Source organism: Manis javanica, chromosome 8, assembly GCF_040802235.1.
Source record: "Manis javanica isolate MJ-LG chromosome 8, MJ_LKY, whole genome shotgun sequence".
In the NCBI taxonomy this organism is placed as follows: domain Eukaryota; kingdom Metazoa; phylum Chordata; class Mammalia; order Pholidota; family Manidae; genus Manis; species Manis javanica.
Window position 1 is genome coordinate 5,191,119 of NC_133163.1, and position 139,411 is coordinate 5,330,529.

A 139,411-nucleotide genomic window follows, 5' to 3' on the forward strand; every position below is an offset into this window, starting at 1 on the left:
CCACCCCAGCCCCGCTCAGCCGGCCGGCGCTCAGGCAGTGGGTCCCTGGTCTGGCCCCGCCACCTGCACGCAGCGTACACCCGGCCTCCTCTCCGCCCCGAGCTGCGCGGGCGGGCGCTCGAAGCACATTCTTTGTCTGCAGCTCGTCTGCGCCCCCCGCCCGCCACGTCCCCCGTCCCACCCGCCCGATGCGCGCAGCCAATGAGGTGCGCCGGCGGCGCGCAGGGCCTTGGGTGTTGTCCGCGCCTCGCCCGCCCGTTGGCTGCGCTCTGCGCCCCTCCCCCGGAGCCGGGCCTGCCGGCCTGAGGGGCGGGGCGGCCCGAGGTGAGGTACCACGGCGGCAGGCTGACCGACGGCTGCAAGGGCTAGCCAGCCGGCCAGCGAGGGCCGTGCTCGGGCCGGAGCCGCCGCCGCCGCCCGCCCCTGATTCCCGGCCTGACCCGGGATCCGCGCCAGGAGACGACGGTCGGGAGGAGTCCAAGTCCAGCGAGCCGGGGGACCCCGACGGCGACTAGCCTGGCAACGGCTGGAGAAAGGGGACGAGGAGGATAGGCGACCTCGCCGGGGACCCGGCAATGGCGCTCGACTTCCTGGCTGGATGTGCTGGGGGTAAGGAGGCGGGCGGCCCCCGCCGGGGCGCGCGCAGAGCCCGGGGACGCCGGGCGCCAGGATCTGGGCAGCTGGAGCAAGGCAACCGGGATGGGAGCTCAGCTCACCTGCTCACCAACGGCTGGGTTTCCTCGACTGTTAAAGGGGGATAACAAGGCTCCAGTCTCGTGGGCGTGAATTGACATCAGGCCCGGAGGGCACCTAGGGGGCTGTCCCGGAGGGCGGGTGTCTGCTCAGCCCTTCGGGGCACGTTCTCGGGAGGTGTGGGGCGCCGGGCAGCCCAGTGGATTGGAGAGGTGGGGGACTGCCTCGCCGCCCCGTGCGCCCTCCTCGCACGAGGCCAGCGGATGCCGAGGCCCCGAGCGCACCTCCCTCCCACTCGCTCTGCCTTCCTCCCTCGCTCGAGCCCACCGAGCACGGTTCCCTCCCAGGACTCGCGGGGCTGCAACCACAGGACGACCCCCTTGGCCGTGCCCCGCAGAACGAGGAAAGCCCGGGCACGCCGCCCCTTTCCTCCGCCGTTCCGTGAGCTGCTGCGGGGCCGACTCCGCCGGGTGGCGGAGCGGGCCTGACACGCCCTCGTGGGCTGCCCTTAGGCTCACGCGCGCGTCGCCGGCTTGGGGCGCCCTCGCTAAGCCGGCGACCCCCGGAGGGCCGCAGTCAGTGTGCAGCTGCCGCTGGGCGGTGGCCCACGGGGGCGTTGGGCGCGGTACTTCCCTGTTTGGCCCTGCCTTTGCTTTTACCTGGAGAGTTAATGTATTCAACAGGTTTCGACTGGGAGTCAGGATTAGCTACCAGGGATTTCGGGATGAACTGACACACTAGGCAGGCCCTGCCTCAGGGGCAAGAGCGGGGTGTTGTCCCTAGACTCCGTCCAGCGCCGACTTTGGGCTCTTCTCTCTTGTTTTCCCTCTTCCTCTGCTTGGGTTTGGCCGTCGGAGTCCTGGAGGAAGGAAAAGGGGTGACTAGCACTAAACCTGTGCAGTGTGAGCTTCCTGCTCTGAGCGAGAGGAGGCTGGCGGAGAAGGGAGTGTGCCAGGGAAGTGATGTCTCAAGGGGTTTAAGAAACTCCCAGCCTGTTACCCAATCAGGCCTCTGGGAACCTCAGGGCTACAGTCTGCGGAAGGGGAAGAAACCCCAGGGCTTTTGGTAAATTGGTGAATTTCTGCCAAGGCCGGGCACCAGAGAAAACAGGAGGGGGTGGCCTCTGCAGATCCAGCTCTCAGCTCCCCGCACCTCCCTCCAATCCCACTTTACCCTTCTGGAGACGGCCCCCTGGCACCTGCCACCAACCCCACTGGCTCCTTCTGGGCCCTGGGGCCCCAGACCCTGCTCTCCCCTCCCCTGCCCTATGGTGGCTCAGTGAAGGTCAGGGCTGCCCCAGGGCCAGTGCCACTTTCCAACTTACTGGGAAGTGGTGGTTCTTTTCCCCAGAGAGGCAGGATCCCTTCTGTATTCTTGCCAGTGTCCTGGGAGGCCTGGTGTTTGGGGTAGACTACTCATCCTAAGGCCAGATTTGCTTAGAGACCTGCCCCCCACCCCCAAACACACACACATGTTCAGTGACTCTGGGCTCCTGCTTATGCAGAGCCCCACCTGGAATGCCTTCTGCTCATCCCCAGGGCCACCTAGGAGAGATGGTCTCCAGGCTCCATTGAGGCCAGGGTCCAGCACCACGCTGAACTGTATGCACCCCACAGCCAGCCCCCACCCCGCCCCTCTCCCCCACTGCCTCACCAGTCCAGGCACAGGCTTGGTGAGGTGCTCCCCACCTACTTCCCCGCTGTGTGAGCAGAGGCCGGGGCCTCCCAGGTGGATGAGGATGGAAGTAGCTGTGACACAGGTTCTGTGAGAGGATTGTCGGCCCCTGCATGCCTACCATCACCCCGACCCTCTTCTGATCTTATCTGACCCAGGAGAAACCAAAGCTCGGGGAAGTGTAAAGATTAGCAGGAAATCACACTCCGCTCCTCTGACTGGCCGGCAGGGTTGCTGTCATCTCCCCTCCCCAACCTCGAGGGCGCCGGAGGGAGCTTGCGGGACACTGGCCAGATTGCATCCTAGGCTGGCTTTCCAGGCCCCTGGCACATGCTAGCCCACGCAAGGGGCCGTCCAGGAGCCCGGTGCGCGCAGCGCCCCCACCTCGCAGCCGCGCCCCCAGAGGACCTGCCGGGTTCCCTCGGGTTTGGGCTCCTCACTGCCCGGAGGCTCAGGGCGGGAAGACGGCGGTGCTCCTCCTCTGCGGCCGGGGCCCCTCTCGGATTCCGATCCGGAAGGAGGGCGGCGCATCACCTCTGACTGGCTGCGTGTGGGCCACGTGTCAATCCTCGCCCCTGGGGAGGCGGGGCGGGCACCTCGATTGACAGCATCCCGAGGCCTCACGAGGTGGGCGGGTCGGAATGCCTACCAGCACTCCGGCGCCAGGGGGCAGCCTCGTGGGCCTTGGGCTCTGGTTGGGGGGTCTCCCTGCCTGCCGCGGGCCTGGATAGGAGGAGATGCCGAGAGGAGGAGCTCAGCGGTGGGCAGGGCCCTCACCCTGGTGTCTTCTCCCTCCACCACTGCCGCGGGCTACCTCCAGGACGGTGGTTCCCCCCCGCTGCTCTGGAGGGTCATGATTTGGGCCATGGTTGGCTGCTAAGAGCCCAGCTTCTGTGTGGCAGTGGGCACCGGCTCGAGTGGGGAGACGGGGCCTCCATCTGCTGCTGTGACTGCAGTGTCCTCTCAGGGAGGGCCTGGCAGGACTTTGGGGACCTGGAGGCCCTGAAGGAGGCAGGTCCACTCTATCCCTGGGATGCAGTGTTCCAGGTGAAGGGGACAAACTCCTCACCCAAAGGCCCTGAAACAAGTCATGGCAGAAGGAGAGAGTGCAAATGCCTGGGGGCTCCCCACAGAGGGTGAAGGGTGAGGGGCGCCCCTCCCATCCCAGAAGCTTATGGCACCTGGCGGATCCCGGCCAGAGACTGGACTGTCCACCCACAGGAAGGGAGCCTCTGCTTCCAGCATGAGCTTCCTGGGGCCCCCCACTGGGCCTGGCTTCAGGGGGCTTGGATGGCCTGTGGGGGCCATAGCTGGAGAGAGGAGGCCAGGCAGCATGCCCCAGGCACCAGTTAAAGTTCTGGAACCCAAGGAGATTGTTATGGCCCAAAAAGAGGATCTAGAACTAGGATTTTCAAATCCAGAAAATTCAGAACATGAAATGAAAAAGAAAGTAGATCTCAAAGGATAGAAGCAAGACGTCTCAAAGAAAAAAAAGACAGGCTTGGGGATGTCTTCTCGTCCACCTGTGAATGTTAAGAGGCTCCAGGAGGAGAAAAGGGTCTGGAGATGATGAATGAATAAGAGTGGAAATTTCATCTGATGAGAAAAAGGCATGAGCCTGCAGAGTGGCAGGGCGGATAGGTACCAGGCAGCGTTATTTTAAAGAAAAAAGACAAACCCTTGGCATCTCCCAGTGACGTTCCTGAAGTCTACACCTGAAATCTCAGAGGCTTCCCGACAGAATAAAGTAGTGACAAAGGAGAAGCACCCCGGCAGTGGATTTCTCATCTTCAGATTCTGGGGTGCTGCCCCCTCATGGCCTGCCTGGGCCCGAATCCTCACTAGAGCTCAGGACTTTGCAGCTGAGCAGGAATTCAGAGGGCATTTCCACCAGGTGTTACATCTGAGGGAAACAGAAATGTCCAAGGGAGGGACATCTGATCAGGCCCCAAGAGAGGTGCACGGGCCAGGGAAAAGCCCTGAGTCTCATGGGGTTCGCAGGCACAGAGCAGGCCTGGGAGCCTGCATGGGGGCTTTTACTGAGGGTGGCCGGGGGCGGAGAGAGCCGTGGAGGGTGACAGTTCTCACCCTGTTTCTATGTAATGACGCCAAGTGTCAGACAAGAAGTAACCCTTGCTGACCTGCCATACTGACGAGCAGGGTGGGAGAGATGGCAGAGTGCTTGTGGCAGGCAGCAAGACTGGGCAGGAAGATGAGTCAAAGCATTCCCGTAAAATGAGATGGAATGTGTCGGGGCTCTCATTTCGGCCAAGTCGGAGACTGCCGCGGACTGGGGTAGAAACCAAAGCCCAGCTGTGGGCTGTTTACAGGAACACCTAAACCAGTGGAAGGCTGAGACTTGGACACAACTATACAGGCATACACATGAGCCGTAAAAAACGCAGGACTGGCATAGTGGCTGTCAAACCAAGTGCATTTTAAGGTCCATAGCATTAACAAAATGAAGGGGACTTTACGTAAAGATAAAAAATACATGACAGCCAGTTCCAGCAGTAAGCAGGAAAGATGCGTGGCTGAGGAGGAGGGCGTCAGGGCCAGAAGGCCTGGGCTCGAATTCCGGCTCCACCACTTACGAGTATTACTGAACCCCCAAATCCATATCTCACACCTGATGGGCAGTGTGCCAGTCTCTGAGTCGCTGGGTTCGAAACAGAAAGCTTTGTTATCAGAAGGGCAGCCCAACAAGGAGGAAGGGGACCTTTCCCAAAATCTGCATTGCCACCTTGATCGCTGAGGGATGGGTGATGCTATTGGCAAAAGAACATGAGGGTTAGGGCAGAAACTGGGGGGCCTTCAAACTTCTCGGAGTTATGCAGCAGTTCCTTTCTCCTGGCACCACCAGCTGAGGGGTCTTGGTGTGGTTCATTTCGACTTCACATCTGGTATCAGCTCTGCAACAGAAATGTCATCAACCAGCATGTCTGTTGGTGCTGTAAGTGGCCTCAGGGAAGAGGACAAAAGACGAGGTCAGCGATCCCGGCGAGGCTGTGCAGCATGTCAGGTCACTAGGGACGGAGTGTCCAGTGAAGGTACAAGCAAATAATGAAACGTGTCTGGGCTCACTAGCTGCGGGGCTTGGACACCCGGCTTCTCTGTGCTTTGGTTTCCTCATCTATAAAATGGGCTAATAGTCTTGTTCATAAGTTTCTGAGAGGGAGAGTTAGTGCACATACAAACATTACGGTTTGTTACTCAACAAATGTGAGCTGTTTTCGTTCTGCAGAAACCCATGTAGCAATAAAAGGAGAACTCTAGTAAGAGATGGCGCCTAGGAAACTAGGGAGGAAAGCGTGGGAGTTGGTGTGCCAGTTACTCCACCTCACGGGGCCATCTGCGAGTCGGGTAACAGATGCCTGACTCACAGGATGTTCACAGAGCAGGACTCTAAGAGGTGTCTTTGAGCCGTTTTGGAGGGTGAGCTTTGTCCTTCAAGGGGGGCTGGACTTGTGGCAGGACCTGGACTGATTGGTAAATGGACATGATCACTGTCACACGCTGTCTCCCTGTGATGCATCAGGCTCTGGGTCAGCTCTTCCCAGGTGGCCGTGGGGAAGGTCAGTGCTCCCACCTGGACGGCTGAGGAGATGAGGCTTAGACACCAAGTCCTTTGTGAGCTCAGCTGGCTGGTGAGTGGCAGAGGAAAAATTCAAATCCAGGAGAGCGCCTGGCCCCAAGTCCAGGGTCACGGGGCCCCCTGCCATTCTGGAAGTGTTTAGAGTAGTGGGTCCAGTGAGAGTGAACAGCTTCCCAGGGCACAGCTTCTACTGTCAAGTCCCCCAAACCTGGCAACCGGAGGGAACAGCAGGGTGGACGGCAGTCACCAACTTTGAGCTGGGCAGATCCTTGCTTGACCTTGGGGATGTGCCCCACGCATACCCCCCACCCCTGCCCAGACATAAAGCTTAAGGCACTCACAGGCTATGCCTGGCACACAGCAGGGGCTTGGTAAATGTCTCCCTCCCATCCGGCCCAGCAGCCCCTGGCGTAGTCCTCCTTGCCAGAACCGCACCCCCACTGGGAGGCATTCGGGTCACCAGTCTGCCTTTCTTCCTCCAGGTGTCGCAGGTGTGCTTGTGGGACACCCATTTGACACGGTCAAGGTGAGTATCTTGCTGCAGTTCACTTTCAGGCCCTTGGGGAAGCACAGCACGTGGCCTCTTTCCCATGGCCACCTGAGGAATACCTTACCTGCAAGGTCTCCCAGGTTATAGACGAAAGGTGGACTTAGTTCTCCGTGACGCCCAGGTGGGCGGGTGCGTGTCCACTGAGCTGAGTTGGCCTTTCCTTCTGGGTCTGTCCCTATGTCCCCTGGGTGGGGCTAAACTTCAGGGTCTGTCCTGGCATTTGGCTGGCTGAGACAGAGGGGCCGAAGGGCAGGCTTCCCTTGCCCAGAGTGGGGGCTCTTATGCAGAACTCCCCCAGACATCTTCTTGAAAGAAAGAAGAGTCCTGAGAGAAAACACAGAAATACAGAAAAATCGATACTTGCCAATATCGCCCCTGAACATAATCTTCATAGAGTGGTGATTACCATTGTCAAGAAGCAGGGTAATCATTTCCTGAGGGCTGGCAGGCACCTAAACGCGTCTGTGGCTCCAGAGGGCGGCCCAGGGACACACACACAGTCAGCCATCTCTCCTCCCAGCTAAGCCAGTTCCAGGTTCGCAGATCCTCAACATGGAAACCAAGGAAATCCATGTTCTCCGGTTGGAAATTTCCAGATAAGACTTTCTCTTTGATGCTGGGGTTTTATGATCTTAAACTAGCCATGTCAGGACCCTTGCTCGCCAGCTTCACCTGGATCCCAGGGCAAGCAATAGGCTGCAGCGCCCTAGGCCAGACCGTACGTCCTGCTGTGAATGCTGAATTTGGCAGCTCCTCCCCCTGGGGTGAGGATGGAGCGAACCCAAGGACTTCATCCCTGTCTGGGCGTGAGGTCACTGCCCATCTCCTTTTCAGTGGAGCCCAGGTGTTTCTTGGCCAAGAAGAGGGCTTGTGGACTTAGGGCTGGCATTTCATGCAGCAGATGCATGAGGGCCTTGCCTTATGCACTGGCTCTGTCCCTGAGCCTTGTGCATGTCCAAGCCCCCCTGCAGGCTGGTCTGTGGTGTGACCTTGGGCCAGTCACTTTACCTCTGGGCCCAAATGTTCTCATCTGCAAAATGAGGGGTAGGACAAGGCTAACAGACCCTGTGTGTGTGGTACCCAGTGCTATAGTTTGTGTCACATGAAATGCCAGTTCTGAGGAGCACAGATTCCTTTCATCCCACCGCAGCCAATTTGGGGAAGAGGAGGAAGGGCCAGGCTTCCTTGCCACACAGTGGCCCCTGAACCACTACATGGGCTGGTGAAGAGCAAGCCCTGGTGGGGGCTGGCCAACCAGCTGCGTGAGCTCTGCCCTGCTGGCCTCCCTGTGAAGCTTGCCCACAGGCCAGAGCAGCCCAGGACAGCCTGGCAGTGGTCACATTATGCTGTGTTTGTATCATGCGGTCACGTGTTGTAAATGCCTGTCAAAGCTGTGTCCAGCCAAGAAATGCTTCTGATTCACTTCTTGAGCCCAGCTTTGCAGAGCCCGGGTCTCTCTGAGCTGTACCCAGGTCCTGGCCAGACAGGCTACCTCCAGACCCCCTCAGTCAGTCCCCACCAGGCTGGGGAGCCCTATGTCCCATGCCTCCAACCTCCTCTGAGCTCCTGAGCCATGACCAGCACCCCCTGCAACCTACTATATTAGTTGGGGTGCAGGAACCTCCCCACCCCACTGGTTCCTGCCCATGGACCTTCCCTTACCTGGCACCTGGTGAGTGGTTTTCAAGGAAATGCATTTGTGACAGTTTTTCTGCAGCCCACCAGCATCGCATCTGGGCAAACCTGTCTTAAAAAGCCAGGCTTTTTATTATGAAGGGAAGAAAACTGCCCCCAGTAATCACCACTGTCACCAGCCCTTGTGAGCCCTTTTGTCCTGGCCATGGGCTCCCACGATCACATTGTGACCCAGGAGCACACTCACTTGGTTTAATTCAATGCCATATCACCAATGGCCTTATTTTTCTACTGCCTGTTTTCCATTACAAAAGTTAAACATTCTGATGAAAAGGAAGTTGGGAAATACAGGGAAGCAAATGATTACCTTCCACCAGACAGATCAGTTTTTACATTCTGTGTGTTGTCTTCAGAAGCCCCCTCTGCCGCTGTGCCCCTGTGTGTGTGTGTGTGTGTGTGTGTGTGATCGTTTTAAATGTGTTTCTAATCATCAGGTACACATTTTCCTTTCTGGCTTAGATTTCTATTACAAAAGTCATGTATGTTGGAAAAAGAATTTAACCGTAATAGAGACACAGAAACTAAAAACAGCAGCCCTTCATACAGCCAAACTCCAACATCTGTTACTGATTTCTACCAAAAAAACAAATGTCCACCCACCTCAGCAGGTGGCTCCAGTGTGCAAAGTCCTTCTGGTGCCACCCAGCTCGAGGGGACAATCGTGACATGCCTTGGCTGTGATGATGATTTCTGAGTCAGAGCTGGGACCAGCTCCGGAGAATGTGACTTAACCTAGCCCATCCCCCAGTCCCGTGATACGGACTCTGAGTCTGGGAAATGTGTCCACTGTGCTGCAGTGTGGGGCCTGGGGATCAAGTGCAGAGATAAGCTCTTGGTAACAAAACACACTTTCACTGTGAGAGGTTCTAGACCACTAGACTCCAAGGGCAGCTGGGCCTGAGTCCCCAGGCCCTGGAGGTGCTGACATGGTCCCCAAGGGAGGTCCCCATGCTTTGTTAACTCAAGACCACTTGTCCTCAACAAGGGGATGCTGGCAGAAACGAGTCTCTCAGAGCCCAACATTCATTGCTTTTAACTCCCGTTGCTGTGCTGCAGGCCCTGATGAGGGGAGTTGAATGGTGGGACATTAAGTCGGGCTCCCCTTTGGCACTGGCCATGTTTTACCACCAGGGCAGTGGGGTGGTCTCGAGTTGCTTTTTGACCTGCTATCAGTACACTGTGCAGAGATAACGAAACAAGAGGCTTAGGTTCTACTTGTCTGAGATCTTGGGGACCCCTCCCCCCTCTGCAGCTGGCTGTCTCTGTGGCTGTTTGTCCCCTGATACCCCTCCCTGAAGAGGCACAGGACACCTGGTCCTTCGCCACTCTAGAATCTAAACGCCACAGAAAGCTGCCTGGCTCCCTGCCTCCGGCATCTGGTCTTGGGCCTCGTTGAGAGAGCCTCCCCCAGGGGTCCTGAGTGCTTGACAGGAGCTGGTGTCTGGCCCAGGAGTGCCCGTCTTTCACTGGGCCCTCTTCTTCAGGTGCGGCTGCAGGTCCAGAGCGTGGAGAAGCCCCAGTACCGAGGGACCTTGCACTGCTTCCAGTCCATCATCAAGCAGGAGAGCGTGAGTGGCCTGGGCCTGAGGCAGTGGGCGTGGGGAACCACCTTCAGGGTGCTGCAGCCCATACTACAGAGCTAGAAAAGAAGGTGTTAGGGGGCTAACGAGCAAATCAAGACTTCGGAAATGGGAAGGTGGGAATGCCCAGGCCCTTAGTTGGAGGACTTCTGTTCTAGTAAAATTCTGCATGAGCCTCCTGAGTACCTGGGGTGGGCTGGGCTGGGCCTGCTGCCACCTGCCTGGAGGGCCCAGGGAGGTGGGCTGGGCAACCCACAGCCCTGGGCAGGAGCGCACCTGACTGTATCTGGGCCCGCAGGTGCTGGGCCTGTACAAGGGCCTGGGTTCACCCCTCATGGGGCTCACCTTCATCAACGCGCTGGTGTTCGGCGTGCAGGGCAACACCCTCCGGGCCCTGGGCCGTGACTCGCCGCTGAACCAGTTCCTGGCGGGCGCAGCGGCAGGCGCCATCCAGTGCGTCATCTGCTGCCCTATGGAGCTGGCCAAGACGCGGCTGCAGCTGCAGGACGCGGGCCCGGCCCGCACCTACCGGGGCTCCCTGGACTGCCTGGCGCAGATCTACCGGAGGGAGGGGCTCCGCGGCGTTAACCGCGGCATGGCGTCCACCCTGCTGCGTGAGACACCCAGCTTCGGTGTCTACTTCCTCTCCTACGACGTGCTGACGCGCGCGCTGGGCTGTGAGCCAGGCGACCGCCTGCTGGTGCCCAAGCTGCTGCTGGCGGGCGGCACGTCGGGCATTTTGTCCTGGCTCTCCACCTACCCCGTGGACGTGGTCAAGTCGCGGCTGCAGGCCGATGGGCTGCGGGGCGCCCCGCGCTACCAGGGCATCCTCGACTGCGTGAGCCAGAGCTACCGGGCCGAGGGCTGGCGCGTCTTCACCCGCGGCCTGGCTTCCACGCTGCTGCGCGCCTTCCCGGTCAACGCCGCCACCTTCGCCACTGTCACCGTGGTGCTCACCTACGCGCGCGGCGAGGAGGCGCGGCCGGAGGGCGAGGCTGTGGCCCTGGCCCAGCCGTCCAGCCTGTGAAGCCCCGCACTCAGCTGGGCAGGGCCTGGCCTCCCCGGGGCCTCTTCTCAGCGACCCCATGCAGAGGTGAACTGGCACCGCAGCTGACCGCCCCGTCCAGCCACAGTGGGCTGTGGACTCCCATCAGGCCTGGGTTGAATGCCACTCATTAGATGGGTTGCCTTGGCCACACACTTGACGTCCTCGGATTTCTCATGTGAAAGGGCCTCCTCACACCCATCTTGTGCCATCAGGAAGCTTGGAGGTGAGGCCCGTGCAGCGTGCAGCACTGAGCCTGGACATGTAGCCAACACTCCAGCCCTTCTCTGAGACCCCAGCCACCACCCGCCCATGTGCTGATCAGTGATTCACTAACTGTGGATCCTCCACCTGGCAGGGCTCCAGGGTCGTTCCTTGGCCACCTGTGCAGCTCTGTTAGGGACAGAGCAGCAGCCGGAGTGCCTCCTGGAGGTATTGAGCTGCACCTCAGCTTCTCTGTGTGGCACTGCTGGGAATACTACCACTGGAGGCTGACCTGGGCAACCAGCTAAGAAGCCATGGACCTCCGGGAGGCTCCGTTAGCCTAAGGATGGGGGTGAGGACCAGGCACAGGCTAGTGGGGCAGCTGTCACCATTCCATACAGCTGTGGCAGAGGGAAGGCTTTTCACCCTCTGGACCTCAGGCTACCAGTCTGTAGAATGGGGACATAGGTCAGCTGATTTCTGGCGCTCTGGCCCACTACATTCCCCAAAGTGTGCAGAGGGGTCAGCAGTCAGCAAGGAGATCAGTATAGGATCCCCACTCCCCAGCACATGGTGTCTTTCCGGGGCAATCTCACGGAACTGGTATTCCCATGAGGCCACAAAGGAACTGTTAGTGGCTCAGGTGTGAACTCTCCAGGCTGAGGGGGACCGGAGTTCACACTCTAGGGACTGTCTCCACAAGCCAGGGTGTGGTGTAAGCTTGGGGCAGCCCCAGCACAGGGAGTACCGCGTGGCTGACTGATTGGACAGGGAAGCAGATTGCTTTGCACAGGTTGGAGGTGACAGGCATCCTTTGCCCTGAATGGGGCTTGGCCTCCTGGGCAGTGTGACAAGCTGTCCCCAGAGGCGGGCTGTGCTCAAGGAAGACAAGACTCCATCCTGTATGCATATGGCATCATTGTACAGAAACCTCCCAGGGAATAAAGTATTGTTTTTTTAAGAGGGTGGGGCTTCATTTATGTTCACAGAGAAAGGGGCTTCACTCCCCCCAACCCCTGAAGTCAGAGAGGCCAGTGGGTGGTCTGTGTGCCCTTGGGCCCTGATGGCGGCCCTAGCTGTGTGGCCTGGGGCAAGCTCTGGTGGTACATTCACACCCTCAAGTTTCCTCATCTACAAAATAGGGCTAATGGAAGCAGCAGGATTGCGTACAGGTCACAGATATGCTGGATGGGGCTTCTGCCGTTCAGCAAGTGCCCCTCTGAACATGGTCGTCCCAGGGATGGGAGACCTGGTCCCTGCTCGTTCTCCAGCTGGGCAGCGCAAGGAGCGTGTGGAAAGAGCTCTCTGGGAGTACCCGGCGTGGTGAAGGCACGGAGAGGGCTGCTAGCTGAGGCCAGAAATGGCCTCTCAGAGAAGGGGAGGTCTCAGTGGAGCTCTGAAGGCTGACCTGAGATCAGACCGCACCCAGGTCTATTCCTGGAAGCCTTGTTTGCCAAAGGGGTGTCTCACTGTCCACGCACCCCTACCTCTCCTCCTGGAGCCGGTCCTGGGCACCTAAGTCCACCCTTCTGCAGGCTCTTTCCTTTCTTCCCAGTTGTGGGGCCCAAAAGCCCCACCCACATGCAGGGGTGACCAAGAGAGAGCACCCCCAGCTCTCCCTCCAGGAGTGGGGCCAGCTTTCCCCAGGCTTTTACACCCCATTGAATCCCCAGCATCAGCTCGTGATGTTGGGCTCATCTGCAGTTACCAGGGGCAGGAGGCCAGGAAGGGGCTGGCTGGTGACCCCAGAGTGTAGTGTTCTCAGGTAAGTCACAGGCTCCCTTCCTTCAGCAGTCCCCTCCCTGAGGCCCCAGGCAGCAGTTCCTTCCCCAGAGAGGGCCCTCAGCCTCTCACACTTCTCTTTCCTTTGAAAGAAACCAGGCAAATGCTGAAAACCAGGTCTTCCACTCCTGCCTCAACACTGATGGTTAAACCAACAAATTGGGACATTGGACGGCTCACAGAGGTGTGAGGTTTTGTTTTTATTATTTAGACTAAGTAATATATTAACATGGTAAAACTTTAAAAGTGCTGTAGGGAGGAGAGCCTCCAGCCAGCATGCCCTTCCCTTGCTGGAGGCCAGGCTGGATGGCGCAGCTGGCCCATGGGAACATCTGTGCCCCCCAGGGAGCATGGCCTCCGTGCTCAAGAACTGCTCTGTTCTTTGCTTTTCTTATTTGACAGTTATCTTGTAGAATGTCATGGTTTCCAAAGGCTGCCGTAACAAATAGCACACAGTGTGTGACTGAGACAACAGATGCTTATTCCACTGATGTTCTGGAGGCCAGAGGCCTGAAATTCAGGTGTCGTCAGCGCCAGTTCCTTCCCCAGGTTCTGCGGGAGAATCCTAACCTCTTCCGCAGCTGGCAGTGGCCAGCAATCCTGGCTTGTAGACACATTGCTCCAACCTCTGCCTCCGTTTCATATGGACGTCTCCCCGGGGCATCACCATGTCTTCTTTTATAAGGACACCCGTCATTTTAACTACTAACATCTGCCAAGACCCTGTTTTCCAAGTTCAGTTGCATTCACAGGAACCTGGGACAAGGACTTCCACATCTTTTGGGGGGGACACAATTCAATCCACAGCCAAAATCTTCTCCTTATCTGCGTGTTTGAATGGGCCATGTTTTTCTTAAATAGTTGCATGACATCTAGTCAGCGCTGCAGGATCAAAGTTCCTTGTTTTCCAGCGAGGCTTGGGAGAGTGACTAGGAGATATCTGAACAGTCCGAGAGGAAGAGCAGTCGCTGACGGCTGCAGAGGGACCGAATGTAGCTGAATCCCGGGGTGGGAGGAGGGGTGATGAAACCGCAGAGGGCAGCCGGGCCAAGTTACAGTGCCTTGGGGACTCTGGGAGACCTTCCCAGGTGCCTTCCTAATAGCAACCTTTTCTGATAGAACCCCAACTTGTTCTGTGCTCCAGTGTGTCCAGATAAAGATGCCTTTCCAAGCTCCCTTGCAGCTGGAGGTGGCCACATGCCCCCAGTCTAGTCAGTGAGATGAAAGCAGTGGCTGGGCTTCTGAGAAAGCCTTGTAAAAGGGACAAGTGTGCATGGCACATCCCTTTGACATCTGACCCTGTCCCTTTTCTGGATAAAAAAGGGACAGGGTGCCTGCAGGAACAGTGAAGATAGCACCAGCCTCGGCCTTGGTGGGCCATGGAGTCAGCAGTCACGTGCTGTTTCTTGGTTTCTCTGCCATTTGCAGCCAGAGGCGCCATGGCAGGGCAAGGAGTTGGCAGGTTTTACCCAGGGGAGTGACAGGATCTGGTTCATGCCTTAAAGACCTCACAGGAGGTCGGGAGGCAAATGGGTTACAAGAGGCAAGAAGGGCTGGGATGGGGGCGTCTTGAGGCCGGGGAGGGAGGGCTGCAGAAACAGTGCGTGGAACACTGAGGCATGACTAGTGACAGATAAAGCCCCTCTGGCAGTTTGAGAGAGACGAAGGGTCAACCCAAGAAGGTCTTCCAGCCCGCATCCCCACTTTTTCCAGGGCAGGAAGCCAGCCCTGGGGAGGAAGTGTGAGCACCTCCTCTGCTCTCCCCTTTGCTTTCAAACGCCAGGATTAATGGGCATCCGCCTCCTGACGCTCTCCCACGCCTGGCCCGGCACCTCTCCCTCTTAATTGCTTCTTCTAAATAAAAAACCCCGCGCTGCAGAGAACATAGGCCTCATGCCCCTCTGTGGACGACGGGAACACCGGCCAGCCTGTGCACACATTCACCCTCCAAACCTCTCACCAGCCCTTTTTTTAGGGGAGGACGCCCCAAGGGGCGCAAGGCCACACGGCCGGCCGCAGCCCGGAGCTCGCAGCCCTCCCCACGCCCCGGCACCGTATCCGATGGGCCATTGTCCACCCGGCAGCACAAGTGTCACAAGGGCCAGGATCACCCTCGGGGGTGGCCGACTTGCCAAGTTCTGTGGCTGCAGGAGTCAGACGCCCTGGAGTGGCAGTTCAAGCACTAGAAGGGCAGGAACCTTGGACGGAGCTGGGACCACCCTGATGAGCTCCTCGGTGTCAAGGATTCCTCTGCTGCGCCGCCGACGCCGTCCCACCTGAGGTGGGGCCGTCCTGGAACACCTCCCTTCCCCGCCGGCCCCTGGTTGCCAGGAGCCCCTCCTCCTGGGCTCGCCAGGCTGGCCTGGATAACGGCCCGCCGCTCTCCGGTCACCGCCATTCTCTGCGGAGGGCAGGGCACCTCCCGAGGCCCGCGGTCCTTCGCCCCATTGTCTGGCCCAGGCCCAAGGCCTTCCAAGCGACACCCGGCGCGCGCCCGCCCGGAGGCCTGTAGCTCGGCAGCCACATGGCCCACGGTCGGCTGAGGGCGCTGCGGGGCCCTAAGGTTCCTCCAATTCCAGGCCTCGGACGCCGGAACTGGACCGCCTTTCCGGGGCCCTGGCGTCCCCGGCCGCACGCACGCGCACGGCTCCACCCATCCCGGACGCGGCCGAAGGGCATTGCCCTCGCGTGGCAGGAGGCGGAGGCGCAGCCACCCTCGGCGGCCGCGTGGAAGGGCCTGGAAGCCCTGAGGCTGACGGCTACCTAAAGCCAGGGACTCAGAACCGACTAAGTATCCTGGGGGAGGGCCCTGGCGGCCGTCGAGGCAAGGAAAGGGAGGGCTAGGGCAGAGATGGCAAGCCGCCCTTGCCCAGGGTGGTGGACAGGGCTGGGGAGGGGCTTGGATGGGCAGCTCGTGACTCTCCTGGGATCTGGTACAGAAGCAACACGTTGCGGGTGATGGGAGGGGGCTGGGGCCGGATCACCTCCATCCAGGCCCACGCTTCCTCCGAGGCTTGCCCTGACACTGTCCTGCTGGACTTATAATGCACCGAAAACAGGACCGGCCAGAATTAGCGGCTCAGTATTTGTGGAATTAATGAGTGAACCCGGGAATTCAGTAAGGAAGACGTGGAAGCTACGAACTGAAAAGGGATGATGAGGGAAGGTTGGAAAAAGTTGGTCAGGACTGGGGTCCACTGTGGGTTTTGTTAGGAAGTAGGTGCCACTGCAGGTTTAGGTAGGGTGGTGAGACCCGTGCTGAAGGCACAGTACAGTGACATCAGGAAGTGGGAAAGGAGCAGCTAAGGCCAGAACAAGGGGCCGGGGACTCCTAGTACTGGGGAGCCCGAGAGCCTGCTTCCGTGGCCAGAAACGCATGGTTCCAAGAGCTGGAAAGGCCAACTGGGAGCTGGGGGGGCAGCAGTGCCAACAGGGACCAGGGCTTCTTTGAAAGGGCTGGAGATGAATTCAGGCGCAAGCCAAGTGCAGCGGAAACCAGGTAGGCCAAGGTTTTGAATTCCAGCTCCCCAGACCTCCACTCCGCCAGTGACCCTCCATCCATGACACGGAGCAGCGCTGCAGAACTCCTCCAAGGGCAGTCTGGAGTAAAGGAAATGGAGTGCACAATGCCTGGCATGGTTCTGGGCACAATTCATTAGATTCCCCACAAATGTTATTACAGGCAGGCAGAGATTCGCGCAAGTGCAGAGGGACACTGGTTTCACTGTTTTCTGGGGGTGTCCACAGAAAGCAGTTTCAAAGTTCTCAATGACCTCAGTTCCTCCCTATCGAAAACCTGAAGATGCAGTTTTCCACCCTGGCGGCCCCCAACTCTGCTCTACCTCGGGCCCTCAACTCAGCAGTTCTGGGCTTCAGGCAGGCCTGGGACTTGCCACTGCAGCAGCATTCTGTCAGCGGTCCCTTCCATCATTAGCAAAAGGAAGGGAAAGTCCCATGAATTTAGGGAGAGTACTAATAAGCCTGCTACACGCATACTGCTAGCGCCGGGCCCCAGACAGTGAGGAGTGAGGCACTTCTCCGCATCTTGCTTTCAGCCAAATCCGAACCAGCTCTCAGTGTACTTGATCCAGAAATAGCACTGGGCATCCCGGGCCAACCTGTGTGAGGATTTCATTTTACTGTGCAGTGGGTGACGTTCTTAATACACTCCTTTTGGCCCATTCGTCCATCTTGGGAGCTGAGAGGTTATGTTACGGAAGCATTTCTTGCTGGTGAGATTGAATCCTGGAAGTTTCCATTCCTGGGCTGAAAGGAAGCCCACGAGGATCTGCCTAGGCAGCCCTCAGATCAGGCAGGAGGGTACAGCCAGGTTTCCTGTGCAATGAAACTCAGGAAAAGGGGTGGCTTAGAGGACTGAGGAACAAACAAGAACCACAGGCATTAAAAAGCTTAACAGCATTATGCATTTATTATATTTTATAGAGCCATGTTACACATGCTTGGTGCTTCAAACTGAGTTATCGTTAAATGTTTTTTCTGGATGCAAAGCCATCTGATGCTTGATGCGGATGCCTTAAATACTATAATATTTCTGCATCTATGACCTATGAGCTAAGGAAAAACCAAGGACAGTTCCAGAAATGGCAAAGAACATTTGAGAAAAAGATGTACATGAGACGCAATGCGAAGTCCTTGAGCCAGAGCTTACAGAAGTCACCAGAAAGTGAATAAAAACAGATTATTCCATGAAAATGGTTTGACCAATCACCATCTATAGAAAATAGAGCCTCCTAACAGATGTGTAGCAAAAAGATTATTGTTTGGTACTGATGCCCTTTCCCCCTCCGTCATGTAGGCAGACATCATGCAGCCCCCAGATTAGAGCAGCAAACAGAAATCAGCACAGCAATGGCCCCTGCCAGCAGCATTCCAATGCTGTTTCTCATGGCATCCCAAGAGGCTTAATGGAGAGCAGTCCTTTGGTCAAACTTGCCACTGTGCGGAAAGTCTCTGTGCTTTAGATGAATATGCTATCACACACTCACCCGCTGCAGACTCCCAGGATCCTGGGCAGAAAGGGGGCTGCGGTGACCAGCTTGTGCAAGTCTGACTTGCTTGCTAACCCAAACCAGTGTTCAATTTCAGCATTCCTTCCAATTTGTATGAGGGGAGTTGATGGAGTGTGTCAACAGGATGTTGCCCATCCAGCCCATCAAGTCTCAGTAGTCCTCCTAGCATCCTCTCCAGCACTGTGCTGCCCACTCAGGCCTGGAGAAGATACCGGAGAGTCTTTCAGCCATTATGCACCCACTTAGGGAGGGGCCCGCCCCATCCTGCCTGATGCCACGGCTCTGCGGGGCCTGCACGTACACCGTCTTCAGGCAACCAGGGAATGTGAGCACAATCTTGAGTAGTAAGTCATCCAAGGTCAGTAAGTTATGAAGCAGGACACCTAGTTGGCCATTCAAATGATTCTGTGCAGGCCAAGAGAGATTCTGAAGGCACAGAGTACCTCCTGTGAAGCTGAAAAGCAGGCTATGAGTACATGGCTGAGCTGCAGGACGGCAGAGCTCAGTGTTCTGGTCTCCTTCCTCTACTTCTCGGGTTGAAGTCTGGGCAGAAGGCACCTGCCAGGACCTGCTGGGCCTGGGCTCTGACAAGGTGCTTGCACATGCAGTAGTGATAGTGGAGCCCGGACAAAGGGCTGGCTCCGGTGGGCGGCAGAGCGGCTAGGAGGAAGCCTCGTGGCATGGGCATGGTGGTGAATGGGTGCCCAGGAGGGAGTAGCTTCAGCTCTCCTCACTGTTTTGATCTCTGAGATCCTTGCTCTTGCTGGTGGTCAGATGTCAAGACAATAGAAGGAACTTAAGGAATTTAAGACTAATCACATGTCCTTCTTAAGCCATGATCCCAAATCACAGAGTCAGACAAGAAGTGACCAGTTCTCTCTGCCTGCTGGGGGGTGTGGGGGTGGAATTATCAGGTCTCTAACCAAAAACACTTAAGAAGGCCAGGTTTTCCTGTGCCACAGACAGATTCTAAGGTAAGTAAGTCCTAACAGGTAAGTCTCGCTAAGCTGTGTGGGCCAGCAACAAGCCCACTGAAAGCATGCCGGTGGCCACCCGGGCAGATCCCCAGTCTCTAGGCATCGTGCTGAGCAGAAGTGACGCTCATCTAACTGGAACTCTGCTTAGAAACCCTGGCAGGCACTGAGCATACCATTCATCTTACTTCCCTCAAATTTAGCAAAGTAGATGACATTTAGAAGAACTTGTACATGAAAACCAAGTAGGAAAAAAATCTTAATTTCTCACATCCAAAGGCCTTGAATCTAGGCATAGCACACAGAACACCAAGAGTTCAATGTCACCTTGGAAAATAAATGTCACTCTGGGTGACAGTTCTTTATACAAATATTATGCTTCCCCCTAACCCCACTACCAAAAAGGGGGGAAATAAGAAGAAATCCAAAAATAGAAAACAACATCTTGTTAAATGTAAACTTACGCTCTGGAGTTTTTTATATTACATATGCTAGAAACATGCATTTATTTCAGCTCAGATGTAAGAAAATATGTCTATCAGTGTTACTTATAAATCAGATTAATCCTTAAGACAGCTGACTCACTTGTTAGAATTCCACTTCAAACTTAAGCATATTACATCTTTAGCAAAATTATAAAGTCTAACCACAAGCAAAATGATTTTAAGTTATTCCCAATGAGAACTACCTCTAGTCCTTAAATCGTCACTCACTAGTTTCCTAAACTACTGTGAATGGAGAATGCTCCGTCAACAGGGAATTTGGGACACATTTTCTTCAAACCCATTAAATTCCTTTCAGAAATAAACTGCAGACTGAGAGAAGACACATGAACAGAGTCAAGGGGAGTGATGACTATCCCACTCAGGCAGGAGGGGGCGGAAGAGATGACCAAGGGTATCCCCCAAGGGATCAAGGCACAGAGAAAAAGGGACCTCCGTTCACCCAGGAGCCAGCCTCTCTCTAGGTCATGGCGTGGTTCCTGGGGCTGCTGGCAAACACCCACAGCCCATGTCTGCCTTGCCATGGGCCCTCGGGCCGGAGTCCCGAGGACAGCGCCAGAGGAGCGGCGCTGGGTAATGACATGGACTCCTAATACAGCCACCCGACTGGAGCGGCATTCAGCAGACACCCTGGGACTGGCTCACCTCATAGTGAGGAGGGAAGGCAGGCTTACACCACGGGCATCAGCGGAGGCCTCTGCCCCAGGTGTAGTCAAAGAATCCCATGTCCGCACTGGGCACTCAGACCTGAAGGGAGACCTCCATGGGCTTACCTCTCTCTGACTGCCAGATACAGCAAAGCCTGGCTTATCCAGAGAACAGCTGGGGTCTTCCGATTAACTGAGCTCCATCAAACTACCCAATGGATAACAGATTCTGAACGAATAAAAAAAAGTGTCTCAAGTTAACTTTTTCATTTATGATTCAGAAGGCACTTCAAAATTCCAGAGAGCCATGGGGTCACTGTTATTAGGTCACCAATCCTCCTGTATAGGACTGATGGAGAAGCTGTAAGATAGGGCTACATTTTTGACCTGATGGTATCCTAGACATCTTGTAACTGAATCTCTGATATTAGCTAGTTTGTCAATTACCTTGCAGAGTCAAGCATACAGCACAAAGACACACAGTATATTTGCATCTTAAATAAATGGGATTTTGCTGTTTCACGGCAGTTTATAAAATAGTCTCATGAGTCTGGTTATCTGATTCTAAGTAAAATTCAAAAATTAATCACACATTTAAGAGGTCACAATGTGAGAGGTAAAGTACTCACTGAGTACAGTTTGCTGAATAACCTAATCACCTTGCCAACCTGAGCTCAGTGTCCATTTAGAAGCATGAAATCAAGTTACTGGCACTCAACTGCTACATGTGCTAGCATTTAAAGACTCCACTAGATGGAGGAACCAAGGCGCTCAACCAAACAGCCAATATCCGTAAGCACAGCCTGTCAGACAAGCCAAAGACCTGCTGAAGCTGCCCTGAAGGCAGCCTGAGCAATGGAAATGCCTGGTCTCCCTCTGCCTGGGCCCCTGCCGGTAACACCTTACCTTGGCAATACACACAGGCCACGGCACAGCTGCTTGAGTCACACATTGGCCGGGGGAGCTAAAATCAAAATCCTAACACCAATGGGATGGTTTGGGGGTACTCTTGAGGTAGTTCCTTAACTCGGGGTGCCTGCTACCTACACTCTCTCAGAATTCAGTACATGTAGGAAGTATTAAAATATCCATGCATCACTTTAATCACAAGTCACTGTAATTGAGTGCAAAATAAAGGAAACTTGAGTTGCTTTATTTAGCTTCCAATTTCTGGGAGGCTCAAGAATTATTCTGGACAACAAAAGGAAATAAAGACTGTGCTTACAGATCTTCTTCTGCCATATTCTTTCTGTAGGATCGCTGTTTTATTGTTGCCCTTTCTGTTACACGGGATGTACACATCAGGTGTTAAAAGGTACAATACATTCTACAACTGAGCACCACTTTCTGTAACTGAACAGGCAAAAAAATTACACTGAACATCAGCATCTGGCAGTATTTTTGGAAAAAAAAAAGTGACTAAAATGGGTTTAAATTGATTAACACTATTAAATCACATCTAATATTTGATACTACATGATTCAATACAGCTATACGATACAATTATACAAAATGTGTTAACATCAAAGAATACAACCAAAATTAAGATAGCAAACAAAACCTATATAACTTTTTTTTTTTACAGGAAAATACTTTTGAAGTATGCATGTAACTGCCCATTCTTTTAAAGAAAATCTACTGCAAGCAAAGTTATCAACCTCCAGAAAAATCACACATAGCATTACTAAGCATATCCCCAAAAAGTGTACAATATGCACACTTGGAAAATACAAAATTAAAAAAATTGTAAGCAACAGGTGAGCTTCATATTTATAAGAATGTGAAAAGAAGTCCCATTTTTAGCACTGTTGTATAAAGAATTGTCTTTTGATGCGAAGTCCATGAATTGTCCTCCTGTTGGGACCACACTTTACAAAACACCGTGTTTTTGAAACGAGATTACAGAGCAAGATAGAGCATCTTAGCAATGTCATCTTATTAAAGTTTTTTTTATTTTTACTACTTTATCAAAACATGTCCCTTAGGTGTGTAGGATTCATTTTTAAAATTCTTTCCTAGAAACAATATACAAAGGAGAGGCATATTTATTCCCAACCCCACTCCTGGAAGATGCTTCCCGAGGTCGAGAAGAGTCTTCTCTCTCTTCTTCTCACTGGTTGTTTTTGGCCTTAGCATGTGTTAAGATGTGAGATTTCAGGTTAGTCGACTGAGCAAACTTCTTATTACAACCATCGAAGGGGCACACATAGGGCCTGTCTCCGGTATGGATTCGCACATGTGTGCGCAAATTGAAGTCCAGTGAAAAGCGTTTCCCGCAGCCTTCGAACGTGCACTGTCGAGGAAGAGACCAGAGATAACTCACTCAGCAACTCTGACCAGGCAGGCCCTGGGACAGCGAGCAGCTCACTGCTATGGTGGACAACCGCCTACACTTTTCCTCCCTGTTCTGGACAAATTTCCTGGTTGTATTATGGAATTAGTGGGCAGGGGGCTCTAACTCTCCATGCAGGACAGTTCCTACAACCCATGAGTAGCCCTCAGAATTACCGAAATTTGACCTAAGAGAAACACTTGGCAATAAAGGAAGAATCTTCTTAAATACTACATTAGTATGTGTGTAAATATTTTAAATACTAAAATACAAATGATTAGGAAAATTTCTGGTGTCAAGTATCAAAAAGAACCATGTTAGATTTACTAACTGCACTGTGACTTCATTCAGCTGTTTGTGGGCTCTAAACACAAGACGAAATATTAACTATGCTTATTCTCCTATAATAAAATTTAAGAAGTTCCCTGTCAATTAGCAATTTAATATGCTATTAACTACAAAAAATGTATTACCTCCATCCCATAGTGGACACACTAGAAATTTAGTTTTAGGCTTGCTCTTCAGCAAACCTGTTTTTCTCCTGCTGTCATGTGCCCTTCGTACGTCCCATTTCCAGTACCATAGAGACCATGTATGGGAAGCTGAGAGCTGGGGTAGCGGATCCGAATGCTTCCTTGGGACACCACTTCCATCTCTGCCTATGGAGCCCCAAGACCCTGACTCTCCAGGGAGTGGCTCTGCAGCACGGCCACACTGCCTGCCCCTGCAGGTAGTGTGGAGGGGAGAAGGGGCTGGCTCTACCTGAAAGGGCTTCTCTCCAGTATGAACCAGTTGGTGCCGTTTTAGTTTTGAGCTCTCAACAAATGCTTTGCCACATTCTGCACAGACGTGGACTCTGGGGCCGTGGGTGTGCAGATGTTTTCTCATGGCAGAGTTATCCCTGAACATCTTTGTGCAGCCCTTCAAACAGAGAGAGAAGCTTAGCGGTTCACACTGCAAACTGGTACAAAGGATTCAACCACTTAATAGCCTTCACTGACACATTATAACAACCCCAACCCCCCATTTTAATCTTACTTAGAATTACAGCAGAAATATTAAGTTATTTAAGACAAAAAACAAAGACAGCTGAAAAAGGCCTTATCATTTAATGCAAACCCTTGTTTTACAGATGAGGAAACTGAGGCTTAGAGATGTCTTTAAGTAGACTTGCCCAAGGTCATACTACTAGTAGGAGCCAAGCTGGGAGTAGAACCCAACACACCCTGGCTTCCAGCTACACCATAGCTGCCCCACCCAACTATGTTCCCCAAATGAAGTAACAGAAGCACTGATATATAAATGGAGTTAAAATGACGGCAGTCCACCACTACCTTTGGTGGGCCCCATATTCTGTGCTGCAAGAATGGGCTGTCATTCTCCATCGCCTACTGTTCCCTCTTCTCTCTTTGCCTCTTTCCCCTTCTTGACAGAGAAAGAAGCAAGAGGGTCTCCAAGGAATGGCAACTACAGAAGAAATTTATTTTGTGAGACACTAGGAAAAGAAGCAGGCAACTGATACCAGAGCAGGGTGGGGAGGCAGATGGGCATGTGGTGCTCGAGAGAAGCATGTCCTTCACAATTTCTTCTGCAGTTGTTGCCCAATAATGGAGTGAGTGGGGAAATGACCAGACAGCATGACAGAAGGACAGCACAAGTCAACCAGTGGACAGCTGCACAGGCAAAGGGAGGGGAAGCCACAGTTTTTTCACCTTGACCCCTAGCCTGCACTTCCATTTAGAAAATGGATTTTTTTTTAAAAAATAGAGAAGCCAGAGAGATGATAGGCACTTACAGCCTAACTGTTTTCAAATGCTTATGTTTTTTTGGCACTGTTTTCAAATACTTGTTTTCTGGCCCCAGTCATTTTATATTTCATGGTTCTCCATGTTAAGAGTATTAAGAAAGAAAACAAATGACACATGAGCGCAGTTGCTAGAGGTGGTACCGCTAATGAAACTATATTTACCCTTCTCCAATTGTGGATTTGTAAAGAATTCCATATTCCAACCCAAATTTCTCTGCTCTTTTCTGGCACCACGTGAAACTCTACTCTTCTGTTAAGTTTTACATCCAACTAAGTTTGAAAGAGACCAAATCAATACCTCAGAGTACTTTTCAGGCTTTCCCTTTAAGTACTAACCCACATTTGAAAACAGTTAAGTACCCCTCTAGTAACACACAATTAACAGGGTAAACTAAGAAAATTGTGAAGGAAATGATGAAGTCTTTATCAGGCTTACTTTAGCAACATCCAAAAAATTTCCAAATTTCCATAACAAGCCTACAGTCCCGTAAAGGTCCCCATGGCTGAGACACAACTCAGTGTCTTAAGACTGACTTGTTAATGATCCAAAAAGAAAATCCTGATGTAGTTTATTCGATATATATTAATAATAAAAACATTGGCAGCCTACAGTAACCCCATTTAATATTATTTAAATCTGAGTGGCCTTTGCTGAACAAAACTTAATCACAAAACAGTCTTGAATTTAGAAACCAAAGAGATAGTTCCTCACTTAATCTCAATTATAAAGATGGAAATAAAAATGCAAATTTCTCAGCAGCTCTCTAAAAACTTCATTAACAGTTTAACGACCACTTTCCCCCTAGCATTACTTACTTTATGAGGGCAAGCTATTGTTCTTGGAGCATCATCTTCTTTAATTTTTCTTGGCTTCATTCTTACCAAAAAAAAAAAAAAAAACAAAAAAAAAAACGAGAGAGAGAGGAGAGAGAGAGAGATTTGTAGGAGTGGGTAGACTCAGCTGGCATAAATCATATAGTCCCTGAAATGCTTTCCTTATAGATACAAAACTGAGATTACAATATGCTTCCCTGAAGGGGAAGGGCGGAGACAATCACGCACACCGAATCCCTAGCTGTGGAGTGTCCCTCCCCTTTCACAGACAAGGATGCTGATGCCAGACAGGCTCAATCAACTGCTGCCTATGGTCGCATAGCTGATAAGCTGGTGCAACTTACAACAGCACTGTGATCTGTGTGCTTCAAATTCCTGGTTTTTCCTCCTAGCTCTTTAAAAAATACAAAAGATTAACAGCCCAGAAAACTGGAGGAATCTCTTAGTGGGAGCACAGCAAAATATCCCAAAGCAGCTGCTGCTATAATGAAGGGGCCTTATAAAAAGGGGGCAACGGATATAGAACGGTCTTGAAAATGTACATCCCTATACGACTGCTTAAAAAGGGGGTGGGGGGGGCACAGCTCGTTTCATACTGAGAGAAAAGATCTTAAGATAGGTCATTTTTAAAAAAGGACAAGTAGTCCTTTTAAACAGAATTATTTAAATCCATTTATGTCTATCTCTAGAAGGAAATACAGAAAACTGTTAGTATTGGTTACTCTGGGAAGGAGCCCCAGGGACTGGTGGGCAGGTCGGAACACCCCCATACTCTTTCACACTGTGTAGTTTTGATCATACCATTATTTTGGGGGGAGGAGGAGGAGGCAGATTTCAGGTTTTCAAAAAAAAAGCATTTCTTTTGAAGATCTGCGATATCTGGCCCTTCTTTGGGATGGGAGTGCACGTGAGTTCTGACTGTGGCAGCAGTCGAGGAAGCCCCACGGGGGATCACCACCAGCGAGCTTGCTGACCTGCTGACTTACCTACCTGCTATTCTCCACTGAGCCAACCTTGGGTCTCTTGTCAAAACTCTCTCTCCAAATACTCCCTATACATCTGTGTGTGGTGGAGGGCTGAGAAATTAATTAAGAGTTCCTAGAAAAACTAGAAAACAAGATTCACATCTCCAGAGCATGTTCTTTTTGCCCCTAGTTTTGCTATCCCACATTCCTACATGAGGATGCAGACTTAATAAATAATAAATAAGCAACTCAACTAATGACTTCTTAGCAGGAAGAGCCAGTTCACCACCACTCATTTATCACTCAAGATTCCTGCTGCTGTCTTTAAGTCAGCAAAAGCCCCTAACAGTATCCTTCTTCTTCACCCTTAATCTGGGGAAAAGAATTGCCTGGTGTTTCTGTCTTTTTAAACCTGAACTCATGGACTCCTCTGGCCACACCGGCCGTGCCCTGGCGGAGCAGAGGGGGAACCATTTATCTGGGAGCTGTGAATTCTCTCTAAGGAGTTTATTCAAGACTGCACAAATTTCCTATTGTAAATTCTATGAAAGCATTTTCAGCCTGGGATGACCCTCCCCATCTGAGCCCAGTGGAGGCTCATTCTTCCCTGTGCTTGAAGGGTTACATCAGTCAGCAAATGTTTTCTAAGTACTTGCTGTGCACAGGGCTCTGAACTAGACTATGTTGTTCCTTCCATTAAATACTGGAGTTGGGGCCAAATTCACACAACTAGGTTGAACAAAAATTTGGTGCTGCTGAGCCACCTGGAGGTTTTTATCAGAGTTTGGAAAACAGTGATTCACAGGATAGGGTGCTACTCCGATGAAATACTAATTAAAAAAAAAAAAAAAGTATATTAAGAACCAAGCTTCAATTTTCCAAATGAAGAAAGTTTACTCTTAGATTTATTCCTAGTAACTTAAAAAAAATTACCATGGGAATTTTCAAATATATACAAAAGTAAAGAGAGTGGTCTCATATACTGTTTACCTGACTCTTGATGTCTTAAATGTCATTAAAGTGGCACTTTTTTTTTCAAATGTCACTTGAAAAATATGTGCTAGTACTTAGCAATATAATTGATTTTCAGAATGAGAGTTTAAAAGACATCTGGATGAGAATCCCAGACTCCCAGGAGGAAGTGGAAGGTGTTAACTGTAGCTACTCTTAAGCTCCTTGGGAAATCACCCTCTTCATTACATAGCAGCAGATAAGGCAGTATTATGTTGGTATCTTTTAGATTTTACTTGAATGCACACACTGAAAAGATAGTTTTCCAAAAAGGTATTCTTAGTTTGAAAGTGTTTCCTTTTGTGAGTAAAGACTAAAATTAAAATCTTCATGGCACCAATTGATAGATAACCTATAAAATAAAAAAATATATACACATTTAAAATCCTAAAAAATTTTTTTTTAAAGACTAAAATCATATACTACTACCACTTAGAGTATCTTTTTGACCCTCCCAAATTAAGATTTGATTGGACTCAAGATTTAAGTTTTTCATTGACTGTGACACTTTACAGAGAACTTCTGAACCAGAGACGACAATGACAACAGCATAGGCATTATGAATGAGACGGAATGGGATGTGTGACTTGATGCTCACTTCTACTAGCTGCACGACCTTGAGCAAATTACTTAACTTCTCAGCCTCAGTTTCTTATTCTGTAAAAAGATATAATAATCCTACCTACTTTGGAGCTATGAAAATCAAAAGAGGAGAGATGTATGTTAATTTCTTGGGAAATGACAGCTATTATCACCAGCAATGTGTTAAATGGGCCTAACTAAAATGAGTTCATTCCTTTAAAAAGTGCCAGTTGTACTTAACAACCCAGAAGGTTCTGGGGCTCCAAACCACCCTTTTGAATTAAAGGGCTGAGAGACTGGAGGAAAATGGCACAAGTAGAAAGGCACCTTCCATATATTACAAATTATACGGAGGAGCCAGGTACCTAACAGGAGAAACATCCTGTCCAATTAAAAATGGAGAACACACTCCCTACAGCATCATACCTGCTGGCTTTATACTATCTCATTCTGCACACGTGGGAGAAACAACACTGTAAAGGACTCTGGGACCAAAAACTGCAGGTATTTCTTGCAGAAGTTTCAGCAACGCATTGTGTAAACCCAGAGTTCCAACTGAGTGAGACATGCAAAGGCCCAAGAAGCTGAGATGAAACGGTTTAACACAGTGCTTCTTAAGTGAAAACAAGCTTCTTCCCTTCCCTGCCCAGCAAGCTCTGCTGGGGCCACCGATTCTGATGGGTGGTAGAGTGGGCACTCCTGTGTAGTGCATCTCCCTGCTCTATGCAAAGAATGACATCTCCTTAGACAAATGAGAAAGCTTGTTAAGTAAATGAAGGAGCTCTTAAAAAGCTTGTATTTTGTGTGATGAGACTGAGAGTCTTAAGGTTCCACCAGCACACTTCATCTTTACATCAAAGTCCCAGGGCAGGTAATGAACAAGCAAATCATAACCAATTTGAGACTGACCTAACCACTCTTTTTCTGATCTTTCCAGATCAAAGATTTCCAAAGGGCTAACTTTAATGAAAAGCTCACAAAGATTGTCATTTTCATCAGGAAATAGAATTTGCCAGGTCCCACCCACTGACTTTTTAAAATACTATAAAAACATTTCAGGAAAGAACAAAGTCACCTATAGCCCTACATGCCCAACACCATGACTTTCAAATGAAAGCCAGTATTCCATATACTTGCCCCCACCCTCAACTGATTTTCTAAGCAGTCTAGGCTCAGTGCCACAGAAATGTGAAACATGGTTTGGTCAATTTCAAGTCCAGTCCAGAATCCCATCTTCCCAGTCTAACGAGGGGAGCAGTAGCTCACATGCCACCTAAGCCAATGGCCGAGTCACAGAGTGGAGGCAGCTAAGAGTGAAGGCCAGCAGGACAAGTTCTGTAGATCTTTCTAAGCGAAGATGGGGTCTGGCCCCCAACAGTTTGAAACTTTCTGTGTCTTTGTCTTCACAGTCCCAGCTACCAATTCTGGGGCCTCTAGAAAATCCTATTCGGCTGTTACACATATTCTCAAAATGGGAAAACCTAAAAAAAATAGGGCATCCCAAGCTCAAAATCTTTCTACCACCCAATTGAGAGAGATTTGCTTAGTTTTACATGAACTTTCTAAGAGATCCTATAGAAAATGGGGATAAGAATGAGCCCAACCCTCAATACCCCTCATAATGCCCAAACCCTATTTCCCTACTTTGTATACATATACTGTCAATATGAGCAAGGTCTCACTCTATTCTATATACAAAAAAAAAAAATGGTATCTTTAACATTATCAACACATGCTATATTCCAATGATTATGTCAAACACTGCTTACATTTAACTGCGTTAGGATTACATTTCTTGCTTACAGGTCCAATATGGTAGCTTCAGTACCAAGGAGAGACTTTTCCTAGAGTCAGGTCAAATGCGTTCTCTCTTTAAATATTGTCAAAATTGTGCCCTACATTTAGGCCACGGCTTTCTTAGCCCTATCCCCCTTTCCAGGAAGTTTCTAGTTAACTTCCTTTTAGGAAACTCTTTCCCATACCACCAAGGTCTTCTGGTTCTTGTTCTACCCACTACCGAATGAAATCAACTTCTCTTAAAAGAAATTCTTACAACCCGCTGATGTCCTGTTCTAAACTGAGTGTGTTTCCCAGTCTACTGCACAGCTGTCCTCTTGGTTTTCTCATCACTGTATTCTTAGAGAGTCTTTCTCGTGGGGTGTACCATACCATCGTTTTACTGCGGTACATCCTCACGTGACCTCCTCAGAAAGGGAACGGACAAGATAAGACAAATCCTCACGTGTCTCAAATTGTAGTTATTTTGCATTGTATTTGACTGACAGTTTTGTGGATCAAAACTCTTTAAACATTGCTCCATTAACCTTCTATTTATCTATTGCTAGTGAAAAATCTCATGTGGGCCATCACTCTTCTGTGGGTGACCTATCTTTCCTCTCTGGAAGTTTTTAGGTGGCTCTTTATCCTTAGTGGAAATTTAAAAATGGATGGCATGGGTCCCAGTCCCTATGGGTGGTCTGCTTCCTGAGGAGTAAGGTCAGAGGCAGCCTTGACGTAGAGGCAAGGCCACTTGGGAAAAAGCTGAGACTTCTATTCCACAACATGTGCCACCTGAGTTCAAGGCTGAAATGCCCTGGATTTTCTGTGCAGAGGACTAGGGACAAGCTTTCAGACAGCTGCCCCAAATCTCCAAGGAGAGTGAACAATGCCCAGAGTTGCTAGCACCTAATTACTTCTAATGCTCACTACCCATTCACGGGTTCCCTCTCTGCAAATCCATGCCTCAGCCCCTCTGCTCCTTCACTGATTTCTCAGTCTCTCGGCCCTTCTGGAAAACCCCACTGGCTCTCGTGATGCAATGAGTACTTACTTTCCTGGTCTCCTTCTACCTGTCTGAATGATCCCTCTGCTCTGCCACTGGTTCCTCACCCCCTAAATATGAAGGCTTTCTCAAGACCCTGTGCTGTGGTCTTTTCCTTCTAAAACCTCCCCCCCCAAAGAGCTTACTCAGTAACATTCTAATGCTTTCAGCCACCCCTCATCAGATGAGTCTAGCCCTCGCTTCCTGGAACCAGCTCAAGCCCAGCACAGCTGTTTCATTACCATCTAAATCCAAACATCGCCTGCCCTGAAGCCTGCACCAGCACGAGGACCCTCTCCCAAGTTCCGGTCATCTAAGCAGCAGAACTTTTAATATCCGATTCGATTCCTCTTTTGCCCCCTCCCTCCAGACATGCTGCCTATCTGCTTGACAATCTTTTCCACCATCTCCTGTCATCACCGTGACATTTACCCTTTTATAGTCTGACTGCCACAACTCTGATTCAGGCCTTCATGAGCTCTTGTTCAACCGACTCCTCCTAATTCCTGGTTTCCCTGCACCAATCCAGCGTAGATGTAGCTGAAAAGTAATCCTCTTAAACGGAATCTCTGATCATACAGCCACCTTCTTTACTCCTCAAAACCTTTTCAGCAGCTGTCCACTGCACATTAGAAGAGTCCACATACCTTGGCCCAGCATTCAAGAATCTGGCCTCAGGAATCTGGGTGATATTACCTCAACTCCTATCATTTCCCTGTTAAGCACACTAATTCCCAGGCAAACTTGACAACTTGCTATTTTCTGAATATATACTTGATATTGAACGTGTGCTTTTCTGCTATGCTTACACCACTCTAGCATATAGGAAACTCACCACAAAAACCCAAACCACCGAAACTCCATGTTCTTCACAGCCCAAATCAAATGCCACCCTCTTCACAAAGCTTTCCTTGATTCCTATGTTCCCTTACCTCTCCCTGGGATATCAGCCCATATCCTCACTGAATTATGAGTACAATAAGGAAGAGGTGACTAGCTTAAGAACACATGACAGTATTAGACCCTGGTGAGACATTTGGCTCAGTCTGTCCAAAAACTAACCCCACTGCTGACTATGTATCCTACATTCTATTTTTTATTTGCGTGTCTGTTTTATGTTTTGGAAGGGAGGGGGGAGGGAGTGTGTATTGACCCATTTAGCTGTATTTAAATTATGAATGGCAATAAAAGGTGGAACACAATGTAATTAATGGAAGGGTAGAAGGCGTAACATTTTTTTTAGGCCTTGATAAGCTGGAATTAAGTAAATGTGTATATTGCCTCTAACTGCAGTTTCACTGGAGAGGAGAAAAGGGTACAAACCCCTTTGGTAAAACACAATGGGATTCTACACCCATCTGACACGGAGTTCGCACACCTTGGTTTTGGCAGGGCTGGGAGAAACCAGGATGCATCAGAGCCTCCAGCGCTTTTCTACTTTGCCCTGCTCCCAACAGAAAGAAAAAAAGGTGTCCTACACTCTTCCTAGATGGCACAGGAGCACAAAGATTTCTTTTTCCTGATACTGCCCTACCTAAATTTCCTGGACTATTCCAGGCTCCATTCACCCTGAGGTCGGGAACAGGAGCAGACCTTCTGCTCCAGGATATTAGTTCAGTTCATTTCAGTTAGTATTTCACATCTTTTGGGCTTTCTCATGCCCTTGTAAAAACTACTAAAAAATACTGGAAAATAAATAGCATAAAAAGGGACCAAGGCTTCTGCAGAAGCCCAGCCCATTTCAAGCAAAATAGACATTCAATGAGTTCAGGCCTTCCTGACTGCTCACCTTGCACAGTCCCAGGGGTCCCAGCCATAAATTTGTGATCTCTTCCTGTCATGCCAGCTGAATTAACAAAACACTAGGAGCTTAACTGATAATGACATGCTGACATATGAAGTGATGAAACCCCTTCAGTGGTCAGCTGTGTCAGTCTACACAGAGCCCGGCCTCCTGCAGCTTAGCCCAGTAGTCTACTCAGAGTTAAAATGCATACCAAGAGGTCAGGAGGCAGTGTAAAGATACCATCTCCAAACAAATTATGTGCAACTTTATTCACAAGCAATTTCAATTACGGAATTAAAGAGTATTTGCTTCATCGTACTGTGTTCAAGGATGGTGCCACTCACATTATACCACAGTTACTACTGAAAATAAAATGAACTGCTTTTGTTTTCAGAAGTCTGCCTAGATCAAGAATACAAACCACCATTGTAACTCAGGCACCAAAAAACACAGCTGACAACACTCAAGTACTTTCTGTGATTGAAAGAAAGGCAAGTTCCTTTGACTTACCTAGCAAATTCAGCCAGTTGTTTGGGGTCTGAGAGGTCGATGCCAGGTATCCCTCCAGGAGGAAGCTTCTTCCCGGTCATGTACTCTGAATAATCAGGAGGTGAGTTCTCACCGATGATCTGTTCCTCAACCACCGTCTCATGGTCAATATCTTTTTTTTCATCTGAAACACAATGTAGAATTGTCTTAGCGGAGTAAAAACACTCATGTGGGCAATTACATTAAAAAACTCTAAAAAGTGCTTTCACTAGCTGCTTAGATGGGTAATTTGTAGCGGCTATTTCCATTTCTTAAACACCCAGTCTTTTTCTTCAGTCTCTTGAAATCTTGCTTCTACTGCCTGAAGGTCACCAAGACTAGCAATGCCAAATCCAAGGGGCCTTCCTCTTGGGAGCCCCAGACCTCTCGGTCGTGGGGTGGGGTCCCCACTGCTGTCCTCAGCATGCACTGCCCTGCTTCCACACCCACTTCTCCAGCTGGCGTGTTTTCAGCTTCCTGCCTTCTTCTCCTCCTGCTTCTCAGAGTTCGGCTTTTTGTCCACCACACTCATTTCCTATTATCCGCCCACACTGCGGAACGCAGACCTGATGGTATCACCATTCCCTCTTGGCTAGCCTCCTGCTCACCTCCAGCCCCTCACTCTTCGCTCGAGCTGTACTGGCTTTTCAGTTCCTCGACCCAACGTCATGGCCTTCACTCATACAATTTGTAATTACAGCTCTAAGATGTTTGTTGGCCTCTCCCAATAGACTGTAAGCTCCATGAGGACAGGGATGCTTATCAGTTTTGATCCCCATGTATCCCCAGAGCCTTGTTCAAAGTCTGCACATAGCTGGCCCTCAATAACTGTGTTCAAAGAATGTAGGACATCTCTACCCTATGTCTTACTATCATCATGGCAAGTCCAACAGGTTAAAAGAAAAAAAAATTGACACCTAAAATCGATCTCCTATATCCCAGACACCAAATCCTATATTGATCATTTTTAAAAGGTTATCTCCCTTTGTCCCACTGCCATCAGCTCGGTTCTTGAGGTTATTACCTCAAACCTAAATGACTCTGGTCTCTGGCTCTATTAACTCTATAAAGGATAAATTGACACAGAAAATATAGCTGGTATGTTTTCATCTGTGGCACGAACCTTTCAACAGAGGTATAAATCACTTCAACTTGGCATTCTAGGCCCTACACTGTCTGGCTCTGTTTTAACCCATTTAGACTTACCTTTGCGGCTCCTCCCCATTCCCACTGGCCTTCCTTCCTTCCTCACACAGTAATTCAGGAGTGCCCAGCAGGAGATGCTCAACAGGCAGCAGCTCCCCCACTTTGCTCTCATGGCTTCTGTCTAAACCCAGCCTGCCCTCCAGGGCTCAGCTGAAATTCTCTAAGGGCTTGTGGATTCTGCTGCTCCAGTCTCAGATTCTTATCTCTGCTATGAACTCCTAGAATGTTTCTTGATAATCGCACTGACGAAACTCTAAATTATGCTGTCTTCAATTTTTGTTGGTCTTGCCTCTTAGGCTTTTAAAGCTAAGTTTCTGCGAGAAGCCAAAATTGGTCTTTACGACTTTGGTGCCTAAAGCAGAAAAAGAATGCTCCAAAATTTTCACACTAACTGGAATTTTGTTTCTCCATCAAATTGTTTCACAAAGAACAGTAACATAAGAACTCTCCGAAGTGAAAAATGGCTTGTTCACCCCTTACCTTGCATTACCTTTCTACCACTGTTAAGACCAAAACCAAACCTAACCTAAACCTGCAACTGATGTTACTACCAAAGAACTACGCGTGGCTGTCAAGCACACTGCTCTCGGGGGCATCAGAGTATGAAGACATAATATAACGTAGGCTTCATTTAATTCAAGTGGCCATTAACAAGTTCAATCCCTCTCAGCAATGAAAAGCACAGACCACCAGTTTTAATCTTTCAATGCCTCTCTTCTCCCACCACTGTTCGTTTTAGGAAAACATTATGGCTCATTATAAGGAATCACAGAAGGTAGTAACAGCAGCTGACATTTTATTGAATGTTTACATGTAGGCACTACTTTAAATCACTGCAAGCATCACCCTATCAAGTAGGCAAATTAGCAAGTTCGTTTTACAGAGAAGGCTGAGGCAGAGAGGTTAAGTAACTTGCTCAGAGTTAACTAGTGAGTAGTTAAGCGGCAGATGTGAACTCATGAAGTTTTACTGTAAGACCTGTGTGCTTAACTGTTAAGCTCAACTGTCTCTTCTTTGGAACAAGAAACAACTAGATAATATATCCCCAACTACCCAATTATAGATGAAGAAGCCTAAGGAAAAAATAGCTGGATGTATTAATAATAAAGAACAGGAAAGGTGGTGACTGATCTTAAGTTATAAAGGTGGGGCTGCACTTGTAACTAGATTCTTTAATTTCTTTTCTCTAGGCTGCAATAATTCCTTCACCCTCCAACCACCAAGTTTCCCATCAAATTTCAAGTGGTACAGAAACACACTGGCAAGGAGAGGAGCTATTTTTCTTTACCCATGTTTTTATACCATTGATACAAGGATGACAGCAAGGCTGAGAATCACTACTGCTCTGAGGAAGCCACAGATGAGGGCCTCAACGGTGCTGGGGCAGAAAGACGCTCAGCTCCTGGACTAAGGAATCATCCGGCGCGTATTGACTGAGGGCCTCCTATGTGCCTGGTAATGTCCTAGACACCATGAATAGCAGCCAGAAATAACACAAATTCTCTGCCCCTGTGGAACTTAGGTTCTAGTGAGGAGCTGCTGTCATATAAATACACCACAGGCTGGGTGGCTTAAACAACAGAAATGCGTTTCTCCCGGTTCTGGAGATCAAGGTGCCGGCCCCCTTCAGTTCCCACTGAAGGCCCTCTTCTGGCTTGTAAACAGATGTCTTCTTTCCATATCCCACATACAAATAATTTCTTATCACATTACTTAATTTTTGTCTCTTATTAGGGCACTAATTCCATTCATGGAAGCTTCACTCTCATGACCTTAACTACCTCCCCAAGGACCCACCTCTAAACACCATCACACTGGGGACTAGGTCTTCAACATACAACTTTTGTGGGGGACACAAACTTAAGTCAAATGAGGAAATGCTTCTTGAGGTTCAGTTTTCAGCCCCAACTTTAAAGAATATCAAGCACTCAGAGAACAGTCACAAAAATGACTAAGGATCAGAATACAAAACATGAAATAAGCCTAGAGTATGACCAGATTTTACATCTCCAAGTACAGCCAGTGGGCCAAACCCCTCTGCCCATCTGCTCCCTCTTCCCTACCATTTTCATGGTTTCCTTTTTATTCTTTTAAATATTTTTGGTAAAGAAGGCATTAATACAATATTTTAACCATCTGTGAATGTGCAATTCAGTCACATTAAGTACATTCACAATGTTGTATGCCTATCATCACTAGCTGTACCCAAACTCCATCACCCCCAACAGAAACTCAGTACCCTTTAAACAGTAACCCCTCCTTCCCCAGCACCTGGTAACCTCTATTCTGCTTTCTGTTTCTAAGAATTTGTCTACTCTAGGTACCCTTTGTAAATGGACTCATACAGTATTTATCCTCTGTGCCTGGCTTATTTCACCGAGCATTACTGTTTTCAAGGTCCATACATGTCATAGTATATATCAAAATGCCATTCCTTTCATGGCTGAATAACATTTGCATATGGACAGACCAGTTTATCTATCTATTCATCTACTGATAGACACTTGGGTTGTTTCCACCTTTTGGCTATTGTGAATAATGCTACGAAGAATGGTGTTCACATACGCCACCTATTTTTATAAAGTTTTACTGAAACACAGCCATGCTCACACTCTTTTGTCTATACATCGTCTATGGCTGCTTTCCTGATACAATGACACATGGAACTGATTGGCTACAAAACCTAAATTACTAATATCTAACCTCCACAGAAAAAGCTTGCTGATTCTACAGGACAGGATTTCAGTTAGAGAAAATGGGATTAAACTCTGGTGGAAATTTTTCTTTGTGAAACAAGCAACATTTTCCGACAGTGAGATTACTGACAGACAGTATTTCCTACCAAATGGCAACATTCGCCAGCAGGTCTTTAGAACAGGGTAGGCTCAAGTTTCATTTTAGAGGAGGAATAAACACGACTGGGCAATGAATCAGATGGCGGGGTGTGTGTGCATGCATAACAGGCATGTCACATATGCCATCTAACTTATTTGTTGGTGCTTCTTGGAAGATGGTGGTGTCCTCAGCTGGGATGGAGAATGACGAGTGAAGAGGCAGCGTGCGGAAGGGATGGAGTTCTCTGTGGGTCATCTAGTGGACAGACCTCAAGGAGAGAGCTGGACATGCCCAAGGGGGGGATGGAAAGACATATATGGGACTCACTGGCCTAACAGCTGCATTTTAAGACTGCAATTCCAGTATTGAGAGAATGAGGGAGACTGTGCAGAGGAGCCCGAAGAGCAATGTCCAGATTAGGGAGAAACTAGGTTTGTCTAATTTCACTAGTAACTTTTACTAGAATCTACTCAGTAAATTACTCAGTGCAAATGGCACACAGTAAAGATAATCTGTCCCTGGTACACATTACGTGCATGGCCTATAAGTAATTTTAAAACTATAATCAAACTAATTAGAAATCAGTCTGCTATTGGTTATTACCATCTACCTGCACTTCTGAACAATGTCAGTGATACAACATTCTTGCCCCCAAAAAACCTCTTGGTCTAAGTTCTAAATAATTTCTATGGTTATTGCATGCTTTTGTAATAGATAAACTTGTATTATCATCATGTTTCTTGTTTATTCCTTAATAAACAATTTACACAGAAGTGTATTTGGAGAACTTGAAGACCAGCACACAAAAATTGTAAAGAGTACACCAGGCTCTTCAATAACAAAATGTAACAAAATAAACTGTTTACATAGATATCACATTTCAAAGACTGCTAGAAAAATGACAGGTGTTAGGTTCTACTGCCGTAAGAACTCAAAGACAATGTCTGTCTCATTCCCAACAAGAACTAGACACATATTAAAGCAATAGATCAAATAATGTCAGTGTTCACTATCATTTGGTCATTTTATCTGCTTTTTGCAAAAGAAAATCCTCAAAGTTTCAGCCAAATGTAACAGAAATTTATGTTGCTCTAAAAGAGAAAATAACATTCTTTTTACATTTACAGACCATATGTATGTAAGTTTCCCCCTTTGTTCAAAAGAAATATTCAAAGTATTAATTCATTTCCTTTTCTTTTTATGCACTTTTATGAAAAAAATGTTTTACCATTACAATATAAATTCAAATAAAGATTTTCAATGTCTGCACTGGTCATTCTTACATTATTATCATTTCATAATTACTACTGAAATGAAGATTTGCTGTAATACAGGAAATAAATAAGGTATTAACTGATCCTCTCTGAATGTCTAGTATGTCATGTATGCTACTGAGTCCTACTGACTGGCTACAGGAAAATACACATCTAGGTAAAGCACGTTCATAAAGCAAAATCTCAATCTGCTTTAAAATCGTTGTACTGTATGGATGTGTGCATATACTAATAAATGTATTTCCCTGGAGTTTTCCTGGAAGGCAGGACTGAGTTAATTTTAATTATCTCTTCATGTTTCAAGGAGACAGATCAACCCCACATTAGAAGAGCCATTACAATGGGTTTCTATAACCAACATGACTTAAAATTTATGACTGTAACTGCCAGGACACAATTGGGCAAACCAAATTCCCACTTGGAAAAAGCCGAGAATACAAGTCACTGATTCAAAGAGGTAGGGTGGTGGGGAGAAAATGTCAGTCATAAATGAGAACAAACGTTCAAATTTTTTTTTTTAAAGCACAAAAAACCAAGGTATGCCTGTACAGCTAGGGCTTGCGGTTTCAGGCATCCCCTGGGGGCCTTGGAACTACCTGTGGTGGTAATGGGGAACTGCTAAGTCAGTCTCTGGCCAATCCCCACCTCTCAGTTATTCCATTTCCTTCCGTGTTATCAAAGTTAGGTATCACTTGCAGTGTAGTTTTGGAGGCACAGCAGAGAGACTCAAAACAATTTATAGCCAAAAAGGTAGGAGTAAGGAACTATTGGAAAAGCTGGGAGCACTCTATGTTCCAGAGAAGAGGTTAAAAAGTGGAGTCGCACTCGCTCTGTATGGTCCAACCAAATTGGTTTTCCCAGTGTTTCTCAGTCTGATAGACACATGATGAAATGACTTCCCTCTCCTGCACACCTCTCGTCCCTCACCTAACTCCACCTGCTCTTCCAAACTCCAGCTCAAGACCTCTTTCCTTTAAGAGGCCTTTGTTCCTGTCACTGAACCTCATTCATTAAATAAAGAGAAGACCACCTCGACTTGATAATGGGGGGAGTCTAGTAACCATAATGTTGCTCATGTAATTGTAGATTAATGATATCAAAAGAAAAAAAAAGAAAAAGAGAAGACCACCTCCCTTAAAACAAGAAAAACATTAAATGGTAACCACTGTCTCTGGAAAATGGAGAGGAGTACACAAAAACACCTTTATTCATTTTCCCCTCCCTCCTGGGCCTAAGGGACACAAGTGAGTAGGTCCTATGCTTCAGGATTTTAAAGAATGTGGGCTTTGTTTTAAACTACAGTAAGCATGTAAAGAACATAGAAAGTGATGAATCATCTTCAGCTGGGCTACATTTTATGTCTTTGGCTGCTCTATGACACTACATGAAATTTACCCTGTACTTTACCATCATTCATAGGTAAATTTCCCTCACATGTGAACAGATTTTAGAGTTCAGTCCTAAGAGAAGCTTTATTTTCCTAGTTTTTCCCATCTTAGAATCAGTTAATTGTACTATGGTTTCCTTTTTTATCTTGATTGCCAGGAAGCTCAGGCGGTTTGGCCCTAGTGTTTCCTTTTTTTCCCTGAGATCCTATTTTGACCAATTTACGTATTTACTTATATGAATTGGCTAGGTGCTTTTTCTCCACACCTTCCATCTTAAGCCATAAACTTTGGTCTGATGATTCTAGGGAACTTCTAGCAAGATCAACATTATCTACTCACCACTGCCATCGCCCAAACCTTTACTGAAATGTGGGTGAGCTAAATATTTGAGATACATTGCTAAGCAACAGGTAAAAGTCAGACACAGGCTGTTGCCACCTTCCCCATAACAGACACACCTATCATTAATAAAGGATACTACCATTTCTTGAGTACATATACTACCATTTATTATGCTTCATGCCAGCAACTGTTGTGTTTCTCAAATTCAAACAAAACCTTTAAGATATCAACCCCCTATTTTTGATCGAAGAAATTAAATTTTGGAAATGCCAAGTAGCATGTCTAAAGCAGCACAGTTAAGTGGCAGACCTAGGATGTGACTGCTAAGATGGACTCTAAGGTCCATGCCATTTTAGAAAGAGAACGCCTCCCCACCCTTACTACTTCCCTTTCCACCTATGCAGCAACAGATGAGAAGGGTATTTTGGTCCATAGGCCACAATTCCACCATACAGCGCAACTTCCATGGACTTATTGTTATCTATGGAGCCCAGTGCCATCCTAAGGCTTCAGGGTCACAGGCACGGGACTTACACTCTGGAGGAAGTAGACAGCCAGGGAGCAAGTTTAAAAGAACACGCAAGACAATTTCAGACAGGGTTATGAGATAGTGACAATTGGGTGGGGGGAGAGAGGGAGCGCTAACATGAACAGACGAACAGGGCAGGCCTCCTAGCACAGCACCAATTACGGGAACACCTGGCGTTGGAGCACTGGAAGCAGAGGTTAAGAACAAGTGCAAAGAAACAAGTTTAAGGAACTGAAAAGATGCCACGAAGGCTAGAGCGTAAAAGGGAGGAGAGGGGCCAAATTGTGAGTGGCCTTAGATGTGACAAGGAGTCTGGATTTTACTGAATGTAACGGGGTGTCTGGGGGATTGGTGTGTGTGTGTGTGTGAAAATAGCATTTTACCCTTTTACCCATTTTTAAGTTTACAGTTCAGTGACATTAAGTATATTCATATTGTTGTGTTTGGGGGTTTTTAAAGCATGGGAGTAAAGCCATCTGGTTTAAAACTTAGAAAATGCAGAAAGGAATACTCTGGGTGACCAGATCCCCAGAGGTGAAATCCAGAGATCTGGATTTAGTGCTTGTTAAGAGTCTAAGAAAATGTATTTAATATAGAAACCATATATACAGCTACAAATTACAAGTGAGTTACCAACAAAATGAGTAATTAAAAACCTGTGGTTAATTTGGAGCAGTGGCTGCACCTTCTCTACCTCACATTTTTCCAGTGCTTCGAAGCTGTAAGACGTAAAGGGAAAAAGAGTACAGAGAGTCAAGTTGAGATTTGCAGAGACACTTTGGGGTGTTTTCAAGAGTGTGCTACTCTGTGAGACACTAGAAATTCTATTTGAAGTATCACCCACCCTGGAAGAGACAGCCAGCCTCCAGCACAGCTAGGGCACCTCTTTCCCTTCTCCTCAGTTCTTGTATTTGAGAGGAATTACTTACACAGGAAAAAAGATCCCATCACAACCACTTATGTTGTTTTCAAGTTTAATCATATCTGAAGCCACTGTGTACAGCTAAAGTAACTGAATGGTTATTAAGAATTTTACTCAAAAGAATTCCTAATGTCTCATTTGGCAGGTCCCATTAAAACTGAATAGTTTTGCTTTAAGAAATCGAGTACATTGTTGCCTATTGTCAGTAGGTGTTTGAAAAGGAGTAGAATTTCTTTGCTATTAAGGAAATAAAAGTGCTTTTAGGGATCCCTCTACAACAACTCGTATTACAAAGAAGACAAGGTCAGAAACTAAGATATGCCAAGGTCAGATATTTGGTCAGTGCCCTCTAAAAAGGAAATCCGATGCCATTACTTACATGATTCCCAGAAACCACTGGGCTTGCTGTTATTGATAATTAATCACAAACTTAAAATGAGACCTACTAACACAAGATACTTACTTACGACTGGGAAATGTCCTGTACTGTAATGAAAAGACCACCATGCACAAGGCACAGACTTACACAACAGTCAACTAACTTCCAAGACCTCCCCACATCTTCCTAACATTCTAACAGTAATGAAATTCTTATTTTCAACATCCAAGTAGGGTTTCAAATGCCAAATTTTAAAAATCAAGGTTTTAGCCTTCATTCAACAATACTGTAGAATAGAATACAACTCACTGGTAAATATTCAGATCTAAAAAATACGAAAGGTTTTCACTTTTACTTACTTTTCCTATGGGCAGTAGTAAGAGCAGAGCTTATAAAAATGTCACTTGGGAAGAGCAGATCATGAGTTAACAAAACAATGCAGACCTTAAGAAATGTTCATTCTAATGACTGTTAACAGGCTCTAAATTTCCCAGCCTTAAAACAAACTGACCTTACTAAAGCAGACTTCAAAAACAAACAGGCCTTTTGTAAATATCCACGCAGGAGCCTGGCATACTTTTAAAAAAATTATTCTTTATGTCTTCCAAAAACCCAAAATGCTAGTTGTAGGTAGGTCAGGAGCTCTGGCCTTTCCTTGATACAGATCTTTCTTTTCATACTACGGGGAGTAGGCCGCGGAAGGTGGGGAGGGCAAAGGGAAGGTTAGTAACCTGGAGTCAAGAGTCTGACAGTCCAGACGTTTCATCAGAACACCAGGCTTCCAGAGCTACCAGCTAAGGAGCCAGGATCTCGGGCTTGGGCTGCCCCATGTAGTTCATGGGGTTGGCATAACTCCTCCGGAGGGCTTCTCTTGCTCGGCTCGTGCAAATTCCTGTTTACGGCATCTCTACTTAGTGATAAACAGCACAAAAAAAAGGAGATGGAAAACCCAGAGAGAGGTATTGCAGATAACAAGACTATAGATAGAATTGTGGGCAAACCTGAACTTTCTAAATACATAAAACTGAGAAAAAAGTCAACACTTTTCGACTTTCTTTAAATTTACTGATTTTAATTATCAATGGTTTTCTGGTCTTAGATGTTTTTTTCCAGCACAAAGCACTTCTTTCTGTTCAGTCTAACGAGATAATTAACCAACAGCCTTCAAGGAAGGCCACAACTTCTAACTACCTGAAACCTCAAGATTTTAAAGCCTTGTTAGGTTTCTCTCAAAACAATGTTTTAAATACTCAACCTTTATCATTAGCTTTCCTACTCTACCCAATGATTTAGTTAAGCAGTTTAGCTTACAATAATCTCTATAAAATATGTCACGCTTATACAACTATGAACATCTAGAGAAAAAAATATGTATACTGTGCCCTCAACTTGGCAACACTACAATGTTCATTAACTGTAATGCCAGGAAAAACAAGAGTAAACATAGACTTCAAGCAATGAACTAAGAATATTCAAAATATAGTTGAACTGCGATTAAATACTGAAACATGTTCAGCCTTAATCAGGCCTTAATTTTCCTATCTGCAAAAATAAGCAGGTCCTGTTGTATTATCTATACATTGAAATATTCTTCAGCCATAGAAAGAATGAAGTACATTCTACAACATGGATGAACCTTAAAAACACTAAGCCAGACAGTGTAGCAGAGAAGGCAAATAGTGACTCTGGCATCTTACTACACTGATGAACAGTGATTGCAATGGGGTGTGGGGGGGACACGATAACATGGGGGAATGTAGTAACCACACTGTTTTTTCATGTGAAACCTTCATAACAGTGTGTATCAACAATACCTTAATAAAAAAAACAAAACAAAAAACAGACTAAGCCAAAGGGCCACATACGGTAAGAGTCCATTTATATGAAATGTCCAGAAGAGGCAAATTCAGACACATGGAAAATAGATTAGTGGTTGCCAGGGGCTGGAGGGACAGGGAAAAGGGGAGTGATTGCCAGTAGGGATGGGATTTCTTTCTGGGGTGATAAAAATGTTCTGGAATTAGTGGTGATGGCTGCACAACCCAATGAATATAGCAGAAACCAATGAACTGTGCACATGTGACTTTTATCAACTAAAAAAGGAGAGAAGCAGATCTCTAAGGACCCCTTCAGGTCTAAAACTACCTTACTACAGAACCGCTATATTCCCTTGATGCCGTTTCATGAAGTAAGTGCCCATCATACAGATTACTGCAACTCCATGGGAAATTAAAGAAAAATGACATACAAGCAAAAAGAAACCCGTATAATCTAAATATCTGGTTTCCACTAACATGCTGCCTCCACTAAAGAAAAAAATTTTTAACTGAAAGGTACTAACAAGTACTAGAACCCCAAGAATACCCCGTATGTACAATTATTTTTATAAGGACTTCAGATAACTAAACTTGAACTCCAGCAAAACTATAACCTCATAGCTCATTCCAACCTAAGGGACTGTTTTAGATAAACTGCAATGTAGTTAATTCACACCTAGAATCAAATGAGATCCAGTATGAGAGCAGCCAGCACACTGCCTACCACAATCAACACATACAAGCAGGTAGAAATTTAGTTTCACAGCTAACCTGTTTTGATTTCACCTGTTATCAATTACCTCATTTCTATTCTGAAGATGAAACTAAATTCAGAATTTGAACTTGGGACATGCATAGTTAATCACAAACTATTTAGCTTCTCTTTGGTAATAATTCCAAACCACAAGGACAAAGAGGGACAGTTTACCACAAAACATGCCTGAGGAAACAGGCCATACTGTTATTGCTATCAAATATTTATAACTGCCTTTATGCAACATTCCAGACAACTCTTTAAAGAAGTGGACATTGAAATAACCCCAAACTGTGCAACCCTGTAAGCAGCCACCTACACAGGGAATAATGACTTTTTAAGTGCTGACTTAACTGTAATTAAGGAAAGCCCCCTAGACTCCCCCCACTCCCACTGACTTGATACATGTATCACTCCATCAAGTAAAGTCTACAAGCTTCTGGGTATGGAAAATTGGGTTAGCAATTTAGTAAGATCAAATATAGACTATGTAAAATACCCTGTTTTCCTAAATTACTATAAAACCAACATGACCACACCACGAAAAAAAGTAAATTTATTTTTATGTGGTTGCTGTATTTTTACCTAAATACCTAATTTCAAATGGCTTCCTGATTTCGGCAAACATCAATAACCAACACTCCCCCCATTCCACTATTAAAAGAAATGCTTTTAGTTCTAGTGGCTTTTAGTTCTAACATGATTAGCGTGCAATCATTCTGAACTACCAAAATACAAAGTACTGTTTGATAACCAAGTTAGTAGACAAGTTTCATTTAAACATAGGTCCTGCTAAACTCAAAACTATTAAGACTTTTCTACAAGGTCCTCTGAAATCCAGAACAGCAGCGCCAGATCGCATTTGCTATTAGATTTTGGCAGCAACTGGGATGCCTTGTTCAGTCCTGAGTCATAAATCCATCCAGCTTTAGTTATCTCAACTTCGAGCTCTCAGTAGATACAATCAGACCAGCTTTTGTGAACCCAGCCTTTTTAGCTATTTCAATTATAACAATCCTTTAATATTCAAAGCTCACCACATTTTGAGGCTCCAATTCTGAGAACTTAGTAAAGAGCACGTAATTATGAGGGAAGGACCCACAACCTGAACTTGGTAAATTCAATCACCACAGGTACATTAACTAGCTATGACAGAATCATTCCCATTCTACTACCCTAGCAGTTTAACTAAATAATGTGAATGAAGCTATAGGATACCGACCAAAGAAACCCAGCCTTTTGACAAAGTAAAAACATGAAGATTCTGATTTCTTCACCTGTTATCAATTATCTCATTTCCATTCTAAAGATGAAACTAAATTCAGAATTTGAACTTAGGACATGCATGCACAAACTAGCTTCTCTTTGGTTCTCTTTGGTAATAATTCCACACGCAGATAAGTCCCTGTTACCCTACGTATTTTTTCTGTCCGTATTAAAATAGCAAAGAAACGCTTTCTATAGTCCTTTTTACGGGGAAAATAAGACAGCTTTCTATCAGGTTAAAAGCAAGCAGAGACTTAAAAGGACTCGGTTTTACTAACGTAGGGGCAAACGTCCATAACTACGTATCTAACCAATCTGCAAAATGCCAAATACTTAAGGAAAAAACCCTCCCCAGGTGGAAGGGGTTAAACATAATTTACAAAAACTCGCGGACCCTCTCCACTGCGCGCTGCGCGGGCAGCAAAGGCGAGGACCCCGCTAGCGCTCGGCGACAGGCCCTGCCGGCGCGGAGTCCGCACTCGCGAGCCCGACGTGCCACCCAAGTCCCGCCCCGCCGAGCCTCGAGCGCCGGGCGGCGCGGCCGCGGGCTGGGACCGGCCTACGCCGGGCGTGGGAGCGCAGCGCCCCGCGCGTCCGCCCCTGGAAGGCGCCTCTTGGGAGCAGCAGAGGGAGCGGGGAAGGGGGCGGGGCGGAAGTGGGCCGGCGACGCCCCCAAGAGGAAGGCGGGGGAAGGGCGGCCGGGGCGCGAGGTCCGCGCATCCCCGCCAACGCCCGCCCGGCGCCCCAGGGCCTCGCGGGAAGCTGCCCTGCAGGCAGGCGGGGACCGCGGACCACGAGCCGCCCGACCGCCCGTTGGTCCGAGCGCGCCCCGCCCCGCCAGCCACGCCCCGCGCCCGCGGCCGCCCCGCCCGGGGAAACTACGCCACTGCGGCCTAGCGGGCGGCGCCGCGCCTCCCGCCGCCATCTTCGGCCCGCCGCCCCGCCGCCCCGCCGCCCCCGCCGCGTTCCGCCATCTTTTGGGGCCGCCATACTTGCCCTGCGAAGAAGATGGCGGCGCCCATCACACACATAAAACATGGCTTCCCTTCAAAACAAAAACATCCCGGGGGCCGGGGCGAGCCGGCGCTCACCTGAGGACCACATGGTGACCGAGAACTCGCCCTCCAGGGTCTTGATCTGCACCTGCTTCTGCTCCCACTTCTTGCTGCCCGCGTCCGCGCCGCCCGCCGCCCCGGCCCCGCCGCCGAGGTAGCCCTTCTTGCCGCTCTTCTTGCCGCCGCCCTTCTTGACGCGGCCGCCGCCCGACGACGACGAGCCGCCGCCGCCGCTCTTGCCGGCCGCCGCCACGGTGACCAGCGTCTGCTCGATGTAGTCGTCGTCGCCGCCGGCCGGCGCGGGCACCGGGATCAGAATCTGGTCCTCGAAGCCGTCCTCGGCCCGCAGCCCGTCCGAGTCGTCGCCGCCCACCACCTCCTCGCGCGTCTGCACCAGGATCACCTCCTGGTGGTGGTGCACCTGCGTCGGGTCGTCGGTGACGAGCGGCTGCAGCGCGATCATGGGCGGGTGGTGGTGGGGGTGGTGGTGGTGGTGGGGGTGGCCCGCGTGCCCGTGACCGCCGCCGTGGTCGCCGCCGCCGTCCTCATCGTCGTCGTCGTCGTCTTCCTCCTCGCCCACCACCGTGGTCTCGATGGTCTCCACCGGGATGGTCTCCACCTCGATCTCGTGCAGCTCCACGATCTCGGCCGGCATCTCCGAGCCGTCCGTGGCGATGTAGAGGGTGTCGCCCGAGGCCATGGCTGAGGGCTCCGCCGCCACGGCCGCGGCGGCCTCGGCTCCTGGGCTGCGGGCGGGCGGCCGTGGGGAAGGAAGGCAGAGGGAGGAAGGCGGCGGGGGGCGGGGGGAAGGGGCGGGCGCGGCGGCGGCGGCGGCGGGCTTCCCCGCCTCCTCGCCTCGGTGCGCCCCGCGCGCGCTCGTCCGCTGCTCGCCCCGGCGCCCCGCCTCGGCCTCCCGCTCTGGCCGCGCCTCCTCCCGCCCTCCGGGCCGGCACTCCGCTTCCCCCTGCCTTCTGCGCCTCCGCCTCCTTCCACACAAATACCAACTCCTCACCCAGAGCCCAGATCTCGCCGCCGCCGCCGCCGCCGCCACACTCCACTCAGCCCAGGCCTCGCGAGACTTCCGCGCTAGCCTCGGCCCGCCCCGCCTCGCCCCCACTGGTCCGCTCTCCCGCTCGCCCCTCCTCCTCTGCCAATCGAGCAGCCCGTTCGCCGCCGCGGCCCCGCCTGCTCACCCGAGCTCCTCCCGCATTGGGGTCGACGGGACGGCCCCCGCGCGCGCGCGCGCTGGCTGGCCGCGGCGCGTGACGTCAGCCCGCCGCCACCGCCTCTAGTGGTAGTGAGTAGCGCGGCTCCCGCCCTCCGCGGGGCCGCTGCAGCAAAGCCTGTCGCCGCGGGCTTGGGCAGCGCTGGCCAGCGGGCGTGGCCGCTGCAGCTGCAGCCGCTGCCTCGGAAGCCGGTGAGCCGGCCGCACGGCCCCCTGCGCCGCGGTGGAGGGTACTGCGGGGGTACGGCGGGACCGGCCGAGCGCGGGGTCGAGGCCGGGGAGCGCACGCGGGGCGGCCCGGCGCCCCAATAAAGTCTCTTTGACGGGAAACGCCTGTGTTTCCTTTGTCGCGTTGGGCAGCGTCTGCTCTCGGCGCCTGGCTTCGGGAGGGCGACGGCGGCGGGGTGAGTGTGGAGGGCCCGGCCAACAAAGGTGGGCGGGCGGTAGCGGGGGAAGACGTCCGTCGGCGGCCTGGGCCCCGCATCTCGCCGCGAGCGCGACGGTCCCGCGCTGCCCTGGCCAGGGGACAGGTGGGCCGGGCGGGGCGGGGCGGCGAGCGGAAGCGGCGTGCGGAGCCCCCGGGTCCACCGTTGGGAGGATGTCCGTTATCTTTTTGTGACCCGCGGAAACCTGAGATGGAGCCGTTAGGTGCCTGTCTCCCCGCGTGTCTCAGAACCGCGGGCACCCGGCCGCTCGGCGGGAAGCCCGGCACTCTAGGCTTGCCACCATTTCCTCCCGAACTTCCCTTTCTTCGCCCTCCAGCCAGCCACTGTCTCCCTTGACCACCGTCTTCACTATTTTTCACTTTCATAGATGCTCCTTACGCCCAGCAGGCTCTGCATTTGTCTCATCGTTGAAAATTACACAACTTTCCCGCCATGTTCTCCATTATGCCTGCAACAGAGCCTAGATTTTTCCTGGCACGAATTAACGGCAAGTTCAACCTTCCTGAATAGCTAGTGATATCGCGGCGAAGTGGTTTTGCCCTTGCTCACCTTTTGGTCGACCCAGCAGTTGTCTTAGAACTATAAAATAAAGTCCTGATTTTTACGAAAACCGTGAAAAACTGAAGAATCTGGGAAGGTGTGTCTTTGTTGTACCCATTGGCCGATTTAACACCCGTGTGAATTTCTTGAACGTGTGTATTCTCAACGTTTACTCTTGTGTTTCGAAATAGTGTTCTTGCAGTAGAAGCCCATGATTGTTTTGACCTGAAACGCTATCTTTGATCCAGCGTTTTAAAACAAGCGAGTGTCTTTGAGAGCGTATTAGAGAAATGTTTATGCATTCTGATTTAAAAAGTGAGATCAATCTAATTTAGTCCCTACTTATTTCTAAAGGGGATTGGACTTGATTTTTGACACTATTATTAGTGTAAGAAGTAAAAAATTAGATCCCTTTCTGTTAGAGTCTGCGTTTTAAAACGAGTAATTCCCCTTGGAGTGCTGCACCCACACAATTCAGCAAAGTCAGAATCTGTTGAAATAAGTAATTTCTGGCTTACATGGCTTATAAATTCTGTATAAATATTTAGCAATGAAAACGAGTTGTGGGGGGAAATTTTGTGTGGCTTAATTTCACTTTCCTCACTCTCTAATAATTGATGGGGAAATGTCTGTGTAGTTGATACTTCCCCATGGATTCAAGAGAAATGGGGGAAGTACCTAATTAGCTCCGTAGCTTCTGAGTCATAGATCTGTAAAGTTCACAATCAAGTGGAGAAAGCTGCAAAGGGTTTAAAACTGTCAGGAAGGCGGTAGGTGTGACAAAGCACTAAGATGCTCCTAAGTGCTATCCTAGCACCTGTTCCATGAATAGCTTTTAACTCTTGCCCTAGAGCAGGTGACCTGTTAAGGCAGGCCTTCGGTTTTCTGTGGTGGGAAATACTCTTCTGCTCTTTGGCTGTGGAGTATCTTAGGATGAGAGGCGCAAAGACACTGGGCTGTGTCAGCTCTAGCTTGCTTGTACTTGCTGCTAAAGGTGAAAATCAATTTAAAAGGACAGGTTAAATTGCAGTTTCAGAGCCATGGTATGGCAAAGGCTGTGTCCATCCACAGCTCAGTGCCTTGTACAGGGAATGATCGTTTGCTTTTTGGTTCATCAAAAAATGAAAGCACCGTGATAGGAGTTGGTGTGAGAGTGCTTGACCATTTCAGGTGCCTCAAAAGCTCCAACTTTGTACAAAGCTTCCAGTCCTCTGCAGAAATCAGTGTCAATGGCTATAGAAGAAGGTGGAATATTGGAAGAATCACAAGAATTGTGCAAAGCTTTCTAGACTCTGAGAAATCAGAGCTCACTAATGGCTGGGGAGATATGGTGACATATATCCTGCAAGGAATGAGGTGTATTTTGGCCACCTGATTCAGGACAGCAGCCAGACAAATATGTGAACTGTTAGCCACACCTCTTGATGTGTCCTTACCTCCCTCATTCCTAGTGGATTCTTTCCTGAAACCTCCATTAAATGCTCAAACTTGATTTTGAAGAACATGTGGTTTATGAAGGGATAGGTGTGGAGAGGGTGAAGGCAGGGAGTGAGCAGGAGGATGAAGTATGTTAGTTAAAAGATGCCTGGTACCCCTCTTTTCCTGACTTGTTCAGAGAGTATCTTCTTATTGATTATAAGGAGGCTGTTAAATCTAATTTTACCCTATTTCTATTTTGAACAGATTGGGAATGATTCTAGTAATGAATTCACAAAGCTAAATAATGTCTCTTACCACAAATTAATTTGGCTTCCACTTGAAATTGGCTTTTTGGTTAGTTCTGGTGTCTAGTTCTTCTGAAGTCTCTTCAAGTAGGCAGTGGGTGGCTCTGCATCAGTTGCAGTAAGAAGTCATCTGAAAGAAACACTCAAGGTCATATTGCAAGAAAGTGAAGGGGCTGCAGCCAGAGCTAGCATATGCTGCCTCTTGTTGGGCTGCAAAACCTCTTAAGTTTGCGGGGTAGGACCTGTTTCAATTCTGATCCATGCTGAGTTTCCAATAAAATATTTAGGAAAATCAGGATGAAAATTTGTGTTTGTGCATCTAAATTAGTTACCCCGAGTTTGGATGAATACAAGTTAAATGAAACACGATTGGTATGTACATGTTTTCTTAATCATCTAAATTATAATAACCTTGGTTGTGGAATCTGTTATCTGGGCTATTCAAGGGATACCCCTCCACCACCATTGGTGTATGAATTAGATTTGAACTTAAATTATGGTGAAAAGCCCTAAGCATGTACATGTTTATTAAGCTAACATTTAAGCAGCATTTTATGTCCTTTTACTTTATAAGGTCTTAGCCATATTCTTTTTCTGAGGTTAAGTGGTTTATTTCATAATGAAACTGTTATTGGCCATAATTCTAAGGAAATTTGAAATCTTTAGTAATAAATTAGCCTCGTTTTTCTCTACTTTGCTAGTAGAATGTCCCTCCAAAGAAGCTAAATCAGCTTTTTGGTTCTGTTCCTACCATCTGCCCATCCAAACAAATGGAGCATGCGCTCTCAAACAGAATGAGTAGAAAATTCTCTTTCAATCCATGGTAACTTTCAGAGCCATGCTTGTTTCACTGCATGCTTACTGTAGTGCCAGAATAAAGGAAGTTGATTTATTTCAGTATTTGTGTGTGTGAGGCAGGCTGATACGGAGTGGGAAAAGCCCCCTAGGACTGGGGAGTGATGCATCCTCTGTGGGTGGCTGGAAACACATAGCCTCTCTGACACAGACTTTCTGTTGGTTAAAGAGGAGTGGTCTGGGGGTTGGACAAGCCCCTCTACACATTTGCCTTTGTTGAACAAAGCTGTAAACAAGACAAGGTGGTGCCTGTCCTAATGGGGCCTGCCGTTCAGAGGGAAGCTAGGCCCAGAACAGATCATTCCCAAGTACTTGTCTCCATTCTGTCTGTGGGACGACCTAGGGTCAGGGCAGTCAGGGACAGGGCCTAGCCCAGGCCCGTCAGATACAGGCCTTTCCAAGGAAGGGACAAGTTGGCTGGGACTGGGCGGTTGAACAGATGAGAAAGTACCCAATTCAGGACTGGGAAGCAAAGTTGTTTTTTGGATTTTTTTTTTTAATGTTAATTTCTATGTGAAAAGAGAGAAAAAATAAATCAGGTGAATATTTGAAAATATTTGGGACAAGCCCATAGCAGCCAGTACAAAAGAGCTACTACTTTTAGCCCTGGAAATTCATCAAATTAACTATTTATTCATCAAATTAACGAATCCACTGAAACTGCTACTGAGGACGGATGAGGTTTGCTCAGGACTTGGTTACTAACACCATGGCCTACTTTTTTTTTTTGTATTTTTATGCAGTCGGTGTATTTAATAGTAGGTTAGGGCTCTTTCATAATCATTGTGGGTGTTTTATTTTATTAAGGTATCATTGATATACATTCTTTCGAAGGTTTCACAAGAAAAACAATGTGGTTATTACATTCACCCTTATCAAGTCCCCCCCACACCCCATTGCAGTCACTGTCCATCAGTGTAGTAAGATGCCACAAAGTCCCTATTTGTCTTCTCTGAGCTACACTGCCTTCCCCGTCACCCCACACACACCATGCGTACCAATCATAATACCCCACAATCCCCTTTTCCCTCCCTCCCCACTTCCCTACCCCACCCCTCCCCTTTGGTATCCACTAGTCCCTTCTTGGAGTCTGTGAGTCTGCTGCTATTTTGTTCCTTCAATTTTGCTTTGTTGTTATACTCCACAAATGAGGGAAATCATTTGGTATTTGTCTTTCTCTGCCTGACTTATTTCACTGAGCATAATACCTTCTAGCTCAATCCATGTTCTTGCAAATGGTAGGATTTGTTTCTTTTTTATGGCTGAATAGTATTGCATTGTGTATATGTACCACATCTTCTTTACCCATTCATCTACCGATGGACACTTAGGTTGCCTCCCAATCTTGGCTGTTGTAAACAGTGCTGCAATAAACATAGGAGTGCAAATGTCTTTTCGACTGAGAAGTTGTTTTCTTTGGGTAAATTCCAAGGAGTGGAATTCCCAGGTCAAATGGTATTTCTACTTTTAGTTTTTTGAGGAACCTCTATATTGCTTTCCACAATGGTTGAACTACTTTACATTCCCACCAGCAGTGTAGGACGGTTCCCCTTTCTCCGCATCACCAGCATTTGGTGTTCCTAGTCTTTTCTATGTTTGGCCATCCTAACTGGTGTGAGGTGATATCTCATTGTGGTTTTAATTTGCATTTCCCTGATAATTAGTGATGTGGAACATCTTTTCATGTGCCTGTTGGCCATCTGAATTTCTTCTTTGGAGAAGAGTCTATTCATATCTTCTGTCCTTTTTTTAAATGGGTTATGTGAGTTCTTTACATATTTTGGATGTTAACCCCTTGTCGAATATGTCATTTACAAGTATATTCTTCCATATTTAGGATGCCTTTTTGTTCTGCTGATGGTGTCCTTTGCTGTACTTTTTAGCTTGATGTAGACCTATTTGTTCATTTTTGCTTTTGTTTTCCTTGCCCAAGGAGATGCGTTCAGGAAAAAGTTGCTCATGTTTATATTCAAGAGATTTTTGCCTATGTTTTCTTCTAAGAGTTTTGTGGTTTCATGACTTCAATTCAGGTCTTTGATCCATTTTTAGTTTACTTTTGTGTATGGGGTTAGACAATAATCCATCTTCATTCTCTTGCATGTAGCTGTCCAATTTTGCCAATACCCATTGTTGTAGATGCTGTCATTTCTCCATTGTATGTCCATGGTTCCTTCATTGTTCATTAATTGACCATATATGCTTGGGTTTATATCTGGGCTTTCTTGTCTGTTCCATTGGTCTGTGAATCTGTTCTTGTGCCAGTACCAAATTGTTGTGATTACTGTGGCTTTGTAGTAGAGCTTGAAGTCGAGGAGCATAATCCCTTCACTTTTTTTTCCTTCTCAGGATTGCTTTGGCTATTCGGGGTCTTTTGTGGTTCCATATGGATTTTGAACTATTTGCTCTAGTTCGTTGAAGAATGCTGTTGGTATTTTGATAGGGATTGCATTGAATCTGTAGATTGCTATAGTCAGGATGGCCATTTTGAAAATATTAATTCTTCCTATCATGAGCATGGGATGTGTCTATTTATTGGTATCTTCTTTAATTTCTCTCATGAGTGTCTTGTAGTTTTCAGGGTATAGGTCTTTCACTTCTTTGGTTAGGTTTATTCCTAGGTATTTTATTCTTTTTGATGCAATTGTGAATGGAATTGTTTTCCTGATTTCTCTTTCTGCTCGTTCATCATTAGTATATAGGAATGCAACAGATTTCTGTGTATTAATTTTGTATCCTGCAACTTTGCTGAATTCTTATATTAGATCTAGTAGTTTTAGAGTGGATTCTTTAGGGTTTTTTTATGTACAATATATCATCTGCAAACAGGGACAGTTTAACTTCTTCCTTGCCAATATGGATGCCTTTTGTTTCTTTGTGTTGTTTAATTGCCGTGGTGAGGACCTCCAGAACTATGTTGAATAAAAGTGGGGAGAGTGGGCATTCTTGTCTTGTTCCCAATCTTAAAGGAAAAGCTTTCAGCTTCTCGCTGTTAAGTACGATGTTGGCTGTGGGTTTGTCATATATGGCCTTTATGATGCTGAGGTACTTGCCCTCTATACCCCTTTTGTTGAGAGTTTTTATCCTGAATGGATGTTGACTTTTGTCAAATGCTTTTTCAGCATCTATGGAGATGATCATGTGGTTTTTGTCCTTCATTTTGTTGATGTGGTAGATGATGTTGATGGATTTTTGAATGTACCATCCTTGCATCCCTGTAATAAATCCTACTTGATCATGATGGATGATCTTTTCGATGTATTTTGAATTTGGTGCTAAAATTTTGTTGATTATTTTTGCATCTTTGTTCATCAGGGATATTGGTCTGTAACTTTCTTTTTTTGTGGTGCCTTTGCCTGGTTTTGGTATTAGAGTGATGCTGGCTTCATAGAATAAGTTTGGGAATATTCCCTCCTCTTCTACTTTTTGGAAAACTTTAAGGAAGATGTGTATTAGGTCTTCACTAAATGTTTGATAAAATTCAGTGGTGAAGCTATCTAGTCCAGGAATTTTGTTTTTAGATAGTTTGTGGATTACCAGTTCCACTTTGTTGCTGTTAATTGGTCTGTTCAGATTTTCTGTTTCTTTCTGGGTCAGCCTTGGAAGGTTGTATTTTTCTAGAAAGTTATCCATTTCTTCTAGGTTATCCAGTTTGTTAGCTTATAATTTTTCATAGTATTCTCGCATAATTCTTTGTATTTCTGTGGTGCCGTAGTGATTTTTCCTTTCTCATTTCTGATTCTGTTTATGTGTGTAGATGCTCTTTTTTCTTGATAAGTCTGGCTATGGATTTATCTATTTTGTTTACTTTCTCGAAGAACCAGCTCTTGGTTACATTGATTCTTTCTGTTGTTTTATTCTTCTCAATTTTATTTATTTCTGCTCTAATCTTTATTATGTCCCTCTTTTTACTGACTTTGGGCCTTGTTTGTTCTTCTTTTTCTAGTTTCTTGAATTGTGAGTTTATACTGATCATATGGGATTATTCTTCTTTCCTGAGGTAAGCCTGCATTGCAATATACTTCCCTCTTAGCATGGCCTTTGCTGTGTCCCACAGATTTTTGCAGTGTTGAATTATTGTTGTCATTTGTCTCCATATGTTGTTTGATCTCTGTTTTTATTTGGTCACTGATCCATTGATTATTTAGGAGCGTGTTATTAAACCTCCATTTTTTTGTGGGCTTTTTTGTTTTCTTTGTGTAATTTATTTATAGTTTCATACCTTTGTGGTCTGAGAAGCTAGTTGGTACAATTTCAATGTTTTTGAATCACTGAGGCTCTTTTTGTGGCCTAGTATATGATCTATTCTTGAAAATGTTCCATGTGCAGTTGAGAAAAATGTGTATTCTGTTGCTTTTGGGTGGGGTGTTCTGTAGATGTGTGTTAGGCCCATCTGTTCTAATACATTGTTCAGTGCCTCTGTCTCCTTACTAATTTTCTGTTTGTTGATCTGTCATTTAGAGTGAGTGGTGTGTTGAAGTCTCTTAAAAATAAATGCATTGCATTCTATTTCCCCCTTTAATTCTGTTACTGTTTGTTTCACATATGCTGGTGCTCCTGTGTTGGGTGCATAGATATTTATATTCGTTATAGCCTCTTGTTGGATTGACCCCTTTATCATTATATAATGTCCTTCTTTATTTCTTGTTACTTTCTTTGTTTTGACGTCTGTTTTGTCTGAATCAAGTACTGCAACTCTTGCTTTTTTCTCCCTATTAGTTGCATGAAATATCTTTTCCATCCCTTTACTTTCAGTCTGTGTATGTCTCTTGTAGGCAGTGAGTCTCTTGTAGGCAGCATATAAATGGGTCTTGTTTTTTTATCAATTCAGTAACTCTATGTCTTTTGATTGGTGCATTCAGACCATTTGCATTTAGGGTGATTATTGATAGATATGTACTTATTGCCATTTCAGGCTTTAGATTCGTGGTTACCAAAGGTTCAGGGGTAATTCCCTTACTATCTAACAATCTAATTTAAGTCACTTAGTATGCTATTACAAACAAAACTTAATGATTCTTTTTTTTTCTCCTTTTTCTTCCTCCTCCATTCTTTATATATTAGGTATCATATTCTATACTCTTTGTCTATCCCTTGACTGACTTTGGGGGTAGTTGATTTGATTTTGCATCTGCTTAGTAATTAATTGTTCTACTTTCTTTACTGTGGTTTTATTTCTTCTGGTGACAGCTAGTTAGCCTTAGGAACACGTCCATCTAGAGCAGTCCCTCCAAAATACACTGTAGAAGTGGTTTTTGGGAGGTAAATCCTCTCAGCTTTTACTTATCTGGAAATTGTATAATCCCTCCTTCAAATTTAAATGATAATATTGCCAGGTAGAGTATTCTTGGTTTGAGGCCTGTATGTTTCATTGCATTGAATATATCATGCCACTCCCTTCTGGCCTGTAAGGTTTCTATTGAGAAGTCTGATGATAGCATGATGGATTTTCCTTTGTATGTGATATTTTTTCTCTCTCTAACTACTTTTAATAGTCTGTCCTTATCCTTTATCTTTGCCATTTTAATAATGATATGTCTTGGTGGTGTTTTCTTTGGGTCCCTTGTGTTGGGAGATCTGTGCACCTCCATGGCCTGAGAGACTATCTCCTTCCCCAGATTTGGGAAGTTTTCAGCAATTACCTCCTCAAAGACACTTTCTATCCCTTTTTTTCTCTCCTCCTCTTCTGGTACCCCTATAATGCAAATATTGTTCTGTTTGGATTGGTCACACAGTTCTCTCAATATTCTTTCATTCCTATAGATCCTTTTTTTTCTCTGTGCCTCAGTTTCTTTGTATTCCTCTTGTGTAATTTCTATTCCATTTACTGTCTCTTCTACTACATCTAATCTGCTTTTAAATCCCTCGATTGTATGTTTCATTTCAGATACGGAATTTCTTAATGATTGAATCTCTGTCCTAAATTCGTCCCTGAGTTCTTGAATATTTTTTGTACCTTCATGAGCATGTTTATGATTTTTATTTTGAACTCTCTTTCAGGAAGATTGATGAGTTCAGTTTCACTTGGTCCTTTCTCTGGTGTTTGTGAGATTTTGGTTTGAAGCAGGTTCCTTTGAAGTTTCATATTTGTATGTGGCGCCCTCTAGTGCCCAGAAGCTCTAGTCTCTGGAGCTGCTCAGCTGCTGGAGTGATGTCGGGGGTCACAGGGGAGCGGCGCTGGTGCCTGCGGGAGCAAAGAGCTTTTTCCTGCTTCCCAGCTGCAGCGCCTGTCTCCACTGTCAGAACCATTGGGCTGAGCACACAGGTGTAAGCCTCTGTGCTTTGCATTTGTAGCTGCCATAGGTGGGGCCTCCCTTTGGCTGGCCTGACCCCAGGGCAGGGCCTGCCGGTTTGAGAGCCAGTGCCAGCAGGCCAGGAGGAAGACGCAGCAGGCTGCATATCACAGTGGGGGGCCTCAGAGCTGGGTAGCCAGCCAGGGGGATGGAGTGCCTGTAGCTCCTGAGATTTCCCAACCTGCTGGGCAGAGCATGTCCAGACAATCTTGTCCACCTATCCCTCCTCCTGAGCAGCAAGTTCTGTGCAATCCCTGCCTCTTCAGCAGCCCTCTTGCTAGGAAGCCTCTTAGACCGCCCACCTTTCCTTTGTCCCAGAGCAGCCGGATGTGGGTCCCTGTCCTCCACAAATGGCTGGAATCTCAGTCTCTCCAGGTATTCCGCCTGTGTTAGCTTTCCAACCCCACTAATCTCCAGAGCACCATGCAATGTAGATTTGTGCTCCCAAAGCAGGTCTGTAGGACTGGATGTTCAGCAGTCATAGGCTTCCACCCTCTCCCTGCTCCGTTTCTTTTCCTCCTGCTGGTGAGCTGGGGTTGGGGAAGGGTTTGGGTTCTGCTGATGCCTGGGTTCTTGTTTGCAGAGTCGAAGAATCAACTTAGCAAACACCGAAGGTAGGAGAGCCAGGGTGGAGGCTTTTATTTAGAAATAAAGTGAGAGGGAAGAGCTCCTGGCTCACGCCAGGAGGGGACAAGAGAGCCCAGGGTGGTGCGTTGTCTAGGGGATTTATAGGCATTGTCTAGAGGATTTTGGGGAACTGATAAAAAGGTTTTGGGTCTGGACTTGTTAAAAGTGGCCTTAGGATGTTTGTCCTTGATGAGATATTAAATCCCTTTTAGCATGCTAAAGTGAATCTTACACATGATTATAAACAATTAGCATAATAAAAACATGGGCTACTTTGCTTTATCTGGGGAGTATCAACTTGATCTCATTGAAGAATGACTCTAGAGCTTAATGTTTAACACAGAGTGTTGGTAGGGGGTTTCCTTGTATGTAGTCACATTGCTCTGACTGTAAATATCCTGCTTTGCTTTTTCTGGAGGCCCTCACCCTATTCTGTCTAAGCCCATGGTCCCTGTCTCACCACCGGATCAAGGCTTTGGTACGTTACCCTCTTTCGTGAGGTCGGCTCTGTTCTCCAGGTGTATGCAGTCTGGTGCAGCCTTCTTTCCTGTTGCTCTTTTAGGATTAGTTGTATTAACTATATTTTTGTATTATATATGGTTTTGGGAGGAGTTCACTGTCTCACCTCTCACACCGCCATCTTTACTCTCCTGTCATCATGGCTTACTTTTTGTTTGTTTGCTTTTTATGAGCGATTGCTTGTTCAAAGTTCCCACTTGAACTGGGAGGTTAATAGCAGAAACCATTTTGGCATACCAGGCCTTCAAAGTTGCTGCAAAGCCCATGAGTGGGAAGAACAGACTGGAGTCGTCGAAATGGGCTCAGGCCCTGGTGCCATTTATTGTCCGTGTAACATCAGCAAAGGCTCATAACCCCTAAACTCTTCATTGCCTCAGCTCACAAGCTGCCCTAATAATGTCAGTCTTGGGGGTTACTAGAGTAAGCTGTAAGAGTGAAATGCCCCACCTGGGTATGTAAGGCATGTGTGTTCCCAGGGCCTGGTTAGAGTTCCCTCTTGCCTTGCTCCTTCCGAGATGAAGCAGCTACTGCCACCCACATCTCCGCCTCTGTGCTGTGTCCCACTTTCAGGCACTGCTGGCCTTAGGGTTAATGCTGATAGACACTGTCCAGTGCTCACTTGGTTTCTTAGTGAAAGATGAGAATTTATTTACCAGTCAGATTATTTTCTTTCTTTTTTTTTTTTTTGAAGAGACTTGCCATGTCAGTGGTAACTTTTTCGTCTCTCTGAACTAAGTGGATTACTGTCTATTAAAAGTAGAATAAACAACTTTTGTGTTTTCTATGTCAGTCAGAGCTCAGCTTCCCAACTGTTGGCGCTCCCTCGGGAAGTGCATCTCCGTCTCCCACCCAGCTGCTGGTGTCCTCCTGTCACTGTTCCCCTTGTGACACAGAGGGGCTTTGCCTGGAGAGGCTCAACCTGAGAAGACTTGGCCAGGGCATTGTCACAGTGGCTCAACAGCTGCCACTTGGAAACAGCAGCCCCGAGATGGGAGCCGGGGAAGAGGGAGCCCATCTGTGTCCTGTCCATGGTGCGGTGAACCACACTCCAGGGCAGAGTTGCCCCTGACCCCATGCCCTCTTTAGGGCACAGTGTTTGTTCCCTTAGGTCATGTTTTGAACTTGGGACTTAAAGACTGGGGGTGGGGAGGAAGGCCTATTCTAAACCGTGGGGTCTTATTTACTACCTGAGGAACGGATTGGGAATGTCCTTGTGCTATTTTGCTTAAATGGCATCATCCTTACTGTGGGAGCACAATTGTGGGATGCCTGACTCTTCTCATGGTTCTCTGACCCAATCACACTGGAGGCGATGCTGACGCTGACACGGTTTGAGACTAATGCTGTCCCCAGTGCTGCTGTATCATCTCCTAGCCCTCCCCCACATTCATAGAAGACCTGTGCTTAATATATAATCTTCTCGAACTTAAGGCATCCCAGCCCTGACCAGAGTCACCACAGCCTCCTAAGAGCAGTGCCACGTCCGGAACCCTGAGCACCCAGTCTCCTCCCCTCCAGCTCGCCCTTCGCTCCCGTCATCCAGCCTCAGACCCTGACTTTGCTAATCTCTCCGCCTTTCCTTCACAGACTGCTGACCCACGGTGGATTGCTGGTGTCCTCGGCCTCCTATACTGCATGTCTTATGAAACCTCACCCTAGATCAACCCAGCTTCGTCTCTGGCAAAGTCCAGGATCTCTGGAGGAACCCCACGCGTGTATGTCGATCTTTGCCGCAAACTGTTTGGGGTCTCTAGCATCAGCTGAGTATTTAATGTCACTTGATCATTCTTTTTACTCGTCCTAACTCAAACCTCCTCTGCCACTTCACTCAGCAAATTCTCTAAATTACTTTCCGGAAGTAATTTCCTTAAGGGATGCTTGCGTCCATCTGCCCATCCCCCAATTCCATTGCCTCCCACTTGAAGAAAATGGAGAAATCAGAATTCGTTCCCTCAAATGCCAGCTGCTCAGGCCCAGCCCTCCTGCCCTTCAGCCTGCGTCCCCTCTAGCAGTTTCTCTCTCACCCGTGACACCCAGTTGCCCAGGACCAAACCTGGAAACCCTCCTGACCCCTCTCACTCCCTAATCCCCTGCCTGTAGCCATTGGGTCCTGATGAATTTACCTCCTAAGTGTTCAAAAGCAACTTGTCCCTGTTCCTGCCACTGCCTGCCTCCAATCCTCCTTCCCCAAGCCTCTCCTGAATTTCTCTAACATGCAAATGATATCACATCACTCAAACTTCGGGGGCTTCTGGGCCTCACAATTGACCAGTTCCTCAGCAAGTCATTCCTGAACCTTCTGGCCTCATTTTCTACCGGTCCTGCTACTTCCAGACCTATGTACCAGGAGAGTTCATGTCTTTGTTTTCAGACAGGTCCTCTCCCTCTGCCTGCGGGGTCCTTTCCCAGCTCCTTCAACATTACTTGTCTTCCAGAACAGCTCAGATGACGTCCCTAGGAAGCTTTCTGTAGAAAAGTACCTCCACAGCACTGCCCAACTGCTGTCATTGTTCTCACGCTGTAGGGAACGTGGCTGTTAACATTTATGCTTCCCCACAAAATGGCACATTCTTTGAGGGCAAAGACAGTGTCTCGTTTGCCTCTTGTATCCAGAGGGAGCCAGGGCCAGCCCAGCACAGGACACGTGGGCCCATCTGAGCAGAAGCATCTGGTGGTGCTACCTCCAGGGTCCTCGTCCACCCCTGCTGCCGTAGGATAGAATCCAGACTCCTTGCTGGGCTTTAAGGCAGCATGGCAGAGCAGGAAACAGTAGGAACTTTGAAATCAGACAGACCTGGATTTGAATATTTGTTCCACCATTTATAGGTAGGTGAGTTTCTTAACCTCTCTGTGCCAGTTTCTTTATCTGTAAAATAAGAATATTGACCATAAGGTTGTTGGTAAGTTTGAATAATATGTACAATGCTCCTGGCTTGTAGTAGGTGCTAAATAAATTTGCTCATGTTACTATTTTTCTCTCTCCCTCCTGCACCACCCTGGCCACCCCCATCCAGGCTCACAGAAGTTTCATTGCTGGTGAAAATGCCCCCTCATCGCCTTTGCTCATCCTCCCACTAGAAATAACACATCACTGTCCTGTAGTTTGGGGCAAGCAAACTGCATGCATTCAGGAACGCCTTCTTCCTGCCCACCATCCTCTCTTCCCAGCTCAGGCCCTGCCTCAAGGCGTGCCCAGGCTCTCTGGTCAGAAGGAGCCCCTCCCCTGGCCTCCTGTTTCCCCGCGGCATGTGCGTTCCAGCCACCACTAGGCCGTCCTTGAACTGTGTGTAGATAGTTCTTGGGCGGAGAGCTTTTGGATGGCAGGATGTCTCTTCTCCTTTTTATAGCTCTCTGTGCTGCTGAGCCCTCAGGGCCTGGGACATACCAAGTGTTAAATAAATAAATGGTCATTTACTTTAGAGGAGGACAGGAAAATGCGTCATTGACCTAAGCCATGTTGTGGAGTTCTAAAGTAATCAAACTCTGGGAACTCTGAATTTTAGCTTACTTCTCCTTGAGATTTCTTGAGCAATATGAATTTCCACATTTTCAAGCAAATTAATGTCTGGCAATTAGACATTATTCTAGAAAATTGACTTAAATGACAAAAAATACCAGTTTTGAAAATAGTTCTTAATGTGAAGAAAATAAGGACTATTGCTTGCCCCGAACTACATGAAAGTGATGTGTATTTCTAATTATTATTCAAAAGCATATTCAAAAGAGGAAATCCTTTAAGTATAGACTGTGCTTTGGAAAAATCATCTTATGTTGAACTGCTCAGATTGCAGCTGACAGTCTTTCATCCAGCCCTTTCAAAGCAAACGGTATTACAAGTAAAATCCTGTCAAAACAACCACTGTAACAGAGAGGGAGTCCATATGAAAAGGACATTTCCTGTTGAAATAAATGCCTTATTGATTGATATGTTCATCCAACAGTTAGCGGGAACAGTGCTCTTTCTGTGGCCGGTGGGGGGAGAAACAGAGGTGTTTTATAGATCTGCTCACACACGTCTCTTCCAGCCATTGGCCAGGAAATTCCCTTGGCCACTGTTCTTCCCACACACATACCCCTGCTTTTTTTTTCCTTTCAAACTATTGGATTCTAGTGGATGAGAGACTAGAACCAGTCCACTTCTGGCTTCAGCCTGAAGCAGGGAGCCAAGTCCAGTGGCGAGTGCATGGTGTCGAGTTGCATCAAAACTTGCCTCTTGGGTGTTCAGAGTTGCAAATTAGCAACTGTTTGCTTTCACACATAAAATCACATTTAAATAGCTTTAAATCACATTTCCCCATCCTGTATTCAAACTGTCATTTTTTAGGATCCAGATTTAGTAACTTAGATATTACATACCTAATGTACCGAGTGTAAACCCTCATTTAAGGACCTGTATCCGTTGTACAAACCTATTGAGATGAGATGTCTTGATTGACATCTAACATATTATCCTGCCAGCTCTATATAAGTAGCTAACTCTCATCTAGGCCTTGTATAAACTGGCATTATATGTCATAAATATCATCTAGAAACAACTGAGAGGAATGGCTGAATGCATTACTGCATGCCACACGGATAACGTGTGTGCATTTGTTCAGTAAGATGTGTGGGCGTCCCTATGGCACTGACTTTGTTCCTTAGCTAACCACTACTCTTCTCCCTGCTCACAGAGCCCCCGCCCTACAAGATCCAATTTTTTCTTGTTAGGTGACAACTAGAAATCTGATCCTTTGGTGGGGGTCTGGGTGAAACTACCTTAGCTTCAGAGATAAATCATGATTGGCTGAACAACCAAAGCAGTCATTTCCTTTAGCTAGTGATTGATTTGAGAAGGAGTTGGAGAGAATGTGACCCAATTCTGGCCAATGAAATGTTAAGGAAAATGTGTGTTATTAGAGAGGCTTCTCTTCCCTAATGAAAAGATAAATCCTCAAGAGAAGACAGCCCCTCTTCTTAACCCCAGACCTGGCCTTGATGGCTCAGGCTAAGAGAATCGGTCACTTGTCTGCTCAGTGAAGCTGTCACCCCACTGGGCTTCTTCTGTAATCCATTGTCCTGGGGTGTTAGTACCTTGTAGGGGTTCATTCTCAACGTGCTGACACCAGTCAGTCTGTAAGTAGCTCCCTCGAGGAACAAGAGGACCAGGCAGTGGGACAGAGGGGGTAGGACATCAAAGGGAGAGTTACTCTTCTGTGTGTCTGGAGTGTTTTCTCTTGGTAGTTGTATGGTCCACCCATACGGAATCCATGGAATATTATAAAACTGTACATTTTGTAAGTAATAGTTTTATAAATGGTTTTAATAATCTGAAAAAATGCTATGATAAACAAAAATGTAGACCATTCATGTATATTGTATAATCTCAACTTTTTTGAGGGGATAGGTATGGAAAAAATTGGAAAGTAAAAATGTCAAAATAATGTAGTTTGCTTCTGGGAACTAGGATTTGGGGCAGTTGTTGGGTTTTTACTTTGTATGTAGTTAGCACGTTTTTGTTTGTTTTTATTTACTATGGTAAGAGACAGAGAACATTAAATTTATCCTCTTAACCATTTTCAAGTGTTCAGTTGAGTAGCATTAAGTGCATCCACACTGTGGTCCAGCCGTCACCACCATCCGCCTCCAGACCCTCTTCATCTTGCAAAACTCAAAGTGTACTGTTGAACACTAACTCCCCATCCCCATCCCCAGCACCTGGCACCTGCCACTCACCTTTTGCTCTCTGAATCTAACTCCTCCAGGGACCTTACTTGTATGTGTAAATCATGTACTATTTGTTCTTTTGTGACTGGCTTCTTTCACTTACAAGTATTCATCCAAGCTATAATATATGTCATAATCCCCTTCCTTTCTACGGCTGTATAATAGGCTATTAAATGAATACATCACATTTTACATACTCAGTCACCCTTCAGTGACACTTGGGTTGCTTCCACATTTTGGCAGTTGTGACTAATGCTGCTGTGGGCACAGGCGTATAAATAAACATGTATTTTAAAATTAAAAAAAAGTAGAAATGAAGAAAAGCTTTTAGAAGGCAAATCATCTATTTTGAATTTGGTCTTTTTTTCCCCCTCATTTCTCATCTGTATCCAATCTTTTGGATACTTTTAGCCAACTGTAACATTTCCCTACCAGAAGGAAAAATTGTAGCTGGAAGCTTTCTCTTCAAAAACCTAATAGTAGTAAAGTTAGCTGTTTTTTAAGCATCTTACCTAATTCCTACTTCCCTCCTTCCTCATAGTTAAACAGTAAACTCCTTAATTTATCAGCACTTACCATTTTCCAGCACATGTCATTGGCCTTCTCCATCTCTGAAACGGTCCCTGGGAGTCACTCACCGAGTTCCCATAGCCGTGGGCATTGCTTTATTCCTTACCAGCTTGTGTTGGCATCGGTCTATTTTCCCCAGGGAACTATACAGAAGACAAGCAATGAATTCAGTTGTCTGAAGACCAGGTGCCCCCATGTGACAGTCACCCTGCTGGGTTCCCAGGCTTCAGAAGTGAACGAGCCCCCCAGTGCCAGGTGCTCTTCATGGACCCTCTTCTCAGGGGGAGGAGATGGGATTAGAATTCACTGACTTGGTGGGGTTAGAGAATCAGAGTCAAAAGAGACCCTGGAGCTGACTTAGTCCAGCCACCTGAGTCCAAGCAGGTGTTCGGCTCTTTTTCTGCTCCTGACCTGGTTGAGTGCCATCACCCGTGAGCCCTGGTCATTGGCTGTTCTAGGCCCGCCCCTTGGCTCCTGTCTCCTCTGCTGGAAAGCCTTCCGGCGGTCCTGCTTCTCCCAGGCATGATGGCACTCTTGCAGCCTCACTGGATTTTCTGTTGTGACCCAGATACGTCTTGTCCTCCCTGCCTTTCCCTCCATCTGGCAGGTCTTCACCCCCAAGCTCCACCTCTGGACGCCGGATCCTTCCGCCTGCAGTGCCACCTCCTCAGCAGTCCAGCTTGTGAGCAGCTATAGTCCTGCGACCAGCGTGCTGTTCACGTCGCATCGGCTGTAGCCTTTGGATTGTGCGTGTGTGCGTCCGTGCCCCTGCACCCTCCTGCTCCCCTCCCCGCCCTCCCCCTTCTAGATATGTCCATGTTTGTGGATGTCTTTACGGTGGGCGGGCATGCGGACAGGAGGGTGAGGGCGTGCTCGGTAGCTGATGATGGCTGCCTTAGGCAAGGCAAGGAGAGCACGAAGAATTCGACAAACTCATCTACTGAACTCTGAGCAAGTGTGCCAAATAAGAGGCCGTGAGGCCAGGAGAGTGGCAGCGCACATCTGGGTCACCGGAAAGTGGGTCGGGAAGTGCGTCAGGGCTGCTGGTCAGGGCTTACATCAGCAACTCCGGCGGAGGCGCTGGGCACCGCGCCAGGGGCACATCGTGTGTCTCCACAGTGAGCTGAGCAGAGCCTCTCGGGCCCTGTGGTCCTGTGTCGCCCGCTGCTCCCTTCGCTCCCTGTGCACCAGCTCCCCCTTCCAACTCCTCAGCTCCCTCCTTTTTGCATCGTGCCCCTCCCAACTTCTTCCTGGGCTTTGTCTCCACCTTTGTCATTTTCCCTTTTCCTGCCCCCTTATGTCTCCCTTTCCTACCCGGTTTCGCTCAGCTCCTCCCTTTTTAATACTTAATGTATGCATTTCACACTTGTTCTATTTCTTGGCTCTGGGTTTATGTGTTATTAATAGAGCCAGAAGGATGAATTACGGTTTAGAGCTTTATTCCCCCAGAAAAATTGCAGCCTGAGGTATTTTTCAGTCAGTGAACCTTAATTGATTTTTCTCCCCACGGATCAATGATCTGCAGAAAAGCTCCCCGCTGCCCCGTGACATTCAAGCCGGGAAGGAGTCCTGCGGCCTCTGAGCTCTGTGTGCCACACTGAACTCCGGCCCTCCTGCCCTCACGCTGCGTGGCCAAAGGCTGCCCCCTGGCCTTCCTCCTTCCTGCCCTGAGGCAGGTGGGTGCAGCTCTTTTCCATGCTGGGAAGCAGGGTGGCCTTAGGTACTTAACTGCGTTGCTTCACAGGACTGCAGACAGCAGGAGGCTAGGACTTGTTTCCCAGGCTCCCCGGTAACCGCGTCTGGGCGAGCATTGGGTTTCTTCAGTCAGTCGCCCAGCCTGGAAGCCTGCAGTAATGTGTGGGCTTTGGCGTATGCAGGCATAAGCAACAGGTGAATTACAGGCCGAATTCAAAGCAGGAAGTGGTGATTCCAGTTAGTTCTACCCCGTCCCTGACACAGGGCCACTGCCTTGGGAATTGGAAAGAGGCTCTTGGAGGGGGAGTGACGTTCAGTTCAGCTCCCACATTAAGCACCTCCCCTGATTCTTTGTTCTCTGGCTGTGAGATAAGACAGGCAGCAAGTTCATGTGGGAGTCCACACCTCCGCTTTCTGGGTGTTGGGGGCGGGGCAGTTGCCCCAGCAGCGGTCACGCTGCTTTCTGACCCCTGGGTCACTGCCTTGATGCACACTGGTGAACTCAGCAATCCCACGGGCCGCCTGAGTTCCCACTTTCCTGTCCTGGGCTCTTTTTGGTGGGTCAGCTTCCTGGATCTCTGGCCCATTATTTCCAGCCCATCTGCTGACTGTAAACTCCTAATTCCCTGTGTTAACCCTTGTCAATTTAAAATATCACCACTGCAAAGAGCCTGCTAAGGACTAAATGTTTGTTTCCCTGCCCTAGGCTCTTGTGCTGATACCTAATCCCCAGTGACGGTGTTAGGACACCGGGCCTTCTGGGGAGTGGGCAGGTCACGAGGGTGAAGCCCTCAGGAATGGGATCAGTGCTTTATAAAAGGGACCCCAGCACGCTCCTCTCCTCCTGCCTTGTGAGGTCACAGCAAGAAGGCCATGTCTGGGACCCTGCAAAGAGGTCTCACCAGAGCCCAGCTGTGCTGGCACCTGATCTCAGACTTCAGCCTCCAGGGCATGAGGAATGTCTATCTGTTTACAAGCCACCCAGCCTGTTGCACTTTGTCATAGCAACACAAATGAACTAGGACGGAGCCTCCCCACCCCCTTACCCCTTCTCCCCAGAGAATCCCAGAATGTAGTTAAGCGTTGTTTGGGGTTCCTGTTTCTCCTCCTCCCATTGTCAGGTCCTTGAGCTGTGTGTTGGTTGTGCCGCCTATAAGGAGCTCAGGGCTTGCCGAGTAAGCCTGTAGGGTAAGCAGGGGAAACCCCTGCCTAACAGCTGCACTCTGGCTGCGGTTAGCAAGCAGCCAGTAGGATCCCAGGCCTTCCACAGACAGGTGCTTGACTGAACTGGAAGTCACTCCCCCTCCAGGACCCTCTCTTTTCAATTCCCGTGCCAAGTGGCCCTCAGTGTGAGGGACGGGGTAGAACTAGCTGGCACTGCCACTTCCTACTTTAAGTCCAGCCTGTAATTTACATGTTTCATTTGCCAGAGATTGGCTTAAACTGGCCAGACCCCTGCCTTAAGTCAAGTTGCTGGCTGGTTTTACAAGGCTCTGCTCCCACAAGCAACTCCAACCCATCCTGGAATCCAGGAATGCTATCAGGACCTGGTCATGGGAGTGACTGTCCTAAGAGCAGATTTCTGGCCCCACCTCAGGACAGAGAAGTCACTGGAGCATTCAGTGAGGCTGGAATCTAAATCAGCTTAAAAGCTGTAAAACAAGTACTGCTATTTCTGGAGTAGAACAGCCATCTCAAGATCAAGATGAGGTGAGGAAGCTGCCTGGATTCGCAGGAGAGGTAAGTGGGGCAAATGGAATGGAGGCAACTTTCTGGGGCTATTTCTAGACAGTTACTTGAGTGGGAATTTCCTGTGTCAGGCTTCAGAATGACCTTAAAGCTTGTGACAAAGACCCAGGAGTTAACTGGGCCAGGGAGGATGAAGAAGGGGGAAGGCAGAGCAGTCTATGCAGGTGTCCTCTTCGTGGACTCCTACAGTTTGGACCCTGTGTTTTGGAGCCCTACTTGGGGTTGTGGAGGGAGTTGCTGCAAGAGACAGTGTGTGAGCAGCGACAAGCCCTGTCCCTGGTGGTGCTATGCCCATGGATGAGCTGGACTTTTCTGGCACCTGCCCCCCTGCAGCTCAAGCTGTTCATCTCTGTTGCTGTGTCTTAACTGCTCTCTGAGCTAGAAACTGAGTAGGAAGAACAAAACTGCCCGTTTCAGTCCTTGCTTCTTATTAGCTGTGTGTCCTTGGACAAGTGACGCAACCTCTCTGAACCCTAGTGGGGTAACAGGTCTGACTTTCAAGATGGTTGTGAGATGGAAGTGTGGTCATGTATGTAAGCACCTTACACACCTTGGCACCTATCCTGGCACATCCAGCATGTGTTCCTGTGAACGGCAGCATGGTTCTGTAGACCCCCATAGCAAAGGGGCAGGGGGTGAGCACTGGCCCACAGAGACCTGAATTCTATTTCTCTCTGCTGCTAACTCCATGTGATCTTGTCCCCTCTGGGTTGAAGTAGATTTAGTGTTATTGATGCAAAGTACCCCAAAAAAATCACAGGTTGTCCATTTCCGCTAGTTTCCACATGGGCTTTTGTCTGTAACTTAGAGCAGCCCCAGGGGCAGGACCCAGAGCGGAGCAGCCGCAGGCCAAGGAGCGCTCCTCAGCAGGGCCAGGGCAGGGGCTTCGTTGCACCTGCTCGTGGGAGGCAGCCAGAGCACAGGCAATGGTAGTTGATCAAAGCAGATGTGAGGGTGGTGGGCAGGCAGTTGCATCGGAACCAGGTCTGGGTCTAGCCCAGGCCCAGCAGGTGTGTGAGCAGGTGCTGTGCTGTGGAAAGGTGCTGCTGCCTGCTCTAGTGAGCAGGGGCGGCCGGCACAGGGCGCTTTGCGGGACGATGACAGCCGGCCCTGGCTGGGGCCCACTCAGGATAGGGCTTGCCGGTGGGTGTGTGGCAAACTGAAGTGGCTGGTGGAACTGCACTGGGGTGCCGGAAGCTGGGAGCTGCGGTGAAGTGCTGAGCAGAGCAGAACAGCGGGGATCTGGAGCCATGGGAACGCGGTCTCCAGTCACCTGGGCTGGTGGCCAGAGCCCAGCTCTCCTGGACGCCGGCGTAAGGGAAGGGAATTCAACCTTGTTGTTACTCCAGAAGACTTAGGACCTGCAGGCTGGATGCCTTCCAGTCATTCTGAGGCCTTGGGCACCCTTCTCTCCACTCACACGGGAGGAATCTGGAATCCAGGGACGAGGGGGCTTGCCGGATGTCAAGCAGCTAGTAAGTGGCAGAGCCAGAATTCAAACTCCTCTCACAGACATTAAAGGTTTTTTTTCCCTCCCAGGTTTCATACTAATATGAAAATTATGTTTTTTCTCTTGGATTATTTTCAGGGGAACAATTACAGGGTCAAAGCATAGGAGCAGTTTTATAAATCTTGATACATAATTATCAAATTTTGCCCCCGAAGGGAGTGCATCAACTAACAAGACCAGCACCAATGGACCAGTTTCACCCCTGGAGGCTGTGCCCTGTCCTGACGTTGACCCTCCCATTTCCCTGCATGTGAGCCCAGCGCAAAGTTTTGTGACACAGCCCATTGGGGTTTTAACTGAGATTGCATTGAACTTGGGTATCACATGGGGAGACTGGATCATTTTATAATGTTAAGTCTTCCAATCCATGGACATGGGATTTCCCACCACTTAGTGAGGCCTCTTTATTTCAGAATAGAGTTTTATGATTTTCTCCAGAGAGATTTTGTATGTGTTTTATTAAGAGGTCTATGTTTGGTGTTATTGTGAATAGCTATTCCTACTTCATTTTCTAATTGTTATAGCTAGAATTTTTTTTAATGTAAGGTTTTTTTTGCATATCCATTTTTATATCTAGCAACCTCCTAACTCATGTTCTAGTACCTATCTGTTGATTCTTTGACTTTTCTATCATCTCTAAATAGTGACAATTTTGTTTCTTTTTTTAATCTTTATACCCTTATTCCCTTGCCTTTCTGCCCTGACCAGGACCTCCAGTACAATTTGAACCATACTGGAAATGGGGATAATGGGCATCTTTGTCGTGTTTACTGTCTCACAGGGCAAGCTTTCAGTGTCCACCATTGTACGTGAAATTTGTTACGGGGTTTTGTAACTACCCTTTATCCGAGCAAGGAAGTCTCTTCCAATTCCTGGTGTGCTAAGAGTTCTTCTCACGAATGGATCTTGAATGTTTTTAGCATCTACAGAGAGGATGGTGTGACTTCTTTTTTCTTTTAACTGATAGATTATGCTGAGTTTTCCCATACTTTGCCCTCCTGGGATAAACCCAGCTTGACTGGTGTTATCTTTTTTATGTATTGCCGGGTTCAGTCTGTACTCAGGTAGAATTTTTGCATCCATTTTCATGAGTGAGATTGCCTTGTCCTTTTTCTTTGGCATGTAAGATAAATACTTTTTTTATGAAGTATAGTTGATATAAAATTTAAATTCAGGTGGTGATTGGACAGTTATGTACATACCCTGTACTTTTGTTTTTCATATTTCTCTTGCCAGATTTTGGTGTCAAGATCGTTACGGCCTGACAGGATGAGCTGGGCAGTTCCCTCTTTTTCTTTCATGTCCCGAGTTTGTGTAAGAGTGGAACTCTATTGCTTGAATGCATATGAGAATGACAGGTGAAGCCATCTGGGAAGGTTGACTGCTGATGAATGTTCTCTTTCAAAAATCCCATCCCTTGTGAACAGATCCCAGAAATGGGCTGCTTTAATTTGTCTGATTTCTCTCAGACTGTTCAAGTACAGTTGGACAATATCCATCATATCATAGACAAATTCTCACAAATGCCCAGGGTGCCTAACTGGTTTTCTTGGCTTCACTGGAGATGGCTGGTAATTATAGATTTGCTTAGTTTATGTCACCGTATTCCTATTATGTTAATATGTGTGCACAAGGTAGTTAGTAGTTTAAAACCTATACATGCTTAAGGTACTCTACAAGAAGATATGGCAAAGAAATAATCAATCCTCCCATGTTTTCTTCCATATGCTACCTCTATAGCTTTTCTTCTTCCTTCCTAATTACAAACCTTAAATAGAATTCGTGCCTCATATCGAATTTACCGAGCATCATAATTCCTCCAGGTGGTAAAGATACCTCGAGACAAGTGCTGGGTATAGAAGCCACAGGGCATAAATCCGCAAAGAAGTAAAAAGCTAACCTTCTCAAACAATATGGCTTCTCTCTCACTTACCAACTTTACATCTCCCTGTATGGCCCCGAAAGATGGCTGGTTAGCCAGAGATGGGTAAGATTCCTCAAGGGAGGAACAACCTAAGACAGGCACAGTCGCAGGGGGGCCATCAGGTGAGAAATTGGGGATCAACAGTGGTGAGGCTTAGAACCTCACCCCCCCTGTTGAGAGAAACCTGCATCCATGGATGTTTTAAGGCCCTTATCTAGCTCAGATTAACACATAGTCTACAGGCACACACCTGATCATCTACAATTGCTCTCTTACAACACTAAACTATGTTTTCTACCTTTATCTTGCATCTACCTACCACTTCAGCATTTTATTAAAAAATAATAATAATAATAATAATAAAGGGAGAAATGTGGGATCCACATATAAATCAAGTATAAAAATCAAACAAATATTCATATCTGACCTGATTGTTTATAATTCATAATGCGTGATCAAAACCGAAAGTTTCTGTGATGACTGCCCTTGCACTGTTCACCATGTAAGAACTTATTCACTATGTAAGAATTCGTTCACCATGTAAGAACTCGTTCGTTATGCTTCAGAAGATTGGAGACTGATGAGAATTAGGCTTGAGATGGATTAATGATTGTGCATTGAGCATTGACCCCCCTATACAGAATTTTATTGTTGTTAACAACCATTTGATCAATAAATATGAGAGATGCCCTCTCAAACAAACAAACAAAAAAAAATCCCATCCTTTCCTTCCCATCCTCCCAGGCTGCACCACGTCACACTGTGGCAGCCAAGGGGTCACTGCCCTGGGCCTCTCTGATAGTTTTCCTGAGGCTCCCCCTTGAGCTGAGCTCTCTCTCCTGCTCCAGGGCATCCATCCGTCTTGCCCCAAAGTGGGATCCAGATCTAAGGCCGCCCTCACTGTGGCTGGACCACCTGTTTCCCCTTCCCTTCTGCTGTGCCCCGCTGAGCTCCTGGGCTTCTTGTGTCAAGCTTCTCTCCATGCAGATTGCTGCAAACACTGTCCCATCCTGACCCTGCATGCCACTCTTGCTGCCTCTTTCAGGAAGCCTGCCCCTTTTCCCTCTGACTGTGGGTTCCCTCCACTCCTGCAGCTGGCTGTCTGCATTTTACCAAAACAAACTAAGCACGGCACCAGGTACTATGCTCAGTGCTGGGATACGCCAGTAACCATTTTGGAACTTCCCAATGTGCAGGAAATAAACCAGTTTGCACCAACAGTTCCAACAGATGAGCATTAGAAGAGCACAGTTAAATCACCTTGAATTCCACTGCTCAACTATGAGAGCATTTCTCCCCAGCTTTGAAAGTACATATAATAACATACTTGAATAGGGCCATACCAGCCTACTGTGCAGATGAGGAAACTGAGGCATAGAGCGCTTAAAGCCAAATAGGCATTTTAGTTTAGGCAGCCTGTTCCCAGCCCCCTACCCCACTCAGCCCCTCCTTTGAAAACTGTAGTGGTAGAGCTGTGTCCCTGCTTGGGGCCTGCATTTTTCACTTCTTACTATGTACTTTGGGAGCACAGAAATGTGCATTAGGGCCCCCACACCCACCTGCTCTACCTACTGCCTTCTCAGGACATCCGGGGACAGACCCTGCCGGGGAGTCCAGAGGTCTGGGTTCTGGCCTGTCACCAGGCCACTGTGTGACCTCAGGCTGGACGCCGCACCTCCCCAAGCCTCAGTCTGCACAGCTGTACACACTGTCCAGTTCTGGGTCAGGCAACGGCGCCTTGGGAATCCCACTCTGCTGAGGGGCCCGGGCTGCTCGGCAGGGCTGGGCCGGGAGCCCTGCGGCCAGCCTCCGCCGCCCTCCTACGTGAGCCGCCCGGCCCCTGAGGCCCGGTGGTGCACCAGCCTGGGATGGGGGTTGGAGGTGCCTGGACGCCGCGCTCCCGAGCAGGGGCGCGATCCGCGGGGTATCTGGGGCTCCCTGCCCGTTCTGCCTGGCCTCCTCGCCTGTAGCCCCAGGGGATGCGAGAGGAGCCCGGCACGCTGCAGGCTGTCCGACGCAGCGGCCAGGTGTGGGGGTGCGCGCGGCTGGGCGCGCCTGGGGTGCACCCTGCCCGCTAGGCCGGCGCGTCCCCGCTCCCCGCGGCCCAGGTGGCAGTCCTGCCCGGGTTCTCCGTCTGGCCTGCCCCTCCCACGGGTGCCGCCCCCTCCCCAGCGGCCTGCGCTCTCTCTGATCCCGGCACCTTTGGCCTCTGCGCGCCACGGACCCCTGAGGCAATCTGGGGGAGCCCTTGGACGCCTCAGAACAATAGTTTTAAATGAATATATGGAGGAAACCATTACATAGAAGAGCGATTAAAAAAAGTTTACAAACATGTATAACTTAGCAGTATATTTTATTTAACCCATCAAATAACAAGACCAAAGCTGCAAGCCTAAAATCCATTATTTCAAAGTAGCAGTGGGCATAAACAATATTTAGAGATTTCTGCTTCAGTTGAAATATGATTTGAAAATACTTGGATTTCTTCTGGTGGCAAAGTCACAGGTGTGCTGACCCCAGTGAGGTCTGTCCTCCCCGTTCTGAGTTGATAGGAAAGTTAACTACCAGTCGGCAGTGGGGGGAAATCAGGATGTAAATTTTCCTGTCCAGTTTCAGAAATCCCTGACTTTTATCCTCTGGCCTCTCCCACCCCAGGACTCTCTCCACGGAGCGCTGGCTAAGAACCCTGCCCTGGGTGACAGGAATGTAAGCAGGACTAAGAGAAGTGAGAGGGATGAGAGGCAGAGCGAGGAAAAGCCTCCCAGATTGGAGGGGTCTGTTTAAAAGGGAAGCACATGGCCAGTTTTTATGCCTCTGGGCCTTTGCACATGCTATTCCTTCTGCTGGGCCGCCTCCTCCCGTTGGCGCATCTGACACCCCCAGTGCCTCACTGGAGACCCTAAACCTGCCCCATCCACAGCACAGGAATGCTACTCTTGCCCCCTGGTGTCTTACCAGCTCTGCTTTGTGCATCTGCCTTGGTCTCAGGTGTCTGTATTCAGGCCCACCTGGCCCTCCTGCTGGGCTGACCCAGGCCGGGCCTCAGCCCCTGCTGCATCTCCACTGTCTCCAGGGCCCAGCTCAACACCAGTGCACAGTGGATGTTTGTTGAATGAATGAAGGAAGGAAAGTTGTGCCCTGCCTTGCTGAGTTCTCTGAGCTCCTTTCAGAGCTCCCATTTGAGAAAACCACCTGCAATGATGTGTTATTTTTCTAATACGCTTTGCTAAAAAAAAGTTGTTATTTTTAAAAGCAGGTTAAAAACAATGTGTAACTACGATGGGATATTATTTGGCTGTAAAAAGGAATGAAATACCGATTCATACTGCAACACAGATGAATCTAGAAAACATACTAAGAGAAAGAAGCCGCACATGAAAGGCCACATATTGTATGATTCCATTTATATAAAATGTCCAGAACTGGCAAATCCAAAGGGACAAAGTAGAATAGTGGTTGCCAAGGACTGGGAGTTATGGAGTGGGGAAAGGAGGGTGACTACGACTGGCTACAGAGTTCCTTCTTGGGGTGTTGAAAATTAGATAGTGGTGATGGTTGAACAACTCTGAAATATACAAAAAATCCACTGAATTGTACACCTTAAAAGGGAGAATTTCAGGCTCTGAGAATTAGGTCTCAATAAATGTGCTATCAAAGAGTGTAGGAAAGTCTCTCCATCTCTGTGAATTTCCACATGCTCCTGCAGTGTGGTCCTTGCATAGAGCTGGCAGGTGAGATTATGTGCAGCATATTTCAGATTTTCTGCAATAAATCTGTGCTACATTAGTAATCACTATTTTTTTAAATTTACTTAAAAACACTTGGTTCTTATATATTTATGTCATCTAAAAAGAATTGGGATACAAATAGATACATTTTTGTTTATGTTAGAAATGGTGGCAGGAAAAACTGTAATGTAAGTGGTTGCCCATAGGATTCTGTGGGTTGATGCAGCTGCAGCGGGTGATGGTGGCCATCGGGTCTCTGGGCAGTAGTGAAGGCTTGTGGCTGCCCGAAGTGCATACTTGCGCCCACCTGCCTTGTCCCCAACTCTCCCTTAGAGGAGCCTGCCCATCAGTTTCCCCCAGCAGAGCCCCCCGGCCCAGGCTGCCTGGCATGGGGTGTCCCCAAACTCTCAATCCAGCTGCAGAACCCTGGGCCAGTCGTTTAGGCTCTCGGAGCCTCCCCTGACCCCTCACGAATACGAGCCCCCAGTGCCTCACCTCAGGACTGTTACAGAAGCAAATGCCAGCCAGCCCTAAAAAGTGACTGGCATCAGACCTGGTGCTTAGATGATGCCCAGGGATATCAGTTCCTTAGCCATCATCCCTCTCCTTTGTTCAAAGTACTAAGTGCCTACTGTGTTCCAGGCTCTCTGCTTGGTAGGGGGGCTACGGAAGGTCAGCGGGTGTAGACAAGCAGGCCAGCAGCCTAGGATGGGTGGTCAGTGCGGGGAAAAGATGATGGACGGGGTCGTTAGGAACCCCCAGAGGAACCTTAACCCAACGCCAGCTTGTTCTGGAAGATCAGTAAGAGCAAGCTAGGAAAAGGGGGAGGGAACTGGGAGAAAAGGGCAAGCTAGGCAGAAAGCACAGGCTGGGTCAAAGCCCTGCGCGGGAGGGAGAAGGTGACAGAAGGCCAGGGGCGCTGGAGCGGAGGAGGCGGCGGGAAAGACGAGGCAGGAGGAGAGGCTGGGGGGCCGCGGGGCCCTGGGCCTAGCAAGGATTTGTCTTATCCTTAAAAAGCCACTTCGGGGTTTGGAAACAGCGCTCCGGCCGCAGGATGGGGTGAGGAAAGCAGCAGATCCCCCCCGCCGCGCCGAGGGGAAGGACGCAGCCGCTCGCCCGCTGCCCCCGAGTGGCCAGCCTTCGCCCGGGCGAGACCCCGCCTCCCTGGGCGGGTGGGGGACGGGCACCTGACCGGGAGTGGCCAGTCCCCGCGCTGCAGGCTCGGAGCCCCGCCCCCAGCCCTTCCCGCGCAGCTGCGCCGCGAGCCGCAGGCCGACTCCCCGGTAAAGGGCGGCCCTGGGGCGGCTGCACGTTCAGTAGGCCCCGCGGCCCCCCGTGGCCAAATGACCAGTTTCTGCGAACTTCCCATGACGTGTGTGTTCACCTAGGCTGCCCAGCGTCCATTTTTTCTTGTGTAGTGTGGCCGCCGTCACCCTCCCACCGCGTTCTGCTGAGCCTCGCTTCCTGGCCTCTGAGGGTCGGGGCGCCTGCAGGGGCTGTTGGAATTGCAACAAGAACCCACTTCTCCTCCCAACGCCCCACCCCTCCTTTCGTGGGGTCCTGACCTCTCACAGCGTGCATGCCACCTCCTCCAGGAAGCCTTCCGCGGAGCCCTGGTGCAGGACTCCCCAGCACTCCCGGGGTACATGATATTCTCTTGCCCTGAAAACACCGTTATTTGGATGTTTCTTCCGGAGATCAGGGGCCCCTCCGGGGCAGGGCCTAGGTAGGCTCTTTGTGGGTGTCCATCAAGGCTAGGTAGAAAGCTGAATTTAGCCAGGATCATCTCTCGCCACACACCCTCAACTGACGGGGAGATGCAGACCGGGAGGCTCCTTTCAAGGCCGGTGGGCCCTTGTGAGGGGCGGAGGCTGAGAATCCAGGAATTACCCTCTGGCTTCTCCGAACCCCACCTGTGGCGACGGGGATCATGACTGGTCCAGTCCTGGAGGGCGGCAGAGAGAGATGCTCCTTAGAAAGCATCCAAGAGAGCACCATTTGCACCCAGTATTTAACCCATGAAAATGGCATGCAACTGAGCATCAAAAATAAGGGAAGCTCACCAAGACTTCCACAGAGCAAAGTTGCAGGGAAACTCCTGCAGTGCAGCAGGTCCTGCTGCGGAGGCCCCTCACCCCCCTGGGAGCAAGGGCTTTGCCAAAACATGGGACACGAAATTCAGCCTCACCTTGATGTGTCTTAAGGCCTCTGCCCTTGTCTAGAAGGTCAGCTCTGGAGTCACCAAAGGGTGTGCAGTGAAAAGTTTACCAGTTAGAATTTTCTTTAATGTATTTGTATTTTCTTTCTTTTCTTGGCTAGAGCAATTACTGAGTTAGCTATTTTCAAATTTTAAAAATTTCTTTCTCCTGGATATATTTTATTTGAATTAGTTCTACTGTTTTTTCTTTTCCAAATCATCGTTTTACACTTTAGCTTTTTCTATCCTGTTTCTATAGTTTGTTGTCACTTTTTTAAATCTCTTGAGTTACTTTTCATTCATCCTTATTAATACAAATACTGAAAACTATGAATTTCCCTCTGAGTACTGCTTTAGCTGTTTATCTTATTGATTACATTTATGTTATTGATATATTGATTTTTAAGAAATGGTTTAATATGTAGTCAGTCTTTGTGAATGTTCAGGTATCCATCTGCAAAGGAGTAGTCTATTTCTAGGGTAGAGAGTTTGATATATATTAATTAAATCTTTCTCAGTAATTATATCATTAGCTCTTCTCTAATCTTTTTTTGTACACGTATCTGTTGTGCTTTTTACTCTTTCTCCTTGTGTTTCATTGTCCGAATGCAGATAATGTAGTTTTGATGCACAAATATTAATGCAGGCTATTTGGTACATGGTAGACATATATTGTTTTATGACTTGCATTATGATCATTATAAAGTGCTCCTCTTGGCCTCATCGAATGTTTTGCCTTGAATTTGACTCCTGCTTTGAGTTTGTGGGCATTTGCCTTTTACCCCTTGCAACATGTGTTGTCATTCTTTCTCAGTCTTCTTATTTAGGGAGTATCTTTTGCCTCCAGCCTAGAGTCGAATGTGAACCATTCTGACAGGCATTTCTCTTTACAAATGAGTTAACGCATTTGCATATATCTGTGTGGCAAATCTAAGTCTCAATTAAGTCATCTTATTTTATGTTTTCTATTTTTGTAGGCTATAAAATACTTGCTTAATTTGGGTGCAAGTGTTTCTTGTGATGTTTTGGAAATTTTGTAGCTGTGTTCGTGTAGTTACCTTTATAATTTTATATAACACACATAAGCCTTTCTTTCTCTAAAGAGTATACTGACTTCCAGCTATGAGTGATGACACATAGGCTCTTTCTTCCTCCTTCCTTCCCTCCACCATCCTTATCTCAATATAATTTTAAATGAAAACAAACATCAAGAGAAATACATTAATACATATCATGTATGTGAGACATACACACATATCCTTGTGTCTAAGATGTCATCAATTTTCAGATGCTCCACTGATGTAGTAGCAACTTTTTGAATGAAAACCAAACTCTGTTCCATCCCACGATCCCTGCAGAGGGCTGACAATGCTCATGCTCCAACGGATTCAAGGCCATCTTGATTTTCTCCCCTCTGGGCCCTGTGTCCCTTCCTGGGCTGCCTGATGGAGGGGGGCTTGGAGGAGGCATCAGGTGAGCCGTTGCCAGGGATCACAGCTGTGAGTGTCTCAGCAGGAGCGCCTGGGCGGAGGGGCTTGGGCCGTGTCACCCGGATTCCAGGCGGCACCACGCTCTGTGCTTGGATCCGTCTTGCCTGATGCTCCTCTTTCTCCAGCCTCTTTCATGAATCTGGGCATGGCTGGCACTAGTTCAAAAGCAAATCTTGCTTGATATCATCTTATGAAAGCTTTGTGAAAGTTTCTCAGGACTCCAGAGTTCCCAGAAGAACCCTGGTGACAGCCCGTGACTCTGCCAGTCACTCCTGTCCTGCTGAGTCTCCTTTAGCTCCTGGGCACCAGCCCATCCAGGGCACCTCTATCCACACCCTGTGCTTGCCTGACTCCAGGCCTTTGCTTCTGCTGTTTCTTCCACCTGGCTGCCTTCCTCCCTCCAGTTTTTGATGGTCTAAACCTCACCCATTCTCTAAGAGTTCAGCCCAACATCACCTCCTGCTGGAAGCAGCAATCCCTCCCTCCTGGGACCCTCAGCCTCCACCCTCTGACTCAGGACCTTCTGCCTGCCTTCCCAGAGCTGGGGTGGCCACGGAACTACCTGGGAAGAGCTTTGGGGTCAGAGGAGACCTGCTTCCACCAAACCGCGTGGCTGCAAAATCAGGATATTGATGATAGCTGTTGTGAGGATGGATGAAGAGAGCTGCCGCCTGGAGCCTGGGCACTCACCACGTGTGACCCTGTGCTGGAGACAGAGCGGCAGAGACAGCCCTGCCTGCCAGCGCGGAAGGGCTCAAAAATGGCAAAGTATTGTTAGTACTGGTGGTATGTTATTGCATTAGTTTTACTGGTGTATTCACATTAAAGTGCAAAATCTTATGTGAAAAACCAGGTGTATTTTTCCATGTGTTCACTGTGGCTACATGCAGATCACATTATGGCATATTTCAACCCTGCTCAGAAGTCCCCACCTTGGGCAACTACTATTTTGACTTTCACCACCATAGATTAATTTTGCCTGTTTTTTGCACTTTATATAAATGGAATCATGCAGTATGAGCTCCTTTGGGTCTGGCTCCCTTTACTCAGCAATATATGTTATTTGTCTATACGTGTAATAATAATAATAATAATAATAATAATAACAGTATCCCCCTTCCACAGGGGCCTGGCGCATGGCAAGTGATAAATTAATAGTGCATCTTGGTTAAAGGAACTAGGCCCGTTCAACTTTTTTATCCTAGAATATGACCTGAGTCTGATCTATTGTTGAAAAGGCAGTGGTGGTGGAAATCAGGGCAGCAGACAATACCAAGGAGTTTGTTTTCCTGGTTGGTGGTTCCTGTGGGTTGACTTAGCTGTTTATAAATGCTCCTGGTTGTGTCCTGAGGTCACCTCGATCTGGTGGCTGTGGCCCCCTCTTGGGGTCACTGGGCCCTGCCCCTCCTTTCCCCCCCGGGTCCACGGAGGGTGGATACCTACTCCTTGCCCGGCCTTGTCATCTCCACTTGTCAGATGGACTCCTGGGCTTGTCCTCTGAGGTCTGGGGTGGGCCTCTGGGAGGTGAGACATGCAGAGTGCCTCTGGGCCTGGTCTGGCAGGGAGAAAACATTCCTTCCATCCTGTTCCAAGCCCCCAAGTAGAGATCTTTAGGCTGCTGTCTTAGCTCAGAGGTTCCTAGTGGGTGGGTTCCCACTGGTCCTGAAGTCACTCTTGTGTGCTAGGTCACCCCTGGAGGGACAGGCCATGGCTGCTTTTGACAGCATCCTTCTACAGATGGGAGGCCAAGGCTTAGAGTACAGGCTGAGTCTTAATTCAGTGAGTGGGTGAGGAATGCACTCAGCCTGTACCTATTAGGCACCTACTGTGTGCCCTGATTTGGTACTGAGGACCCAGAGATAAGCTGACCCATCCAGGCCAAGGACAGCCACGCTCAGGGGAGGGTCTGGGAGTGGGACTTTTTGCCAGGCGTAAGTGAGGGCATTCTGACAGAGGGAATTGCTCGAGGAAAGGCATAGCAATGTGGAAGTATTCATGGGCCAGCAACTGGGCTGCACTGATGGGAAGAGCATTCAGAAAAGGGGCCAGGTTGAAGCTGGTTCAAGACCCTGCTTGCGGGTGGTACTGGTAAACCCTGAGACTCCCTCTGGGGCGGGTGCAGGATCCCAGCTCCAGGGCCTCCCTTCTACCCTATATGACCATGTGCTGGCCAGTTAAACCCCTCCCACTGGATGATGAATGAATTAGGTGTAGGTGCAGTGAGTCAGTGAATAGGTTTGAAAGCTGCAGTCTAGGCCAGGAGTCAGCGAGGGAGTCAGTCAGCCAGGCCCCTAGGTCCACAGGAGTCCCCGGTTTCTTACTCATGTTCTCTGGCCTCACCTTCTGGAACAGGCAGGCCCTGTGCTCAGCCCTGGGGTGGCAGCCTCAGTTTCTCTGGTAGGCCCACCTCCCGTGGGTCAACCAGCCACCAACTTGCTAGATGCCCTTGTTTCCTTCAAGGTCTCAGCTGTTGTCCCCGGTTTTCCTGTGCTCTTCATGGAGACGGAAGTGTCACTGACCCAGTGCACTGAGTTGGTCCCAGGGGCTGGGGCCAAGAAGAAAAGTTCGAGGAGGATCACTCTTTTTTTTTTTTAATTTTTTTATTAAGGTATTATTGACATACACACTCTTACGAAGGTTTCACATGAAAAAACAATGTGGTTACTACATTTACCCATATTATCAAGTCCCCACCCATACCCCAATGCAGGCACTGTCCATCAGTGCAGCAAGATGCCACATAAAGGAGGGTTCATTCTTGAATGGATTGGTTTTAGGGGACTTGTAATGGCCTCCACGAAGATTCCCTACCCTCTCCTCTCGCTCTGGTCAGGGACTTTCTCCTCCTTGTCTCTGGAGGCCAGAACCTACCCACACCTTCAGGACTACCCCCCAACCCAAGCTCTGGCGGGGCACTATTTGGCCACCAGGCCATTAACCTTTTGTAGCGTAAGAGCGGTTCTCTCCTGCCCTCCCCCAACCAGCCCCCGGCCGGGGCGTGGCTGTGCCATTCGCGCACCGAGCCACTGAGCATGGCCGTTGCGCCCCTTCTCCCCAGACAGGGAACAGATGGGCAGGCGAAGGGTTAAAATAATTTCAAAAGCGAGTTTCTCCGCCCCTCCTTTCGGCAACACCCCCCTCATCCCCGGGCGACCCTCCCCTCTCGGGATGGTTGGATGGGGGACCCGCCCGAGTTCTCCCGGCTGCATGCTCATCCCCGTCCCGGAGAGCGCCAGGTTGGGCACGGAGAAGGGGCAGGTTCACGGGCAGGGCCTGGGCTGGACGATGGGGCCCGACCTTGGGGCTGAGCAGCCTTCCCGGGCCGGGATCCATTGGAGGAGAGCGGTGCTCCCAGGGCCGTGGCGCAGGACCGAGGCGGGGCGGTCCCCATGCTGGGGGCTCGGGACGCGCAGCGGCCTCCTGGCCGGCAGGGGGCGCACACAGGCCGGGGCGCGGAGGAGTGCGGCCGGCCTGCGGGCCGCCTTCTGTACCTTACAGGTGTCTTCAGGTCTCTTACGTGAGCTACGCCGCAGAACTCCGAGCAAAAGCCCTGGGATAACGCCTGTGCGACAGCCCCGCCTCCCGGAAGTAATCCCTGCCTCGGACGTGGGCGCATCCTTCCCCGCCTCTCCCAGAGCCTGCGCTCTCACACACGCGCACGTACACGACGCACACTCAGACACGCACTCACAGACACGCACTCACCCAGACACGCCCAGGGACACCTGGGAACGCTCGGATCACTTGAGGAAGGTGGTCATAGGTTCCGTGGTGTGGGTGTATTTATGCAGACACGTCTCTGTGAATCTAAGCACATTGAATTTTTACAGATTTCTAAGAAACCCCACTTCTTTTTCAAGCTCCCCTCCTGCCAGGCCGTCCACAGGCATTTCAAGCTACCGTCTGTCCTCCACGGTGTGGGTAAGGGCGAGCAAGTTCTAGGGACAAGGTGGCTGACGTCTAAACTCGTATGGCTGATGACACATTGCCACGGCCATTCCAGTGGTGGTCATGGAGAGCCCTGCGTGTGAGCGCCGGGAATTGCCCACCCTTTGGGAGTCAGGAGGAGGCAAAGCTCAGGAGAGAAGTCAGAGGCCAGCAGCTGGGCTGGGAAGACCTCTGTTGGGCCCCGTTTCCTTGAGTCCCCCGTGTGGAGCCGCAGTCACCAGCCTCAGTCGCGAGATGCAAGAGCAGCACAGGTCTTCATTGCTAGTTCGAACTAGGGTCTCAGCGGCCCGTCAAAACACAGGACTTGGTCTGAGACCCTGAACAAAGTTCCCTTTTTGCTTTCATGCTTTTGGAAAAAAAGGTGGGGGCTTTCCAAGGGGGTGGTTCATTGTGACCTTAGCTGACTGGCTGAGGAGGGTCAGGGTCTTGTTGCACAGGTTACTGGCCATGGTTTCCGCGGGAATGGGCGTGGCTTGAGCGGGAAACTTCTTACTCAAGATGGAGGACACAGAACAAAATGGAGGCAGGGGTCTAGCTAAGTTATTCAACATGGAGGACACAAAATGGAGGCAGGGGGTCAAGTTAACCTTCCAGGGGTCCCACAACCTCAACCCTGAGAGGCCTTCTGGGGCTCTACAGATTTGTGTTAGCCACGAACATTGATTTGCCCTGAAAATGTAATCATGGGAAACTGAAAAAGACCCCCAGGAGACGTGGGAGGAGAGGGCTCTCCCATACTCTGGGACCTTGGGGGTATCTGAACACATGGGGGCCTCAGTCACTCCGCCTGTGATTCCACCATGACCGCTGCCCACCCCCCCTTTATTCGGGGGAGTTCTTTTCAAATCCACTGTACCCCAGTGCGGAGTAACCCTAATCCCAAAACAGCCTTTAGGGGGCTGACTGGTTGACAGTGACTTCCACTGGGAGTTGGGGGGTGTGTTGTGGGGTAGCTGAGCATCTCCAAACCTCCCTCCCAGCATTTCAGCCCTCAACCTCCTCCGTCCACAGGCCAGCCCCAGGCCCCAGCAAGGAAGGTGTTCCCTTTGGGTGGTGCCCGCCGCGAAGGCACTTGCTGGGCTCACACTCACAGGATCAGAGCTCCAGGATGAGTCTCTGCAGGCTGTGGGGTCTAGGAGCCAGCCCTGCAGAGGGGAGTCCCAGTGGGACCCACAGACAGGTGGGGAGGGAAACAGGAGGGGACTGAGTCGGCCGTGTGCCAACCCCAGGCTGGCCCTGCACCTGGCTGCCACACTCTCACAGCTGAGGTTGGACTGGGGACCCTGTTTGGAGGCCAAGAACATATCACAGCTGAGATCTGGAAGCCTTGGCTCCGTGCATGGGTATGTCCCAGGGTAGTGTGCCCACCTCTGCTCCCTGCCAAGCCTTTTCCTCTGCTGTCACTGGGGACAGTGAGGGTCCCCAGTTTACAGAAGGGTAAGAATGGCCCCTGTGGAACCAGGGGTGGTATTGGGGTGACCTGGGGAAGGGACTGGCTGCTGGCTTGGAGCTGGCTTCCGCTTGTGGGGCTGGTAGCACATGCCATCTCCATATGTCCACACTTGATTGGGTTTGTTTGCGGGTGCGTGGTTGGTTGGAATTCTGCCTTCCTCCAGAAATAGGGCATATTTCTCCAACCGTTTTTTTTTTTTTGTATCATTAATCTACAATTACATTATGTTTATTAGACACCCTCATCACCAAGTCCCCCTGACATATCCCATTACAGTCTCTGTCTATCAGCATAATAAGATGCTATAGAGTCACTACTTGTCTTCTCTGTGTTGCACAGCCCTCTCTGTGCCCCCCCACATTATACATGCTAATCACAGTGCCCCCTTTCTCCCCCCCCCACCCCTTATCCCTCCCTTCCCACCCATCCTCCCCAGTCCCTTTCCCTTTGGTAACTGTTAGTTCATTCTTGGGTTCTGTGATTCTGCTGCTGTTTGGCTCCTTCAGTTTTTTCTTTGTTCTTATACTCCACAGATGAGTGAAATCATTTGGTACTTGTCTTTCTCCACCTGGCTTATTTCACTGAGCATAATACCCTCTAGCTCCATCCATGTTGTTGCAAATGGTAGGATTTGTTTTCTTCTTATGGCTGAATAATATTCTATTGTGTATATGTACCACATCTTCTTTATCCATTCATCTACTGATGGACACTTAGGTTGCTTCCAATTCTTGGCTATTGTAAATAGTGCTGCAATAAACATAGGGGTGCATCTGTCTTTTTCAAACTGGGCTACTGCATTCTTTCTTTAATTTATTTAATTTATTTAATTTTTAATTTTTAATTTTATTTTGGTATCATTAATCTGCAATTACATGATAGACATTATGTTTACTAGGCTCTCCCCCTTCACCAAATCCCCCCCACATACCCCTTCACAGTCACTGTCCATCAACATAGTAAGATGCTGTAAAATCACTACTTGTCTTCTCTGTGTTGCACAGCCCTCACCGTGCACCCACCCCCCACATTATACATGCTAATCATATTGCCCCCTGTCTTTTTCCCCCTCTGCCCTTATCCCTCCCTTCCCACCCATCTTCCCCAGTCCCTTTCCCTTTGGTAACTGTTAGTCCATTATTGGGTTCTGTGAGTCTGCTGCTGTTTGGCTCCTTCAGTTTTTTCTTTGTTCTTATACTCCACAGATGAGTGAAATCATTTGCTACTTTTCTTTCTCTGCCTGGCTTATATCACTGAGCATAATATCCTCTAGTTCCATCCATGTTGTTGCAAATGGTAGGATTTGTTTTCTTCTTATAGCTGAGTAATATTCCATTGTGTATATGTACCACATCTTCTTTATCCATTCATCTACTGATGGATATTTAGGTTGCTTCCATAGCTTGGCTATTGTAAATAGTGCTGCGATAAACATAGGGGTGCATATGTCTTTTTCAAACTGGGCTGCTGCATTCTTAGGGTAAATTCCTAGGAGTGGAATTCCTGGGTCAAATGGTATTTCTATTTTGAGCTTTTTAAGGAACCTCCATACTGTTTTCCACAATGGTTGAACTAATTTACATTCCCACCAGCAGTGTAGGAGGGTTCCCCTTTCTCCACAACCTCACCAACATTTGTTGCTGTTTGTCTTTTGGATGGTGGCGATCCTTACTGGTGTGAGGTGATATCTCATTGTGGTTTTAATTTGCATTTCTCTGATGACTAGCGATGTAGAGCATCTTTTCATGTGTCTATTGGCCATCTGAATTTCTTCTTTGGAGAAGTGTCTGTTCAGCTCCTCTGCCCATTTTTTAATTGGATTATTTGCTTTTTGTTTGTAGAGGTGTGTGAGCTCTTTATATATTTTGGATGTCAACCCTTTATTGGATTTGTCATTTATGAATATATTCTCCCATACTGTAGGATACCTTTTTGCTCTATTGATGGTGTCCTTTGCTGTACAGAAGCTTTTCAGCTTGATATAGTCCCACTTGTTCATTTTTGTTTTTGTTTCCCTTGCCCGGGGAGATATGTTCATGAAGAAGTTGCTCATGTTTATGTCCAAGAGATTTTTGCCTATGTTTTATTCTAAGAGTTTTATGGTTTCATGACTTACATTCAGGTCTTTGATCCATTTCAAATTTACTTTTGTGTCTGGGGTTAGCCAATGATCCAGTTTCATTCTCTTACATGTAGCTGTCCAGTTTTGCCAACACCATCTGTTGAAGAGGCTGTCATTTCCCCATTATATGTCCATGGCTCCTTTATCGTATATTAATTGACCATATATGTTTGGGTTAATGTCTGGAGTCTCTCTTCTGTTCCACTAGTCTGCGGCTCTGTTCTTGTGCCAGTACCAAATTGTCTTGATTGCTGTGGCTTTGTAGTAGAGCTTGAAGTTGGGGAGCGAGATCCCCCCTGCTTTATTCTTCCTACTCAGGATTGCTTTGGCTATTCAGGGTCTTTTGTGGTTCCATATGAATTTTAAAACTATTTGTTCCAGTTCATTGAAGAATGCTGTTGGTATTTTGATAGGGATTGCATTGAATCTGTAGATTACTTTAGGCAGGATGGCCATTTTGACAATATTAATTCTTCCTTGTCAAGAGCATGGGATGAGTTTCCATTTGTTAGTGTGCTCTCTAATTTCTCTTAAGAGAGTCTTGTAGTTTTCAGGGTATAGGTTTTTCACTTCCTTGGTTAGGTTTATTCCTAGGTATTTTATTCTTTTTGATGCAATTGTGAGTGGTATTGTTTTCCTGATTTCTCTTTCTGCTAGTTCATCATTAGTATATAGGAATGCAACAGATTTCTGTGTATTATTTCCATATGATGCAACTTTGCTGAATTCCACTATTAGTTCTAGTAGTTTTAGAGTGGATTCTTTAGGTTTTTTTAATGTATAATATCATGTCATCTGCAAAAAGGGACAGTTTAACTTCTTCTTTACCAATCTGGATGTCTTTTATTTCTTTGTGTTGTCTCATTGCCATGGCTAGGACCTCCAGTACATGTTGAATAAAAGTGGGGAGAGTGGGCATTCTTGTCTTGTTCCCCATCTTAAAGGAAAATCTTTCAGCTTATTGCTGTGAAGTACAATGTTGGCTGTGCGTTTGTCATGTATGGCCTTTATTATGTTGAGGTACTTGCTCTCTGTACACATTTTGTTGAGAGTTTTTATCATGAGTGGATGCTGACTTTTTTCAAATACTTTTTTGACATCTGTGGAGATTATCATGTCGTTTTTGTCCTTTTTGTTGATGTGGTGGATAATGTTGATGGATTTTCTAATATTGTACCATCCTTGCATCCCTGGAATAAATCCTACTTGATCATGATGGATGATCTTTTTGAAGTATTTTTGAATTTTGTTTGCTAATATTTTGTTGAGTATTTTTGCATGTATGTTCATCAGGGATATTGGTCTGTAATTTTCTTTTTTTGTGGTGTTTTTGCCTGATTTTGGTATTAGAGTGATACTGTCCTCATAGAATGAGTTTGGAAGTAGTCCCTCTTCCACTTTTTGGAAAACTTTAAGAAGGATGGGTATTAAGACTTCCCTAAATGTTTGATAACATGAAACAATGAAGTCATCTGGTACAGGGACTTTGTTCTTAGATAGTTTTTTGATTACCAGTTCAATTTCATTGCTGGTAATTGGTCTGTTGAGATTTTCTATTTCTTCCTGGGTCAGTCTCAGAAGGTTGTATTTTTCTAGCAAGTTTTCCATTCTTCTAGGTTATCCAATTGGTTAGCATATAATTTTTCACAGTATTCTCACATAATTCTTTGTATTTCTATGGTGTCCATAGTGATTTTTCCTTTCTCATTTCTGGTTCTATTTGTGTGTGTACACTCTCTTTTTTCCTTGATAAGTCTGTCTAAGGGTTTATCTATTTTGTTAATTTTCTCGAAGAACCAGCTCTTGGTTAAATTGATTCTTTCTATTGTTTTATTCTTCAATTTTATTTATTTCTGCTCTGATATTTACTATGTCCCTCCTTCTACTGACTTTGGGTCTCATTTGTTCTTTTTCTAGTTTCATGAATTATGAGTTTATACTGATCATATGGGATTGTTCTTTCCTGAGGTAAGCGTACATTGCCATATACTTTCCTCTTAGCACAGCCTTCGCTGCATCCCACAGATTTTATAGTGTTGAGTTATTGTCTTCATTTGTCTCCATATATTGTTTGGTCACTGTTTTTATTTGGTCATTTGTCCATTGATTATTTAGGAGTGTGTTGTTAAGCCTCCACGTGTTTGTAGGCCTTTTTGTTTTCTTTGCATGGTTTATTTCTAGTTTCATACCTTTGTGGTCTGAGAAGCTGTTTGGTACTATTTTGATCCTTTTGAATTTACTGAGACTCTTTTTGTGGCCTAGGATATGATCTATTCTTGATAATGTTCCATGTGTACTTGAGAAGAATGTGTATCTTGGTGCTTTTGGGTGGAGGGTTCTGTAGATGTCTGTTGGTCCATCTCTTCTGTGAGTGAGTCTCCTTACTTATTACTTATTTTCTGTCTGGTGAATCTGTCCTTTGGAGTGAGTGGTGTGTTGAAGTCTCCTAAAATGAACGCATTGCATTCTATTTCCCCTTTAGTTCTGTTAGTATTTGTTTCACATATGCTGGTGCTCCTGTGTTGGGTGCATAGATATTTATAATGGTTATATCCTCTTGTTGGCCTGACCCCTTTATCATTATGTAATGCCTTCTTTGTCTCTTGTTATTTTCTCTGTTTTAAAGTCTGTTTTGTCTGATACAAGTACTACAACTCCTACTTTTTTCTCCCTGTTGTTTGCATGAAATATCTTTTTCCATCCCTTCATTTTTAGTCTGTGTATGTCTTTGGGTTTGAAGTGAGTCTCTTGTAGGCAGCCTACGGACAGGTCTTATTTTTTTTTATCATTTCAGTCACTCTATGTCTTTTGATTGGCGCATTTAGTCCATTTACATTTAGGGTGATTATCAATAGATATGTACTTATTGCCTTTGCAGGCTTTAGATTCGTGGTTACCAAAGGTTTAAGGTTAGCTTCTTTAATATCTAAGAGTCTAACTTAACTTACTTAGTGCTATTACAAGCACAATCTAAAAGTAGATTTTCCCCCTTTCTTTTTCTTCCTTCTCCATTCTTTATATTCAGGTGTCATATTCTGTACTCTTTGTGTATCCCTTGACTGACTTTTGGAGTAGTTGATATAATTTTGCATGTGCTTTGTAATTAGTTGGTCTACTTCCTTTACTGTGGTTTTATTTTCTCTGGTGACAGCTGTTTAGCCTTAGGAGCACTTCCATCTAGAGCAGTCCCTCCAGAATACACTGTGGAGATGGTTTGAGGGAGGTAAATTCCCTCAACTTTTGCTTGTCTGGAAGTTGTTTAATCCCTGCCTCAAATTTAAATGATAATCTTGCCAGGTAGAGGGTTCAAAGCCCTTCTGTTTAATTTCATTAAATATATCATGCCACTCCCTTCTGTCCTGTGAGGTGTCTTCTGGGATGTCTGATGATAGCCTGATGGGTTTTCCTTTGTATATGATCTTTTTTCTCTCTCTTGCTGCTTTTAATAGTCTGTCCTTATCCTTGATCTTTGACATTTTAATTATTATATGTCTTGGTGTTGTCTTCTTTGATTCCCTTGTGTTGGGATATCTGTGTACCTCCATGGCCTGAGACACTATCTCCTTCCTCAGATTGGGGAGTTTTCAGCAGTTACCTCCTCAAAGATACTTTCTATCCCTTTTTCTTTTTCTTCGTCTTCCAGGACCCCTATAATGTGAGTATTGTTCCATTTGGATTGGTCACACAGTTCTCTTAATATTCTTTCATTCTTAGAGATCCTTTTTCCTCTTTGTGCCTCAGCTTCTTTGAATTCTTGTTCTCTAATTTCTGCTTCATTTATAATCTCCTCTACTTCATCTAATCTGTTTCTGCTTTTAAATCCCTCTACTGTGTGTTTCATTTTGGATACTGTGTTTTTCAATGTTTCCCTTTCTTGAATTCCTGCCTGCGGTCTTGAATATTTTTTTGTAGCTCCTGAGCATGTTTATGATTTTTATTTTGAAATCTTTCTCAGGGAGATTAGTGATTTCAGTTTCACTTGGCCCTCTTTCTAGTGTTTGTGGGATTTTGGTTTGTACCAGGTTCTTTTGACATTTCATATTTGTAGTGAATAATATGGAATAATAGGTGGTGTGCTCTAGTACCCAGAAGCTCTACTTTCTGGAGCTGCTCAGCACCTGGAGCAGTGGCAGGGGTCACAGGTGAGCAGTGGTGGTGCTGGTGCCTGCCGGGAGGAAAGAGCTCTTTCCTGCTTCCCAGCTGCAGTGCCTTCCTCTGCTGCCAGGGCCAGGGGGCCAAGCACACAGGGAACGGCCCCTATGCTATGTCCCTGTAGCTGCCATAGGCAGGCCACCCTCTGGCTGGCCTGGCACAATGGTAGGGACAGCACGTTTCCAAGCTGGGGCCAGCTGGGATGAAGGAGTGGCATGCTGCATATTGTGGTTGGTGGCTTGTGCTGCTTTGTCAGCCAGGGGAATGGAGCACCTGAAACTCCTGAACATTCCCAACCTGCTGGACTGAGTGCACTGGGAGAATCTGGTTCACCTGACTTTCTCCTGAGAAGCAAGCTCTGTGCAATCCTTGCCCCTTTAGCAACCCTCTTGCTGTTGGGAAGTCTCTCAGAGTGCCCGCTTTTCTTTTGTCCTAGAGTGGCTAGTTGTCAGGACCTGTTCCCCACAAGTGGCTGGAATCTCAGTCTGTCCAAGTATTCCTTCTGTCTTACCTTTCCAACCCCACTAATCTCCAGAGCACCATGTAATGTAGGTTCGTGCTCCCAGAATAGATCTCCAGGGCTAGGTATTCAGCCGTCTTAGGCCTCCGCCTCCTCTCTGCTCCATTTCTCTTCCTCCCACTGGTGAGCTGGGGTGAGGGGAGGACTTGGGTCCTGCTGGATCATGGCTTTGCTGCTTTACCCCTTTCCATGAGATCTTCTCTTTTCCCTAGATGTAGGCAGTCTGTCATCATCTTTCCTGTTGCTCTTTCAGGATTAGTTGTATTCACTGTAGTTTCATATTATATGTGGTTTTGGGAGGAATTTTCTGTCTCATTTCTCAGACAGCCATCTTTAATCCCTCTCTTGGCTCCTGTTCTTTTGCGGGTCATTCATTTTCTGTTTCTTCTTGCAGGTTTTTGGGATTTTTCTCTTCATTTGGGCATTCAGAAATTTCTCTACCATGTTTCTAGATGGTGATGTCCTGCTTTTTGTTGTTATTGTTTCATTTTGTGTTCACTTTTTAATTAAAGTCTAAACTATATAAAATATAGACATCTTAGGAACACAGCACTGTGAGTTTTTATATTTGTCTGCAGTCACGTAACCACCACCCAGATCCAGATGTAGACCACTCATCACAAGCACCCAGCAGGCTCCCTTTCATCCCAGAGAAAACCGCTATTCTGGCCTCTAACACCATTGATGAGTTCCACCTATTCTTGAACTTCCCGTAAATGGAAGCATGTAGTCCTATGCTTTTGAGTACTTAAAAAAAAAAAAAAACTTTAAAAATTTTAGAATGGTTTTAGATTTGCAGTTACCCATAAGAAAATAGAGTTTTTGTTTACTCCACACTCATTTCCCCATTTATTATTATCTTACATTAGCATGGCAGGTTGGTCACAATTAATGAACAAATATTGATACCTTGTTACTAACTAGAATCCTGACTTCATTCAGATTTCCTCAGGTTTTCCCTAATAGCATTTTTCTCTTCCGGGATCCCATCCTGGACCCAGCACGACATTTAGTCCTATGGCTCCTTGGGCTCCCCGTAGCTAGGATGGTGTCTGACTTCCCTTGTCCTTCCATCACTGGCAGTTTTAAGGAGTAGTGGTCAGATGGTTCTTCGATTGGGATTAGTCTGATGTTTTTCTCATGATGAGACTTGGGTCATGGGTTTGCAGGGGAAGACCCAGAGGGAATGTTGTCATCACATCATGTCAAGGGCATGTGCTCTCAACACAACGTGTCACTGCAATGCTGACCTTGATCACCTGGCTGAGGTGTGCTGTCAGGTTTCACCCCTGGGAAGGGGCTCTTTTCACTCTTCCACCCAGTCCTCTAGGAGGAAGTCACCATGCAGCCTGCACTTGCAAAGCTGGGGTTATGCCGCAGCCCCTAGAGGGCAGAGCATCTCCATTGCTTACTTGGAATTCTGCATGGGAGATTTGCTTCTCCTCCATTATTTATTTACTCAATGATTTACCTCTACCAGTATGGAGTCCTGGGTATTTGCTTTGTACTTTGGCTATAATCCAGTGCTACTTTATTTTATCAGTCAAATTGTTCCAGCTTTGGCCTCTGGGAGCTCTTTTAGTTGGCTCCTGGGTCACTTTGGTATGCCCATCACTCTGTGTGTGTGTGTGTTGAGCATATTGTTGCTTCCTGACACTACAAGATGTTCCAGGCTCATCTTGTATATTTCTTGCCCCAGTCCTAGAATCTGCTATTTCTCCAAGGAGCCTTGGTTCCTTTTACCAGAAAAAGGTATTAGAAATCAAGATCACATATGATCACAGGTACCGGAATGTCCTTGCTTCTAGGTTTTCTCAGGGTCACAGCAGGGAAATATATGTATTCTCACCCCTGTGTGAGTATCACTCACTTACTATAACCATGTCTACATGTAGCCACCTGTATCTGTTAAGCTAAATGTAAGTTTATATTGATGTCTTCACCTTTATTCCATTACCATATGGAACATTCTAGCATCTTCCCCTTGCTTATCTGTAATCTCCCATTTCAACAGTAAGAAACCTGGCTCTTGCTATCTGCCATTTATTTATGTAATCGTTCAGTTCCAGAGTACATGCAGAATGGTCCTAGATTTGTTAACTTGGGTCCCTGAAAGAAACAACTTTGTTAACCAGAGGGCAGGTCTCCTGCCATTTATTTATGTAATCGTTCAGTTCCAGAGTACATGCAGAATGGTCCTAGAATTGTTAACTTGGGTCCCTGAAAGAAACAACTTTGTTAACCAGAGGGCAGGTCTCCTGCCATTTATTTATGTAATTGTTCAGTTCCAGAGTACATGCAGAATGGTCCTAGAATTGTTAACTTGGGTCCCTGAAAGAAACAACTTTGTTAACCAGAGGGCAGGTCTCCTCCCATTTCTGCAGGTGCCTAGGTCAGCCCTGCAGTGAGGTTGTTCCACACATTTCTAAGGTGTATAATTAAATTCTTTTGCCATGGTCTGTGTTCTATCCTGGAATCCCTGACTCCTACATGCTTTTTTTTTCTCCATCCATTAAGGTTCCCTCTTCGTGACCTCGAGTCTATTGGTTTTTGACAAATGCTAACGTCTTGTGTTTACAATTACAGTCTCCTGCACAATAATTTCACCTGCTTAGAAACTCCTCCCCTGTGCTCCATCTATTCAACCCTTAGCTCCACCGCAGGACCTCTGGCAACTACTTTCTGTTTATAATCTCTACAGTTTCACCTTTTTCAGAATGTCATATAACTGGAATCATACAGTATGCAGTGTTTTTAGATTGATGTCTTTCACTTAGCAGAATACATTTAGTATTCATCTATGTCTTTTTTTGTGATTTGTTAGCTCATTTCTTTTTATCTCTGATTTATCTTCTATTGCCTGGATGTGCTGCAGTTTATACATTCACCTGTTGAAGGACATCTTGGTTGCTTCCAGTTTTAGGTGATTATAAACAAAGCTTCTGTGAACATTCACATGCAGAGTCTTGTGTGGACAGAAGTTTTAAAATCAGTTAGGTAAAAGGCCAGGACCACAACTGCCCAACTGTCTTCCAAAGTGGCCAGGCCATTCTGCACTCCTACCAGCAGTGAATGGGAGTTCCTGTAGCTCTTCACACGTGCCAGCATTTGGTGTTGTCAGTGTTTTGGATTTTACTCATTCTCGGTGTGCAGTGGTATCTCATTATTGTTCTAATTTGCATTTGTCTAATGACAAATGATGCGGAGCATCTTTTCATGTGCTTATTTGCCATCCATCTATTTTCTGTGGTGAGGCGCCTGCAGATTTTTTGTCCATGTGTTAACTAGGCTGTTTGTTTTCACACTGCTATCTTTTAAGAGCTGTTTGTTTATTTTGGATACCAGTCCTTTATCATTTTCCACTTTACATTTACCTCTTGTACCATTTGAGTTAATTTCTGTGTGAGGTCTGTATCTGGGCTCCTTTGTCTTTTGCACCTGGGAGCCCAGGGGCTCGGCACCATTTGCTGAGCAGCTATCCTTCCTGCACTGAGCTGCCTTTGCTCTGCTGTCAAAAATCAGTCGACTACATTTGTGTGGGTCTGTTTCTGGGCTCTCACTTCTGTAACACTGAGCTGTCTTCTTTAGCCAATGACAGATTGTCTTGTGGTAGGTCTTGAAATCTAGTAATATGAGTCTGCCAACTTCATTATTCCTTAGTGTTGTGGGGCCTGGGTGCTAAATTTAGGTTATCTGCATATGAAAGGCACCCTTTCACGCTGGGCACTTCCTGTCTGCAGGACCTGGCCAGCCCTGAGAGAGGCATCTCTTCAGGGGCACTGCCTCCGAGGTCACAGCTTCAGAATTACAGAAAATAGAAAGGCATGATTCATATAATTGTCCCACTGATGCTTTGACATCCTTTTAAGAAACCTTGGAGATGACGATAGGGGAGTTTGATTAGGTTTTAGAGAACAGGACATAGATTTCCCTGAACAGCACAGAAAACGTTTTATTGTGAGAGCAGAAGGGAGTGACACAGGTAGAAACAGTGGGAGTCCTTCTAGGCCAGCCCAGAATTAAGTTTCTCATTTATGAGGCACCACTGGAGAAAACAGGCCTGAGAGGCCTACGGGTTTGAGAGTCGGGGTGAGGCTGTCTGCATCATGTCCAGCAGCGAGCTCCTGGGCTGGGGCGGTGTGGTCTGGGGTAAGCTTTCCACGGGGTCCCTTGGAGCGATGTGGGTGTTGTCCCTGTGGCTCTGGGGCACTGCGAGACTGAGCTGGGGTTCTGGCCTGAGCCTGCAGGCGTGCCCTCTGATGTGGCCGGTTGCGATTGGCCCTTTGCCTCAGCTGTCGGTTCCCTTGGTGATAGGAAGTGGCAAGGCCTTTGGGCTGTGTGGCTTGTGTTAGCCCAGCGCAATACCGGGTTGAAACAATAGTCCACTTGGAGGGTTTGGGGCTTCTGAGGACAGACCAATGACCAGCAGTAATGAGACCAGCGGCCAAGAGGGGGTGTGGCTACACTTGACAGGTTCTGAGTTATTTGTGTTGTGTGTGTGTGTGTGTGTGTGTGTGTGTGTGTGTGTGTGTTGTGTGTGTAAGTTTAGGCCCAAAGGGACTCCCTATCAGATGAGCAGCTGCCTGGCCCATGGGAATATCTGTGGTTAAAGGGTCTCAGGAGAATATGTGTCCCTTTCTAGGACTGGGGCAAGATTGGAAATTGTAAAGATGGGGAGACACTATAAGGCCTCACATATAATATGTCTTTATGTCCATAGGGAGGAGGCAAATTCCCCTTTAAATGCAGGAAGCGGAGGATGGGACTTCTTTTAAAAGTTGACATTGAGGTGTGAGTTGGCTAGGGATGTTGAATTAAGGGAGATTAGGCCAGGAACAAGACGGAGGCCCTTTAAGGAGCCCTGTGCTGGGTTAGAAATTGAAAAGAAGTTGAGGAAACCATTGTGTCCCTCAGTTAAACTCTCTCTGGGGCTGTTCAGGGATAGGGAAGTCCTGCGAGTGCCCCCTCCGGGAGCCCAGCCCCTGTGTGTTCCGGGAAGCTAAATGTGTACGTGGTCGCTGTCAGTGATGCCTGGAACCCCAGAGTGGGCAAGGAGTGTTCTGGCAAGGCCTGTGTTGTGGCGTCAGGATACGGGGAGCCACAGGGTTTTGGTCTATGTTTTGGGCATCTGTGAGGCAAGAGGTTCCCAGAGTCCTTCATCCTTAGGCCTCAGTCCAACAGTGTGTGATCGGTGTGCAAACAGGGCCAGTTGTGCTGACTCTTGGGTCCTGACCTTTATCAGGGGCATCCGGACCAGGAGATGGAAGCGGCGACATTCCACTGGGTGCTGCCGTTTTTACTGTGGTTGGCAGTGCCTTTCCTGTGACCCCTGAGCCCCTGTTGCTGCTCACTTAGCTAAGGGGCCTGCAGGAGGGCTCACCTGCTCCAGCACATGGCATCTGAGCGGGACTGAGGGCGGGGAGGCCATCCTCTCCCGCGGGTGGAGCACGCCAGAGTGCCCGGGTCGGCTCGTCCTGTAGTAAGAGGGCCTCAGCAGCTGTGCTGAGCCTGTGGGGCAGAGTGTCCATGACCCAAAGCAGACTGGGCAGCTGGCTATGGAGGCCCAGGGTCTGCGAACACTTCTTCCTAGGAAAGCCCAGTATGTAGTCAGCAGTTTTGGTTTTCATGGTCTTGAGCAGGAAAGGCAGTTTCTTGCATCAAAAGCTCTTGGGCAACTAACGGCCATCGCAGGAGGTCCAGAGACCCCAGGGTCAGGAAGGGAGGTTGTCAAAGCCTCCAAAGGGAAGGAGTCTCTGAGGCACTGATGGGAGTGCCTGTTGCTTTTAATTTGAACAGATTTTAGAGTTTTCTATTAGAGGAGCCCCATTTAAGACAGGCAGATCTGTAAGTGGCAGCATCAGTCAGATTTAAGTAAAATCGGTAAAGGAGGACGCTGCTGCCGCCAGAACTCAAAGAGGACTAAAAGGTGTTGGGTTGGTGTGTCCTTAATGAGCGTGTCAAATGGGTGCCCTTGGAGGAGACGCCATCAGGGTGATGTGGCACCTGGGCTCCGGGGGAAGGTGGGTGCGGCAGAGGTCACTTCCACAAAGGTGGCAGGTGGTGGCAGTGCTGTGCAGGCCCCCCAGGCAGCTTGGGAGAGGTGTGTGTCCCTCCAGAGCTGAAGACAAACTGGCCGAGAGGCTGCTGAGCTGGCACCGAATAGAACCTGTTAGCCGGATCTAGAAGAGCTGTGTTGACTGGGTGGCGTCAGTAATTCAAAAAACACTGGATACTGGGTATGGGGGCCTCGCGGCTGGCCTCTGGGCAGCAGCCACTACCTGGGATGGTCCCTTTTCTCCTTCCCCCTCCCCTTCCTCTCCTTCCTCCCTGTTCCAAGGGCCCATGGGGAAGAGTCAGGATGACCAAGGGCAAACAGCCCACGTGCCCGAGTGGGAGCCCTCGCACTGCACCAGGGTGTGGTCTGCAGCCTCAGGCACCCCTGAGACGCACTCCCTCTGCTCCACCGGGCAGGCTGAACGCTAGAAACAGGGCACCTCAGTTTGCCCACCACTCACTGGTGTTGCCCCTCAGGCCTGGCCGTGGCACTGAGGGCGCTAAGCCACACTGCCACGTCCCTCCGGAGGAGCCTTTCATAAATCTAGCTAGCCAAGCAGGCCAAAGGCGCCCGTGGAACACTGTCCTGGGATCTAGGCAGGTAGCAGCTCAGCCCAGAACTCAAGGAGGATCGCCTTTCGAGTTCTGAGGGAATCCTCAGCCACCCCAGCAAACGCACCCATGGCGCCTGTGCCAGGACAAGCTGTGCCAGGATGTGGTGGCTCCCTTCCAGCCGCCACTGACGTGTGGTGGAACCAGTCAGTGAGCCAGAGTGATCTAGTGATACAGCATTCCAGGCAGAGGCCAAATTCCCTGCTTGCTTGCTAACTGATTTACAAGATTTTATTACTATTCAGGTATGGTGAGGCCCGGAGATCTGGAGACACCTGCCATTGACAAGATAGTTTGCTTTGTGTAGTTTCCAAGGACAGGAGGCACAGCACACCTCTCAGGGCCACCCTGGGAAGCACCAGGGTCAGTCAGGAGCAGAGGGGGTGGGCAGTAGGCTCAGGGTGGGCTTGTCTGAGTGACTTTATTTCAGTTGTCTGTTAGGCTATCTGGTGAGCGGCCCTGGGCTGGTTAGGGCAGGGGCACATTGCCCTGAGTGTGACAGCCAGTGGAGGGGCGATGTGGTGGGCTCTGGATTGGTGGCCTGCCTGCGCTCCCAGGGAGGCCCGCCTATCTCCAGGAACCAGGAGCAGCACGGTCTTCAGGGTCAGTGTGGCTCTGGGCCAGAGGCAGTTCCCAGCTGTGGGAACTAGGCAGGTAGCAGCTCAGCCCAGAACTCAAGGAGGATCGCCTTTCGAGTTCTGAGGGAACAGATAAGTGAAATCAAACAGATAAGCAAGTTCATTCTGAACTGAGACTGAAAAGTGACAGCAGCACATTGCAGGTCAAAAGGGGCTTATAGCAAGCTTTCTTCTCACAGGGGCAGGTCGAGTGCTAGAACCACATCTGCACGTGGCAGTCTGCAAACCCGTCTCTGCCTCTGCCTCTGGCTCTGCCTCCACTCCAGGCTCTGCCCTCGCCGCCAGCCTCTGCTCTGCTAGCACGGGGCAGAGCTCTTTATATAGCAACACAAGCAGTAATGGCTTGTTGCCGAGGGGTATGCAATCCTGCACCTGTGCAGTAGGCAAGGTATTACATCATCACATGTACACGGTGGGCAAGTAGATTAGGGTCAGATGAGCATCGTGGCCATGTAACTTCCATTTTCCCTACAGTCAGCAAGGCTCCAAGATGTGAAAGCATCAGAAATGCAGAAAATAAAAAAGCGTGAAGAATACCCCATGTTGGCCTGGATGTCTGCATTCCCTGTTTAATCACCGCACACCTTTCTGGTGTGTGGGTCTGCCAGGGCTGCTCTCAGGGCTCTGATCAACACAGCTGTTGGGAGTATTCCCCAACGTCTTTTAGGGCACGTATATTTGCATTTCTTAGGGCAATGTGCACAGGAGTGAAATCCCCGGATCATAAGGTAGATACGTGTAAGCTTTATGAGATACTGCTGAGGCATTTTCCAAAGTGGTTGAACCAAGTTTTCATCTGAACCTTTTCAATCTGAAGACTCGTGTCTTTCTTCTGATCCGGGGACACCTCACTTACTACGATCTATTCATTCTTTCATTTAGCAGATTGTTATTAAGGGCAACTCCCATGCCAGGAATAGTTCTTGGCACTGGGGATACCATGGGGCGAACCCAGGAGTACATGATGCTCTAGACAGGGAACAGACGGTAAACAAGTACAGAAATCCATAGCATAAAGATTCGCTTCAGCTGCGGAAAACCGTACTTACACATGATTAAATTATAGTTGTCATTTCAGTAAGTGACTTCTAGGAACGACACGAGGCAGTGTAGGGATAAATGTTGCGTCTCCTCCATTCTCTATCCTAGAAATCTCATTGGATAGACGTCGGAATTCTTTTCCTGTCCTTCCTGGTTTTTTTTCTTCCATATGCTTCTTCTTCAATAGAGGTTTTTTTTTAACTGAAGTATAATTTGACGTGCAACATCCTACTTGTGTTGATGTATATCACTGTGATTTGGTGTTTTTATACATTACAGAATGACCCCCGTGACAAATCCAGTCAGCATCTATCACCACACACAATTATTACAGTCATTACAATATTATGCATTGTATTTCCTATTTGTACATTATCTCCACAACTTACTTATTTTACAGCTGGAAGTTTATACCTCTTACTCCCCTTTACCTGCTTTGCCTGCCTTCCAATCCTGGGGACTCTCCAGTAACCAACACTTTTCTGTATCTATGAGTCTGTTCCTATTTTGTTTTGTTTGTTCATTTGCTTTGTTTCTTAGATTCCACAGATAAGTGAAATCAAATGGTATTTGTAGTTCTCTGTCTCACCTGTTTCACTGAGCATGATACCCTCTAGGTCCATCCTCGCTGTCACAATCGGTAACATTTCATTCCTTCTTGTGGCTGAGTACCACACCTTCTTTATCCATTCATCTGTCAATGAACACAAGTTGCTTTGGTATCTTGGCTGCTGGAAATGTACATAATGCTGCAGTGAACATGGGATGGGGGTGGCATGTATCTCTTTGAATGGGTGGTTTCCTTTTTTTTTGGATAAATTCCCAGAAGTGGAATCGCTGGATCCTATGGTATCTCTATTTTTAATTTTTGAGCAATTCCGTACTGGTTTTCATAATGGCTGCACCAGTTTACATTCCCACCAACAGGGCAGTGTTCCCTTTCCTCCATATCTTCTCCAACACTTGGTACTTTCCTTCCTCTCTCCTTCCTTCCTTCCCTCCCCTTTTGTTCTTTGATACTAGCCTGGTGTTAGATGATATCTCATTGTGGTTTTGATTTGATTTGCTTTCCCTGATGATTAACGTTGAGAATCTTTCGACGTGTGTGTTGGCCGTCTGTATGTCTTCTCCTGAAAAATGTCTATTAGGTCCTCTGCTCATTTTTTAATTGGGTTGTTTGGGTTTTTTGGTTTTTGTTTTTGATATTGTTGTTTAAGTTCTTTATATATTTCAGATATTAATCCTTTACTAGATGTATAATTTGCAAATATCTTCTCCCATTCAGTAGGTTGCTTTTTCTTTTTGTTGATGGTTTCCTTTACTGTGCACAAGCTTTTTAGTTTAATCAAGTCCCATTTGTTTATTTTAGCTTTTGTTGCCTGAGACTGGTCCAAAAAATATTGCTCAGACCAACGTCCAAGAGCCGACTGCCTATGTTTTCTTCTAGGAGAGCGTTGTTTCTTTAATAAGCAATTTACACATGAACATTGCTGGTCTGTTTATGTATTTGCTTTACGGATGTCACAGCCTTTTGTGTCTGTGGGAGAGGTCACTGTACTTCCCACTGGCTCTGCTTCCCCAGGTGGGACGGCCTCCCCTCTCCCTGCCACCGCCGCCCTTCTCTCCGAGTGAGTGACTTCCCTCCCTGCCAACTGCCTCTGCGTCAGGGCTGACGGGCCCTCGAGCCCTGGGTTGTAAGGAGTGCGTCTGGCTTGACTCCCGCAGGCGTAGGTGGAAGGGGGCTGTCCGCAGGGCAGCAAATGCTGCAGTTAGGACTTCTGGGTGTAGGTCTCCTCAAAGGCAGCCGAAGACATCAGAGCCCTCTGGCCTGGCCGAGAGCCTACGGTCAGGCTCCCTGTGGGGAGTCAGCCCACGCACACCCAGGCTGCTACCGTGCCCAGGGGAAGTGGGGGAGGCACCCTAGGAGGCTGGCTGGCTGGTTCCTCGCAAACCGCAAGGCCCTGCTGTTACTGCTGACGACTTCACAACAAATATATGCAGTACAGCTTTTAGAAAAATACACTTGACTTTTAAGCTACATTTGATGATTTACAGAAAAATTGGAAACATAGTATCAAGAATTCACAAAGCTTCCACACCCAATGTCCTTTATTTTACTATCTTATAATAGTATGGTGCATTTGTTAGCATTAATGAGCAATATTGATGCATTATTATTAACTAAAGTCTATACCGTATTCAGATACCCTTAGTCTTTACCTAATGCCCCTTTTCTGGTCCATAATCCTACCCAGGGCACCACCTTGTAAAGGGCATATGCATTTTCGTTTCTTGCTAGGACCAGAGTTATGACGGCAAGGCTATTGTCCGTGCTCTGAGCAAATGTATCATCTTGAAGCCAATTTTCTCCAGCCCAGGTCGGCGTCAGGGACCTGGGGATCACTTGGCCAGGGCCCCAGACTGGGAAGCATGTGTCTTGAAGTTGTTTTCCACTCCCAGGTCTCTCTACAGTGTGCCCTTTGACTCACTCTCTCTTTGGTGTCAGTTTCCTCATCTGTAACTAAAGGCGCATTGGGCTAGTTTCGTCTGAATAGGCTGAGTCCTGAGTAGATGTCTGAGTGACCTTTTTTTGATCCTTGTCCTGGGTGGAGGAAGCTGGTAGGTGCAATGGTGGCCCAGAAGGCAAAGCTGGGACCCGGATCTCACTGAGCTCCACCTCGGGCCAACGCTCTGACCTTGGACTTCTCAAGTCAAAGAGCAGGGGCCTCTCCCTATGTGCTGCTTAATCCTGAGTAGTTTAGGCCAGGCCCTTGTCAGCTCTGAGCCTGGGTTTCCCCATCTGTGCAGTGCCAGCAGTGGGAGGGTCCCTCTGGTCGGGGTCAGAGCCCTGGGAGCAGTGAATTCTGTTTTGGGAGATGTGCAGCTGGGACAGATGACCCTGGTGGGCGCTGCAAGGGGTGGTGGCATTTCAAGGCTCTGCGGGTCTTCCTGCTGGAAGGGGAGTCCAGCCCCCGTGTCTGCCCGTTTTCCCACACCTGACTCGGCCAGGTTGTTGGCTGCCACAGGATACCCACGCACAGTTGCTTTCCTTCCCGGCTCATGCCAGGGCTTCCAGAGACAGGAAGGAAGCTCACCACTATTACCTGCCTGCTTTGTGGTGCCTCTGGCTGCCAGGTCAGTCTGCCACCCAGTCAGCTCCCAGCACAGGCCAGGTTTCGTCCTTAGGTATTCCCTCCAAGGCCCCAAAGAAGTGAGGAGGAAGAGAATCCCTGGTTAGGTGAAAGTGAGGATGCCCACACTCCCCAAACCTGGGCTCTCATTCTGCCAGTGTCAGGGTTCTTCCAAGCTTCTGGGCCTTTGCATACGCTGTCCCCTCTACTACCAATGCCCTCCCATTTTTCTAGTTGTTGAACGCCTACTCATCCTTCAAGACCCAATGCAAAAGGCACTTCAACTGGACCCTAGCTATCTCTACGTGTGTCACGGCAGGAATCATCCTGAGCCATAGCAGGCTTCTTCCTTGTCTGTTATTTCCTTGATCTCCCTAGATGCAAGGTTGGGGCTGACTCGCCTCCAGTAGTTAGACGCTTCATCTGCCCTCTGCATTAGTGGGTGAAGGGGGTGGGAAGGGGAAGGGAGGGCTGCTCCGGCGAGCCTTTGCTGAGCCCCTTCTGGGTCCCGGCGCTGTCTATCCAGGGGAGCCCTGTCCTCCCAACGCCTCTTCCCACCGAGTGGGCCCTGTCACTGGCTCAGAGTTGGCAGCAGGGGCGGCAGGGGCGCGATCAGGCCTGAGCCACCGAGACAACTGGCGCCCAGCCGCCGTGGGGTCCCCGGAAACCGGAGGAGTGCTCCCGGGTTGTCCCCGAGGACTCTAACAGTCCCATTTGTCACCCGAGGTAAACGAGGCTCTGCGGGCGGCCCCGTCCCCGACTGGCCCGGGGCGCACCTGGCCCCGCCCCGAGCCCCGCCCCTCCAGAGCCCGGGACTTGTCCTCGCGCGGCGCCCGCCGCCCGGCAGGTGGAGCGGAGCCCAGTCGTGCGCCCCGCGCCCCAGCTGCGCTCCCGGCCCCACCATGGGCAACAGTGCGGGCCGCAGCGACTTCGAGTGGGTCTACACGGACCAGCCCCACACTCAGCGGCGCAAGGAGATGCTCGGTGAGCACGCGCCGGCCCCACCTCGGGGGCAGCCCCGGGACGAGCGGAGGCGCGGGCCCCGTGCCCGGCGGGCGCTCTCCTCCCCCAGCGTCCCCGGGGCTGAAGCTCCCCTCGCGCCTCCGCGTCCACGGGTCCTCCAGGATCCGAGACCCGGCCCCGCGCTCCGGGGAGGAAGCGCGTCCCAGCCGCTGCATCCCGGCCCCGGGAACCGGCCACTTGCGGGGCGGGACCCGGGCGCGAACTCGGGGCGCCGGGACGCGGCGGCTCAGGGTCGGCCCCGGGACCGAGAGCGTGTGGGAGACGCCGGGCGCCCCGCGTGCCCAGCGCACCCAGGACCAGAGCGCAGGGCAGAAGCAGCGCCTGAAGGACGCGAACGCGGAACGAGATAGATTCTTTTGGAAACAAAGATTGTGCCCGAGAATCCCGTCCGGTGTGCCCTGCCTGTGCTCGCTTAGCGCCCGAGGCCGCCCCTCTCCGTGGTTTAGTGTCCTCGGGATGGTTTTCACCTACGCGGTCGCCGATGCTGGTCACCACCACAGGTGTCGGCGGCTCCATCCTGCCCCTGTTACCCGGGAGGGATTGCGGGTTAAGGGCTTACACGTCCTGAGCAGTTCCTACCAGATGCCACCAAATGGCCCCCACAGCTCCAGGCCGGCTTCGAGTAGGGTGGGCTCGCTCGCCTCCACTTGCGCTTGGCAAACCTTTAAAAACTGGGGTTTGGCAGTCAGATTGTCAAAGCAATACTATGTCATCGTGGGTTTAACTTGCATGTATTTGAATATTTGTCGCAATGCTTCATTGGCCATTTTAATTTGTTTTTTCTCTTGGGTTGGTCTTTTGCTTGATTGTTAGAGCTCTTTGTAGAAAGGCTTTTAACTCCTTGCTTGCCTTATGTGTTACAAATATTTTTCCCCTTTCTAATTTGTCTTCTGCTATCACAGAAGCTTTTTTTTGTTTGTTTGTTTATGTATTTGAGTTGATTGGCTTTTTCCTTTAGAGTTATCCCTTTGATGGTTTCCTACCCCTAACCCAAGACTATGGAAATTCCTATCTTACTACTTTTAAACCCTTCAGACATCAGATGCATTGAGTAGTTAGTACATGACTGTACCCCACTGGGGCTGGGGTTTCAGAGGCTGGGGACCCCTCAGTGGGTCTGTGACTTTTGTGGTCTTCTGTAAGGTGAGCACTAACCCAGCACTGTTTGTGGTTCCATCAGTGGCAGCAGCCTCCCTTACACCTGTGAACTCCTCGGGGTGGCTCAGAGGGTCTCAGGGACCCTCCTTCCTCCTGGGGGGCAGGTATCCTGGCTGTTGCTCCTCAGCATGTCCCAGGCAGGGCTGCATCTCCTCCTCCTCACAGGACTTATGGGGTGCCTGGCCCCGGGTGGAGTTGGTGAGAAGACATACCCTGGCTCCCAGAGCTGTTTGGAGGGGTCCAGACAATCTTGGCTGCAGCCCCACTTTCCCAGTCTGCAAAATGAGCACGGTCATCCTGTCTGGCAGAGTGGGTACAAGGATAAAAGGAGATCTGAGATAAGAAGGTGCCCCATGTGGCACCCTGAACCCCAGGACACAGAGATCTCTCTCTAGAAAGAGAGTAGCCATGACCCCTGGTACAAGCCCAGGAAGCCCCCTGGACAGGGTGCCTGGGAGGCTGGAAGCATCGGAGGAGAGGGTGTTGACAGCAAGTTCTCAAGGGCTGACTCTCCAAGGCGCTTAGCTCATTTCCAGTTTCCACTGAGTGCCTTGGGCTCCTCCCTACGTGTCCAGTTGTGAATTAATGAACTTGGAATGCGCCATTTTCCCTTCCTCCCAGGGATGTGCACAGTCTGTGCCCTGCTTCCATGACCTTCCTCCCTGCTTTGCCTGGCTCTTTAAAGAATTTATTTACTTTTCATTTTATTAAAGTGTAATTGGCATACAACATTGTATTAGTTTCAGGTGTACCAACAACATAGTGATTCAACCTTTGTATACATTTAGAAATGATTGCCACGATAAGTCTAGTTACCATTTATCACTGTACAAAGTTAATACAATATTATTGACTATATTCCTCATGCTGTACATTACATCCCCATGACTTGTTTATTTTATACTTGAAGTTTGTACTTCTTTGCCCGTTTTGGCCCCCAAACTCCTTCTCTTTAGGGCAACCAACAATCTGTTCTCTGAGCTTGATTTCATTTTTTAGATCCTACATATAAGTGAAATCATGTGGTATTTGTCTTTGGCTTGTTTCATTTAACATAACATCTTCAAGGTCCACCCACGTGGTCACAAATGACAAGATTTCCTTCTTTTTTATGCCCTAGTAATATTCCATTGTATATATGTACTGCATCTTCTTTATCCATTCATTTATTGGTGGACACTTCGGTCGCTTCCATATTGGTTATTGTAAGTAATGCTGCAGTGAACGTAGGGGTGCACATATCTTTTTAAATTAGTGTTTTTTTATCTTCTTCAGATAGATACCCAGAAGTAGGATTGCTGGATGCTATGGTATTTCTATTTTTAATTTTTTGAGGAACCTCCATACTGATTTCCATAATGACTGCACAAATTTACATTCCCACCAACAGTGGAGGAGGGTTCTCTTTGCTCCACATCCTCACCAACACTTGTTATTTCTTGTCTTGTTGATATTAGCCATTTTGACAGGGGTAAGGTGATATTTCATTGTGGTTTTGATATGCATTTCCCTGATGATTAGTGATCTTGAGCATCTTCTGTGCACCTGTTGGACATCTGGATATCTTCTTGGGAAAAATATCTGTTCAGATCCTTTGCTCATTTTAAAATTGGATTGTTTTTTTTTGTTGTTGTTGTTATTGAGCTGTATGAGTTCTTTATTTTGGCTATTACTCCTTTATCAGATATAGGATTTGCAAATATCTTCTCCCACTTAGTAGGTCGCCTCTTTGTTTTGTTGGTTGTTTGATGGTGTCCTTTGCTGTGCAGAAGCTTTTTAATTTCATGTTGTCCCACTTGTTGATTTTTGCTTTTGTTGCCTTTGCCTTTGGTGTGAAATCCAGAAAATCATAGCCAAGACCAACGCCAAGGAGCTTACCACCTGTTTTCTTCTAGGAGTTTTATGGTTTCAGGTCTTACGTTCAAGTCTTCAATCCTCTTTGAGTTAGTTTTTGTGTGTGGTGTAAGTCAGTGGTCCGTTTCCATTCTTTCATGTATCCAGTTTTCCCAGCACCATTTATTGAATAGACGGTCTTTTTCTCATATATACTCTTGCCTCCTTGGTTGGATATTGACCATGTAAGCACAGGTTTATTTCTGGCTTTCTATTCTGTTTCATTGATTTATGTGTCTATTTTTTGTGCTAGTGCCACATAGTTTTGATTACTATAGCTCTGTAGTGTAGTTGGGCATCTGGGATACCTCATATTTTGTTCTTCTTTCTCAAGATTGCTTTGGCTATTTGGTGTCTTGTGGCTCCATACAAATTTTAGAGTTATTTCTTGGAGTTCTGTGAAAAACATCATTGGAATTTTGATGGGGGTCTTGCTCATTCTGCCTCTTGCAGGAAGCCCCCCTGGCTTCTGACATGGACCCTGGCCTCTGCTGGATGAGAGTGCTCCCGTGGGATTCCTCCCCATGGCTCTGGCCCAGTGGGTTCTCATCTCTCTGGGGCAGGTTGTAGAGGTCTAGAGCTTCGCTGTGTAACTCATCTCCCCGCAAGGACACTCATTAGCCATGTGACCCTGGGTGAGTCAATAAACAGATGAGGAAATTGAGACTTGGTTGAGTTAAGAAGGGTTCTTATCCTTCAGGAGTTGTTGGGCAGATTAAATGAGGAAGTATTAAGTGCTTAGCCCAACACTCAGTAAATGCTAGCTAGGATGATAATTGTCACCTCCTGCGGCTAGGCTGGTGTTCTCCCTGGGGACAGGAATGCTTTCCATCTCTGTTTTTCTGATGCCTGTGCCATTCCCAGTCCAAGAAAAATCCTTTGTGTAATTGCCAGCATCTCCTTACAGAAGAAGCAGTGGAGTTGGGCTCAGAGAGGGGAAGCAGCTTGCCCAGGATCACACAGCTTGGAGGCCGCTGAGGCCAGGTTGGTGCTCAGGTGGCATCCTGCCTGAGCATGTGCTGGGGACCCACCAGGTGGCTGCTGTAGCCCAGGCCAAACTCCTGCGGGCCCATGGATGCTCAGCAAGGATCCTCACCTGGGAGTCAGAACCCCAGCATCCCCACCCAGAGCTAGCCGCAGTACTCTTCAGGTAGGGCTGCAGTCATCTCCAGCTCCTGCCTGGACGGGGACATGCTCCCCAGGCCACAGTGTCCTAAGAAAGTGGGGACCCCCTGCAGGCCTTAGAAGCCACACCTCCCGGGCCAGGCTGAGGCTGCCGGTGCTGCGAGGGCAGGATCAGAGGCGGCAAGACTGGAGGTCAGAGTTCAAGCCAGGCAGGGCCAGAGGAGTAAGAAGCAGGCTTTGGATTTATCTTTTCAAAAACAAATAGCTTTGTGATTTTGTTTGTTTGTTCTTTTTACTTATGAAAGCAGGACATACAGGATAAAAAAAACCCTCAAATAATCAAAGGGAAACAAGGAAGTGAGACGCCTGGTAATTGCTGGATTATTTGCTTAGGAAAGGCCCTGGCTGAGGCCGTCGCCATGGAAGCGGTAAAGTCCAGAACAGAACTGGCTGGAGCTCTGGGGAGTCTGCGGACTCTTGCGGCCCAGCCGCAGAGATGCGGGCCCCCGGGGTGGGGAGCAGGCAGACCGCAGGGCCGTGCTCTTTGCGGCCCTTGTCTCAGCTGCGGGAGGAGCCAGCCTGCGTCCACCCAGCTCTGAGATTCCACAGAAGAAAGAGGGGTGACTCCCTCCTCTCCTGCCCTGAGTCGCATGACCTCCCCCAGGCCAGCTAGTCTCAGGCCAGAGCCATGCGGCCTGTGACTGGGCAGTGGGCAGGGGGCTGCGACGGGCAGGCCCCACAGTATCACGTAGGAAGGGCAGAGAAGCAGCGTTTGAGGAGAGGAAAGGGCGTTGTGACCCTGAGTCGGGCAGGGAGGGACGGACGGGTGCTAGGTAAGTGGGTACACAACAGCACAGACAGTGGGTGATCCCTGAGAGGTCACCCCTGGACCCTGCTGTGCTTGGCCGTGTCTTCCCTGCTCAAATCCTCCCAGGGCTTCCCTTGCTAAAATTCTGCCTCTGTGCCCTCCCCTGCCTCTCTTTACTTTTTGGTCTCTGGCCATGTTGTGAAATGTACCCATGTGCCCATTTCCCACTTCACGGCTTTTGCAAATGCTGTTTCCTCTGTTGCAGTTCTTTTCTCTTACTCTTCATCTACCAAACTCCTCTGCACCCTTCAAGTCTCAGCTTAAATGTCCTTTTCTGAGAAACACCCTCTAAAACACACACACACACTTCAAGCTACCGACATGTGTTGCAGAGCAGAGGTGGGAAGAGAGGGGCCCCTGGTGCCGAGGGCCGGGCCCTGCCTGCCACCCCTCCCCGCTACCCCTCCCTCACCCTCATTCTCCTGCAGGGCCCCTGGATTTTTACCTGGTGTCTTTTGGCCCGTCTGTAATTCCGTATTGACCTGTGGGTGATGGCTTGACTTGTGACTCCCCCTCAACTCTGAGCCTCCCAAGGGCATGGCAGGCCACCTCCACGGCTGCTGCACCCCAGGACCTGGTCCCCAGGGGCTCCCCGGAGAGGGTGGGGGAGCCGGTGAGGCAATGGCCATGTACATAAAGCTGTAGTGTCTTCAGCCTGAGGACTGACAGGACAGGCGCCAGGGCTCCCTCCCTCCAGTCCTGCCAGGGACCTGTCAGTGCCAGCTCTCGGCTCATGGTTTAATGCTTGCCAACTGGAGTTGGGAGATAGCCCATTTTAATTGGCATTTCTAAGCTGATTAATGAGACTGTTTCTCCCTTGATTGAACTGTCTTTCTGCGTTTGTGGATTTTGCGCTTGTGTTCCCGGCCCCTTCCCCCTGCAAGCAGCCTTTTCTGTGATTCCTAAGTGTTCATACACTACCAGCGACAAGCTGTGTCCGCCACGTGCAGAAGCTCCTTCTCTGGGAGTGGCTGTCCTTCCGCTTTGCGCTTGCAGTAATTCTCTCTTTTTTGTGCATATTGACGTTCACACTTTTCATGCACAGCAGGGTGCTGAGGCTTTGTCATGTGCCTGAGGCCACCCAGCCTAGGAGGAGGGCCACGGCTGGGCTGCTCTTCCACCGTCTGCTCTCCGGGTCCCTGGAGAGAGTGCGGTGGGGGTGGGGCGCCGCTGGTTGCAGCCCTCCCAGCCTCCACAGTGGTGGCGTGGTGCTGTGTCCCCACCTGGCCTTCCTATACTCTGCATTCTGTCGTCTGTACCAGCTTTTATGAAGTGTGACTTACAAACTGTAAAAGCCTCTCACTGTGAAGGCATGGTCCACTGGCTTTTAGTAAAGTCACAGAATCAAATTTTATTCCTCACTCCCCGGCCCGCCCAGATTCTCCAGTGCAAACCCTCCACCGAGTTCCAGCTCCAGTACTGTGGGACGTGGTGTGTGTGTCTGTCTCCCAGCATGCGCTGGCTGGGACACACCGTGAACCTGCCTGGGTATGTGTGGTATCCCACCCCTGCTCAGCAGGGGACCCTCCCGTCTTTGTCATCTGGGGCCTGGCCCGCCACAGGCCTTTAGCAAATATTTGTCAATGAACAAAAAGCATGTTTAGCAGGAGCAGGTGGGGAGGCGGAGTACAGAGACTCCTGAAGGTACTTTTGGGCCACTTTCCGTATCTCTCTGTCGAACCGGGTTCCCAAAGTACCTTCCCCACTGACCAGACAAGGTTGGGCTTGCCTTTCGGCTCCAAAACAGAAAGGCGGATGGGAGAGTCTAAGCCCTGGGAGGTGGTGACCCTGCACAGGGTCAGGGCGGGAGCTGCAAGAAGCCATTTAGGAAGGGGATTAGGAGGCCTCTGGGGCCTTTGTTAAGAGAGGTGTGGGCCTGTGGCGAAAGAGGGCTCAAGGGGCACTGCTTCCTGGTGCCCACATGGAGCAACCCTGTGGTCAGACCCAGCCAAGTGGAAGCTGGGAAGCAGTGGGCAGCTGCTAGCTGCTGTGGGCCTAGAATGTTCTAGACTGGGGATCCCTTGGGTGATGAAAGGCGATGACAAGGACCCACCCCCATCAGTGAGGCTGCCCTGGGATGGCATTCGGCCTCCCTGGGGAAGTGGTTAGGAGTCCTGGAGGGTGCCAGGCTTGGGTGCAGAAAGAAGCCCCATGCCCCGGGCGGAGCCTGCTGGAGGCAGAGAGCAGGGCCTTCCTGGCCCACGGGCCGCAGGGAAGGGGCAGAGGAGCTTGCGGGCCCGGGGCTCTGCTGCCTACGAGGGCAGAGCGGGCACCCTCCCTGCTCCTGTGCCCCCACTGCCCTCTCAGCCATCTTCCTGCCCCTTGCCGACAGGCACAGCAGCATCTGTCAGAGAGGTTCTGGGAGTGGCCAGGCATCCGCAGGGAGACTGTTGGGTGCGGCTGGTGTGGAGGGCTTTGGGGGCAGGCTGACCCGGCGTCCAGCAGGCCTGCTCCCCTGCTGTGCGCTCTGGGTCCTTACGGGCAACTCCGCCCGTGTGTGAACGTGTAATGCATGGAAGCTGCTGTCTGCTGGAGCCAAGCTTTCTGAGCCCCAGTGCCTCCGGCCTCCTCCTTCCCCCTTCCCTGCACCCATGTGCCCCTGGGGAAGAGCCCACCTCCACCTGCTCGGAGCCAGCCCAGAGAGGGGCAGGGGCTTGCCAAGGACACAGCACAGGTGGCCTGCAGCTCCTGGACCGGACCCAGGATTTCTGTGACACAGACATTGCTCTGCTCCAGGACACACCTCCTGGGGCCGAAGGAGTGAGCGCGGGGGCGAGGCACCCTGAGGGGCCAGTGGAAACCAGGCAGGCTGCTGTCAGCCTGGGGTGGAAGCTCAGTTTCCTCATTTCTAAGATGGGGGTGGTCCCCTTCTGGCCAGACGGAGTGTGTGTGTGTGAGTGTGTCAGATGCTGGGCATGGGACACCTGCCGAGTCCAGTTCCTCACCTGGGTGCCCACTTGCATCTCGAAGTTGGGGGTCCCGAGGTCAAGTCCTGGCCATGCTGGCCTCACCCTGCTTTGCTGCACTCTCCGCTGGGCCCTCGGATCTCAGACCCCCCCTCTTTCGGTGTCATGCCTGGACAGCGTGACTTCCAGCAATGGCTGTTATTTATGGCCGGCTGCCCACCTGCCTTGGGCCCTGCCCGGGGCCACTGCTGGAAGACTGTTTGCACCGGTCGACTTGTTTTCGGCTCCTGTTGGCTGTCCCATGGGCTCCAGGCTGCTCCCTCCAGCAGAGAGCTCCTGAGGCACAGGTGTCCTAGCCCGGCGGTAGGGCTGGGCTGGCAGGGTCCCCCCAAGGTCAGCTGAGACCACCCCGGCGCGCAGAGCCCGGTCAGGCCAGACCAGGTTTGGGTGTCCATCCGGGTCCTGCGGCTCCTCCTGGCGCTGCCGGGGAGCGTGGGTCTCTCGTTCTCTCTCCCACTCGGGCATCCCAACTCTCCTGGGGCCCAGAAAAGATGGAGCCACACCTGTGGAGCCCTGCGGCCCACCCCTCTCTGTCCCAACACCCCCCTGTCCTCCTTCCCTGGCCTCTGGAGGAGGCCTCCCCTCTGTCCTGCCAGCACCCCTTGCCTCCTCCATGCCCGTGGCACCTCTGTCCTCTTTTGTTGTACTGATGCTTTCCTGTCTCCTGTGCTCCTGCCCTCTGTGCCCACACAGAGGCCCTGTCAGCCCTCACTGCCTTGCCATGCTGAAAGGGTTCCTGCTAAGGCCCCATGAACTGCTAAGGCCCCATGGCTTTGCCGAGTCCAGCAGCACCTGTCCTGTCTTCCTGTCCATGACCCTCTTTACCTCCTAGACACTCCCAAGCCCACCCCAAATTCCTACTGCCCAGTGACCTCAGCTTTTGCTCTGTATGGCTGGTGGTCCCTGGAGTGTCTCCCTCGGCAGGAGGGGGCAGGCCTTCTACCTCCCCAGGGACCTGGACACTCTGGGGTAGAAAAGGTGAGCTGTTTGCTGTTTCCCTTGCTTGAGGGCTGAGCTGGCTGCCGGTGGGTCAGCCGCACTTGCTCACCACTGCTCTGAGCGCTGGGCCCGAGTGGTCCCACCCACAGGGGTTCAGGGTTTCAGCAAGCTCCCCCAGGCTGGGTCTAGTGGCTGTCATGGCCTATGAGCATCGGGCCTGCTTTCATAGGTCCAAGCAAGCTTGGGGGCAGATAAGCCTCCAAGAACACCCCCATGGCCCTAAAGGTCAGAGATGGGACAATTTTCTCTCAGATCAGACAACTGTATTTAATGACAACAGTAACATCAGCTCCCAGGGGTTGGCGCCAATATCCCGGCCTCACCACAGCCCGCATGGGCAGGGGTGGCGGTCACCACCACCTCCCGCGTGCAGGGATAGAGGCTTGGGAGTGGCGTGCCCAGCCTGGCCCTGGCCTCGGTAAGGGGCTGGGGACCAGGCCCTGTCGGGCCCCTGTAGGGGCTGGGGTGGCTGAGGCCTTGGGAAGCTGTCAGAAAGGAGGAAGGGGCCCTGGGCTCCTGATGGTGGGCTGGGCAGGGTAGGAGCAGGGCAGGGACTCTGTAAAGCCTTCTCCTTTGCTTCCCCACAGGTAGGACTTAATCTCTGTTTGACAGGTGGGGCACCCGAGGCGCACGCCCCCAGCTCACGGCTGCTGGGCCTGTCAGGGCCTTGCCTGTGGGGGGCACAGGAGTGGCCTGTTTGCTGGTCTGGATCCCCCGGCAGGGGCCCTGGTCCAATTGCCCCAGAGCCTGCTGGTGTGTGCTTACCTGGCACAGGTGTGGCCCGCCCTGCCCTCCTGCCCCAGGCTTGGCCTCCTTCCAAAGGAAGCAAGGGAGGCCCGCCCTGTGGAGTCTGGTGGCCTCCAGGTACCTGGCTCTGCAGCCCGCTGGGCTTGCTCTTGGGTGCCCGAGCAGCGGGGCTGGTGCCCAGAGGCCGCCCTGGTGAGGGTCCCAACCCTGGACCCCCAGGTATGCAAAGGAGGCTTGGGTACTTTGCATGGATTTCCCTGGCACTGGGCTGCGGGTGAGTCTTCCTGAGGGCTGAGTCTGCGGGCACACCCTTACCCCCCTGGCTGTTAGGGACGGAAACGTGCCCTCTGCTTGTCAGCGTTCTTCAGCTGGTCTGAGAACTGAAGGGACCCGAGACAGATTAATAGGAGAAAGGAAAATGTGATCACAGAGGTAAGGGGAATCCGCACAGGCATGAGATTCCAAAGAGGGAAAATGGGGCCTGTCTGTCACCCTGACCCAAGGAGAAGTGGGTGGGGGCTCGGACCTCAGAGGGGAGAAGGCAACTCACAGGGGGAGGCGGAGCATGTGGTAAACACGTTTGCCAGCCACAGCGACCCCGGGGCACAGAGGGGTTTAGCCAGCAGACTGGGTGGGGCCTCCCCACCCGCGTGCCACCTCCAGGTCACGCTGCCTGTCCCCATCCCAGGTGAGCTCGCTCTTCCTGGGGCAGCCGCTCCCTCCAAGCCTTTTTCGGCATTAGGGGGAAGGTCAGTTTCTTTTGGGCCTGGTGCTTTCAGCTCAACATAACCTGACCGCTCACCTCTTGGGGCGGCAAGCCTGGCCCCACGTGTGAGCACCCTTTCCCTGCCCCTCCCTGTGGCTGCTGGACTCTCAGCACCCCCACCCGCCGCCATCTGGAAGCACCCAACACTGAGGCCCACCCTCCAAGGGCCCCCCTCCCTGGGACCCTTCTGGGGCAGGAACAGCTGGGGATGTGGCTGGCCAGGGTGCTGGGCCCCCTGTTTCCTCATCTTTGGTTCAGCTGCTGTCTCCTGGGGCTGCAGGGACGAATCACCACACTCCTGGAGGTTCTGAAAGACGCGCGAGGACCATACGGTCCCGAGGGGCTGTTTGCCACCACCCCCCTCCCAGCTCCCCAAGGCTGCCTCGCTCTTGCCCACCTGCTCCCCTGCTGCCAGGCCCCCAGGACCCCGGGCGCCTGGGTGATCCAGGGCGGGCTCTGCATTGTCAGGCTGGCTGACCAGCAGCCTGTGTGCCAGGTGCACCCTTGGCTCCCCTTCGCCAAGCACACCTCTCCGGCTTGGGGGTCAGAGCCCCAGCATTTTGGGGGACCACTGTTTGGCCAGCAGTTGCCAGTCTCTCGCACCTCACTGCGGACGACCCTCCTGGCCTAAGGCCTCCCCATCCTCCTCCACCTGCTGGGTAGCTGAGCTGCCTTTCGGGGGCAGCCAGGTCACCCCACCGCAGGGCGCAGGCCGGCCGCCGCCACCTGGCCAGGGGGAGGGCCGCCCCTCGGCCCGCATTCCTCCGCCCGCATTCCTCCGCCGCCCTCTCGCGCACCTCCAGCCCCGCGAGCCCCGCACCCCCGCGAGCCCCGCACCCCCGCGGTGCATCCGCCCGAGCCCGCCCCTTACACCCGCCTCCCGGGGCGCCTCTGCTGGAGGCCGTCGGAAAGCACCTGAGCAAGCTGCCTGCTGGCTCCTGCGGCGGCCTGAGCGTCCCGGCCTGACCTGTTACCCCTCCCAGCAACCTCCTAGTGGCTCTGAAACCCAGCCTCGGAGCTGAGGTCAAACCCAGAACTGGGATTTTTTTTTAGCTCTTTTTTTTACTGTGGTAAGATATATATATATTTGCTGTTTTAACCATGTTTAAGTATGTGACTTGGGGACATAAGCTACACTCCGAGTGCTGACTGCTCCCCCAGCCCCGGGCATCCCCCCTCTGTGTGAATGTGCCTCATGTGCGTGGGCCCTTGCAGAGGGTCCTTGCAGAGGGTCCCTGCAGAGGGTCCTCCTGCGGCGGCTCCGCCCACCAGCATCACAGTCTTGAGGTGCATCCATGCTGCCGCACTTGTCAGTACCTCAGGACTTTTTTGGAGGGAGTGTTGGTGATTTATTTGGGGATCCCTTCCAGGGAGCAGGATTAAGGGAGTTAAAAGTGTGAAACAGAGAGATGGAAAGTTCAATATAAGAATATTTTAATCGAGGCATGACTGACATGAAATTATATTTATTAATTTCAGATGAACTGCACAGTGGTTCAATATTGTATACAGTTAACCCTTGAAAAATGTGGGGATTAGGGGTACTCATCCCATATGCTATCAAAATATGTGCATGATATCTAAGTCCCAAAAACTTAACTACTAACAGCCTATGGCTGACCAGAAGCCTCACTGGTAACATAAACAGTCCATTAACATATTTGTATGGTATGTGTATTACATACTTTATTCTTACACTAAAGTAAGCTAGAGAAAGCAAATCTGTCACCATACATAGTTATAAGTTTATTTTTCTTGATGAGTTCTCCAGATAAGTTCTTTTCTTGTGCTGGTTTCAGAGGCACATCACAGTGGTTCAGCAGTCGCTGTGATCAACTTATATTGTGACTGAAAATTCCTGTGGCCCTTTAACCCCCTCCCTCTCCTCTCTGCACCTGGAGAAAAGATCTTGATGAGAACTTTTAAGATTTACTTCCTTAGCAACTTTCAAATATGCACGACAGTATTATTAACTAGAGTCTCCAGTACATTACAACCCCATGACTTATTTATTTTATAATTGGAAGTTTCCCTCCTTTTTAAGGCTGAATAATATTCCACTGTGTGGCTAGACCACATTTGGCCCACCCAGTCATCTGCTATGAACACGGGTTGCTCCCACCATCAGGTGGGTGTAGGTGGGTATGTGAGCATGGGTGCACAAGGACACATTGGGTTGTGTCCCTAATATAAATTCTTTTGGGTATGTTCTTAGGAGAGGAATTCCTGGGTCATGTGGTAATGTTATGTTTGACTTTCTGAGCAACTGTCAAGTTGTTTTCTGCAGTGGCTGTATCAGTTTTCACTCCTTTGAGCAACGCACAGACAAGGGCTGCAGTTTCTCCACACCCTCGCCACCACTAGTTAGTTTTGAGTTTTTCGAACCTTGCCATCTGGTGGGTGTGGAGTGGGGGTCTCGCTGTGGCTTTGAGTTGTATTTCCCTGGTGATAATGACGTAGAGCATCTTTTCATGGGCTCACTGGCCAGCTGCACATCTCTGAAGAAATGTCTCTGCACGTCCTTCGCCCATTTTTAAGTTGGGTTGTCTGTCTTTTGGTTGTTGAGCTGCAGGAGACCTTCATACATTCTGGGTATCAAACCCTTCTCTGGAGCTGGGATTTGAACCTGCTCCGGGTGCTGCTTCTCCCAGCCCCCCGGAACGCCGTGGCCCCGTGGCCCCTGAGCGGCGCTGAGGCCTCAGTGCTCTTCCCCTCTTACCTTCACCGGCGGCTCTGATCGGGCAGCATCCTTCAGGGAGGCCGCTCCCAGGAGCGCAGGGCCCAGGAGGTTGTCCGGAGCTTGGAGGCCTGGGGGCTGCACTGTCCTAGGCCCTCGGGGGACCTTGTGTGGACAGGGAGGCGGCTGCAGGGTGAGCAGGGGGCAGGGGAGTCCTGGTCCTGCCTGCCTCTGGTGCTGTGGGGTCAGGCCCCATACTGGCTGCTCACAGGCTGTCCTGAGGGCCGTGTGGACCCACCACTCACTGGGTTGGCGCCCAGACCACAGCAGCTGCCCGACGAGGTGAAGAGGGGGCACTGGTGTACGGACAGCAGGGGTGTACCCGCTGCCTGGGGGAGTCGGCCTCCTGAGCAGAGGTGCCCATGGCTCTAGAACACGCGAACCCCGACCCCCCCTCCGGTGTCTCCAGCAGATGCGGCCTGTTGGGGTCTGGGGCTGGGGCTGATCCACGGAGTCGGACACCCTGTGAAGCGCATCATGCCCTTGCCATCTCGCACTGAGCCCCAGAGAGGGCGGGGGCGCAGCGAAAGCCCCCTGGTGAGACCCACACTGGCCCCAAGACAGGCTGCTGGTGCGGCATCTCAGGCAGGGGGTTTGAGCCTGAGCTTCCGCTGGGACTGGGGAGACTCCCTCTGCCCAGCGCCCAGGGACAGGGGCTCGCCGCCTCTGAAGCAGCCTGCTCTGCAGCTGGGCGGCTCTGATGGCTTCCGGCTGGGAGCAGGCAGAGGGGTGGCTGTGGGGCCCGGGCAGCTGAGCCGAGCTGTCCCATCCTCCCCATTCTGAGCATAAAGGGCAAGCGACCTCTTGGGTCACTTGGAGGAAAGAGCCAGGCAGTATTTGACCTTGGCCTGGCCGAGTCCAGCCAGGAACCAGCGTCTGCTGCTAGCCTCCGGAGCCCCAGGCCACCAGGCTGCTCGCTGGGCAGGAGGGGAGGACACAGGGTGCTAGTGGCCCACACTGACTGTCCCAGGGCTGCCCCAGGACAAGCACTTGCCTTCACGGGTCTCAGTGTCCCTTTTACCTCTGAAGGCCTGTCTGCTCTACCCAGGGAACTGGGGATCAGAGCAGACCGGAGACATCTGCCATCCGGGGCATGTGATGACACATGGCCTCTCCTTCCCCATGCCTGCACCAGCCAAGCCCCCTCCTGGCAGCTGCAAGGTTTCTAGCAGGCTGGTTGTCTGGCCCCAGGGCACCTGCCCCACCCGTCCGCTTCCTGCCCTTCTGCGGGTCTGGCTGCTGCTTGGCAGGGAAGGCCCACCCCTGCACGGCCAACTCCCACTCTCATTGTTTTTTATTTTCCTGCAAAACAAAATACAGAAAAGTTCAAAAGTACAGAAGACTTTGTAACACCTGCCACCCCAAACACACATTCAACATTTTATCATGCTTCCTTCAGATCTTGTTTAGGGTCTGAGACACTGGGGACAAGCCCGGTCCCCTCCCCCAGCCCTCGTTCTGCTCCCCTCAGGTTCCTGGTGAGTCTGGGGCACCAGTGCACCTGTCACCCTCTGGCCACGACAGTGCACGGCACTGCCACGCAGTTTACTCGCAGCTCTGGGCAGCTGTTTAGATTTTGGAATTTACGTTCCTGTGACCCATGGTGACACATGTTCTTTATTTAGGCTGGTGGCAAAGACCCCCACTGGGAGACATCTCTATAAGCCCCCCAGGTGGGAGGGAGGTGGTCTACCTGCCTCTGCACACCAAGATCAGGATGCTCCTAGGCTCCAGGGAGCAGCGCCATGTCTTATAGCGGCAGTTGGGGGCACCTAGGATCATGGAAGGAGGGCTGGAGGGAGGATGGCAGGAAGGACGGGAGGAGGGAAGGTGAGAGGGACGACGGAGGACGGAGGAGGGTGAGGGGAGCCCCCGCCCCCCGTTCCCTCTAGGCCCGTGCAGGGAGCATCCGCTTATGTTCTCCATGATCCTACCTGCAGCCAAGTACCCGGCCATCAAGGCCCTGATGCGGCCGGACCCTCATCTCAAGTGGGCGGTGCTTGTGCTGGTGCTGGCACAGTTGCTGGCCTGCTGGCTCGTGCGGGGGCTGTCGTGGCGCTGGCTGCTCTTCTGGGCCTACGCCTTTGGCGGCTGTGTGAACCACTCGCTGACGCTGGCCATCCACGACATCTCACACAACGCCGCCTTTGGCACTGGCCGTGCCGCCCACAACCGCTGGTTCGCTGTGTTTGCCAACCTGCCCATGGGCGTGCCCTACGCTGCCTCCTTCAAGAAGTACCATGTGGACCACCACCGCTACCTGGGCGGCGACGGGCTGGACGTGGACGTGCCCACGCGCCTGGAGGGCTGGCTCTTCTGCACGCCGGCCCGCAAGCTGCTCTGGTTGGTGCTGCAGCCTTTCTTCTACTCCCTGCGGCCGCTGTGCGTGAACCCCAAGGCTGTGACCCGCATGGAGGTGTGCAACGCCCTGGTGCAGCTGGCAGCCGATGCCACCATCTTCATCCTCGGGGGGCTCAAGCCCATGGCCTACCTGCTGGCCAGCTCCCTGCTGGGCCTGGGCCTGCACCCCATCTCAGGCCACTTTGTGGCCGAGCACTACATGTTCCTCAAGGGCCACGAGACCTACTCCTACTATGGGCCCCTCAACTGGATCACCTTCAACGTGGGCTACCACATGGAGCACCACGACTTCCCCAGCATCCCGGGCTGCAATCTGCCCCTGGTAGGTGGCCGTGGCTGGGCAGGCAGGGCTGTGCTGTGGCGGCCGAGGGTGCACGGGAGCCTTAGGAGGTGGGCAGGTGTGAGGAGGGCCTCGGCACCATCTGGCCTCCTTTTCCTTTCATGTTGATCCTGGGATGGCCAAGTTCTAAGTCGCGGTCCTGGGGCAATTGCAGAGGCCCTTGCTGGAGAATAAGGAGGCTTAGGGGGCACAGCGCTCGGAGGGCATTTTACAGTTTAGGCCACTTGGTTTGGTGAAAGCCTGTTGGAGCCCAGCTACAACAGTCACTGGCTCTGTGTCCTGGGAAAGCCACTTGCTGTCTCTTTTTCTGCTTCCTCTTCTGTAAAATGGGGTGTCACTTAAAATGGGATCTCCTCCTATTTCTCCTCATTTCTTGTCACTGCCCTGTGAGCCCTGGGATCCCCCTCATGGCACGGAGAGGAGGTGGACCTTGCCTCATGTGACCCAAGGAGCTTTGCCTGAGCTGCCTCTGAGCAGAAGCCTTGGAGGACAGAGCCTCGGTCTTGGGAGACCTTGGCTGGGGAATTTCTGGAGAGGAAAGGAGGAGAGAAAGGGGGAGGGGAGGGGGGGAGGGGAGGGGGAGGAGCGGAAGCAGCTCTGGTCTGGTGCTGGTTGCTTACAAGGGGCAGAGGTGACCCCAGGCACAGGGTAGCTGGAGGCTGCAGTGATGGGGAGGGTGTGGGTGTGCACATCCCTGCTTGCCTACCCATGTATGCACAGGCCCCTGCAGGCGTGTACTTGCCTGTGCACGTGTGTGCATGCCCATGTGTGCAGGTGTTTGCATGTGTGCCCGAGTGTACGCACGTGCGTGTGTGGTTATGTGTGAGCGCTCATCTGGGTGTACAGCTGTTCGTGCCCTGGCTGTGCAGTCCCCTGTCCCCCGCTCCTGAGGCCCTGCTCTGTGGCCCTCTCCATCGCCATTAAGCCTCGCTGCAGCCCCGTGGCAGGTGCCCTCATCTGCCCCTTCTGCACTTCGCAGACCAGGAGGCAGAGGGTCGGAGAGGGGAGGCGCCTGACTGCGGAAGGAGCAGATGCAGAATCTGGACCCAAGCGGGTCGTGGAGGCCCGAGCTTATTAGCTTCGAGTCTTTACTTCTCCCAAGCAGTCAAAGGCTTCCACTGGCACCTGTGCAGGCCACCTTGTCCCCCTGAGCGCCTGGTCAGGAGCTGTGGAGGAGACCCGGAGCACTGGTGTGCCCTCCTTGGAGGGGTGGGGAGCTGGAGACGTGGGGTGCACAAAAGGCATTTGGGAAAAGATGAGTACTGGGGCGGGAGGAGGGCAACGGGGTGGAGGCCTGGTGGGAGGGCTTGCCAGGCTGGAGAGGGCACTGGACCCCAGGCTCTGCAGCCTGGATGAGACCGTGGTTCAGCGGCTCAGACCAGGCCATGCCTCAGAACTCTGCAGGTGTCTGAGGGCAAGACTCCCTAGCCTAGCCTGGGGGTCTTGGATCAGAAACTTGGGGTGTGGGCTCCGGGGAGGGGAGGGTGCATCTTTAGCTCCTCGCCCCCACTTGGGCCAGGCAGCTCAGAGCCTGATGGTGCCCTCAGCTGATGGCCCCTCTACCTCCAGGCAGCACCAGCCAGTCTCCCACCTGGGAGGCAGTGGGGTGTGCGTGCACACACACGCTCGTGTGTATCTGTGTGCCTGCACGCCCACCTGTATGTATGTGTGCATGTGTGTGGCAGAGGCTGTGCCCAGGTGTGGCCTCTGACCCCTGCCCACCCCATCCTCAGGTGCGGAAGATCGCGCCCGAGTACTACGACCACCTGCCGCAGCACCACTCCTGGGCGAAGGTGCTCTGGGATTTTGTATTCAAGGACTCACTGGGGCCCTATGCCAGGGTGAAGCGGGTGTGCAAGCTGGCAGAGGACCGCCTGTGAGACCGACTGGCTGGCACCCAGAGTGGATGGATGCCACCGTGCCCAGGGCTGCTGCCCCACCTCGGCTGCTGTTGCACACTGTGCCCCCTGGCCTAGTGCCCAGAACTGGTCTGGCTGCATGTGGCTCTTGCACGCTAGCTGCTGCTTTGTCCCCCATCCCTGGGACCGCACCTGGAAAATCTTGGTCTGCACGTGACTCACTGTGACCTCAGGCCAGGCCCTCCCTTTCTGGGCCTCATGGGGAGAGGCCTGGCCCCGCCCTGGATGCCCTATGCCCACGGTCTTCACGCAGCGGATTTCTGGTGTTCCCGTGCCCTAAATTAAACCCAGAATTTGTTTTCACATCCATAGATTGTGCTTGCGAGGGGGGCTTGGCTCCAGCCTGGACCTCAGAGAGCCCCATGGGGGCTGCTGTTGTAGTTTTATGGTTAGGCAGCATTCCTGGGGGGCCCTGCCATTGTGGGTGGCCGGCTCTGGCGTGGAGGCTGCAGGAGGCCCCAGCATGTCTGGAGGTGTGTGGCCCTGAAGCCTCTCATTTCGTCTCCCACCTTGGCCCCCCCTGCACCGTACCCCCTACTGCCTGTCTAACTCCCGCCCCACCTTGAGCCCTCACCCGTGCAGGAAGACTTCCCTGAGCCCAGAGAAGGTACAGGCTTGACACTGTGGGGTCTCCCCCACCCAGCTCAGATGTGGGGTTCCAGTCCTTGAAGAACAGGTGCCACAGGACAGACAGGGTAGGTGGACAGGCAGCTGGACAGACAGGTGGCCACCCAAGCAAACTATAGCTCTGAAGGAAGCAGGCTGATGTCCTGGGTGTCCTTGTGAAGTGGACCATGGCTCTGTTCCGACTGAAACCTAGGGAGCCTCTTTCTATCAGCCCCTTGGCTCTGAAGGGCTGCACTGGGGTGAGGTCCTAGTCTCCCAGAGGCAGGAAGGCAGGGGACAGGGGCCTGGGCCAAGCCCTCCCTGTCAGATGAATGGTGTGGGCACAGCCTTACAGCAGTCTGGGGGAAAGGCAGCCTCCATGACTTAAAGCTGGGGAGGCAAGGACACCCCCAGGCGAGGGCCCAGTGGGGTCATCTCAGCTGACCCAGGAGGGAGGGCTGGAGGGAAGGCATGTTGTAGCTCCCACCTGGTTGGTGCCTGAGACCGTGCAGGCACTGAGCAAGACCTTCTTGTCCAGGGCTGGGAGTGGCCTCAGTAGGTGCCAGGCATTCCTGTCCCCAGATGTTCTGATCACCGAGATGGCCCTGGGGAAGAGGCCCCTGTCCCCAGGCTTGTGCAGGGAAGGGCAGCTGGGCGGGAGTACTTTGAGCCTGGGCAGCAGCCCGTCCTTGTGCACACAGGTTGGCCTGCCAGTGGAGCCCAGATCCTGACAGGACAGTGGGGTGTGACCTGGCCTCACCCACAGGCTGGAAGAGGCCCAGGGCAGGGAAGAGCCCCGCCACCACCTGCCAGCTCCCACAACCAGGCCCTGAGATGACAGGATTCCTGAACTCGGGGCTGCCTGGCAGCAGGAGAGCAGCTCTGGGAGCTGAGGAATGCGCGGAACCTGGGGCAGGCCACTCAGAGGTCTGGGCCTCAGGCTGCATCCCCCCAGTGGGCAGAGTGACCCGGTCCCGTCTTCAGGGGTGTCGGGATCACTCAGTGAGATGAAGTGTGTTGAGTCTGGCCAGAAAGCAGCAGGCCCCTTGCTAGCAGCCAGACCCAGTTCCTGCCTCCTCTCCTCCTCCGTGGCCCTGGGAGGACAGCTGGGTCAGGGGCTGGGCATGCTGCTGTGTCCACAGTGGCCGAAAGGTGTTGACAGGATTTCAAGGTCAGCCCACTGGCCAGGGCGTCACTCCTAGCCCAGGGGTGGCAGTTGTTGCGGCTGAGGGCTAGACCCTCTCTGGTTCCGAGGGGGGAGCTTGTGTGGTCTGAGAAGTGCTGGAAATGCTGGGGTGGGCATGTGGGAGGCCCTGATGCCACGGGCAGGGCTGTGGGTCCCCCTGGAGGGATGGAGTGGACGGGGGTGGTGAAGCCTATTGGAGCCTGCGCCCTGCGACGGTGGGTTGAACAGGCGTCTTCTCCTGGCCCTGCCAGTCAGAATGCACGCAGAGTCCCGCTGCTGTGCTAGGCGTGGATGCCACCCAGGACCCATCCCCGTGGGCAATGGTCCCCGGAGGCAGGGCCCTGGGCCCGGCCCACGCCCCCTCCTGGCCACCAGGTCACGGGCCCCTCCCCCATAAAGGCGCCCTCATCCAGGAGGCGCCAGGCGCCCGTGTCAGAGAGCGAGCCGAGCCGGGGGTGTGGACAGTAAGCGTTTATTACCACGTGGACACAGACACCGCGCTGCCGGACAGACCCCACGACGCTGGGGAGGGATGCGCGTGCGCAGCTGCCACTGCCGGCCTGGGTGCCAACAGCGCCACCTAGGGGAGAACTCGGAGACCATCTAAGGAAGCGCGTGATTTGGGGTCTTCTCTATAAACCAAAAGAAATGTACACTTAAATAGGCAAATATAAAATACAAAAAAGGCGAGTAGACCTGGTGTTCTGTGTCAGGTAGAATCTAAAAAAATCCAGAAATTGAACTTTTCCCCTCATTTTAATATTATCACAGGTTAAGACTTGAGTGAAGCACATCCGGGCTTCAGGGCGGCTGGAGTGCTGAAGGCGGGCTGCCTGGGCTCCTCGCTGCTCCCGCCGTCGGGGGGAGGGTGTCTCGGGCGGCGGCGGGGGCCGAGGGCACTACGAGGTGCTGATCCCGCTCAGCTCCTGCCTGATGGCTGAGGGACAGGGGGGGCAAGGAGGCTCAGGTGCCATGGAGAGCAGCCTGGCCGCTCCCCACCTGGGCACCCAGAGGTCACAGGGCACAGGCTGGAGGTCAAGCGGTGCCTTGGGCTCTGGCATAGATTCTGGGTTACAGCAAAGCCCTTGTGGGTCTCAGCTACTGTATGTTGGGTGGGCAGTCCCTCCAGGGCAGTGCTGCCCCCCTCCCTGTTAGAGGGCAGCTGAGGTCGTGGGGCCATGGCCTGAGCTGGTGAGGGGCCGAGGAAAGGGAACCAGGGGCCCTGGTCAGGTTTGCCCAGTGGGCACCCTGGTTCTGCCCCAGCAGTGGCAGTAGGAAGGGTCCGGCCTCGGGCAGGGTGGACAGGCCGACCACCTTCTCTCACTCTTCTCCCCAGTGTCCTCCTGTCCCCTCTCAGGGGTCTCTCCCAGATTTGGGCCTTTCTCCTGACAGATCCCACTGGGCCTGCAGCCAAAGGCCGGGAGCAAGATAAGGGCTGGGTGCTTATCACGTAACGAGCGGATGTTTCTCGGAGCCCTGAACTGCTTGGGCTTTCCCACGGCCCGCGCTGACAAGGCAGCTTCCACCTGCAGCTGCACCAGTGGCAGGTGGGAGAGGGGCCGAGAGACCCCTTCCCACCGCGCCACTGCCTCCATCCCCCCGCTCCCTCTGCAGGTGCGCTGGCCGACAGGCCCTGCTTCTGCCCCACACCAGCTTTGGCCCTGGGGCCACTGGGCAGCCCCTCCTGGGTGGGGGCACCCAGCAATAAAGCCGGGTTAATAGTTGGCTGGTCTGTTTCCTCTCTGGCTCCGGCTCGGTCTTGCTCCCTTCACTCATTAACTCCTTATCTACACAGCCCAGACCTGCAGGGGGCTGACCAAACAGGAACTGAGTGCCTCTGCTGGGGCAAGGCCAGGGTGTGGCCTGGCCACCCAGCTCTGGACAGGGGTCTGGGTCTGCCGTGCCCCAGGCAGGCTCCTGCCCTGGCCTTGCCTCTCTCCAGGCTTTAGGCAGCCCTCTGCACCAGCACCCACCCCCTGCCCCCAGGGGTGACTTCCCCTCCTGCCTCTGTGGGGAGGGAGGTGCAGTGGGTTCAGGCCGTGCCTCGCTGTTCTGGCCGGGTGGAGCCTGCCCTGCCCAAACCTTTCCTTTTCCTCTGGCTCCAGATCTGAACTGCTGTGTCAAAGGCCCTGGCAGGAACCGGAAAGAAGACGGGACCTGCTGTGACAAGGCCCTGCACTCTGCAGCTGAAGGCTCCTTTTGGGGGAGCCACCAGCTGGCTCCCGGGCCCAGCTCCGAACAGGCTGTGAACTAGGTCAGGACCCAAGATAGTTCTGTGGCTCCCCGGGCCTCCTGAACTCCTGGGAGTGCAGAGGCCACCCTCACAACCCTAAACCCTGAGACGAGAGGTGGCAGAACCAGAAGGCAATCTAGGGCCACAGACCCTGAGTAAAGACGGGAGTTCAGGCCGCTCTCCTGCTCTGGGCTGTGGAGTGCGTCCTAGGGTCTTGTCACCGTCCACACACTCACAGCCCCGGAAGCAGCAGGGAGGGAGGGGGAGCTCAGGCCGAGGGCCACGCCACCTGGGGCAGGGGGAGACTCGGGCACTTGACGTGTCTGAGCCTCCTGTGTGGCCACGGGGATGGGCGGTGCTGTGGGCTGTCGGGAGGAAGGGGGGCTCCACGTGCAGACCGCAGGTCTCCTGGGCCAGGACAGGCCTGGGTGACAGGCCACTCTGCCCTCCCGCAAGGGCCCGGCTGGGGTGCTGCCCCAGTGGGGGTCCTCCACTCACCATCGATGATCTCTTCCTTCACCTTGTGAAGCTCTCGGACCACCTCCTCGAGGATCTCCTGTCGGGAGCAGAGCCTCCAGGTGAAGAGGAGAAGGGACGGGCGATGGAGGAGGGCCGGGGGCCTCGCTGGGCAGTGTGCATGGGGCAGCAGCACCCTGGGCCTCCCTCTGCCATGGCCTACCCCCTACCAAACACACAGGGGAGGGCGGCATGTGGACGGGGAGGTGGGCTGCCTCCCAAAGCTTAGGCACCCTCTGGGGAGAGCACAGCAGCCTGGAGGGGGAAGCCCGGGAGGCAGGCAGAGTGCCCGGAAGGGCGAAGGGGCCCTTTGTTCCGGCAGTGACATGGGCACCCCCTTCCTCCTCTGCTGGTTCCTGGCTGACTTCTGGTGGCCACCCGCGTCCCACTGGGCCTGCCTGCCCATGTGGCCCCAAGACAGTCCCCAGCCTCTGGCTCCTCCAGGCCTCTCAGGAAAGGACACACTCACCTGCTTCATCCGGTCCAAGTCTAAGGCATCCAGGGCCACGTCGTTCACACTCCCCACCGGCTTCACCCTGGGGACAGTACGGCAGATGCAGTACAGTGGCCTGTGGGTCGGCAGGCGCCCGCAGCGCTGGGGGCCTGGTGTGGGAAGGCGGCCGGGGCAGGGCCTCCCCTCTCAGGGGTAGGACCGAGCACCGTTCTGCTCCCATCACCTTTCAACTGCTTTTTGCTTTGACCTCTGGCCCCTAAAACTACTCCAGAAGGATTCTAATGCCCCACCCCTCCCTCAAGAGGGCCTTGTGGACACTGTATTTCCCAGCCTGGGGGCAGGACTTGGGGTCTGTTTTCTGATACAGAGATGGTGGCAGTGCAAGCAGTGTTCCCCAGCATACATCACCTGGAAAGGAAACACTGGTAATTTGCCTCTCAGGGTGGGGTGTGTCTATGCCTCTCGCTGACCTGAGGCCTGGGAGAACTAGTCACAGTGGCTGTAAACACAGCACCAATTGCAAGACTGGTACAGTGAACCCTTGTCCCACAGGCATCCATCCACCTGACACAACCCACGTCCCTGGCTGGTAACCGGCTCGGGTGAGCAGTTACCTCTAGAGCGTCCTTGAATGCGCTTCTGCTCTTCTGAGGCCAAGGTCTCAGGCTCGTGGGCTACACTCTGAAAGGTTTCTGAGCTAAGGTTAGCTGGTTTGAAATGTGACGTCTCTTGAGCATGAATCCTCCCTGGAAAATCTTGGCAAATGCTCTCCTCCCCACCCGGCCTTTCGGCACAGGACCAGGGTGCTGCAGGCACACCTCTGGATCCCATTTCTGTCCCCAGGGGAGAATGGCGGTTGGAGCCTGCAGATTCAGGGATATGGGGTGGCCTGAGCCAGCCATGGGGATTGGACGTGATGGATGGCAGACCACAAGGACCCTGCGGGGCCAGCACGCTGCAAGGGGTCTCCGTGCAGGTAGGACCATCTGGTGAGACTGAGGATGGGTGTCCCCAACAGCTACAGCGCTGCAGAGCCACTTTGGAAACCGCGGGGAGGCCCCTCAAAGAACTGAACCCAGAATGGCCCCATGATGTGGCACCCCGCTCCTGGGTGTGTCTGAAGGAGATGAGGTCACTCTCCCAAAGAGAGACAACCCCGTGTTCACTGCAGCATCACTGACAATAGCCAAGTACTGTCCACGGAAGGGTGAGGAATGACATGCGGTGCACACGCCCAACGGGATGGTATTACCCCGTAGCTTGTGACAGCATGGTGGGCCTGGGGCACATTATGCCAGGTGAAATAAGCCGGAGAAAGATACTGTGTGATCTCACTTATATGTGCAATCTACGAAAGCCAAATTCGGAGAAACAGAGCAGATTGGTGGCTGCCAGGGGCTGAGGGAGGGTACCTGGGGGAAGGGGGCCCACAGGCACACACTTCTACTGGGAGATGGACAGGCTCCAGGGACGTAAGGTAGAGCACGTGACTGACTGGCCCCATGGTGCCGTGTACTTGCAAGTAGCTAAGAAAACAGACTCTGAAAGTTCTTGCCACGCCCATACCACAAAGGATAACTACGTGAAGGGACGGATGTATAAACAAACCTTGTGGTAATCGTTCACAAATATGTCTATCGCATTACTATGTCATACACTTTAAAGTGTTAGATGTCTATGGTATCTCCACAAAGCTGGGAAAAAATGCACTGAATGTGATATACCTAAGGTTTTAGTGGCCTAGTGCATAAACCTGATTTAAGAAAAAGAAATAAAGAGAAGAAAAATAAAGTGCTCCACTTGGGTGAACTCAGGAAAAGCTGAATACAGTCCTGAACAAGTTTCTAAGTAGTTCTGCATCCTGATGGGGCAAGAGGTGCAGCCCGAGACCCTGGGTCTCTCATGCCTGTCCTGCAGGTTCAAGTTCCTGTTCAAGCGACAGTTTCTGGGCCACCTGGGCAAACCGCCTTGCCTCTCTGGGCCTCGTTCTCCCCATCCGCACGCCTGTTACCTGATGGGAGCCTCCTGACACGCTCTCTGAGCTCCGCAGCACTCCAGCCCGAAGGGCCTCATCTTGTGAGAGCAGCCTGGACCTGGAGAGCCCCATTGCGGGTGGGGGTGCCCTTGACGATGCCCACACCCAGGAGGCTGCTTGGCAGCCTGTCCTTACTCTGCCCGCAGGACGCGGCCAGCTCTGCCGGGAGCCCGCCGCCCTGCCCCCTCTGGAGGCCTCTGCTCCCGGCTCCCTTGGGTCCATGGGCACCTACGCAGCCAGGGGAGCCTCCTGAAGTGCTGGCCCATCACAGCACACTGTGCTTATTTAAAGTTCTACAGTCGGGGCCCTGTGCACAGAATAAAATCCACACTTCAGACCATCTTCCCCTCTGAGCCTACCTTCCTCTACCCTCCCTACTTTCTGCCACTTGCCAGCCACCTGGGCCTCCTTTCTGTTCTTCAAGCCTGCCAGGTTGGCTATAGGCTCAGGGCCTCAGCACTACCATTCCTCCAGCTTGGAAGGCCGTCCCCACAATCTTGGCAGCGCAGGCTCCTCCTCATCCAGGTCAACTCCAGTGCCACCCCTGAGAGGCCCGCCCCAGTCCACTCGCTAAAGCACCTCTGTCCTCTCACAGTCTACCATGCAACTTCTGTCTTCTCCAGAGTACCTCTCAGAAACCACAGCTATCTTATTTGTGGGCCTTTCCAACAGAAAAATAAATGAGCCTCTTGCAGGCAGGACCTGCAGGACCCAGCTCAGAGCTGGCTAACCATAGGCCCTCAACAAGTCCTAGCTGACTGCTAAGCCCTCCTCACGCCGCTCCTGCCAGCCAGGCCAGAGCTGACTGCCCTGTTTCATTGGGCAAGACCAGGCTCAAACGCCACCTGCTCTGTGTTAAGAGTGGTTTCCCTTCGATGTGTGGTGGGCAATTCTCAGTATGAGACAACCGGAGACAGTTCTCAGGATGGCTCTAGATGCCTGCAAATTCAGGCCACACCTGGCCTAGGGTTACTATGTGGCTGTTTGTCTCTGACTTTTTGGGTAACCTCTGTCTCAAACATTGTATCCTGGTATCACACAAGCTTGGGCTGGGAAACACGGGTGGGCAGCATGTCCCTGTGAGAAATGGCTGTGCTACAGGCAGAGGAAGGAGAGGCGGTGGTGCCAGGCCAGCCTCAGGACCGCTGAGCTGGGGGCGCAGCTTCTAGGGAGCACTACCTGCGTCCAGCTGTTGGCCACACAGCTGTGCCCAGGACCACCCTGGGAGTGGGGATTAAGCAAGCAGACCTTTTAAGGAGCAGGGGAGGAGGGAAGTCTTCGAGGCCACCTGGCTGGCCCAGTGTTACAGTTAGTGCATCCGGAGCTGGGACTCGAGCTCAGCCCCACTCCACGGCCTCGGTCTCTCTGAGAGGACAGGAAGGAACGGGCCTGCTGACCCCTGAGGTACCCTGGCCCTACTGCCCCTAGGTATGAAGGAGCAGATCACCCTTCCCAGAATAAACCGTGAGACGACGGGACATGGACAGCGCCGGGGTTGTCAGTCCCCGGCAGGGGCGAGGAGGCCCCAGAGGCGGGTGTTCGGTACCTGGAGTGCGGCTGCGCCTGGAGGGGGCTCTTAGCTTCGGGGCTCTTTGCCACAGACGGGGTTCTACAGCAATGGGACGAAACAGACGCGTGAGCAGGTGCTGCCCCGCTGCGGCCCCAGGCCCGCAGCACAGGCCTTCCCTGGTCAGCTCACCTGGACAGCAGTGAGGGCACTGGCTTCTCCACTGAGTTGCTCCGCTCCCAGGGCTTCCGGCCGGCCTCTGTCAGTTCACGCCACAGACGGAGAGCCTCAGAGCTGAGGACTCTCAGCGGCCACCCCCACCCCTCACCGTCTGGGGCAGGAGGCCTCCCTGTGCCAAGGGTGCGACTCCCCTGTCAGGGAGGCCCGCCTGGGGCTGAGCTGGAACCTGGCTCCTTGTTCCCAGTCCTTTCGGCCCAGGCAGCCCCTGCAGGGCTGTAGATGGCACTGCTGTCACCCCGAGTCCCCCTACTCGGGACATGAGTAGGGGGACTCCCCTATCCCCTACTCCCGTTCCCTCCACCCAGGTGACCCTGATTTGTGGCCTGGTTTCAAGTCCTCTCACTATGGCCGGGTCCTTCCTTGGCATGGGAACCAGCTGGTCAGGGCACCTCTAAACTATGATTCTAGAGTTGACCTATACCTCCAGCAATGGGCCGAGTGGGCAGAGGAAGCCCCTCGTCTGGGCACTCCCAGGGCGGCCTGAGGCCCACGCTTGCTTTTGGGGCCCTGTGGCCCCACGTGTCCCTGCTGCCCACTCGGTCTCCTCCAGGTGCTGCAGCTGGTCCTTCCTCATTCTGGGCTTGAAACTGGTTTGTCTCTCCTTTTCCTTTTTTAAGTGGTAAGAACTGGATCTACTTTTATTTCAAGACATTTGTGGAACTGAGTTAGAGTCACTGACACTGCAGGATGAGCGGAGGCAGAGGCCGAATCCCCGGGGGCAGCAGGTCTCCGCACACCGCAGGCCCTCGCAGGGCGGAGGCAGGTCTCCGCACAGCCCTGCTCGGCGAAACTCCAGGTGGCCTTCAGCAAACCGCTTGACCACACTGAGCTGCAAGCTCCTAACCTGGGAAACACCCCATCCACTGGGGGGTGAGGTGGCCCTGCAGCTCGCCAAGAATCTGTGAGGTGGAGAGGATGTCTGAGAAGGAGGATGTGGGACGCGGCCTGGCAAGGGAGGCACATAAGCTAACAGAGCCTCAGGAGCCGAGACCGGAGCAGGGGCAGAGCCACAGCCGGCCAGCAGCCGGGAGCCAGCAAGAGCCTCCCTCCGCAGGGCAGGGGATCCTATTCCTTTTCTGCCTCTCCCTGGCATGCCAGTGAGCACGGGCCTGGCTCAGAGTAGACACTGAACAAATGTTTGCTGAATGACTGACTGACCCCAGCAGCTTCTTCCCACTGTATGGACTCAAGGCACTCCTTAGGACTGTGTTTCTTCCCTGCCCATCACTTCACGGACCTCATCTGGTGGTCACTATCAGTCACAGTTAGCGTTCTGCAGGGACTTGAATGTGACATTTACATATTCCTCCTCAGAGCCGCCGCCTGAGGCCAGGAGGCTGAGTTCCAGGTGCCATCTCCCACCACATGATAGGTGCTGACAGGCTAGCTGCTTCTGTCGTGTGGGCAAACGAGAGGGCTGATGGGGTGGTCCGGGTGGTCTGACAGGGCTCAGCGCGGAGGCCATAGCTGACACCCGCCCAGGGCTCCTTGTGGAGGCTTCCATGGCAGATGACAAGGAGAGCCCACCGTGCAGCTCTGCTGGGCCTCTCTGCTCGCCCAAAAAGTGAGGCGGCCAAGCCAGACCCTCCTCCTGTGAGGGCCCCTTCTGCTCTGAGACCTCATGCCTGGTGCAGGCAGAACAGGACTTCTTACCTGAGGCGTTAGATGGCTGGCTGGCCGCTCGGGTCCCTGGAGATGGAGAGGTGCTAGGCTCTTCCTACAAAGGAAAAGGGCTCTGACGTCGGGGTCCCCTTGGGAAGGCTGGTTGGGGCAGGGACAGGGTACTGTGACCAGGTCATCTAGACCTCAGTTTTCCAAGTTTTCTAATTAACATATACTACTTTTTTTTTTTTTTTTTTTTTTTGAGAGGGCATCTCTCATATTTATTGATCAAATGGTTGTTAACAACAGTAAAATTCAGTATAACATATACTACTTTTATAATCAGCAAAACAAGGAATATTATTAACAAATGAACACCCCACGTCTGGGCGGGGAGTTGGTCTAGCCATGGGCAGTCAGGGGGGGCCCCAGGCTCCTGCAAATTGGGACGTTCTTCCAGCCTAACGGCCCACCCCCGAGCCACGCGGGCCGCTCTGTGTCCCCCGGCTGGTGACTTCTCACGGGCACGAGTGTGGTGGGAGCTCCTGGGGAGCGCCGGCATGGGCAGGACGCGCACTGCCTCTGACGAGGAGCTTGTGCCCCGCTGCCCCCGGGACCGCCCCACAGCCTGTGGGAGTGGCCAGATGGGACACACGGAGGGACCTCCAGCTCCAGGCCTGCTCGCACCTGTCGGCTCGTGCGAGCATCACATGTCTGGGTGACCCCCGAGGGCAATGAGCACAGGGGCCAGCTGTGTGCCAGGCTCTGGGAGTGCTCAGGGCTTGCCCACAGCAGAGCCTGTGTCCTAGAGACCTGGCTGTGGTGACCCCACAGGGTAGGGAGGAGGAAGTGGTGAGCAAGCAGGTCAGGCCAGAATCTCGCCCTAGCTGCTCGGCGTCCCTGGCTGCCCCGTCGCCCACCTGGACGTCCCTGCCTCTCTGCCCCCTGGCCTGCGTTTCTCTTTGCTGAGCACTCTCTCCTCGCCTCCACCCTGCAAGCTCCAGCTCATCCTTTAAAGCTCAAGGCAAACGCCCCTTCTCCGGGAGCACCAGGCCGGGCCTCGGCCCTTCTCCCCAGCCCTGGGCCTCGGCACTCCCTGACAAGCCTGCCTCTGTGCCCTCTCCATCAAGGGCAGAGGCGGCGTCCTGCCCCTCTCCGGATCCCCTGACGTGCACAGGGCCTGGGTCCCGGCAGGACACCGCGGCCCAGAGAATCTGTGTCTGCTCCGCCCACGGAGGGAGCCTGGCGACACTCACATGACAGACGTGAATAATTCAACAGTAAAAGAGTCTGGTGTTCATTATGCTCATGTATTTTACCAAGATTTTATACTATTAAGAAAATGGCATTTATTAAATAATAATAACAAATCTTCTATTTTTATTAAACAAAACACATATAATGGTTATGTGGAGCTCTCGACCAGGGAGAGCTGAGCACCTGGCCAGGCTGGGCGAGTGCAGTCCTGACCAGAGGCACATCTGCTTCCCATCTGGCCCGTCGGAGGCCAGGGTGGGCGGCTCTCGGGCTCCCATGGCCACATCCAGGGCCAGTACTCAGTGCTCTAAGGAGGAGACCCCCCAGCACCCCACCCCGCCCACCGTGCACCTGTGAGAGTCAGGCCACGTCTGCTCACCACCTGCCCCCACGCTGAGAACAGACCCGACACCTCTCAAGAACCCCCAAAGTATCTGGGGCGAATGAATGAATTTTGGGAACCTCTGGTCCACAGGCCCAGAAATGTGCTAGGCTGTGTGTGGAGGTGAGTCTCCTCAGGCCTCTCACGGGAAGAGGGTGAAAAACTAATTATGTCAACACCTGTGCGTGGGGACCAGGGCCCAAAGGAAATGGGCAAGAATGGAAGCCAGTAGGGATGAAATTAGAGTAACTCAAAAATCAGAAGTTTTTCTTCAATGTCATCCTATTATCACTTCAAAAACAACTGATGGAAATCCTCCGGCCTAAAGGGGTGCCCTGCCTCAGCCCCGCAAGGGTGCGGCTGGCGGCACCTGCCCCCCCGCCCCCCGTGGGTCCTACAGCCCACGGGGCTGCCGGCTGGAGGGCTGCTCTCACATGGGGCTGGCTCCTGGGGGTCGGCTAAGGCTGGCATTGGCAGAGTGCCTGCCGGGGCCACCTGACTCCGGTTCAGGGCTCTTCCCTTGTAAATATGCTTGTTTTCCATTAGTCATAGACCTAGGACATGTTGAGTGAAGAGAACTTGGAAAATACTGAAAAGTATAAGGAGAAAAGCCGCTTGTCAGCGCCTCCACCTGCACTGCACTGGCTCTGCTGGGCGGGACTTTCCTTGCCCCCCTGCGGGAAGTTTCAGGTGTGGGAGGGCTAATGCGGCCAGTGGGCCGGGGAGCCTATTAAAGAGGGAAAGAGAAAGTGGGGGCCAAAGGAAGAGGACTCCCGCTTTGGGGTTGATTTCTTCCAAAGTCCCTGGGATTCCTGGAGCCGGGGGAGGGGAGAAGGGTGCCCAGGGACGGGCTCCAAAGCGCAGCACTGCTGGAGAAAAGCCAGCGCTGACTGAGGGCACTGAGGCTGCTGGCTGAGGCCAGGCCACAGGCTCGGACACCTGACCACCCAGTGGCTCCCTGCCAGACAGGCCCTGCAGGTTCAGAGGTGCGTGGGGAGTCAGCTGGACGATACACTCCGCGAGGCACAGGGATGGGTGGAATCGCAGGCCTGGACTCACAGGGCTTAGGACCGGGTAGGACAGGGTGAGTCTGCAGGTGCGGCAGTATGTGTGCCCAGGGCCGGGGAGAGCTGGGGAGGGGCGGGGCCTTAGGATCGGGTGCAGGGGAACCTTCCCCAGCCTGGGGACCCGCGGGCCGGGGAGCTTGTTTTCGGGGAGTAGCATTCACACAGTGAAGTGCAGGCTGCAGAGGAGTTAGCAGAGGGCTGAGGCGGCTCCAGGTGGCCTGGAGTGGGGACCTCAGAAAGGGAAAACGGGCCAGCAGGCTGGTGCCCAGGGGTCACCCCAGGTTAGCTGTGCCCTGCGGATGGAGGGGACAGGGTGGTAAGTGGGTACTGGGCCTGGTGGCCGTATTTCTTCAGTCCCCTCTGCTGCTGAGAAATCGCCTGTGTGCCATTTGTAGTTAAGGTCTAAGCTAGCTGTTCCAGTAGGGTCTCTTTTCACAAAAAGCTTGACCCAGAGAAGGAACTAGCCACCCTATGTGGAAGCGGATACTTGGAGCTTGTGCTCCTGCAGCTCCTGCTGGAGCCGAGGGACTCAAGCAGAGTCTTTAAGAACGGAGTAATTTGGAACACAACGGCCCTGGTCTTCAGCGGAGGTTCCCCACGGCGAGTATACCCTCCCACCCACATCCCTGCTGCCACCTGTGTGCTCCCTGGGTGCCAGGCCTTTCCTGCACTCCAGGGCCAGTTCCTGCTGTTCCAACTCTCCTGACTCCCCGCCTGACTGTGGGCTCTGGAGCAGAGCAGCCCCTGCCAGATGCTCAGGGAGGGCAGGCCTGCCCCCTGGGGCTGTGGGGAAGGAGGAGTGCTCCACAGGCCCCTGTCCCCTGCACCCCCGACCCTCACCTTCCTGTCCCCTCGTAAGTCACCTGGTAAAGTCTCTCCCATGGGCATATCCAAGCCAGGTGCACCTCGGTGCTCTGATAGCCTGGCGTGGGGCCAGAGCCCGCCTGGTCTGTTCAGCAGGTGGAGGTGCGGGGGCGGGGCATGCTTACCATTTGGCTCTCATCTTCCTTTTTATCAGTGGGCCTGTCTGTCTGGGAGGCTGCTTTTCTCCTGACACAAAGAGGAAGAAGGTACAAATCAGCTCCTGAAGCTTTTCACACTGACCCAGATAATCTCCTCTGCGCTGGACACAGCTTGCCCCTCAGAGGAACGTGGGTGGGGATCTGACCCATTTTGGATAAAAGAGGTGAGTTCTCCAAGCACGCATCTGCTCCGTGGCTTTGTCCAGGCCTTCTATGCTTGTCCCGTGGCCTGACCACAAAACTGGTCTGGGCGGAGAGGAGGGGCCGGGGGACATTCCTATCTGTTTATAGCACCTTGGGCACAGGAAGTTGCTTTGCACCCCATCCAGGTTCCCTGAGGCCTGGGCTCAGCTCATCTCCCGGGGCATTCAAGGCCTGGCCTTGTGGGACAGGGAGAGGCGCCCCGTCACAGCTCAGGGCTGTGTGGCTTCCCGTCTGCAGGCTGGGTGGTGTGGGCAAGCAGGTCCCACCACCTTGCGGGAGGTGGGAAGAAACCTTTTCCTGTTACCCTAAAGCTCCTCCATCTCGGAACCTAGTCACTCAGCCACACCCACCCGTCTAGGACACATGGAGAAACTGAACATGCTCAGAAGAGGAAAGGCACTCAACTGCTCCAACCGATGCCCTGGGGTTGACTCACGCACGTTTCCCCACAGGGGTGAAATGCCTTTTCTTGTACTCTAAAAACTACTCCGAGTTTTTGGCCCCAGTGGTCACTTGTATCTGGCTAACCCCCAAGTCTACACACGTAGGTCCTCAAATCCCCCCGAGATGTGCCTTTGGGGATCATCAGTCTGGGAAGCCACCAGACTGCACGGTGCTCAGCACTTGGGGGTGAACTGCCCATCAAGGGGGAGGCTGTCCCCTCACTGGGCCCCTTGGCCACACAGGCCTCCTCTCTCAGCCTTTTGTCAAGGAAGGACAGCCTGCCCAGTGCCCCTGCACCCCCACCTCCGGCCTGCCACTGCCACTGTGCCGTGACGTGCATGCCTGAGCAGAGCCAGCCTGCAATCTTCTAAAGCTGTAAAGCAGACCAGGCCGCACCCCCTGAAGACCCAGCGGGCCAACGTGCGAAGGCGCTCAGCGCACAGAGCCCTCAGCAGAGCCCGCCTCCTCTGGCACTGCCCTGGGCTGCTGGGGGACAGCCCGTGGGAGAGGGGGGGCCATCTGCAGGAACCTCCCCTAAAAGAAGCGCCTGCAGGGTGCTCACTGCCCCCTCCCGAGAGGGGCCTCTCAAAGTGCACCTGCGGCACCCTTAGTGGGCGGTGCAGCCATGCCTGCCCTGAAGGGCCTGCCTCTCTGCTGGCATCTGGGCACCAAGCTGGCTCCCAGCAACACTGGCCTTTTCCAGTTCGTAGGAGCCTCTTCCCACGTAGCCTACGCCTTCGAGGCCAAGCAGTTATGGTTAAGGCACTGTGTTCTGGCTCGGGGAAAGTGCGGGTATTCTCTTTTGGAGCCACATCTCCTGTGCTTACATGAGGTCCCATTTGCCTGAGACAGAGCCCAGCGTAGCCCTCTCTTCCGGCCTGACTTTGATTGCTCTCCTCCACGGCCCTGCTCTCCACATGTAGGGTTTCTCAGCCTCGGCAGGTATTTTAACACTGCCCACCGCTGCTCTGCTCTTATTTCAGCACGGACTGTTCTCCTACCACCTTAGCCTGGAAAACTTCTCATCTTCCAGGCCGAGCATGTGTGGGACCTCCTCTGTGAAGCCCTCCTGGCTCTCTCCCCAAGGTGCAGCCAGTCATGCTGCTCATGCCTTCCCTGCTGTATGACAACCAGACAAATCGACCCTGCACTTGGTCACCTGAGATGTATGCTCAGCCGCAAGCTGGAGGCCGAGGAAGGGCCTGAGCTGTGTCACCTCACCACTCCCTCTGACACCCACAGGCACCTTCATGCCATCCCTTGCTGTGTGCGCAGAGGCCCTGGGCAGGAAACGCTGGGTCTGCCCCTGCCGTGAAGTGCCAGGCCCACACACATCACCCTCAGCTGTGTGGGTCTGATGAGGTGGAACAGGTGCCACGGCCGCCCGAGCACACGGAGTGCTCTCTCAGTCAGCCCCCCCGGCAGGGAGCAGGAAGAGCCCTGGTGAGAGAAGGCAGGACAAGCCACTGTTGTTGCTTTTCTCGGCCACAGGAGCGTTCTGACGGGAGTGGCCTGCTCCGGGCCTCCGGTGCGCAGCTGAGGCACGGCATCGGCAGCCGCTCTCAGGGCTTTCCCACTGTCAGGCCACAGTGACAAGTAAAACCCAAGTTCCTCCGTCTGACCTCTCCGCCTGCTCAGGTTTCAGCTGGGGAATGACCAAGGGCCATGGTGAAGGTGGGTGGCCTGGGCAAGCTGGAGCCGTGGGGTGTGGGTGGGGAAGTGGGTGAGGAGGCGCTGGCCCAGACATCCTCTGGGCTCTTGCCACTTCCTCATTGCTGCCCCGTGCCCGCCAGCGTGGCCTCTGTGGGACTGGCCACCTCCCCTACATGCCCATGGTATGCTCTGAGCGGCACCAGCACTGGGGCGCGTCTTTTTTATGATGGGATCTTAAGTGTAGGGAATGGCCCTCCTTTCCCTCAAAATTTATCCCTGAAATTATCTCCAAATTTCTCTCTGCCCAGGACAGGGCTGGTATATAGAAGATGCTTCAATAAATACTTGTTAAACTGAAATAAGGAAGGATTTAGAGTTTATTGGAATCCTTTCAGCTTGATGCCTTGGACTGACCCCTTGGGAGGGAAACCATGACTGACAGCTCCACTGCTTGGCTGGGCCCAGGCGGCAACGGGTCCTGGGGCCAGGCGGGGACTCTCCTCCCGGTGCTGGGGAGCAGGAGCTTCCTGACGCACACGTGGGCTTGGGGAAGCCTGAACACCCACCTCTTGGCGAGCAGTTTGTTCATTTCTTCCATGAGGCCTCCTCCTCCACCCCCACTGCTTGCCCGGTTGGCTTCAGACTTCGAGGTCCCGCTGGGACTGGAGCCCCCGGATGCGTCTTCTGGCTAAGGGGAAAGGATGCAGTGTTCTCATCTGGGGACTGTGACGAGATGTCATGTGAAGGGTAAAGGGGACTTGTGTCAGTGTGGACGTGGCTCCTAGGCTTGCAGTGCTGAGAGAGGCCCAAGGCATCTGGTCCAAACCAGAGCCCAGAGAGGACGGGACTGGCCGGTTGCAGTCAGCAGGCATTGCCCAGACCCGCCGGCTGACGGTGCCCTTGCCAGGATCAGCAGGGAAGAGAGACAGCTCTTGGGAAGGAAGCCAGACTCCGTGTCAGAGGTGTTCTCAGAACACAGCCGCGCTCAGCCTTATTCCGGACCCTGCTGAAGGAGGCGGGTGGGAGAGGAGCGGGCAGGGTGGAGAGAGCGATGGGCCCAGGCCTGCGCCCAGACTCTGCAGCTGATAATGTGGGCGACTTGAACAAGTCGCTTAAACAGCTGTGCCTCAGTTTCCTCATCTATAAATCGCCCTGCTTGCGGAGGTCAATGCGAAGAACAGGAGCAGCTCAGGGACTGACAGCACCTCGAGGCTCGCACAGCGCCGCCCCTGC

At 50.8% G+C, this 139,411-nt stretch overlaps 4 protein-coding genes and 4 long non-coding RNA genes across 20 annotated transcripts in view; 4 read left to right on the top strand and 4 right to left on the bottom strand.

The window, feature by feature from the left end:
* The first annotated feature begins 289 nt into the window (after positions 1-289).
* SLC25A29 (solute carrier family 25 member 29) lies at positions 290-11,997 on the top strand. Of its 2 annotated transcripts, none has more exons than XM_073241864.1 (4): positions 290-609; positions 6,445-6,488; positions 9,692-9,775; positions 10,164-11,997. In XM_073241864.1, exons 1-4 carry the CDS (start codon positions 576-578, stop codon positions 10,812-10,814), a joined length of 813 nt encoding a protein of 270 aa, XP_073097965.1. In that variant the 5' UTR covers positions 290-575; the 3' UTR covers positions 10,815-11,997. The 2 variants fall into 2 exon arrangements, with proteins under 2 accessions (XP_073097965.1, XP_073097964.1); XM_073241863.1 differs by having other exon boundaries at positions 291-609; positions 10,086-11,997.
* On the bottom strand, positions 616-3,088 carry LOC140850696 (uncharacterized). Its single transcript, XR_012133675.1, has 3 exons — positions 2,752-3,088; positions 2,018-2,087; positions 616-1,552 (listed from the first exon to the last, which is right to left on the bottom strand). It is a non-coding gene; the product is annotated as an uncharacterized lncRNA (long non-coding RNA).
* Positions 11,998-12,999: 1,002 nt separating the features above from the next.
* Positions 13,000-47,107, bottom strand: YY1 (YY1 transcription factor). Its single transcript, XM_036991632.2, has 5 exons — positions 46,442-47,107; positions 32,621-32,783; positions 24,928-24,988; positions 23,067-23,225; positions 13,000-22,265 (listed from the first exon to the last, which is right to left on the bottom strand). The coding sequence occupies exons 1-5, from the start codon at positions 47,103-47,105 to the stop codon at positions 22,083-22,085; spliced, it is 1,230 nt and encodes a 409-aa protein (XP_036847527.1). The 5' UTR covers positions 47,106-47,107; the 3' UTR covers positions 13,000-22,082.
* Positions 42,245-46,435, bottom strand: LOC140850697 (uncharacterized). Its single transcript, XR_012133676.1, has 2 exons — positions 45,745-46,435; positions 42,245-42,420 (listed from the first exon to the last, which is right to left on the bottom strand). It is a non-coding gene; the product is annotated as an uncharacterized lncRNA (long non-coding RNA).
* Positions 47,108-47,474: 367 nt separating the features above from the next.
* On the top strand, positions 47,475-64,185 carry LOC140850695 (uncharacterized). Of its 3 annotated transcripts, XR_012133671.1 has the most exons (5): positions 47,475-48,034; positions 48,444-48,713; positions 55,139-55,192; positions 59,422-59,662; positions 60,219-64,185. It is a non-coding gene; the product is annotated as an uncharacterized lncRNA (long non-coding RNA). The 3 variants fall into 3 exon arrangements; XR_012133672.1 differs by lacking the exons at positions 55,139-55,192; positions 59,422-59,662; XR_012133670.1 differs by lacking the exons at positions 55,139-55,192; positions 59,422-59,662 and having other exon boundaries at positions 48,444-48,563.
* Positions 64,186-103,688: 39,503 nt separating this feature from the next.
* DEGS2 (delta 4-desaturase, sphingolipid 2) lies at positions 103,689-122,073 on the top strand. 4 transcript variants are annotated; one of them, XM_017666341.3, is made up of 3 exons: positions 103,689-103,852; positions 119,091-119,833; positions 121,585-122,073. In XM_017666341.3, the coding sequence occupies exons 1-3, from the start codon at positions 103,771-103,773 to the stop codon at positions 121,729-121,731; spliced, it is 972 nt and encodes a 323-aa protein (XP_017521830.2). In that variant the 5' UTR covers positions 103,689-103,770; the 3' UTR covers positions 121,732-122,073. The 4 variants fall into 4 exon arrangements, with proteins under 4 accessions (XP_017521830.2, XP_017521832.2, XP_036847813.2 ...); XM_017666343.3 differs by lacking the exon at positions 103,689-103,852 and adding an exon at positions 113,738-113,866; XM_036991918.2 differs by lacking the exon at positions 103,689-103,852 and adding an exon at positions 113,759-113,921.
* A 1,945-nt stretch (positions 122,074-124,018) lies between these two features.
* EVL (Enah/Vasp-like) overlaps positions 124,019-139,411 on the bottom strand; it is a 141,653-nt gene continuing 126,260 nt past the window's right edge. For 5 of the 6 annotated variants that reach the window (XM_036991916.2, XM_036991917.2, XM_036991914.2 and 2 more), the window contains exons 7-14: positions 138,745-138,866; positions 135,845-135,905; positions 132,201-132,264; positions 130,500-130,566; positions 130,347-130,409; positions 126,781-126,847; positions 126,294-126,351; positions 124,019-124,499 (exon numbers count right to left, since the gene is read on the bottom strand). In XM_036991916.2, the coding sequence (XP_036847811.1) occupies positions 124,462-124,499; positions 126,294-126,351; positions 126,781-126,847; positions 130,347-130,409; positions 130,500-130,566; positions 132,201-132,264; positions 135,845-135,905; positions 138,745-138,866 (540 nt within the window). In that variant the 3' untranslated portion in view covers positions 124,019-124,461. The remainder of the gene's footprint in view (positions 124,500-126,293; positions 126,352-126,780; positions 126,848-130,346; positions 130,410-130,499; positions 130,567-132,200; positions 132,265-135,844; positions 135,906-138,744; positions 138,867-139,411) is intronic. The other variant, XM_073241860.1, reaches the window with a different exon arrangement.
* On the top strand, positions 126,123-128,811 carry LOC118967155 (uncharacterized). 2 transcript variants are annotated; one of them, XR_005054037.2, is made up of 4 exons: positions 127,054-127,190; positions 127,318-127,467; positions 127,609-127,741; positions 128,683-128,811. It is a non-coding gene; the product is annotated as an uncharacterized lncRNA (long non-coding RNA). The 2 variants fall into 2 exon arrangements; XR_012133674.1 differs by lacking the exons at positions 127,054-127,190; positions 127,318-127,467 and adding an exon at positions 126,123-126,373.

Excerpts from the sequence above, each read along its gene's own strand:
- SLC25A29 (XM_073241863.1), top strand. The coding sequence starts at position 576 with ATGGCGCTCGACTTCCTGGCTGGATGTGCTGGGG. Across the intron at positions 610-6,444 it reads CCTGGCTGGATGTGCTGGGG|GTGTCGCAGGTGTGCTTGTG; the intron begins GTAAGGAGGCGG and ends TTCTTCCTCCAG. Across the intron at positions 6,489-9,691 it reads ACCCATTTGACACGGTCAAG|GTGCGGCTGCAGGTCCAGAG; the intron begins GTGAGTATCTTG and ends CCTCTTCTTCAG.
- DEGS2 (XM_017666341.3), top strand. The coding sequence starts at position 103,771 with ATGGGCAACAGTGCGGGCCGCAGCGACTTCGAGTGGGTCTACACGGAC. Across the intron at positions 103,853-119,090 it reads GCGGCGCAAGGAGATGCTCG|CCAAGTACCCGGCCATCAAG; the intron begins GTGAGCACGCGC and ends TCCTACCTGCAG. Across the intron at positions 119,834-121,584 it reads CGGGCTGCAATCTGCCCCTG|GTGCGGAAGATCGCGCCCGA; the intron begins GTAGGTGGCCGT and ends CCCCATCCTCAG.
- YY1 (XM_036991632.2), bottom strand. The coding sequence starts at position 47,105 with ATGGCCTCGGGCGACACCCTCTACATCGCCACGGACGGCTCGGAGATG. Across the intron at positions 24,989-32,620 it reads CAACTGGCTGAATTTGCTAG|AATGAAGCCAAGAAAAATTA; the intron begins GTAAGTCAAAGG and ends TTTTTTGGTAAG. Across the intron at positions 22,266-23,066 it reads CTGGAGAGAAGCCCTTTCAG|TGCACGTTCGAAGGCTGCGG; the intron begins GTAGAGCCAGCC and ends CTTCCTCGACAG.